This window comes from Martes martes (genome assembly GCF_963455335.1).
Source record: "Martes martes genome assembly, chromosome: 4".
NCBI lineage: Eukaryota > Metazoa > Chordata > Mammalia > Carnivora > Mustelidae > Martes > Martes martes.
Window position 1 is genome coordinate 120,953,898 of NC_137891.1, and position 144,179 is coordinate 121,098,076.

The window sequence follows — 144,179 nt, forward strand, 5'->3', positions numbered from 1 at the left end:
CCATCATTTATGCCTGTGAACCTCTTCAAAGTTCAGATTGTTCTTGAACAATCAAGCATTTCAAACTCCCACTGTCGTGAGAATCCTCACTGTTATGGTAAGGAAATAGTGTTAAATCATGTGGAGGCATACAGGCATTAGAGATTAAATTATATGTTCCAAATTACACTTAAGAATCAAGTGTGCCAATTGCATGCCTTTTAATATTTAGCATGTTCAAATCACCTGGAATTCAGGTTTATGAACAACATAAAATTCCTGTACCCCATTGCAAGAAAATCTATTTCTAGCAAGCAAAATTATCCAAGCAAACTGGTTTAGGAATTTAAAAAGGTCTTATAAAAGATCTGATAGCGGGGCACCTGGGTGGCTCAGTGGGTTAAAGCTTCTGCCTTAGGCTTGGGTCATGATCCCAGGACCCTGGGATGGAGATAGAGCCCCGCATCTGGCTCTCTGCTCTGCAGGGAGCCTGCTTCCTCCTCTCTCTCTGCCTACTTTGCTGCCTACTTGTGATCTCTGTCTGTCAAATAAATAAATAAAACCTTAAAAAAAAAAAAGATCTGACAGCTTTGATATAATTTGGGGGAATTACCTGTTATGGATATTCGGTGACATTTACAAACTTACATGTGGCTGCCCTATAATTTAAAAAAAGCAATTAAAACAAACCTGAAGTGATTGTAATTAAAATTAATCAAAGTTCCTGATCTATTCCTGATAAGAAGTAATCTTAGGTTTAATTTTTAAACAGAATTTATGAAAAAAAAGTTATAATTGAAGATCTACTCTTAAGGAAAAGAAGAGTGGATGACACTTGATTAAAATTGTAAGGCAGACCTTATTTAGGACCTTCAATACAGTTATAGGAACCCCTGCAATGAGAGTTTACAGTGGGGGAGAGAGATGAGACTCAACTCCTCAATATAGCATGGGCCAGTGGACATTGATAGCCCAGGAGCAGGGCAGGGGTCAGTGAATGGAAAATTACTAAGAGGAAAATGGCAAGGTTGTTTTGGCTAAACCCACCTAACAGGATTCTTGCTGAAAGCAGCCCAGGGTGATCAAACTTCGAGGGGGGGGGGGGCTCGTGGAGGATGAGGAACCTAATGACATATTGAGGGTGATCAGATATTGAGGGGTGTACGTGGGGCGAGTGTTTTGGTCAAACTGACTTAGCAGGGTTCTTGCTAAAACTGGATTTTACAAGGAAATGCAGAGATGAGCCTAGGAGGTTTAGCGGCTTGGCTAATGTTTGGTCAAGTAAAGAGAATCTTTGTCACTACCTCAAATATAGACAGTCACGTTTCTCCTAAGGCTTTCCAGGGCTTTCTGTCCCAGCACCTGGTCTAGAGGATTTCTGTAAAGCCTGAAGGCCTGGAGGGCGCGCAAGACTCAGGCTTGCAAAGTCTACATCTGCTGACTTCTCCCGTACGCAGACCTCAGAAGGACTGCTGCTTGAGAGGACTGCGCACTCCCCCGAAGCCAGGCTCCTTCCAGGCTCCATCTTCGCGTCTATTCGCCCCCGGCCTGCCACAGGCCAGGGTCGGGAAGGGTGGCCCCTGGGCGGTCTGAAGCGCGGTAGCCTAGCCCCCGGCCTGCCACAGGCCAGGGTGGCCCCTGGGCGGTCTGAAGCGCGGTAGCCTAGCCCTTGCACTGCACGGCGCTTCACCCCTGAGCACCGGAGAAACCCGAGTAGGGCTCTGCGGGTCGCCCATGGGAACAGGGAGGGCCGTGAAGGGGTGCCCGGAGACTCGGACAGCGCCGGGCTCTATCGCAGGCCTCCTTCGCCCCCCCGGCCGGCTGGAAGTCTACCAGGAAGGGCGTGGAAAGGAGCGGGAGCAAAGGGGAAGCGGGTCACGAGTCAAAGCGGCCGAAGTGGGGAGGATGCCGCCGGCCGCAACTCGCGGCCGCGGGGCTCGGGTTGGACCGGGTTGAGCCCGGTCTCAGAGACTTCTGGAGCTGGGGGCCGAGCTGCCGCGCCCCCTGCCGCTGAGAAGACGCGGCGCCCCTCACTCCCACTCCCCGTCAGCCCCGCGGCCGCTGCCCGGGAGCCGCAGGTGAGTCGAGCCCGGCGCCGCCCGGAGCATCGGGTGTCTTGGGAGCAGCGCCCGCGGCGTGCGGGGAGGGACGGCGATGTGTCGAGCCGTCGGAGACACAAAGCGGGCGGGTCCGGCCCCCGGACGTCGGCGCCATGGAAGGGACACAGGTGGGACTAGGGTGCGAGCTGCTGCGTTTCGGCACGGCGTCCGCTCCGCCGCCCGCGCAAGGTCAGTGACGGCTCGTGGTGGCCGGGGTACGGGCGGGGGCCCACGGGGTGGGTCGGCGCTGCCGCCGGGGTCAGCCCGCACCTCTGCCGCGCAACCCCGCCCGGCCCGTCTCCCACCGGGAAGCCTGGGGCAGGGACCCCCGGAGCAGGAAGCCACCTGCGGCAGAGCCTCGCCCTGGAAGACCTGGGCGGGGGGGCGAGGCGGGGGGGCGGCCGGGGACTCAGAGATGGTCCTGAAGTCGCGCAGCCAGCCTCTCTAGACTCTAGGGGCCTTCATTAGAGGCGTGGGGGATGGGGCGGATGGAAATGGGGGCGGCCTCCAGCCGGCCCGGGCCGTCGAAGTCGCTGGCGGCGCGGAGGCCGGGGAGGGGGCGCGCTGCGGCCGGTGGCGCTCTCGGGAGAGCTGCAGCTGCTCCCGGCACCCGCGGCAGCGCTCCGGGCGGTCGGTCCCGACGCCGCAGAAACGAGGAGGGAGGGGAAGGAAAGAAGGAAAGACGGAAAGGAGTCTGGTGTCTGGTGAAGTGAGAAAGCGCTTCTGAAGAGATGAGGTTGTGTTACTTTATCAACCATGAGGTTTTTCTATTTACACATATTCTCCGGTTTTCTCTAACTTTCTGCTGCTCGGTCCAATTAAGCCTCTCGTCGCCGTCAATACATAACCTGTGTGTGTCAGTCTGTAGATCCTAAGAGCGCGCCTAACACCGTGGAGGGACTCTCCAGACCCGCATCTCCGCTACCGCGCGTGGCACCGGGCTCCCGCCGTGTGTGAAGGGTGGTTGGCACTCCTTGAGCCGCTAGGGGTCTGGACACTTTGCAGCTTGCTTCTTCTTCTTCTTCTTCTTCTTCTTCTTCTTCTTCTTCTTCTTCTTCTTCTTCTTCTTCTTCTTCTTCTTCTTCTTCTTCTTCTTCTTCTTCTTCTTCTTCTTCTTCTTCTTCTTCTTCTTCTTCTTCTTCTTCTTCTTCTTCTTCTTCTTCTTCTTCTTCTTCTTCTTCTTCTTCTTCTTCTTCTTCTTCTTCTTCTTCTTCTTCTTCTTCTTCTTCTTCTTCTTCTTCTTCTTCTTCTTCTTCTTCTTCTTCTTCTTCTTCTTCTTCTTCTTCTTCTTCTTCTTCTTCTTCTTCTTCTTCTTCTTCTTCTTCTTCTTCTTCTTCTTCTTCTTCTTCTTCTTCTTCTTCTTTCTTCTTTCTTCTTTCTTCTTCTTTCTTTTCTTCTTCTTCTTCTTCTTCTTCTTTCTTCTTTTCTTCTTCTTCTTCTTCCTTGCAGCCCCTGGGCGCCTGGGTGGCTCAGTCGGTTAAGTGCCTGCCTTCCTCTCAGATCCCCCATCTGGCTCCCTGCTCAGCCAGGGGGGCCTGCCTCTTCCTCCTCTGGCTGCCACTCCCCCTGCTTGTGCTTTCTCTCTCTCTCTCTTTCTCTGACAAATAAATAAATAAATAAAATCTTTTAAATAAAATAAAATAAAGTGCACCCCAGAAGGGTTCTGTGACTTGGTAAAGCTAACACGGCAAGTATAGTGGTCAGTCCTTGTGAATGAAATGCTTGCTTCCGAGACAACTTGATGCCATGTGCTGAATAAATTAATTGTGGCTGGCTCATTTTCTCTTTGTTCCTGTGCGTTACTGTTACAGGGCGTGTGTCTTGTTTGTGTAAAGTTTACTTTTCCCTGTATCGAAATAGAAAGGGCTTGATGTGTTCTCAAATCTGTAATTCACCAACATGCTTTATTGTTACCAGCTTCATTGCTATTGTTGTTATTCACGGGCCAGTTTTGATTAACATAAAATCACCTTCATTTTACATCCCATAGATAAGGACTCTTTAAATGCTGGTTTTTGAAGAAGGAAATAAAATGTTCTTAAGTGAAAATCCTAAGGGATTAATAATTTTTTTCTCTCCCTTATGTCTTCACCTAAGAGTTTCTGTACTCATACTTTGACAGGTATTTTAAGACTTTAGAACCATACCTGAATGAGTTCTATCATAATTATTTCATTTTGAAGATTCTGCATATGCTATTTTTGTCATTGTAAATATGTTTCATGCCTTACTGACTCACCACTATCATTGTTAATCTTTTCAATATTGTAAAAACTTTCCCTGTAGCTAGTTTTATAGCCAGTATCAATTACTTGGAGATGCTGGGTTTGCTAAGAATGTTTGAATTGGAACTAAATGTGGGATTCTATGGGTGGGAAAGCAGGGTGATACCTAAACAGTGACTTGTTAGATGTTTTACTATAGGCTGATTCTCCCCTATCCCCACCTTGACTTCTAAGTAGAAGTCACCATAAAAAAATATCACCACAGAGCCAGCCTTTCTAGTCTACCTGGATGCATCCCACTCTCCCAGGTGATTTGGGGGTATTTTATTTTGAACAGGTTTCCATAATATTAATTAATCTGAGTGAAAATCCAAGGTAATCCCCACTTCTGGAGTGACATCTTTGTCATTTTGGAAAAGTTGCTACAAAGATAATAAAACTAACCCCATCCTTTTCAAAGAGACAAAAGAAATAATAGATATGATATACTCTGAAAAGCAAAATGTGCTACATAAATATAAGACCTCCAATAAAAATGAAATACAAGTGATGTAGCTCATTGGGATTTGAGCTTATATTGAGCTTCTGTGTTCCCCTTTGTTGAACAGGTAAGTTTCCTGAGCCTCCACCAACCCTTAAGAATCCTGTTGCCTGTTTAGGAAACTCCCCTGGCTGCTGGGGCTCTAGGGAGGGTGAGGCTGCTTGTTCAGTGTTGGACCCTATACTAGGGCTTTCTTTGCATTTTTATGTGATCAGAATTATATGAGGATAGGTATTGTTATTACCATTTTGCAGAAGAAAAGACAGGCTCAGAGAGGCTGAGTGACTTGCCTAGGGTTACAGAGGTGTCAAGTTGTAGAACCAGGATTAGACACCAAACATGGCCTTAGTTCTCCTTACACTACACTTCACTACCTTTAACTCAGTGGTTTTAAACTTATTTTGATAAGCTGATGAAACTTTAAGTATCACTGCAGGAAAAATGGTCATATTTTCATGTATATAAGATTTTGCATATAATTCCAGGGTCCACCTACCCTCTAAAACCCTTGCATAAGCTTTCAGATCACCCTGCTCTAATTATATCTGTTACCAAATGAGGCAGAGAGTGTATACATTACTGCATATATGTACATATAATCCTTTACTAATAGAAGCAGCCCAAGAATTCAGTAACTTTCAACTGGGTGAAAATTTCCTTAGTAACTGAAACAAAAAGAAACATGACATGTTGCATTCTACTTGATTCTGTAAATACCTGAAGTGCAGTTTAGAAAAATGGTGCTTATTTGAAACCAGATCTTTTGTTTGGGCTTCCTCTACTCTCTGACTGTCACAAAGAATATAGATTTGTGCCTTTAGTTAAAGGATGGAAACAGTCTTTTTTTTCCCTCTCCCCAGAGATGGCAAGTCCTGTGGTTGTTATAAGTAGCTGCAGCTCTCACGAAGAGGAAAATCGTGGCGCTTTTAACCAGCACACATCGCCCTCTGAGGAGCTTCTGTTAGAAGACCAGATGAGGCGAAAACTCAAATTTTTTTTCATGAATCCTTGTGAGAAGTTCTGGGCTCGAGGCAGAAAACCATGGAAGCTTGCCATACAAATTCTAAAAATTGCAATGGTGACTATACAGGTAAGCATCTCAAATCATGAGTTTAATGAGGCCTCTTTTAGTAACAGGGAGTAAGGGCAGTGGTTTTTTCTGTCTTTGAACTGTATGTATAAGGGAGAACAATAAATAAGGAAACACACAATCTTAAACCTTTCTCTTTAATATTTGTGAATGAAGCCTTTGGGGTTTTTTCCCCCTTACTTCCCCCCCCCTTTTCATCTTTCATTAAATTACAATTTTAGTCACATAATAGAATCAGTTTTTAGGAAAAGAAAATTTTAATATTTGGTCTGTAATGAGAAGCTGAAGGTTTCTAAATCAGCTGTGAAAACTAGCCGTTACCCAACCAAAGGATTCTTTTCCTTCCTAGTTTCCTGGGAATTTCTCTCTCTTCAGAAACTTCAAAGGTTCTCTGTTAAGGCAAGTGCTTGGATTCTCACAACGCTGCAGGGGAAAAAAGTGGAGTTAACTTAAAAAGAGTGGCATAGGTAGTGAAATATGAGATTTCATTTTAAGAGAATTTGAATCTCATTTCCTTGACTTCTGTGGACATTTTTGGGGGAACCCATATTTTGTAATTCTTTATATGTACTGATTATGATTTGCTCTTGTGAAGATATATTTTCCTACTGGTGAGAGTAATTATCCCCATTTCAAAGATGAGAATATTGAGGCTTAGTAAGGTAAAAAAATCTGTCATAGTCAGGAAACTATAAGAGTGGAGCTGAAAATTAACTCAGATTTTACTCTAAGACCTGTGTTCTTAATTACTCCCACATTTTTTAGGGAGCTCATCTAACCATCCTCTGTTTCCTAGGGTGGTCAAGAGGAAAAGTGACCAATGGTTTAAGATGTTAAGCCTCTTAGTAATAAGCATATAAAAGGCATTTAGATACATTCCTAAAAGGAACTGAGGGGTTTTTTGTTTTGTTTTGTTTTTTAAGATTTGATTTTTAAGTAATCTCTACACCCAACGTGGGACTTGAACTCACAACTCTGAGATCGAGAGTCGTATGCTCTTTGGCTGAGCCAGCCAGGCACCCCATCTGAAGATTTTTCTTTTATTTTCTTCTTCTTCTTTTTTTAGATTCGTTTTTTAATTTGAGAGGGCATGTGATAGAGAGTGTGTGTGTGAGTGAGGGAAGAGTAGAAGAGAGAGAGAGAGAGAGAGAGAGACTCTCAAGCAGACTCACCGCCAAGCATGAAGCCCGATAGAGGGCTCAATCCCACAACCCTGAGATCATGACCTGAGATGAAACCAAGAGTCTGTCGCTCAACCAAGTGAGTCACCCATGTTTCCCCAAGGGTTTTTCTTAATTGTGATGTTTCCTTCATCTGTATTAGAGCAACCAAGCAAATATGACATAAAGACTTTGTAACTGAGCAAAACAGGATGATTGGGTGACAGCCTCCCTCTTTTCAGGAGAAAGAAGGTGGACTTTCTGTTCATTTGGAGATTTTATGTCTGCAGCTCAAATGAAAGTGTCTCCGATGATAGGCACCCTGCTAAATGTCCCCTTTCCTGAAGGCCTGGTGCAGTTTCTGAGTTACAGGAGGTTTCTCTCTGCCATGGGTACACCCTTGAGGGCAGGGACCGTTGTTTCCACCCTTGGGACCCAGCTCAGTGCCATCACGTGGGGGGGGGATACACATTGGTAATTGGTCCTTAGGAATTCTCTGGAGGCTTTTCAGTCATCAGCTTCATCAGATGTAAATATCAAGCTGTCTTCTTCTTGGGATTTAAAGAGGACACTTGGCTTACAGAGACTCTTCAGAAATAGAAGTCCAGTTAGCTGGCAGGTGCTGGTATGTGTGGGGTGCAGGGCGTACATCACAAGGAGAGGTGAGAAAAGAAAAGATTTGCATGCTCAGTTTTTCCCCAGTCAGGCTCTGCACTACTCTGTGTAGCTTGATAGGGTGGCTAGAGCTTGCATTTAGTCTGTTAGACTTGGGTTCAGATTTTGACCACACGCTTGGCAGTGATGTGACTTGAAAAAATTATTTAATGTCTCTGGGCCTTTTTGTACCCATCTTTAAAATGGGTATTTAAGGAGCTGTACTGTGGGATTGGTTTGGAGGAAATTCCTGATATGGCACATAGGTGCTCAGTGTCATTTCCCTTTTCCATATAAAATACACCCTGTTTCACTCTGAGATCCAAATTGGAATGCATGTTCTAAACTTAACAGCATGTGTGTGTGTGTGTGTGTGTGTGTGTGTGTGTGTAAGACAGAGAGAGGGAGCAAGAGAGAGAGAGAGAGAGAGAGCAAAAGGAGCAAACAGCAAGAGATTGAGATGGTTTTGGAGGGAAGAGAAGGTGAAAGAGATGTTGGGACTAAAGTCTCAGGTATGATTGAAAGAACTTGTGTTAATAAGACAGCAGTGCAGTTAAACAACTTTTTGTGCATGAATAACTGAGTTTCATGTAAAACTCTAGGGCCAGTCCTGCAGGAATAGTAAGGCTATATTATGTTAATATTCTTTAACTTAGAAGTCAGTTGAAAGGATTTTTTATTTTTGGTCTTATTGTCACAGTTTTGGCAATTAAACTGACAACTATAGTGGTTTGATTGGAGATTTAGATTTATTTAAGGCACTTTTTTTTTTTTCCCTAAAGATTTTATTTATTTGACAGACAGAGATCACAAGTAGGTGGAGGGGTGGGGGTGCAGGGGAAGCAGGCTTCCTGCTGAGCAGAGAGCCCAATGCAGAGCTGGATTCCAGGACCCTGGGATCATGACCTGAGCCAAAGGCAGACGCTTTAACCCACTGAGCCTCCCAGGCGCTCCAAGGCACTTCTTATATTGTATTGTATACCTGCTTCAAAACCTTGGTGTCCTGCACAATTCATTTAAAAATCTTGTACTTGCCTTTTAAGCCCCTGCACCATCTGCCTCCAGTTTTTCCGCTGACATTTTTTTTTTCTTGCTGTTCCTTCAATTGGATTGTGTTGGGATCCTCAGACCCCCACCCGCAAGTGCTAAGTTCAACTCCACCTTCTTAGCCTTTTACCTGTGCGCCTCAAGTATCTCCACCCAAGTTATGCACATACTTCAGGGATTTTCTATCATTATTTCTTTCTTAAGGAAACCTTCCCATTTCTTTAGCCAGAGCGACCTTGCTTCTCTGAGCTCCTAATGGAGGACTTCCCTGAAAGTGGTGTTGGGGGGGCAATGTTATAAGTAAGATCATACTTAAAAATATACAAAGCCGGGGCGCCTGAGTGGCTCAGTGGGTTAAAGCCTCTGCCTTCGGCTCAGGTCGTGATCTCGGGGTCCTGGGATCGAGCCCCACATCGGGCTCTCTGCTCGGCGGGGAGCCTGCTTCCCCCCTCTCTCTGCCTGTCTCTCTGACTACTTGTGGTCTCTGTCTCTCTCTGCACCAAATAAATAAATAAAAATTAAAAAAAAAATATACAAAGCCACCTACTTTCATTTTAAAACTGGAAGCCCACTTTATCTTTAAGGCCAAAATTAATTCACAGCTACAAAAAGTTTAATTTCTATTCAATTTTGTCAAGATCTTAACTTAGGATTAATTAATATTCAGACTTGAATTGCTAAATTGTTAAATGGAGACCTTTTATTTCATTGCTTTTTCAACCTCCTTTCCGTTTCTTCTTTTAAGCTGGTCTTTTTTGGGCTAAGTAACCAGATGGTTGTAGCTTTCAAGGAAGAGAACACTATAGCATTCAAACACCTCTTCTTAAAAGGATATGTGGACCAAATGGATGACACGTATGCAGTGTACACACAAAGTGACGTATACCATCAGATCATCTTTGCAGTGAACCAGGTAAATCAAGTATGTGTATTCTTACATGGGAGAAAGAACAAACTGGAAAACTATTAGCAGTGTACATAACAGAAACCAATATTCCACTGTAGAAGGGTGAACATTTCTGTGATGATATATACAAAACCATTTAAAAAAAATTTTTTTAAAAACACCATCAAACTTCCATGAAGCTAGAAATTGAGAAAAGCTTTTGTTTAATAACAGAGAGACAGAAACTTTAAAGACTTAATTAAAAGAATCAGAGCTAGGGGTTGGCACGAGTTCCTCAAAGATTTGAAATTAACCATGGACCTGGTTGTAAGTAGTCATTAAGTCTTCAGAGTTTATAGGCTCAGGGGCCCTTAACAAATAATGAGAATATTAACTCTGGAGAGCATATATAGCAACTGAAACCTGAACATTCATTTAAAAAATAAGTAAGGTCTTTATGTCAGACATGACAATGATTTTATTGTAATATTGATTAACTGTCCAAAAAAAGTAAAAATTCTTATAGTGCAATTATGGTTCTTCATTATCTAGAGACAATCTATGCACAGTGAGGTAGTAAATTGCTAAGATGACATATGTATTTATGGCACCAAGGCTTTCTGTTAACATTTGGATTGTGAAATTGACCAGAAATTTACAGTGAAGGAAGTAAGCTGTGTAAGTTACTAAACAGAAGCATTGATCTGTGTGAAGAATTCCTCTGTCAAGGTAGAGCTGCAGAGGCAAGTGAGGACAGATGCCCAGCCTAATTAAAGCCCTCAGAGGCTTGGGGGCCCCATTGGTCAGTTCCATAGGTCACCTGCCTTCCGGCCCTAGTCCCACACACCTCATTCCTGTCCCAGAGTCCTCTGACTCAAGCTCCAGGGCTGCCCTTTAGTTGGACATAGTCCTATCCACTTGCCCCTGACCATCCAGCTCTTACACAGACCTCCACAAAGTCTTATTAAGACAGCAAGGAAGTTTGGCTGGAGCATTTCTCATAATGTTAGCAGGTTACCTGCAGCCTTGAGCCTTGGATCTTCTATGTTTCAAGATACTCCTAAGTTCAAGACACACAAGTTTCTGTTGGTCAGGAGCTCAGATCTTTAGGAAAGTTCTGGGAGGATTTCTTCACAAATAGTGGGTACTCAGAAGGGCTATAGGACCCCATACTTGTATGACCCTACTTCATGATCCCTGCCTGTCTTTCCAGCTTTGCTTCCCTTCACACACAATTGCAGGCACACTGGTCTACTTGGGACCTTGCCACACTCAAGATCTTTTTGTTTAATTGACAGTTTACTACCTCTTACACCCTCCCACCTCCAATATAAAACTACCAGCTTGGCTCAGAATAGCTTTAGCAAGGCTTAATACACTTATTTGCTTAAATAGAGAACAAAAACCTCAAAGCCGAATATCTCCACTGCTATACTATTTGCCCCCTACATGTAGGACCTAATGCTACTTAACAACTTACACAGCTTCCTTTTATTACCATAGATTTCTGGCCCCTTTCCCCAGACCCAGTGCTAACAGAGAGCTTAGTGCTGTAATTACATATCCTATCCCAGCAGTTTAGCATCTCACTGTGACTAGATTAACTCTAGTAATAAAGACCAACTATTGCATTTTTTTATTTTTTTTTACCTTATCTTAATTTTGACAAATATTTGAGTACCTACTCTGTGCCTAGTACTGCTTTAAGTGCTGGGGTTAGAGCAGTGGCCTTGATAAATTCCTTGCCCTGTGGAATTTACATTCTGATGGAGGAGATGGATTTTAATAAGTTTAACCAAAATCATTTGGTTTCAGATAGTGATGATTGCTGTGAAGTAAAGTTAAGTAACTTGAGAGCATTAACAGTTGCCTCAGGGTGGTCAAAAAAAGCCTCTCTGAGGACTTGAAGTCTCGGGAAGAATATTCCAGGCTGAGAGAGTAACAACAACAAAGACTCTTGAAGCCAGAAAACATTCAGTGTGTTTGAGGAAGTATTGAAGGAGGTGAGTTTGGCTGGGTTAGGTTTGGTCTCTCAGGGCTTTATAGACCCTGGAAAGAAGCTTTGAAATTTATTCTGAGAGACACTGCAAGCCATGGGAGGGCTTTCAGTAGGTGAGAAACTGTAATATAATGTAATTATATTACATTAATTGCTAATATACATTAGCAAAGGCTAATATTTATTCCTTCAAATAGTTAATATCTGTCGTGTATCAGATACTGTTTTTTTTTCTTTTTAAGATTTATTTATTTATTTGAGAGAGAGGGAGAGAGAAAGTGTGAGCAGGGGGAGGGGCAGAGGGAGAGGGAGACAAGCAGACTCCCTACCGAACAGGGAGCCTAAAGCAGGGCTTAGTTCCAGGACCCCTAGATCATCACCTGAGCCGAAATTAAGAGTTAGATCCTCAACCAACTGAGTCACAGTGGTGCCCCTCAAATACTGCTTTTGGTGCCTGGATACTACAGTGAACAAACGGACAAAGTTGAGAAAGTCATATTCTAAAAGGGAGAAATAAGCATTAAGTAAATAAGGATACCATTTGTCAGTTGGTTGTAAGTATACATAAGTATACAAATGTACACAAAAATAAAAATAAGAAGAAGCAACAGGCAGAGTGAATGAATGGAATGAATGGAGGTGGTCAGGAGAGGCCTCTCTGATAAATGACAGGTGGACAGGGCAGACTGGAGTGTGGGGAGGCAGCCGTCTCAGGGAGGAGCCCTTCAGGGAGAAGGGAGGGAATGAACAGAGCATAGAATGGTTCTTGTTTTGGGTATCACTGTCCTAAGGCATTACATGCAATAATTCACTTGCTCCTGTAACAGTCCTGTGAGTTCCATATGGAGACTGGACTGTGGGTTATAATTTGAAAGTAATGTATGACTTTCTGATGGACCAGAAGTGGTGTGTGACAGAAAGAGGCTAAAGGGTCATCTCTAAGTTTTAGCCTGTGAGGCTGCGTGGCTTATGGAGTCACTGACTGAGAAGGGCATTTTCGTGGAAGGAGCTGGTTTTTCTGTTTGCACATTTGTGTTTGAGATACCTCTTAGACACCAGAGAGAGGTGTCATGGAGGCAGATTGCTCCCCAGGTGTGGAATTCAGTGGAAAGTTCAGCAGCTATAAATTTAGAAGTCATCGGCATACAGATAGTGTTTCAACATGGGGACTGGTTGAGATCACTTATGGAGGGAATGCAGCTGAAGAAGTCGAGGGCTGAATCCAAGGTTACTCTGAGATGTAGAGGTTGGCAAGAGCAGGATTCAGCAAAGGAGACTGAGGTGGAGAGCCCATGTCTCAGAATTCAAGTGAAGGAAGTATCTTGTGCAAGGGAAAGCACTCGGCTGCATCAGACACCGTGGGCAGGCTAAGTTAAATGAGAGCTGAGAACCGTGCATCAGATCTGGTAAAATGATGCTCTTGGCGGCCTGGACAAGGCCCAGCTCAGCATCCGTGCCATAGGCTCAGATTATAAAAGATTTATTTAATTTAATTTAGCATGTTTCACATGCACTGTTTGGTAGAATTATCTATTTCTGTGTCCATCCCACTAAATCATTAATTCCAAGAGGTGGACATCATAGCACTATCTTTTTGTCGCTTATTGTGCTGAACAGCATCGTTCATGGTAAGCTCTGAAGCACTTTATTTTTTTCTACAGAGGTCCACGCAGGGTTTAAGTGGATGATTATTTCAATAGTCCCATAAGATCCTCATTTGTAAAATTATATCTTATTTTATTTATAAGACTCCCTAGGATGAGGGAATATTGCTGTGAAAGTGACTAAACTGTATTCTTGCAATGATAAAGATGAAACAGTGTTTTTTTTTTTTTTTAAGTTTTGCAAGTTAGCTTGGAACTTAGTTGTATCCCCCTTCTATACTACAGCAGCAAAGAAGAACTCTGACCTTATAGGAAATGGTTCAGACATAAAGTTTGTAATCACACTGAATGCAAAAATCAATTCCTGAATATAGATCTTTAAAGAAGGAAAGATCGCAGAGTTGATGCGGTGTGAGCCTTTCATTTTGTAGACAAGGAACTGGAAGCTCAGAAAATTTGTGATGTGTTTACACTCACAGAAATGAGACTGCAGCCCAGAACTCTAATTTGGGAGTGCTTTCTGCTGGCTACTGTCCTGGCGCCCAGTAGCAGGTCCTGTCCTCTGCATATCAGTGTGAATGTGAACGTGAATATCTCTGCCCAGAGAGCAGGTTGGAACCTCCCATTTCACAGCAGGGTGGGCAGGGAACCATGGCTTCATTCCTGTCTGGCTGGTGTTCCCATTTTCTGTTTCTCTTTTTGGGTGAAGTATTTGCAACTCCGCAGTACCTCGGTTGGGAATCACGCTTACGAGAAGAAGGGTACGGAGCAGTCTGCTATGGCGATCTGTCAGCGCTTCTACAGGCAAGGAAACATCTGTCCTGGAAACGATACCTTTGACATTGATCCAGAAATTGAAACTGGTGAGGTTCTTCAAAAAAACTAGAGCTTCCATTTTTTTAAACTCCTTGATTTATCCTTAAAATCAGTAATTTCATCTCTGAAAACGTCCATTTGGTCTGTGCTCTTAGGTCACAGTAAGAAACTATGTAGGAGTTATTATTATGTGTCAGGTACTGTCCCAAGCCCTTCACTGTAACTCATGATTTTTTAAAAATAGCAAGAACAAACCAATAAGGCAAGATATATTGCTATCCTCACTTTATAGAAGACTAAAGTATGGCTCAGAGAGTTAAGTGATACGGTCTAGACAGAGCTAGTAAGAAGCAGTACTGAACTTTGACCCAGGCTCTCTGTGCTCTGAGCCCTATGACCTTGTTAGCCTCTATATGCCAGTTCCTCTTATGCTGGATAAGCCAGTTACATAAACTTACACTATCCTTACAAAATGCTGTACTTGCGAATTCATCATGTATATAAAACTCCCTCCCCTCAACTGCACTTCTCTACTTAGTATCTTTGATGGTGGATTCAGGGAAGAACCAGAACCAGGAGTTAGAATAGAAGGACTTTTTCTTCTTCTTCCTCTTCCTTCTCCTCCTCTTCTTCTTCTTCTTCTTATTATTATTATTATTATATTTTTATTTTTATTTGTTTTGTTAAGTAGTCTTCATGCCCAGAGTGGAGCCCAATGCAGGGCTTGAACTCACAACGCTGAGATCAAGATCTGAGATGAAATCAAGAGTCAATCACTGGGGGCCCCTGGGTGGCTCAGTGGGTTAAAGCCTCTGCCTTCGGCTCAGGTCATGATCCCGGGGTCCTGGGATCGAGCCCCACATCGGGCTCTCTGCTCAGCAGGGAGCCTGCTTCTCCCTCTCTCTCTGCCTGCCTCTCTGCCTACTTGTGATCTCTGTCTGTCAAATAAATAAATAAAATTTAAAAAATTAAAAAAAAAAAAAAGAGTCAATCACTGAACCAACTAAACCACCCAGGTGCCCTTGAGTGGCTTATTCTTATTAGCAAAGTTCTATTTACAATGTGTACTTAAATCTTAACTTAAATCTTTGAGTTAAAAATTAAGTATCCAGATACTTTTAACAATAGTCACTGGAACATTTTTTGGAGAGGGATAGTAAAAGGATTACAATACAGATTAGTGGAATCTTTGAAAATGCTGTCTTCCTTTTTTTTTTTTTTTTTAATTTTAAAGTAAAATAGAATTTAAAAAATGGATCCTTTAAATTTAGAAAATTTTATCTTAGGTACTGCAAGCACTTCACAGTTATGCTTAGGATACAAAAAAGGGAGAAGGGACTTAAAGTTTAGTTTCACAAAAGCAGGAAGGAAGATCACATTCTATAGAAGACTAATGAGACAGAGTTCAGGTCTCCTACCCTTCACCCACTCCAGAAATGTAGCCACTTGTGCCTTGAAAACAAATGACTCATTGTAACCAAGTGATATTGATGTTTAGCTTTTAAATCTTAATTCAGAAGAGCAGTAGAATCTAAATATCTAGTCTTAAATGTATTATCCTTTCAAGACACAGTTCACTTATTTATTTTAGGCAATAAGCATAATGTGTTTTGGGTTTTTTTCCCCTTTCTATGGCAGAATGTTTCTTTGTAGAGCCAGATGAACCTTTTCACATTGGAGCACTGGAAGAAAATAAACTCAACTTAACTCTGGACTTTCATAGGTGAGGAAGCAGATGGGCATGTACCTTGTGTGTCTCTGTGTGTATGTTTTCACTGCACTAAAGCCTCCTCTGTTCCCTAGACTCCTAACAGTGGAGCTGCAGTTTAAACTGAAGGCCATTAATTTGCAGACCATTCGTCATCATGAGCTCCCTGACTGTTATGACTTTTCTCTGACTGTAAGTGTGGGCTGGGCTGAATTTGGTCCCAGGCTAAGGGAAAAATGTTTGATTTAGTTACATGTTTCACCTACCCATATTAAAGCATGATCAGCTATACAGGATGTTTCCATTTGCCTGTGCATAGGGGAAGCATTGGCATAGCTGGCTCTATTTTGTTATGATTACTTGTTTACTTGTTAATTATCTGTCCTCTGTACCTCAGTGTAAGTCCTGTGAGGGCAGGGACCTTGCCTGGTTCAGTGCAGGGTCTCTAGTGCTCAGACCAGTGTCTGGCACAGGGGAAGTGTTCAATACAAAGGCGGCAGAGGCTTGTAGGTCCTCTCTTGTTGGCTCTTACCAGTCTGTGGCTGTCTGCTTACGGTCATTGCCAAGGGTTTGGCTTGCTGAGGCTCTTCAGTGTAGATGTGTGTGGCCTTTGGGTTATTGCTCACAGTGCCTTCCTTGGGCTGCCTCTTGATGCTCTGGTTCCTCCCCCTTCAGCCCACCCTGCCACATCTCTGTTCTCTTTATTCCAGTTGCAAATGGAGCTCTGAAAGCTCTCTAGAGAGCACAAGATGCCTCCCATGTGAGCTCCTCACCCCATGAGGCTCAGGGTTAGCAGTCCAGTGCTGCATGGGGCATAGGGGAAACAGCATTTGCTACAACTTGCCTTCACACAGTCCAGAGCTCTGTCCGTGATTCAACTAATTGGCTCTGAGAAATCAAGTTTTCAGAGGTTGAAGTTCAAAAGATCAGAATAGAGTGTAATTAATAATTATGCATATCATTTAACAGGAAAAGGCACTAATACTAGGAGACTATTTTGTATGAGGCTACAAATTTTGATCCTAATACTAACTGGGAAGTCATGAATTTTCAATATTACTTGATTTTTAAAAAATTGAGCGATTATCCACAGTCTTGTCTCTTCTCCCTTCTCTCCCTTACCACCGCCTGCACCACTCTCAAACTAAGAAATGGCACTTTTCAGAAGTTCTATAATCCTCAGGGCTCAGCTCAACCGACACCATCTTCCCAGACCCTCTCTATGATGCTCCAGTTAGGAACACAGTCTGTGCTCTGAACTCCAGGGTTTTATTTTTGGTTTTGTTTTTATATTTTGTGTGGACTCACCCACCTTCTCTTTGGTTTTAGGATTTTCTAGGCTTTTATCATCAATTCTGCTAGACTGAAAGCTCCTTGAAGGCAGGAATCAGTTTATTAATCTTTGCATCCCTCAAAGAACATAGTAGGTGACTTCAATATTTGCATAATGAAACATTTATAAAATGTAGACTCTTTCCCATGACTCGATACAGTGGCGAAAGTAACTTGGACGGTTAGCCACATGTGGATGTTCTATTTTTCCCGTCATTGCTGATTCAACCCAAGCCATGCCTGTGCCTTGTGGATTTAGTGGTGTGTCTCGCAGAACTATAGTGCAAATGATGCCCTACAGGGTGGCTTAATAATAAATGCAATTAGTGCCACTCTATGGTTATAAGTAAACATGAGCTGGGCCTGTATATGCCTGATTGAAAATGCAGGGGTTTTGGAATCAGGCAAGCCTAGATTTTAATTCCAGCTCACCAGGTAGTAGCTTGTAACTCTAGGCAACTTACTTAATTGGTTTTAGTTCCAGTTTTCTCATTTGTAAAAGAGAATTAATGATCTCCTACCTAACAAAGTTGTTGTCAAAACATCTGCTCTATCTGTCTATCGTACTTCATATGTATGAGATATTTAAAGGCCTTCCTCAGTATCTGGTTTATAGCATTTATTTGATTTATGTGACAGCTATTTATGAAACCTGCCTGTGTGTGCCTATAATTTGGATTTATAATGTAAAAGTAGTGCATTAACATTCATTCATAGTAAGTTAATATATTCTTGTATCATGTACTTTGCAGTTTTTTTAATTAGGTGTACAAACATCTAGGATTCTTGCATTCATTTGAGGAACTGACTTTTACTTCATTATGAAATGGTACTTTTCACCCCAGTAATATTCTTTTCTCTAAAATCTACTTTGTTTGATGTTAATATAACCATTCCAGCTTTCTTCTAATTAGTGTTAGGATGGTATATCTTTTTCCATCCTTTTGATATTAACCTGCTTGTATCTCATGTTTAAAGTTGGTTTCTTATCAGGCAGCATAGAGTTAAGTCTTGCTTTTTTACCCAGCCTCATAATACGTACCTTTTAAGTGGGACACGTAGACCATTTAAATGACATGGGGTTATTAATATAGTTTCTCTCTTTTTCTGCCTGGATTGAGTATTTTTTGGGTCCTAGTTTAGCTCCTGTGTTGGTTTGTTAGCTATAACTTTTTATTGTATTATTTTACGGTTTCCAGTACACATATTTAAATTATTACCATCTGCCTTCAAGTGATATTATGCCACTGCATGTAGAGCACAGGAATCCTATAACAATCTATTTCTGTGTCTCCTATCTTGGCTTTTATGTTGTTGTTGTCACACAGTTTATTTCCAGATGTGTTACAAACTATATAATGCACGGTTAGTAGTTTTTGTTTAAATAATTATCTTTTAAGCAATTTAAATAATAAGAAAAAAAAGTATATTGGCTCATGAGGTAACCATTTCCAGCGTGCTTCATTCTTTAGTGTAGCTCCAGGCTTCCATCTGGGATCGTCTTCCTTCTGTCCGAAGGGCTTCCTTTGACGTTTTTTATAGTGCAGGTCGGCTGAAAGGTTTTTATATGCTTAAAAAAGTATTTATTCCACCTTCATTTTTAATTCTTTTTATAACAACTTTATTTATTCATTTGAGAGAGAGCGCCTGCAAGCAGGGAGAGTGGCAGGCAGAGGCAGAGGGAGAAGCAGGCTCCCTGCTGAGGAGGTGGGGCTCAGTCCCAGGACCCTGGGATCATGACCTGAGCTGAAGGCAGACACTTAACTGATGGAGCCACCCAGGGGCCCCTAAAGAGCAGGCTTTTGAAAGAATTTTTTTCTTTAGAACTTAAAAGAGAAGGCACTAAAGACAAACCAAACAAAACCACAACTGATTTCCTCGCTTTCCCTGTCTCTGCTTGAGCAAAGTGGAGAGAGCTAGAAGGGAGACAGTAGGACTATGGAAGGTGTTCTGGTGGCTTTGTCCTGCTTGGTGCCTGGTGTCTGAAATGGTGATCCTTGAAGCAAAACATGGCTGTTAACTCCTTGTCACCCCATCCTTGCTGATACATACGGTACTACAGCAACTAAGAAATCTAGGCCCAGAATAAAAATCAGGGAAGCTTCCCCTGAAATGTTGTAAGCCTGAGATCATGAATCTCTGTGTTCATAAGAAGTACAGCAGCACTAACTGTCCCCAGCCGAGCCCTAGGGCTGAGGGAAAGCACATTTGTACCTGTTCTTGCTCTTATCAAGAGGGCATCTGGAGGTACTCAGAGTGGGAAGGAGAGAGATCTCTTGCTTTTTAAGGTGTCCAGGGCTGGAATACTATCCTAGAAATACAGGGGTTTAGAGACTAAAAGGTCTTGACAGAAGATCTTGTCCAACTTTCTCATTTCACAGACAAGTAAAGGGCACTTCCCAAAGTTGAAAAGAGTTAGCATCAACTCGAGGATGAGAGTCTGGGATGAGAATCTGGGTGGATATCCTGTTACCTTGAAAGATATGCCTCCTAATTAATGCATAGAGACATCTTGGTTTCAAGAACTGTAGGTATGTTTTTGATCCTTTTCCTGTTCTTCACAGATAACATTTGACAATAAGGCCCATAGTGGACGAATTAAGATAAGCTTAGATAATGACATTTCCATCAGAGAATGTAAAGACTGGCATGTATCTGGATCAAGTAAGTGGTGAATTTTACTAGTTTTCAAAAATGGTTATTAAATAAAATAAGTTATTAAATTCCTGGGATATGTGGAGCATCAAATGAAAAAATCAGATCATTCCCAAGTTCCTAACTCTCTGCAAATAGATCAGCTCATTGTGGGTGTCTGGTGTTCCAGGCAATGAGTAAGTTATTAGTAATTGAAATGACTTTTGCTGAACTCTATATGTTTTTACCAAAAAATGCACAGGACCCCCCAGGAAAAAAAGTCACATATGCCCAAACTAATATTTATTGAGTGTTTACTGCATAAGGACTTCCACCTACATTTTAATATTTTTAAAATATCCTTGAGATAGACAGCACCCCTATTTATGCAAATGAAGAAACTAAGGCTTAGAAGTGAATCTTGGGGCCTCTGGTCATACAGCCAGGGAGGGTCAGGTGGGATTGGATCCTGAATCATCCTGCACTAATATATTTATATTTAGGAATGAGGAAAGGGTACATTTTTGGATATATGGACATGAATTCAGGTATAGACTAAATACGATTGACAATTTGGGGGAAATTGACTGGAAAAGAATTGATCTGTCATTTTTTAGCCCCTGTGGTATGTTGTGCTGGATTAGGTCAGGGGTTCTTGGATTCTGGTGAGCAGAAGAATCACCCCAGGTCCCCAATTAGATACAGTTTCCCCAGCTCCCTAACAAGATAGTTGGTAGGTCTGGGGCGGGGCCTAGGAACGTGCAGGTCACCCTTAACCACGCAATACTTGGAAAATCATTGCCTTAGGGCTTCCTACTAGTTGATCCACAAATTTCAGAAGTGGTAATGAGATAGTGAGGATAAATGAAATTTCTTCATTCTAGTATTCTTTTCACTATGAGGTAACTTCACATATTTGAGGCTCGTGAATCACAAATTTTATTTCAATACAAAATTATTTATTTGAAACACAAGCCTGTCTTATTATCTGTAAACCCTACAATACTTCTCCACAAACTTTGGAATAGAGAACATGAGAGCATATAAAAGTACGTCAGCCAGGAGGCTTTCTCTCAAATGTTTGTTTCTTAGTTTTTAAATTTTCCTAAAGTAGATGCAGACATTTTGGTAACAATTCGATGCCCCTTGGCCAGTATTAATGGGATGCTTCATTATAGAACTTTGAACTATAGAACTATAGTCTTAAGTGCTTGTCTTTTTATCAGTGGGGAGCAGTCTACCTTGTCAAATAAAGACAGGCATATGAGGGCTGAGACCTCTGCTCACCTCCCTTCACCCGGCTGCACTCATGCTGGCCGGGACTTTGTACTTGCCATTCTCCAGACTCTCTGCGTGGTGGCTCTGTCTTATCACTCAGGTCTCGCCTAACACCTGCTACCCCTTACTATGAACGAGCCTCATCACCCCATTCCCCCGACACCAGCCTCTCTCATTTAGGGCAGTGATTCTCAACTTCAGTGCCATCTGAGAGAGCTTGCGAAAATGCAGTTTCTGATGCAGTGGGTGTAGGACGGGCCTAGAAAGTGTGCATTTGTATCAATTCCCAAGGGATCCCCAGAACCACTCATACAGAGTGACCGATGCTGGAGACAGACTGCAGAGGTTTGAATCCTAACTCGGCCAGGCACTGGCCATGTACTCGGCCATGTCACCTTGGGCAAGTTTCTCTGACCTCTTTGTGCTGCATTTTCTCATCTGCCAAGTGGGGATAACCATGCACCCCTGGTTGGGGTTGGGCTGAGGATCAAATGACTTAATACACATAAAGTGCTTAGGACTGTGTGTGGCACAGCAACACGAGGTAGCTATTATGCCTATCTTCTCCATACCACTTGTGTCTGAGAGCCTTCTGTTCATTTACTTGTGTACTTCCCTATATGCGGCACTGCAGGCGGTGGAAATTCCACAAGTTGGGGGCCTATCTTGGTCACCAGTTGTATCCTCAGCATCTAGAGAAACACCTGAGACACAGTGGGATCTTAATAAGTATTTTACATCCAGATAATATATTTTAATAGGATGTCAGGAAGGCTAACGGCATTAAGTACAAAAGACCACAGGCTGATAATTAAAGATCTGTTATTGATGGCTATAATAATTTTTAAAAGAAGGACTTTTAACTTTCTCAAAATACTCACGTGAAGAACACTTACCAGGTACTTTTCACTCTGTTGTCTTTGCAGAAAGAATGTCTAAATAATCTAAATTATTCTAAAAAGCAGTGTAAAGAGTTCAGATAAAGTTTGAAAATGCTGAATTCTGAAGGATGCAGAAAGACCTGTATCGGTGGAAAGGCACATCATATTTTTTGGACAAGAGATTTTACATTATGTATATGCAAGTTCTCCCTAAATTAACTTATAAATTTAACATGATTCCCCCCCAAAAAATTACCAGTAGGATTTTTATTGGAATTTAACAATCTGATTCTAAAGAATGTATGGAAAAATAAACAAGCAAGAGTAGCCAACACAAATTCTAGAAAAGAGTGATGAGAGGTGTTTGCCTTAGGCATTAAAGTACACAAAAACATCAAAAGGGTAAGAGATGGTTCTGAAATACATACAGTAATTTGGCAGCTGATAGAGATGGTATTTCAAATCATTGGGAATAAGATTGGCTCTTTTGATTGGCAAAAATAAAGTTATTAATTTCCAATGGTGGAGAAGATGTGGGGGTATGTAAATTGGTGTGATCTTTTTGGAGGCAATTCCTTAGGATTTCTTTTTAGAACCATGTATTTGCCTTACCCCAACAATTCCAACTCTAGATATTCATTTGTCTAAAGAATCACTTGCACCTGTGCTCAGAGAGGACAGATTACAATAGGAGTGTCCTTATAAATCTAATACATCTATCCTGTGGTATGCAATGCAGCAGTTCAAATACATGAGGCTAAGAATGAAAAGAAGAAAGAAAGAAGTCACGATCACCATACTAATGTCCCATGGCATAAGCAGGGCCCACTCTTTCCTTCCAGTTCAGAAGAACACACACTACATGATGATCTTTGATGCCTTGGTTATTCTGACCTGCCTGGCCTCACTAATCCTGTGCCTTCGATCTGTGGTTAGAGGACTTCAGCTTCAGCAGGTAGGGCTTGCTGCTCTCTAGAAATACTATGGACACTGACTGACAGAGAAATTCATGGTACCTCCCCTCTTTTCCCTAAAGGAATTTGTCAATTTCTTCCTCCTCCATTATAAGAAGGAAGTTTCTGTTTCTGATCGAATGGAATTTGTCAACGGATGGTACATTATGATTATTATTAGTGACATATTGACAATTATTGGATCAATTCTGAAAATGGAAATTCAAGCTAAGGTAAATTTTTTTCCTACTTATGCCATCATTAGTATCAGATTTGCACTCATATTTTTCCAGAATGTGAATGGAGTAACGTTTGCAGAGTAAATGATTTCTTTCAAACATTGTATCGGAGAAACTTAAAATCCATAGCGGTAAGGTTCTTAGATCTCATCAGGAAATCTCTTAGGCAGAGCTCTCCAAAGATGATACACAAGCCTCTGTGTCAGAATCATGTGGGAACCTCATCCTGACCTATCAGCAGATTTTAACCCTGCAAGCGCTCCCTCTTTGTTGATGCACTTTTTCACTAGGCTATCGCTTGCCTGGTTTCCATCCTAAATCACAGGCTGGTCTTCTCACTCCCTTTGCTGGATCCTTCCATCTCTCTAACCAACTAAAGGGCCAGTGCCTGAAGGTGCAGTGCTTGGACATGTGCTCTTTTCTGCCACTGTCTTGGTGATCTCATCCTGTCCCATGGCTTTGAATAGCAGCTCTCTGCCAGTGATTTCCAAATCTTTATCTTCAGCTTGGAATTCTTGTCTGAATTGTAGTCTCAAATATCCAACTATTGATTTCGCGTTTTCATTTGGATGTCTACTTGGCCTCTCAAATTTAAGATACCTAAAACAGAGCTCCCCAAATCTCCACCTCCACAGTCCAGACCTGCTTCTCCTTTCCGACTTCAGTTAACAGCAACTCTTCTCAGTTGCTCGGAGACAAAAGCCATGGATGCATCCTTGACTCTTCTCTATCACTAATCCCCTCCCCCCTCCATCTAATCCAAGAGGAAATTCTATTCATCTATCTTCAAAAACCATCTCACCACCTCCACCATGACCAGCCTGGTACCAGCCACCATCAGCTTTCACCTGTATTATTGCAATAGCCTCACTCTTCTGACAGTTTGTTCTTTTTTATTTTTTTTTTTAAAGATTTTATTTATTTTACACAGAGAGAGAGATCACAAGTAGGCATAGGGGCAGGCAGAGAGAGAAGGGGAAGCAGGCTCCCTGCTGAGCAGAGAGCCTGATACGGGACTCAAGCCCAGGACTCCATCCCAGAACTCTGGGATCTTGACCTGAGCCCAAGGCAGAGTCTTAACCCACTGAGCCACCCAGGCGCCCCTGACAGTCTGTTCTTAACAATAGCAACCCAAATGGGATCATATCACTCCTGTTCAGAGCTCTCAACACCCCCCACCCCTAGCCTATCAGAATAAAATACAAAGTTGTTAAATTACCCACAAGGCCCTAAACTACCTACCTCCTTAGCTCTATGACTCTGTACTCTCCCCCATGGCTCCCTCTCTCTGGCTGATTTGCTATCTTACCTGGCACCCTCCTGCTGTGGGACCTTTGCCTCTGCTATTCTCTGTGCTTAGAAAACTCCTCTCCTAGATTTTTCCTTAGCTTGCTCCCACACTGACCTCAGTCTTTTTGCTCAAATACCACTTTTCAGGGAGACCTTCCTAACCACCCCATTGAAAATGTAACCCGGATAGCCATTCTTTCTCCCCTCCCCTGAATTTTCTCCTCAGCACTACCATCAGCTAATGTACTGAGGGTTATGTCAATGTATTTCTGTTCTCTCTCCCCCCCACACACTAGAATGCAAGCTTCACAAGGGAAGGAAATTTTGTCTCTTGGTTCATTTCTTTGTTCTTAGCACCTAGAACAGTGCCTGAGTCACATCACCCCCCCAAAATATTTTTTGGCCCCGATGAATTTCCGCTAAATAATCTGCTTTTTCCCCCCCTCACTCCGTTTTAGAGTCTAACAAGTTATGATGTCTGTAGCATACTTCTTGGGACTTCCACCATGCTTGTGTGGCTTGGAGTCATCCGATACCTCGGCTTCTTTCAGAAGTACAATGTAAGGATTCCGTGGATCTCCGTGCTGCTGGTATTGCTATCTTTCCTTGGCTGAGAGACAAGTGGATTCTAACGGCCTCTCTTCCTTTCCCAGCTCCTCATTCTGACCCTGCAGGCAGCACTGCCCAATGTCATCAGGTTCTGTTGTTGCGCCGCTATGATTTACTTAGGCTACTGCTTCTGTGGATGGATTGTGCTGGGGCCGTACCATGATAAGGTATTGATAAACAACTTTTTTCCTGTTTCTGTTCATTCCTAAAATAGTGCCAGTGGCTCATTACCCTTTTAAAATAAGCCTCTTCCATTTTGTGATATCAGCCTGAAAATGTTGAAGGTAGAGTATATCTAGTGCCATGTTTATAAAGTGGTACGGTGTGACCAACTGAAGAGAATAATTAATTCACTCAACTACTTCACCTTCTTTTGTGGAATGTATCAGATAATTACATCTTTTTTTTTCCCACCTATGAGGTCAAGATTAGTCCATTGGATTCATCAATATATATTAGAGTAAGCTATTTAGGCAAGACTTTTGGAAGTATGACTTTATTTAAAAAGTAGTATAGAGAGAAAGTTGAAGAAATACTTGAAAATTTTGTTACCAGAGTTATAATCTTGATTATAATATAATGAATCTAAGTGGAGTGAGCTTTAAAATGAGAAGTATGAGCACGCATGGTTAGGACTTGGGTATCTCTATAGAAGTGTTTCTAGGATCTCTTTCTATGTAGGTAAAGCAGATGGTAAGACTTGACTCAGAAAAGCACCAAGAGTGCAGGCTGGTCCCTTCTGCTTCAGTTCAGGCTATCCCTTAAGGGGAGCATTAAGAAAGAGCTGCTTATTCCCAGGAAAATAGTAGGCGTTATACAAGTTGTATATATCACACAGCAAATGCTTTCAGTTTCATCAGATTAAGTACACTGTTTGCAGAGGTAACTTGGGATATCTGGTCCCATTATTTTTAATATGCTGTCATGAACAAAATCTCCACTGGGAAGGAACATGGAATAAAGTAAACGTTCTCTTTTCTTTTTCCAGTTCCGTTCTCTGAACATGGTCTCTGAGTGCCTTTTCTCTCTGATAAATGGAGATGATATGTTTGCCACGTTTGCAAAAATGCAACAAAAAAGTTACTTGGTCTGGCTATTTAGCAGAATTTACCTCTATTCATTCATCAGTCTCTTTATATATATGATTTTAAGTCTTTTCATTGCACTGATCACTGATACATATGAAACAATTAAGGTAGGTTCATCAAGAGTGGTAAGTAGCAACATTTTTCCAGAACTTGTAGAATGGCAGTAAAATATGGTACCTAAAAGAGAGGAGATTTGATAGAATGTCAATTTTTTCAGGGTAGGAAAAAAAAGACTTTAATTTTAGATACTGAGACACAGAAAGGAAGAATTAGAATTTGTAGAAATGTTTAAAGTTTTGTCTCCATGTAAGCTTCTTCAAACAAGATTTCTAAACTTTTATTGGAATTATAAAGATCAGGGATGCCTGGCTGACTCAGTCAGAAAGCATGTGACTCTTGATCTCAGGGTCATGAGTTCAAGCCCACGTTGGGTATAGAGAGATTACTTAAAAACAAAACAAAACAAAACAAGACTTAAAAAAAAAAAAGGACTTCTAAAATTTAGTAGGTTTTAAGAGAGCAAAACATATGACATTTCAAAATTTTATGGGGAAGTTTTAAATCCAATTTTCATAAAGAAAAAATGACCTTTTAGTTCAGAATGTGCTGTGACTGAACCTTTACTCTTTGCAAAGCCCTGCCTCGGACCATCCTAGAGGCCAGTCTCCAGAAGAATGAAGGGACTGGTATATCACGTACTAGCCATGTATGCTTTATACATGCCAGAAATATGATTTGAAAAGCTGTTATTTATATTGTCACTCACATGGAATATTTTAAAAATAAGTTTGAGCCCTTTAAAATATGGAAAGGCAGGGTAAATATCCATGGATATTTAAATTTCTAACAACTTTTACTATTAGGTATACCATTGACATAAGGCCTTCCACTTGGGGACTTTCTTTTGGGTATGAGAAGGGTAATGAAAGAGGATGTCATACAAATGGTCTCATGGATAGAGCAAAGGTTAGTGGGAGTCGATGGGTTATGAGTTGATAATTATAGATACCTTGCTAATGAAGCCAGGGCCATGACTTCATTTTTTACTGAATCAGATTTCAAGAACTGAGTGTCCTCAATACTTGCTTGGCAGACGTGTCATTAGAGTCACCAAGAGTACTGGGAAAGAGTATAGTTGTACCTGTCCAAATCCCTCCCTCTGTGCTCTAAAAATTCACTGCCTTTAGCTTTGCATGCAAAGAACTATATGCTAATTAAGGATGATATCCCAGGTCTCAAAGAGTAGTAATATGAGTTGACAACTCTTGATGACACAAGTCTGAGACTCACAGTTTAGATGTTTACCTCTTTCCATGAGCTCAGAGCACCTGTCAGGTGGGCAAGTGATAGCTGATCTTCTCTGGTCAGGGCATGTTCTAGAGATCTTAGACCCCAAACTGATGTTAATACAAGGCCCTTAAACAAACCTCTCTGTCAGGAAAACTCAAAAGGGGGTGTAGGCTGAAGTCTTTCTGGAAAGACCACTCAGACTCAACGTGCCCATTTTGTGTTGAACCAGACCCACAAAAGAGCTTATAAGGACACTGCAGAATTCTAGACTCACTTTTCCTTAGCTAGACTTAAGAATGGCTCTAGAGGCTTTATCTCCTTGAAAATACTTGGAAGTGACTGAACTATTCCTCTAGAAAGATCCCCCTCCCTTGCCAAATGATCCATTTTGAATTTAGAATAAAGCTGTTTTCAAGGGACTTATTGATGAGAGGTTTTGTTTTTTTTTTTCCTAATTCTTCTGTGTAGCATTACCAACAAGATGGTTTTCCAGAGACTGAACTTCGTACATTTATATCAGAATGCAAAGATCTACCCAGTTCTGGAAAATACAGATTAGAAGACGACACTCCAGTATCTATATTCTGCTGTTGTAAAAAGTAGCTATCAAGCTAATCTGTGCCCTGGAGGGAAATATAATGTGTAGCTGAGTTGGGAAACTGTATGGCTATTTTAAGATCAGGTGTCGTATGTTTAAAGACTATTACTTTGAGCAAACTGATAGCTATAATTCATCAAGAACTATTTATATTTTTAAAAGCAGTATTTAATGTCTTTTGCAGCTTTGTGTTGGGTTTGGTTTTTTTAAAAACTAACTTTGATGAGAGAAGCTATTGGGTTCTTGTTATTTCTTGTTTATTTTGCCTTGGCTTTAAAATGTAGTCTCCATCCCCCTCTTTAGCTCTTAACTTCTTGCTTCCAGCTCTTCTGACTGGGTTGATTGTATCATCAGGGGAGAACTATGCCTGGTCCAGCTTCACACAACTCCCTCACCCTGGTCTTGGCCACTCTCTTGAGGTTCATCTCTGAGAGAGAGGGGATATGGTTGCTGTATATCAGTAATCATTGCATTTTAAAATCTTGTCTTAAAGGACAGAGTAAGAAAGAGACAACTATCACCAGCAAACAGTCTAAAATTTGGTTCTGAGGGACAACTGTTATGTGATGCTATGTTTAGTTCTAGAAAGGATCAGATTTTCTTAGTATTCATGTATAAGTTTTTTCTCCTCCAATGTTAAAGTATGGAGTTGAAAGAGTATCCTCTACATATATGAAAATTAAAGTGCACACCACTTAAAGTGCCTCTTCAATCCTGCAAAGATTAGTTTAGTGCTTGTGTGGGCTTGCGCAAACTCTGTGATGTACTGTGCCCTTCACAGGCACGTTCGGTCTCACGGAAGAGAGTGTTTTAGCGTCAGGAACTGCAGTTTCAGGGCGAGAGGTTCTAAAACTGACATTAAACATATTTTGAAAAACATCCTGAAAACGTAAAAATAAGTGGAAAATGTATGCCTTAAAAAGACACAGAAACAAAGTCTCCACTCCTTGTATACTGCTGATTGGAATTTCGGGGATTTTTCCAATATGCATCTTCGTTTTGTGTGCTACTTATTCAAATAGAAGTGAATTCAATGATGTGCAATAAAGGTTTTCTCAAAGCACCCTTTTTTTTTTTATAAAGGAAACCGATTCGTTAATTTTTAATTTTGTTTTAAGGGTTAAATGCGTATTACCTTGAGATACTGAAGTCTTACTATTTAACATAATGACAATCATAATAATGACTCCAGGTGTTGAAATGTGAGGTTTTACAATGAGTATAAGCTATTCTTACAGGACTTATGGCCTTTAAAAAATGGAAAATCTAGGTCTCTGGATCCCCTGGTGTTTCATTTGCACATTGAAATTTGAGATACTTGGAGTTCCCCACTGCAACTATTTCTCCCTCTACAGTGTTGATAAGACTTTACTGTTTTTTAAAAAAAATAACACCTTTATAAAAATTAAAAACAATACCTTTATACCTATCAATACTGTATGTATCATCAATTACAGGTATTTAGGTCCATGTATCTCTTCTCCACTTGGTGAAACTAAGGAAACTTCTCCAGATCAGGAAAGCTATTCAAGGGCAGTAACTGTTAATTATGTCTCTATCAGTGTGGCAGTGTGGTGAGAATAAAGGCTTTGGAAACTCAAAGACCTGAATAGAAACCTTGGATCTACTACAAATTGTGTGGATGACCTCAGGGCAGTAACTTAAGCCTCTCCGAACCCATTTTCCTCATTTCAAAAGGAGAGGACAGGACACAGAGTGCTGAGTGTTCTGTGAGATAACATGTAAATCAAGCTTCATAACTGGTGGGCACTCAGGGTTACTCTGGTCCCTTGAAGCACACAGCCCTTGCACATGGTGAATGTTCGTAATAAATGCACTGTTAGGGGTGCGTGGGTTGGCTAAGCCTCTGTCTTTGGCTCAGGTCATGGTCTCAGGGTCCAGGGATCCAGCCCCACATCAGCCTTTCTGCTCAGCAGGGAATCTGGCCCCCCGCCCCTCCGCCTGCCTCTCTGCCTACTTGTGATCTCTCTCTCTGTCAAATAAGTAAAATCTTAAAAAAAAAAAAATAAGTGCACTATTAACAATGAATTTTCTTTTTAAATACCCAATCATAAGTTATTTAGTAGGAATATGAAATTTTAGAAAACACCTGTAATGAGAAGTCGGCTGATATAAAAAGAAGTTATCCCAGTTTATAGTCCCCCTCTTAAAGGGATTGTTGTCCTTAATGGAGTCCTAGCGTTTTGAGATTAATAGGGTGGCTCTTTATGGTGACTTTTCTTTCAATTAAAAAGCCTTGAAAATTCCTTAGCGTAAAAACTGTGCATATACATATACTATATACATGATTTGTAATATGTGTACATATTTACACAATATATATATAAACATAGTATGTCTTACTTTCCATATGCTTCCTCCAACACTTTCAAATCAAGCCGCAGTCTGTCTTTTTCATGGAGTCCACATCCTCCCCACAAAAACCATACTGTACCATTTCCTCTCCTCTTCCAAAAAGGAACCTAACCAAACCACCCTTGCGCCCACCTGTAGGACCAGTACTACGGAAATGGGAAGCCTGTCCGCACCCAGTGGGCGCCTTTGGTGAAAAGAACTCTAAAATAAGGCACTTTTGCCTTAAAAGTGGCTTTCAGAAGAGGGTCAGTTATGTATATCTATTTACATCATTCTGTCCAATTACGTCTACCTGAAGGCGCATATTAAAATAATTACCTGGCAGAATATTCTTTGCCCTAGCTAACCCCAGAAACCTTTTAAGCACTTGCCGATCCAAATCGCCTGAACTCAGGACTTTGCTGCTGCTGCGACCACGGGGAAAGAAGGAATAGGACTCCCCGGAAACCAGGCCGGGCCGTACTGCCAAGTCAACATTACCGGCAGCTGAGCATGACATTTGAGCACGTGCCCGAGAACCTCATTTCCAAGATTCACGCCCGGTTTCCAGCAGGCCGGTGTCCTTTCCTTTGAGCTCTGGGAGGGAAGAGCAGCGGCAGCAGCAGGCGAGGGCTCTGGCTGCCGCAGTCCCTCCTCTCGGGTCCTGCACGTCTGCGGGATCCCTCTGTCCCGCCCAGGGCCACGCGGACACGCACTCCCTGCGCAGAGGGTCCGCTCCAGCTTCCCCACGCGAGCGAAAGGCGATTCGTTTCTCTTTGCCTCGTGCGTCCGTAGCGCTTAATATCTCCGGGACACGGCCCTTGCGCCGAGTTTTGTGATCGTGTACTTAAGAATACAAACACGGTCTAACGAATGAACTTATCCGATGACCTTGCCGGTGGTGCAAAGTCCTAGAGGAGAGGACCGTCTCTTTCTTATCCCGGTGTCCACAGTGCCCAGCATTCGGCTTGGCACGGAGTCCCGAAACTATCAAAATAGAAATGACTAGAGTAATGCGCAGAATGGTGTAGAAAACGCGAGCACAGAAAGGCAGGCGGCCTTGGAGGGCAGGAAGTGCGCGCCCCCGCCGCCCGGGGGCAGTGTGGAGCTCCACCACCCGGTTCCCTTTGGACGGCGCTTTTCCCCAGCCGGAGCTCGCGGCAGACACCCGGGACGCGGGGCCGGCCGGCCGCATCTCCCAGCATCACCCGAGACCAGAAGGCGGGGGCCTCGGGCCGGCTCCTCGGGGCCGTGGCAGGTGCAGCCGTCCCACCCTCGGCCTCCTCCTCCTGTCTCACGGGGGCCGCACCATGCCTCCCGGCGTGGAGGCTCTGGACCTTCCGGCGTGGAACGGAGACTCAGGCGCGTCCTGGGGGCTCCGCGGCAGGTCAGTACCCCCGAGGCGCCCGGCTCCGCCCGGCTCTCCAGCATCCAACGGTCCCTCCCCAGGGGCCCCACCGCCGCCCCCTCTCCGGGCTGCTTTCCTCCCGGGGTCTTCTGGCGGCCGCCCCTCCGCTCCACCTCCCACCGCCCCCGCCGGCCTCCTCTTCGCTGCCTCCCGCCCCCGGGGCTCCGAGAGGCCCGCCGGGTTCCACGTGGGAAGAGTGCCCCAGGGCCCGAGTTGAGAAGCTCTCCGCCAGCTGCCGCGTCTGCCCTGCCCCGGCGGGAGGCGACGAGGTGGAGGAGGTGGCTCGGGGGCGGGGCGGGAACGCCTGGGCCACGCGTCCCTGGGCTCCCGGCGCGCACTTGAGCCCTGCGGTCCCGCCGCCGGCGCGGTCCCCGCGGCTGCCGTCGTCCTCACCCCCTGGCCCGGGTCTGCGCGCCCCGGCGGCTGCAGGACGGGTAAGAGACGGGAACCCGCCTGGAAGGGCTCCGTCTTTGGGGGAGGCGTGCTCGGGAAGGCCGAGATGCGTGTGCACTGAGCTAGTTTTCCTGCTCGGAATCCCGAACGAAAGCTGTGGAAAGTTTGGAAGGCGGAGGCACTGGCCCCGGAGCCTTATCGGTTTCCCCGGGCCGGGAACCCCGAGACAGGATCAGGTGTTTTCAGGCCAACGATCAGGTGAGGCGCCTGAGCTGTGTCTTTCAGGATATCAGAATGTGGAGGAACTCTCCTCAAGTGGATGCCTTTACTGTTCTAAACTAGAGCTTACTTGGGGCCTTGGGAGTGCTTACATTCACTGCTTGCAGTTGGTTAAATAAGACTGGGCTTTGCTTTCCGGAACAAACAGGCCTTTTCCTCAGGTGGGAGGGTTACAGTGCGGCTAACCCCCATCCCTCTGCTTTTATGAAAAGGCGTACAGTTCAACTGGGTGATGCTGCCAAGGGGCCCCACCTCCATGGTCAGAGCTGCAACCACCCAACTGCGCAGCTGAGCCCGGGGGTGGGGGGGGGGAGGTTGAGTACAAACAGGCCTTGGCTCCCCCACCTCTGCTCACAAAACAAATATAGAGGTAGGCCCTTAAATTTTCTTAAAATACTGTAGAGACTCTCCTGCTTTTCCTGCGTGGCATTCTCAGTATTATACACGGACTTAACGCTAGCAAGGAAAGCCAGAATTCAGAAGCACTTGATCTCTGCTGGCTGTCTAGATAAGTCATTCCAAGCAAGGGTGGCATATACTTTTCTAGTGTATGTGGAACCCGTGTTCCTCTCTTCGCCTGACTGTTCCCATGCAGAGGCCAACATAATAGTGCCGATTTTATTTAATTTCCTGCCCTTAAAAATCGGTATATCCTGATGAAGTATTTGAGGAGGCCGTGTTCTTTTCTTGCAAGGAGGAGCATATCGAAAGTGGTGTTTTGAACAACAGAATAATAAATATAAAAGCTCCTAAGGAAGCACGGAGGAAAACTAGGGAGACAGATTTTGCAAGGTCAGTTTTGAATGAGCAGACATAATTTTGGTACACCTTTTTTGACAACTGGATACTGGTCAATATTACACCAAAAACGATCATCTCTTTTAATGCTAGGTGTCTATTTTTAATGGGGCAGATGGGCAGAAATTATACATTTCTTCTTCATTCATCTGCTTTAACTCTGAACCCCTGTTCTGAAAGGGGGAGCAAATGGACTCTGGCTTTATTTATGGTGTTCTGCTTGGACTGATAAACAGGCTTGTGCTTATTGTGGGTATGGTCTATAATCTTTCTCTTTTTTTAATCTTTATGCCAGTATTTTTCTCAGCCTATTTCCTCCAGGGCTTAACCATTTGCATCCACTCCAGAGAGTATCTCCAGAGGCTCCCATTCTTCTTCTTCTTTTTTTTTTTAATTAACATATAATGTATTATTCACCCCCCCCCCCAGTACAGGTCTGTGGATAGTCAGGCTTACACACTTCACAGCACTCACCATAGCACATACCCTCCCCAATATCCATAACCCAATCACCCTCTCCATACCCCCCACCCCCACAACCCTCAGTTTGTTTTGTGAGATTAAGAGTCTCTTACGGTTTGTCTCCCTCCCGATCCCATCTTGTTTCATTTTTTTCCTTCCCTACCAGAGGCTCCCATTCTTACAGTGCAGAACACGTACTCGGCTGTACCCACAAATAGCTTTCGAAGGGATTCAGATTTGAAATATATGTGTGTGTATGTCTGGTTGTGCGGTGCCGGTTGGAAATCGGATTGTATCATTGTAAACTGAGAATGGAAGAAGTGGTCATTAAGAGACAGGTGGAGAAGTTGTCTAGAACATCAGGATAAGAATTCTGATGTTTTCTGTTGAAGGGACCAGCTACCTCGTTCTCTGCAGAGGTGGGATGTGGGCTTCACACTTTCAGGAACTGCTCACCACCTCTGTGATGTGCTAACCAAATAGCCCAAGTGTGGGGGAATCCGGCAGCTTCTTCCTTTTGAGTCAGCAGTCTCAAGATTCTAGCTCATCTTCCTCTTCATACTTTGAGTCAAACTCCCATGACTGTAAACTTAGCCTGTAGCAAACCTCCCCTAAACCAGGTTCTGTGGCCTGGACCCATTAAAAACACCCATGTTCCATTCTTCGCCTGACTGTTCCCATGCAGAGGTCAATATAGTGGTGCCAATTTGATTTAATTTCCTGCCCTTAAAAATCGGTAAATCTTGATGAAGTATTTGAGGAGGCCATGTTCTTTTCTTGCAAGGAGGAGCATATCAAAAGTGGTGTTTTGAACAACAGAATAATAAATATAAAATGCTTCCTAATGAAGCACGGAGGAAGACTAGGGAGACAAATTGCAAACAGAGTGGCAGGGAATAGAGAACTGAAAGTCAGGAATGACCATATTCATAAGCTGAGCTCTTCAGGCTCGGTCTCTGTCAGTGAAGTGAAACCCAGGATAAGACAAACCTCAAAGCTTAGTGGGAAAACAGGTGGCTTCTTGTGGCTACAACTTTCAAAGTAAAATCAGTGGCCAAAAGAAACCCTTTTGGCCAGAAAGTTGGAAGTGGGGTCTTCCCTGAGGCTGGGCTGTTCTTAGCAGAGCCCAGGAATCTAGATTCCCTGTGTCAGTTCTGAAGAATAAGAGCTCCCTTCCGGGAGCGCTGACATCACGTGTTGTGAGATTCGTAGAGAAAAGAAATTTTATTTCCAGACTTCATTCTTCTTTACTCAGGCTGCAATATTCTTCTCAGGGGCAGATGTTTAAAGCCAAGTTTTGGTTGGTTGGTTGGTTTGCTTTGGCAATCATCTGGGGGGTTTTCATCCCATTTTCCTTAGCCTACCCCTAGCTGAGCTTTCTACTCTGTTTTGATCTTGGATCTCTGCTGCCTTCCCTCTCCCTCCCCCCAAATCTCCAGGTGACAAGACAGCTTTGGGCGGGGGTGGGGGGGGAATGCCAGTATTCCTGTTCCCTCTGTTGGGAGATGGCTTCCTTTCTTCTCCTTTGGAGGTGATCTCCTCTTGAATACATCTGGTATTTCAGCCTAAAGCATCTGTCAGGCAATAACTGGTGACTAGTGAAGCTAAAGTTCTGAAATACTGTCCTTTCTATAACTCCAGGACACCCATAATTTAAGTGATGGGCTTAAAAAAATCATGTCACCTATGGTGACTAGAGAGAATTGTTAGAGATAGGGTGAATCTAGGGATTCCCCAACCGACACGGAGGTGGACTTGTCTAAAAATAAGGTAAACTTATTCAGTGGTTTGAGGAGAAAATGATTAATTTTGGCTTTGTGGCTTTTAATTTTACTTTTCCTTAGGGATAGGCATCAGCATGACCCTGTTAAATTGGGCACTTATTGATATGTTAGAGAAAGCAAAATGTAAGGAATGCCATAATTCCAGTCATTTTCTCAAGCTTCAAGCTTTTTTTCCCTTAGGCTGGCTCCATGCCCAGCGCAGAGCCTACGTGGGGCTTGATCTCAGGACCCTGAGATCATGACTTGAGCAGAGCTCAAGAGTCAGAGGCTTAACTGACTGAGCCACCCAAGCACCCCATATTCTCCAGCTTTAAGTGCTTTGGGAATACTGTATTGCTGAGAAATGGAGTTTTACTTTACTTATCTCTGACCTAGAGAACTGATTGGTCAGGATGTGTTTTCAAAAGGGGTGTGACTTGTTCAGAACAAGCACTTTTAAAATGTGCAGACTAGTTCTTCTTTTCTGCTGCTCAGAGGCAGCAAAGTGGTGATGGGAGATGATTTTATAGGAACTTGGTGACATGGTTGGTCATGTCTAGGGAAATTCCTGAAAGTTGTAGCATGCACATTCTTTATGATAGCCCTAGTGGAAAATGAAAAGCCCTTCAGTCTTCCCAGTGCTTCTCAGAATTAGAATGGGCACAGCATTTATGTTCTGAGAGCTATGCTTAGAGGGTAACCAAGGTTTCTTTCTTTGACTTTCTTTCCTTTTCCTTTTTTTTTTTTTCCTCCTTGACTTCCTTTAATTAGGGCCTAACTAACCCAGAGCCTCAGCTGTCTGGATCACTCTCTTTCTTTCTCCCTCCCATCCATTCCTTCCCTCTCCCTTCCTCTCTCTGTCTCTCTCTCAGCAACTCTTCAAATCATGACAAAATCAGTTCATTGCAAGAATTGGAGTAGAAGGGGCGCCTGAGTGGCTCAGTGGGTTAAAGCCTCTGCCTTCGGCTCAGGTCATGATCTCAGGGTCCTGGGATCAAGTCTCACATCAGGCTCTCTGCTCAGTGGGAGCCTCTCTGCCTTCCTCCCTTCCTCTCTCTCTGCCTGCCTCTCTGCCTACTTGTGATCTTTGTCTGTCAAATAAATAGATAAAAACTTAAAAAAAAAAAAAAAGAATTGGAGTAGAAGAAAAAACCCAATGTGGTTTGTTGGGATTTTTCTGAAGTCTTCCATCTGCCAGATTGCCCTGTGACACCCCCACCCCCGGAAACACTGCCGTTCAGCCTCTGCATGACTTCCCCACTTTCTCCCTTTCCCCATGAATGTTGGGCAGGGAAATACTGGATTACATGTGTTATTAGATCCTCTTTGACATAGCTTATTTTAACTCATAATGGTAACTCAAGAATCTGTATGTCAGTCACCAAAAATCAAGAAAATGTGGAAAATTTAAAGAAGAAAATTAAGATTATATATAACACGACTTCACCGGATTACCAAGACTTTTTTTCCTGGTTTATGCACTTCTAGACTTTTAAGATGTCTAATTACAGATATAAATGTCCACATTTTTGGAAAGATAGAACCTCAATATATTCTGTAACTTAAAAAAAATTAACAATATGCATTGACATCTTTAGGCCAATACAAAGTTGTCAGTAGGATTACAGTGAATATTTTTGTAGCCATCATTCTGACTGGTGCTTGTTCTGAAAAACTCACACCCTCTTTGAAAACCCATCTTGTTTTTTGTTATGCTAAATTTGTGGCATAAATCCTTAGAAGTTTGATTCATAGATCCCAGTTACTGTCCCAAGTGCCCTTCATAAATTTACATTTCCATCAATAGAGTTTTGTTCTCAGTATGATAAATAAAACTTAAGCTAGATTTTCACCGATTTGTCTGTTAGTCCATTTTTGTTGTTGTTAAGTGTTCACTGTCCTGTTCCGATCCTCTGCCTATGATTACACTGGGTTGTCTTTTTCCTACTAAGAGCTGAGAGCTCTCTACAGATAATAGGTCATAAGCTTTTCTGCCTACTCAAATATATTGCAGAGCTTTTCTGCATTCTGTCTTTTAACTTCTTGAAATCATAGATGTTTGTGTAAAGATCTGTCAGTCTTCTTCATTGGCTTGTAAATTTCATCATCTTTAGAAAGGCCATGTCAAATTCTATTTTAAAAAGGTCTATCATATGCTCCAACCAATTTTATTTTTTTAAATGTACCTAAGTTTTACTTTTGCATTTAATTTCAAGGAGGACACTCCTTTTCTCTCTCCCCAATGGATTGTGAGTTTTCGTGATAACTCATGGAATCATTCATTCTTTGGAAAGACTTTAGGAATATTAATTGAAACAAAATAGGGTTTCTATCAGCAAACCAAGCAACTCAATTACCTAAAACTCTCTAATGTATCTTGGCTAAGCAAACATTTTCAGTATATTTCTAATTCAAATTTTCCTACCCATGTTTTAGACTTTGCATTCTTGTTATTGTATTGCTTTTATTATATTTGTTTCTGTGGCTGGCATTATTATTAGTTCACTTTACCAGGTGCTGGCCAAGAAATGTTCATGTTGTCAGCATTGTTGTCTCCTTCATGGACCCATTTCTTCCCCAAACAAGTATTCATTGAACACCTCTTATGTGTTAGGTGCTCTGCTGTATGCTAGGGGATATAGTGACTAGCAAGACTGGGCCTTCATGCAGTTCTCTTGTAGGGAAGACCAATGAAGAATGTGATCTTAGTTATAAAGGAAATTCAGTGATGGGAGAGGCTGTGGGGAGCCAGGCATGCAGAGAGCTGGGCAGAGCAGAAGGACGGGTGAAGCAGCAAATGCATATGTCCAGATCAGGATGTTCCAGGGAGGTCAGTGGGGTAGTGAGGAAGGGGAAGGGTGGGTGTGGGAAGGAGGGGGGCAGGAGACTTTTAGGCAATGATGGGGGGGGGGTTGGATTTTAATCTGAGAGCTGGGGAAAGCCACTCCAGAGTTTTCAGCAGGGAAATGATATCTGACTTGGGCTTTTAACATTACCCCTCTGGCTAGCCTGTGGGAAAGTGGACGGCTTTGAAGTTGTCAAGTGAGAAGTGACAGGGCATGGACCAGGGAGGCTGCATCAGATAGAGACAGAGATGGGGACTAATCCATGATGTGCTTTGAAGGAAGACTTGGTCAATTGGATGTGAGGATTGATGAACAGGAGGACCCATTGTAGGGCTCTGGAGCACAAGTTCCTACACTTTCCTGCCCACTAGAATCACCAGAAAATCTTATCAGAAATCTTGATGCTCAGCTCATAACTGGGCCCTAATTAAATCAGAATGTCTAGGGGCTGGAAGCCAGGCACTGAAATGTTTTAAAAGTCTGCAGGTGCTTCTACTGCGTAGCCAAGCGGGGGGAACCACTGATAGGGGAAGTGATTACAGCTGAAACATCTGGATAGATGGATGGAGCAGATGGGTAGAGAAAGGGGTGGGAAGTTGATTGAGAAATCTCTTAGACAGGCGGCTGGAGTTTCAAGGAAGAGGTTGGATAAGGGACTCTGTTTGAGAGAGAGACTTGCTGGAGTGGCGAGTGTGAAAAGTCCACATCATGTGGGTAGTATTTAAAGCCACAGGACGGGGCAAAGTCTTCCAGAAGGGAGGACGGAGGGCGGGGGATGGAGGAACCCTGGGGTGTGTCCTGAGGCACTCTGGCAGCTGAATTCAGATGGGAGAGGAGCCAGCAAAGGAGACCGGGAAATGCCCAGTGAGGTAGGCAGAAACGCCAGGGCAGTGGGGTGTCCTAGAAGCAGAGAGAAGAGGTTGTCCCAGGGCATGTAGTGGTCAGCTGTGTGAAATGCTGCCGAGCCCTTACGCTGCAGCCTGAGGAGTGGCAACTGGAGTCCGCTGCAGCAGGAGAGCACGCACCTCGAGCAGTTCCACTGGCGCAGAACCAATGGAAACCAAGGGTTTGCTCTAGACAGTCAGAAGCCCAGAGAGACCCTGAGCAACGTAAATGTTGGGTTTGTTCCATCAGGTGGCTTCACCTGTTTTTTCTTTCTCATTTTGATAACATGACCGTGTAGAAGTCTCCTGATCTTAGGGACTAGGATCCTATTGTTGGCTAAATTCCACACATTTCTAAATAGAAGAAAGTGTATTTGAAATACTAGTTTATTGGCACATAACATTTTTTTTTCTTCGTTCTTTACCATCCTACAGGCTGTGATTCCTTAAGAAATATTTAATTCTGGGATCCGGAAGGAATACTGTTGGGGTCAGTAACTTGGATTCTTTGGGGGTGGGTTGCAACGTTAGGGACCCTTAGTTGTCGTATTCATAAAATAACGAGACAGAAATTGTAATCTCTCAGGTAGAGGATTTCAAACTGGGTGCACAGTAGAATAACCTGGGGAGTTTTTAAGAGCTCCCCTCACCCAGATGCCCAGGCTGCACCCACACCAATGAGGCCAGAATCTCTGGGGGCGGAAGCTGGGTTTCCATGGCTCTCAGGTGCCCCCAGGTGACTCTGTGTGCGGCCGAGTTGGCAAACAGTGGCCCTGTGTGGCCTAGCTCTTCTATTGAATTACCCTATTCTTGGGTGTGAATATATTCCCTACCCTCAACAAAATCAGGAAGAAGGGAGGAATGGGTACTGGGCAGGCAGTTAGCAATGTCTATCAAGGGAAGGCTCAAAATTTACCTTCCAGGCTTCCTTTCACAGGCAGAGATTGATGGATACTCACCATAAAAATGAGGGAACAAAGGAAGTCCTGGAAATGCAGAATCAATTTGGGAAGAAGGTGAAGGGAATTCCCAAATGGATGGCTCTTAATAGGGATTAGGAGCAACCAGAGTGTAGGTTGGAGCAGGAGGATGTATGGGGAATGATGAGTGGAAATGAACTGACAAGTTGCCCCACTTATTTGACTATATTGAAGGGAGCTGGCAGATTCAGCCAGTTTGGTGACAGAGTCCTTGTTGGTATGCTGAAAACTGAGCAAATAGGGAAAAAGGCAATTAAACACCAAAACCTTCTTTTTACAAGAAAGAATAAAAAAAATGGGGTGGGGGGGTGCCTGGTTGGCTCAGTCAGTAGAGCATGCCACCCTTAATCTCAGGGTTGTTAGTTCAAGCTCCATGTTGGGCATGGAGCCTACTTAAAAAAAAAATTATATATATATATGTATATATATAATTTACATTTATATATAAATATAATTTATATATATAAACATAATATATATAAACATAAACATAAATTATATAAATATAATTTATATATATAAAATCACAGTGTACTGCTGGCTCAACTACGAAAAGTATTTGCGTATTCACTTTGTAAATTTTGAATATTAATTTATCCAAATTTTTATTAAAATTTTATTGGGACAATGAGTGGGGAGGTGAATGTGTATATTTGCTGGTGGGGAGCAGATATAAGAGCTAAAATCATCTTTTCCATAGGAGGATATAAATTGATAATATCTGAAAGAGTAATAAATCGTGGAACATTATTCAGAAATATTAAATAACTGAAGAGAAACGTAAAAGAAGTTTCCTCTAAGAAGTGAAAATCAGGGGTGAGGTTTGTTACTGTTCTTTTGAAATTATGTGCACTCTTAAATTTGGGGGGAGAAGATGACATTGAGGGGGGTAGGTGGGACAAGATGAAACAGTGCTCCCCAGATGTGGGTTCCTGGAAGGCTGGTGGTACTTATTGGTCCCTGTGCTAAGGATAGAGAAAGCATCGATTGGGGAAGTGGTTCCCCTGCTTCTGCTGTGTCATCCTCTGGGACGAGTAAGAGAGTTGTGAATTAGGAAAACCATTCTGTTCTAGCACCACTGCGTCGATATAAGATCCCCAAGCAGTGATGTCTGTCAGGAGCTAGGGGAACAAACTCCAACTCCTCCCAAGCTAAGGAGTTTATAATGTCAGCAGGGACAACAGAAGAACAGCCACTGAGGTGTGGTTGGAGCTCTGAAACACTAGAGAAGTAGTCCCACAGATTTTTTATAATTTACCCCATCAACTAAAAGAACATCCACCCTCTCTGAATGTGTATCTGTATATTGTAAGTAGAATCATATCTACTATAAAAAAAAGAGTGAACATTTTTTAGAGGTGGACAGAGGAAGAGGAGAGAGAGGATCTGAAGCAGGCTCATGTCTGGAGTGGAGCCTGATAGGGCAGACACTTAACCAAGAGAACCACCCAGGCACCCCCTAAAGAGTTTTCTTGATAAATCTTGATAAATCTGTTTCTTTTTTCTAGATCAGATCTACTTTTTATCTTTTTTAAACTCATGGCAAGCAAAATTTGCACTAGGAAAGTATTTGAGTTTCCATTTTCTTGATGTTAATTAACATGGGCCCTCATTCGTTTTCCAGTGAGTCTCGTTTTTTTGCCAGAACCTTTATGTCCCTTGCCCACCTTGTGAGGGTTGACTAAACGGGAAAGTATACTTCAAAAGTGCTTGAATGGGCCACAGAAGCCTTTAGTGGTAGGGCCATGCTGAAAATCAGTGAGGCCACCACCATCAAGCCCCTACTTTGGGAAATCTCTTTCTTCCCCAGGGTGTGTTGCCTACCTATGTGGGGCACAGGCACCCATCGTTCTGACCAGGTGAGGGCAGCTTCCGTGTGATACACAATGATTCCTATATTAAACCTTGTAAACCTTCACTTCTGGCTTTGCTAGGTTAGTCCTCTTACAAGCCCTAACCCTTTCTTCCCACATACCAGTAGTAATTGGCCTTAACTCCCACTTGTGTGCACACACCCCTCTTTGGATGCCACTAGAGTAGAAAACAGTATTTTCTACCTCATTCTATGTAGGGTAAGGGTCATGCAAGCTGAGAAACTAGCAGCTTGGGCTGGTTAGCTTATTTGCTGAGCTGATTACACAAATAGGAACAAGGTGCTGTCGTAGAAATTGGTGTGGGCATTTTTCTGAGGCAAAGGTCAAAAGCTTTCACTGGTTCTCACAGGGGGTTATGACCCCCATGAGATTAAGAATTGCTGGTAACTTGTTTCCTTTTACGTTTTTTAAAACTTCAAGCTTCCATGGACTTTCTTAGTTATTGATTTGTTAAAAACGGAATTGCCCTTGGTCACAAGATAGCCTTAAGTGTAGCTGACGTTTCGCAGTCCTGATTATCTGAGAGAAGAGTAGGTTTTCTTAGTAACAGACAGTAGCTTTTTTTTTTTTTTTGAAGATTTTATTTATTTATTTGACAGACAGAGACCACAAGTAGGCAGAGAGGCAGAGAGAGAGGGGGAAGCAGGCTCCCTGCTGAGCAGAGAGCCTGATGCGGGGCTCGATACCAGGACCCTGAGATCATGACCTGAGCCAAAGGCAGAGGCTTAACCCACTGAGCCACCCAGGTGCCCCCAGACAGTAGCTTTGACACGACTTCTCCCCATACTACCAAGGCTCGGGCTTCTCTCTTTCCCAAGTGCTGTTTACTTTGTCATTTAGCATCTCTAGCTTTCATTTAGCCCATCGTGTGGGTGCATTTCCATCCTGTCCCAGATCTTATTTTTATGCTCCCCAGTCCTGGGCTTTTCCTCTCTGATACTTTGGTCTTTAACAGTTCTCTTTATTAAGCTTATATAATCCAGATCATGCATTTCCTATAGTTTCGTGGGACGTAAATAATTCATGAGTCATGACTGTTCGTATTTATTTCGTGCAATTTCAGCTTCACGACTATGCTGCGGTGGATGGGTCCGATTTAGATCTTCATTGATTTCTCTCCCTTAACTCTTTTTATGGTGCAGTTTCCCTTCCCCAGAATTGTGTTACGAGTTCTCTGCTCTCTGTCCTTTTCTCAACCTGTTGGTGCATTTTCATCATCTGTGATTGAACTTGCAGTGTTTCTCCTGCCGACTTAATTCTTGCTTCTAAAGTTGGGATCACAGCTTCCAGCCTCTTGTACCAAACACCCCGCTTGGTGCGCAGCGCAGGAATGTGTTGGATGTCAGTGGGCGTCAAATGCGGGGATGTTTTAGTCCAGTGATACTCTCTTGCCTCTTTTCTTTTTTTTTGTTTTCCTTCTTTTTCACTTTGCACCATTTGTTTGTTTCGCACCATTGTATTTTTGTTCTAGGATGTTCAGTTGTACGTGAGTGTTGTGTTTAACACCCTTCGCCAACCAGGGAGATAGGGCAGATCTTCAAACTGGGAAGAGCAGGGTAAGAGAACCCTTAGAAAAGTGAAGATTGGAAACCTTAAGCATTTACATTACCCTTGAGATTCCAGAATTCTTGAACCAAAATATCATTACCTTTTCCTCCAAACTTTAGATGTTATTTCTTTGGCAGAAATTTACTTATTGATTTTAGAGGGAGGGGCAGAGGAGGAGGGAAAGAGAACCTCAAGCAGACTCCCCGCTGAGCACAGATCCCACTCCAGGCTCCATCTCACAACCCTGAGATCACGACTGGAGTAGAAATTGAGTCAGAATGCTCAACCAACTGAGCTACCCGGCCCCCACCCCCCAGATGTTATTTCTAAACTTAAGTTGGCCTTACTAAAAAGAGCCATCTCATAATTTTATTATTCACATGAATTCTTTTTTCTGTACTTCTATTGATTACATTCGACTAGTGCTGTCCTTTATTTCACCAAGGGGCTCCTGTATGCTTGAGGGGAAAGTTTTTCATGCTGGCTTTTTCGTTTTTCTTTCTTTTTTTTTTTAAATATTTTTATTTATTTATTTGACAGACAGAGATCACAAGTAGGCAGAGAGACAGGCAGAGAGACGAGGAAGCAGGCTCCCTGCTGAGCAGAGAGCCCGATGCGGGGCTCGATCCCAGGACTCTGGGATCGTGACCTGAACCGAAGGCAGAGGCTTTAACCCACTGAGCCACCCAGGCGCCCCCCATTTTTCTTTTTATCCTTCACCATGCCAGAAGTATTACAGCTGCTCTGTAAGTGAAAAAATTCTGGGTGGATAGAGTTGTGTAAATAATTTAACACAATAAACCCTGATGTTTGTGATCTCTTACTTTTTGTATATGTGTGAATTATCTTTTATTTTTTTAAGATTTTATTTATTTATTTGTCAGATAGAGCACAAACAGGGGGAGCAGCAGGCAGAGGGGGAAGCAGGCTCCCTGCTGAGCAGGGAGCCTGATGCAGGGCTCAATCCCAGGACCCCAGGATCATGACCTGAGCTGAAGGCAGACACTTAACCGACTGAGCCACCCAGGTGCCCCTTTGAATTATCTCCCTAATTAGGTTTCTTAGGGTAATGTTAACATCAGTTACCATGTTTTGAACATATAGTGACAAAGTAGTCAAAGAAACTAGCAGCTGAAAGAATTCTCTGGAGCTACTTGAAGCAGTTGGGGCACTGTGTTGTCTGTGGCTGGGGTGGTGCCCAATGCATATTTCATTTACAGCATGGAACACGTTTTATTGTACATTCATGTATTCATAGATCTCATTTCTACTGTATTGAGCTGGAAGACAGGAGAAAGTCTCTGGCACACCTGGGCTCACAAGGCGTTCACTAAGTGTTTGCCCTAATGCAAACACTGTTCTCGAGAAAACCATATCTGTCTCTAGCGTGTTTCTCACGCTAGAGACCAAGGCAGGAGTTTCCATGCCGTGTTCTGAGGGTTTGATCACAACTTTTCAGATGCCTTCTTCCTTTTATTAAATGGAAAAAGTACCGTGAATCATCAGGATGACTATATTAGCCACACAGGTCCACTAAAGCAATGGTGGTTAACTCTAAATTTGGTACTGCTCAAACATGCCCACGAAGATTTCTTCTGGCATGTTCTCAGGGGTCTGAACTCACCTCCGAGGATGTTGCTGTCAGGCACAGTTAAGATACCACATTCTTCTGGGAAATGCCTCCATCCGTGCTCCTTGTCAGGCTCCCCCAACCCCCTGTGTGTTATGAGGGGATTTCCCCTTGGGCTCTGTGAACCTCTGTGTCAGAGTTAGGCCTGTTTCCACAGTACTTTTCACACTCGGGTACAGCATTCATGGAGCTATGTTACCACATTGGGAATATGCATTCAGGGGTCTCTCTCTCTCTCTCCTCCCAGAGCCCGAGCACCTGCAGTCAGGGGTGCTCTCCAGCACTGAGTCCCGAGCACCCAGCTCAGTCCCAGCACCGGGCCCAGTAAGGCGGTCTGATCTGATCCAGAGCAGACCAGAGTGGACGCAGGCAAACACATTGCAAGGGTCTCCTCGTTCTCTTGAGATGAGACTTATGTGGTCGTTGATTTTTCATTTCTAAAAGTAGTTTTTGTTTTTCCCAAATTGGTCTTAGAGATAATTTTACCTGTTCTTATCTTCCAATACACTGAGCATGATGGTCTTTCCAACCTGTGTCTGATTCCTATAGACTTGGTCCTGGTTCTGGTCGCTGTCTCTAAGTAGACTGCTCAAGGGACCTGGTTTCCTTGTGTGCTGGGTTATATATTATGACCTGCTGATTAATGTGTATTTTAGTTCTGTGGCAGAGTGTTAGAGAGACCACATCCTGGGATGAACCTCTGGAAAGTTCTGTGAGAGTTTGCTAGGAGACAGGACAGGCTCAGTCTGGATCCCCTGAACCGAGCAAGCTCTCATGGTTTGAAGTTCTCTGACTCCTTGGGGTGTGAGGTTCAAAGGGCTGTGTCATGAGCATCATTTCTCAGGATGGGCCTATTTTTTTTTAATTTCCTGTTTCTTTTCTCTGCTTTGAAACTACTCTGGCCTTCTCTGTAGCCCTCTAAGTTTGGGGACAGGTAGTTGTGAGGCAAGGTATTTTTCTGAGAGGGTGGCCCTTTTGGGATCCCCGTCTCAATTTGAGGAGGGTCTCCTGTCAGATCTTGGGTGAGCTTTGGGCCTTGAGTCCTGGCTCCCTCATTCCCCTTTCCTGGCGCTGCAGATGAAGCCCAAGTGGGCATGAATGGCAGTGGGCTCCCACTTCTCCAGGATCCCCCAAGTTAGACTGGGAGTTCCTTGCTCTTAAATTGTTCAGTGTTCTTAGAAACATCTTTATTATATGTTTTTTAAATTGAAATGTATTTGACGTATAACATTGTACAAACTTAAGGTATATAACTGATTTGATACATTTATATATTGTAATACAATGGCTACTGTAGCAATAGTTAGCTCCTCTGTCACCTCATGGAATTATCATTTCTTTTTTGCTGTGAGAATAATTAAGATCTAGTCTCTTAGCAAGTTTGATGTTTATAATACAACATTATTGTCTAGATTCACTATATTGTGCATTAGATCTCTAGGACTTACTGGTCTACATTTTACTCCTCAGTCTTTTACAGGTACTTCCTCCATCTGCCCCCCAAAAGATGTATGCATTTTATCCAGCCTGTCTCTTCTTTTTTCTTTCTTTTTCTTTTCTAACCTTCTTTCTAACCTCCCTCTTCTTCCCCTTTCTTTTCTCATTCCTTTCCCCCTCCCTCCTTCCGTCTTCCTTCCTTTTTCCTTCATTCCTTCTTCCTTTCCTCCCTCTCTCCCTCCCTCCTTCCTCTCCTTCCTCCCTTCCTTCCTTTTTCCTACCCAGCAGGAAAATTCTAAATAACCTAGCCTACTCATTATTCTGGAAATAGGAGATCTAAAAATCAATTTAAAGATAGAAAATTATTAACTGAGTATAAGTCTTAAAATAATCTTAAAATAAGCCTTAAAAGCTCTTCTTTTTTAGTCTTATTATTTATTTATTTATTTATTTTTATCTTCAACATGTGAGTCTTCTGATCCATGTTTAATTTTGACACAATTAACTTAATATCTCAAATTACAAATGTCTCAGTGAAAAAATGGCTACTACATTTATAAATACTTTAATTCTGAAAGAAGCCTCTAGTTCATGGTTGTTCTATTTATAAAACTAGAAAGATATTTATTTATTTTTAAAATTTTTAAGTAGGCTCCACACCCAACATGGGACTTGAACTCACGACTCTGAGATCAAGTGTTGCATGCTCTACTGATGAGCCAGCCAGGCAACGTCTCCCCACCCCCCACTCCACCTTTTAGTCTTTAAAACTTGAGGTAGATATTGTAGATCTGAAGTCAGTATATAAATAGGTCATTTAGATATTTCAGGTGAAAAGATGCCCCCAAGTGACCCCCAATTATAAAAACTTCCCTAGAAATGGGTACCTTGAATGATTGGCTGAACTTAGTAAAATTTAATCCTTAAATTTACCATCAAGACACTTCCTGTTGTAAGAAGCACAAGACTAACTCAAACTAGCATAAACCCCAAAGAGTATTCATTAGCTTACATTGCAGGTCTTGGGATGAATGGCTGTAGGCACAGCTGGATCCAAGAACTCGAGTGTTATCATTAGGCTTGGTGTCTGTCTCTTGTCTGTTCTGTGTTAGTTCCACTCTCTGGCATGCTCTTCTATGACGGCAAGGTGTCTTCCACAAACTCCAGACTCACAACCTTTCCTTTAAATCTTTTTTGATTATGTATCCAACGATAAAAGTCAAGCACCTGTTCTCAATGTGTGTATACCTACTTATAAATTATATGTGATTATATACTACTGTTATCCTATATGTTATATTAGTTAGTAGAGTTTAGATTTCTTTTGTTTTTTAGATAAAGAATAAAATAGGGGCACCTGGTGGCTGGCCCAGTCAGTAGAGCATGTGACCCTTGATCTTGGGGTAGTGAGTTCCAGCCCCCTGTTGGGCATAGAGTTTACTTAGAATAAAAAATTAAAGTATAAAATTAATTTCTAAAAAAAATAAAGAATAAAACAGAAGTACTGATACTTTCTACACTGCCAGTGGGTTGGCGATAGTTTAGTAGACCTCTCTCCCATCAGATATAGTCACAGTCTTGAGACCACAACTCATTTGTTCTTTTGGGCCTAGCTTGAGTCACATGCCTGTTCCTGAGATCAGAACCCTCAAAATAGTAAAAGCAAACTTTACTAAGGTAAAGTGACACAAATACCTGACAAGGCATAAATAGATACTATTTTAAGTTTTTAAAGGTATTTACATTTTTGAACCTTATTATCATTGGTATATTATCAAAAAAGGGACATAATCATTTAGTACCACATTTTAGAACAAAGATTCTCTATTTTCATAGCAATTTATTTCTGTTAGTCCATACTCAGTTGCTATGATTTCATACCTGGTGTATCATGAAAGTGTACCTTCTAGTTTTTGTTAATATTCCAGTGACAGGTGAATGCTATATGTTAAGATACAGGAATTGATGAGTCTTGCAAATAAAATCCTATTCTTACAAATTTTGACAGTGGCCATTTTGAACAAGGTGGATAATTGTGTGGAAAGGCAAGTGATGGAGGGTCCTGAATAATTTTCAGATTTCCAAAGAGAAGAGGATGTCACTGGTTGAAGGGAGAATTTTGCTTGTAAGGATGGGTAAAGAACATGAACAGAAAGTATTATTCAGAAACTTTCTTTTTTAAAAAAATATTTGAGAGAGAGAAAGAGAACGAACTAGTGGGGGGAAGGGCATAAGGGAGAGAGAGAATCTCAAGCAGATCTCATGTTGAATGTGTAACCCAACACAGGTCTCTATCCCATGACCCTGAAATCATGACCTGAACTGAAACCAAGAGTCAGACATTTAACCGATTGAGCTGTCCAGGTGCCCCTCAGAAACTTTCTGATGAACAAGATGTTCTTTTTATTTAAAAATTGATCTTGTGTGACAGAAATGCAATGGCTCATCTTGATTCTGAGGTGAAAGAAGAATGTCTAAGGGAAGACCTGAAGTTTTACTTCATGAACCCTTGTGAAAAATACCGAGCCAGACACCAGATTCCTTGGAAGCTGGGACTGCAGATTTTGAAGATAGTCATGGTCACCACACAGGTAATTCATATTAACAGTTTGTTTGTTGTTGTTTTCCCCTTATCCCAAGATGAAACTCTTTTCATGTGTTCCACCCTTGACTTTTGTTCTGAAAAGTCCACATTCCAGTTCATAAAACTGTGAAATTATGTTGACTCTGGAGGACAGATGGTAGGTTGAAGTTCAGTTTCAATAATGACCTTCTTTTAGTAAGGGATCCTGAGGTCATCTTCCCACAGGTTCTGCAAATAGAGATAAATAGTAGGTCTATGTAATAGCAGATCGATATGGGGGTGGGCTGGGGTTCTGTATCAGAATGAGGCACAGGAAGTTGCTCAATCCCAAGTGAGTGTGTTCTTGAAATTTCTCATCCACTTTTGAAATTGCATTTTTGACTGTTTTGATTTGAGACTTGACAGAAGTCTGTTTCCCTTCCATCAGTAGCTAAGTCGGTCAGTGAATACTTGCCCTTGGGCCTGTCAGGAGAGTACAAGGTCTACCTTGGGATCTTTGGTTGAATTTCTTGTTGTTGAGACTTTATCTCCAGGATCAAAACAGCCATCAGAGTTGTCATCTAGTTTTTGAGACTGTGGTTTGGAGGCTGTTTCAGGGAGGCTCCTGTCTAGATAACAACATTTGAAATGCGTGCCCTTCTAAAAACATGATCAGCCTGGGGCATTTGGCTCCTTTAGCAAATAATCATCTTGTTATCAATGTAAAGATGTTGTTCATAAAGATGTTTCCTGGAACACAAAAATAAAGACCTTTCTAAAAATAGCTTTGTGTAGTTTTAGAAATGAGAAGAGGTTCCTGTTGTAACTGAAGTTGCATCTTCTGTGATCATAAAGAAGTCTTTTCACTGAAAGACATACTTTCCATTACACCAAGTTTTAGGATAACCAAGTTGTTTTAAAAGAAACAACAAAGTTGAAAAAGAAAACCCAACAAAGTTGAGGTATAGGGACCCCGTTAAATGTGTATGCTTGGCTTTTTCCATTTAAAAATCTTTTCATTTTAATTCTTGGGTTTGAAATTTTAATTCTGGCATCCTTGGCATCCTATAAAGTAGGTACGTTATTAGTCTTACTTGGAAGGAGGAGAAATAATGTCCCCTTTTTCATTTGGTTAATTTTGAGTGTTTCCTAATTTCTTCTCTGGCCAATCAGCTTTCGGTTCAGCTTCTTGATCTATTAATGTTACCAAAACTCCACCTTATCTAGGCATCGAACATCCCGATCTTTGACTTAACTTCTTTGTCTTGAAGCCTACTAAATCTCATGGGTTCTTCCTTCAAAACTGTGTCTACTTATGCTTTACCATACTCACCATCTTCTCTCTCTAGCCCAGACTCTTATCTCATTAATTTATGATATGTATGAAGCACCTCCCACGCTGTGAGTCCTGCTGGGAATACAGCTGGGAATACGTCACTGCTGCTGAGAGGTAACCTAACATGTGGCGTAGCATTTGCCATATGCCAGGCAAGGTGCTGTCTGCATGTTCATTCATTTCATCCTCACAGCAACCCTGTGAGGCAGGTCCATTATTGCTCCCATCTTGGGGATGAGGAAATGGGACCAAAGAGAATAACTAATTTGCTTATGGCCATTCAGTCGGATTGGAGCCCTGTGGTCTGACTCTAGGGTCTGCACTCTTACCCTCAGATTGGTTTTATTCCAGGCATGGGTATTGTCCTCAGTTCGAGGTCTAGGAATACAGTCAAGTTAACGAGTCTGCTTCCAGACTTTGTATTATGCCTACCTTCCTTGTCCACACCCACACCAGTGTGTTCAATGCTAATATCAAATGAATTTTTCTTAGAATGTCTTCATGGGGTCACTCTCCTGCTCAGAATCTTTGGTGATACCTGTTTTCCCACAGAAGAAAATCTTGACTGTGTACCTTGAAATTCAGATTTCCACAGTCTCCTTCGACTTGCCTTTCCAATGGGTTTTCATTTATTTGTTCCCCAATCCCAGCCAGCTGGATGCACCCAGGGATTCTCATCCCTGCCCTGTTTGCTCCACCAAGTCCAGAGTGGTTCTTTTTCTCCATCATCTTGCAGGTGCCCTTGGAAGTCCCCCGTTGGTCTTTCCTGACCACTCCCCACGTGGTTTTCCTGGGGACACTGCTACCTGTTGCTGTCTGTCTCAGTGCTTTTGCTTTAAATAGACTATTTCTGGGGGGCACCTGGGTGGCTCAGTGGGTTAAGGCCTCTGCCTTCGGCTCAGGTTATGATCCCAGGGTCCTGGGATGGAGCCCCACATCAGGCTCTCTGCTCAGTGGGGAGCCTGGTCCCCCCCCACCCCCGCTGCCTGCCTCTCTGCCTACTTGTGATATCTGTCAAATAAATAAATAAAATCTTTAAAAAGTCTAAAAAATATAGTGTAAATAATAGCCTAAAAATATAGACTAAATAGTAGTCTAAAAAATAGACTATTTCTGGGAAATGATAATTTGCTTTTTGTATGGATACACCTTGTCTTCCTTAACAAAGTTGGGAGGGGTTAGGTTCTTGTCCTGCTGGAGGACCATTCTAATAAGTTTTCCTATGTAGATGATATCTCATTGGAGCAGATTTCTCAAATACCTCTCTTCCTTCTTTCAGATCCCACTTGTCTCTCTTCCTCTTTTTCTGTCTCTTAGCACTCCAGCCTCAAGTCTAATGGGATGGGTGGCATTTTATCAGGGTTGATGAGGAGGAAACTTAAAAAAAAAAAAAGACATTCTTATTCTGCAATAATTTATAATCTTGAGAGAGGTGTCCACAGACTTGTTCTACTTGTTCCTTCTCATATTCTGTGTACATTATTAGAGCAGAATCTTGTTTTTTACCTGGTACAGAATATTTTCTCCTACACTGATTTCATAATAAGGTCTTACCTTCATGAGGTGCCAAAGTGCACTTAATGTGTAACTATTCTGTTTTCTATCATAGTCTCGGCAAATCTTAAGATCTAGTTAGTGGGGCAAGAGTGCATTTTTATGTCAACCATTAGACCAAAACCATCGTCTTACTCCATAGGGAATACTGGGTTCTGCCGTAGCAGGAAGGGGACTTATGATCTCCTCCTGAGGGTTTCTCTTCTCTACAAACAGATGCTTTGAAAATCCCAACCCTGACATGATGCTGGGCCATATAGGTAGATCTTAGCTTGTTCTAGGAATGATGGGATGGAAGAAATTTCTTGTTCCTGTTGCCAGATGGGGGTGGTTCCAAGCAGAGATTACACCTTCATGTTCCCTCATTCCGAAAGTTGAGCTGATGAGCGTTGAGTTTAAATAAGGTGGTAGCTTAAAGTATCAGCAAATAGTATGCCACTTTCTTGGTCAAGTTATCCATTCCTCATTCACATTTTTTTTGGTGTGGTTTTTTTGTTTTGTTTTGTTTTTCTCAAGTGTGAATGTGGGAGGAATAGGTCGAATATCCCTGCTTCTAGAGTTAAGTTTGCAGCATCTCTGAGAGGTAGTGGGGCCAGATGGTCCAGAGAAGGGATATGTAAGCCTAATAGACACCTCACTGACATTTTCTAGCTGTTCCAACTTGAATAAGTTCCCTAACTTCAGCTGCACATGTATAAAATGGGATTATATTCATCAGTGGGTTCTGTATTTGACTCTGGCATTGTGATGGGCACTATTTCAGTTCCTAAGTGGGGAGTGGGGGGTGGGAATCCTGTCCTTGTGGAGCCCAGTGTAATATCCCCCTCATAGAGTGTTGGCGAATTAAATTTTTTTAAAATTATAAATTTTTGGCATAGTCCCTGATACTCAGTAGATAAGGGTTATGATTCAACACGATGCACTCGATCTTGCCCACATCGTGTAATAAGCACTCAGCAGACTTTGACTGAAGAACTCAATTCATGTGCGTGTATACCAATTTTTTTTTTCATTTGTGTGTCAGTATTTAAAGATTATTTATTTATTTGACAGACAGAGATCCCAAGTAGGCAGAGAGGCAGGCAGAGAGAGAGGAGGAAGCAGGCTTCCTGCCGAGCGGAGAGCCCGATGCGGGGCTCGATCCCAGAACCCTGGGATCATGACCTGAGCCAAAGGCAGAGGCTTTAACCCACCGAGCCACCCAGGCGCCCCTCATTTGTGTGTCAGTATTTAATAAGGCCTTGAAACAATCATGTGTGTATTGGTTCCCTGGCTTACTTTTGGCTTTCAGAAAGTGACGTGACCCTTTCTGGCATCTCCTACAGCTACCATTGACAGATGTTACATGCTTGGAAAACCTTTGGCTTCCAGTTGCTTGATTTCTAGCCCAGCTGGATGATGTGGGGTTTCTTATCTGGTATTTTCCTTAGACTAACTGGGATTTAACAATTGCTCAATCCTTTGACTTGGTATTTGAGGAATGTGACCTGGTGAGGCTCAGATGCTAGAGTGTCAACTAAGTATGTTCTCAAACGGTAGTGGCAATTCTTGAAAGCCAGCACCTAAATTCTTTTCTGTAAGAGTCCCAAAGCAGATTCTTCAACAAAGGGAAATTGTATAGCACAATAGGGTGACTTCGGAGTTAGACCTGACTTTCATTCTAGTTAGGGGATTTGGGCAATTTAATGGGGCTAAATCTCAGTTTCCACAAGCATAAAGTGGGGATTAACCATAGTCATGTCACTTAGAGTTGGTGTGTTAGTAACAGAGACAGTGCTCGTAGTGAAGTTCCATAAGTACCTGGAGTATAATAGTTGCTGAAAAGTGGTAGCTATTTTTTTTAAATTTTTCAGCCTTTTCAAAGAGTCAGACAAAACTTAAAAGCTAAAAAATATAAATCATTAAAAATAGTATATATATTTGCATATGCAGATTCCCATGTGTTTCGTCTGAAAGTGTCACTAGTTGAGGTCTGGTTCAGTGCCATGGAGTCTCTCATAGCCAGCCGTGCAGTGACTGCACATAGCAGAAATGCCACAGTCGTCTAGCTGGACCTGCTGATTTCACACATGAAGAAACAGTCCCAAATTGCTTTGGAGACTTACCAGGATGAAGATTTAGGGCACAATTTTTGGACTTTTATTGTCTTATGAAGTAGATGAGGAGACAAAATAGGTAGATGGGGAAGGGTGTGTGGGACAGAGCTTAGAAAGGTCTGACTTATCTTCTGCCATTACGTGTGTGTGTGTGTGAGAGAGAGAGAGAGAGAGAGAGACAGAGAGACAGAGAGAGACAGAGAGAGAGATTGTTGGTGTGTGTATAGTTTCCTCGTTTTTTTTGGTACACATTTAGTGCCTGCTAATTTTCCCCACTTACTGATTTCCAAGATGGGCAGGAAGAATACATTCCCTCCTGGTAAAGGGAGCCCTTGGTGCCTGAGCTTGGACTAGGATACAGTGTAAGGGAGAGTAAGTAGTTTTATCACAATAAGATGGGTGCTTACTGACAGCAAATGGGTTTGAACTCAGAGTGGTAAAGCAAGCCCTGTAATTCTCTCAGGGGCTTTGATGCTATAGATTTTGGAGCAGGAACTCCTAGGTGTAAATCTTATACAAAAGTTCTTACAGAGGGGCGCCTGGGTGGCTCAGTGGGTTGGGCCTCTGCCTTCGGCTCAGGTCATGATCCCAGGGTCTTTGGATTGAGCCCCACATCGGGCTCTCTGCTCAGCAAGGAGCCTGCTTCCCCCTCTCTCTCTGCCTGTCTCTCTGCCTACTTGTGATCTCTGACTGTCAAATAAATAAATAAAATTAAAAAAAATTCTTGCAGAGCTGGAATCATTGAATTCCTGTGACAACTCATACCTCTTAGTTGGAGTAAGTATCATATAGCTCACTTTTCAAAAAGCATCCTTAAAAGCTATATATAAAACATAGTAGTGATTTTTAAAAAAATAATTGCAATTTCTAAATGTTAAATCAACAAAAAATGACTTATTTTATGGAGTACATCAGTTTTTAAGACCATTAATTTGAAACTGAAGTATATAAAAAATGGATTCTGACTTCACTGATTTGAATTTCTCCTTTTTCTCCTTCATTAAAGACCAGTAGGGTTGGCAGTCACTGGTAGTGGTAATTTCCTCTAATATTACACTGTTTTGACTTGCTGATGAGTTTGATGAGGATTTTCTTTGGGGGGACTTGTATTTGGACATAAATCAGTTAATAAACCCTGGCTGAGGTTTCCAGGCGGGGGTTGATGATAATAAGAATGCATTTGCCTGCTCTGGTAAATGGAAAATTCACATCTTCCTATTTGATTTTCTTTTCTAGCTTGTTCGTTTTGGTTTAAGTAACCAGATGGTGGTTGCTTTCAAAGAAGAGAACACTGTTGCTTTTAAGCACTTGTTTTTAAAAGGCTATTCTGGCACGGATGAGGATGACTACAGTTGCAGTGTGTATACTCAGGAGGATGTCTATGAGAGCATCTTTTTTGCTCTCAGTCAGGCAAGTGTTTTGTTGTGAATGACCTACACTTTACGAATATGTTGATACTCGGTTGTTTTTAGCAAAAAAAAAAAAAAAATTATACGTGTATTAAAATATTCTAATTTAAATTTTGCCTTGTGTGTCCAAAAAAGTTCATTGCTATTTCTCTAGCTACATTTCCACACGATAGATTTTGCTTATTTAAGTTTTTCTTTTAGATTTGTGTATTTTATTTATCCCTTTACACCCACAACCTTTGGGAGCTTACTTTCCCCCAAGTTCAAATTGCCGAGAAGGGATTTATAATCTCAGAAGTTTTGATGAAGGAGATACCAAATCTATGACTCCAGCGTCTCAACATCTGTGTCTTAGCATTAATAAGCCGAGCTGGATCTTAAGAATATGGAGTGGGATAGGATATAGTTGTATCTAAGCAAGTATTGAGAAGCCATATTGATAAGCCTGAAGAAAGCATTTAGGGGCAAGAAATCATTATTCTTCTTTTTTCTTTTCTCATTCATTCAAGAAATATTTGGGTGCCTGCAATACACGAGATACTGTGCTAGACACTGGGAATGCATCATGAATAAAATGGTCAAAAGTCCTGTTCTTACAGAACTTCATTGTAGAGGAGAGAACCAGACAAATGAGAGGTGAAATGAATAGCACCGAGTGCTAGCTCCCTGAAAACACCACCAGGAAAACACGTTGATAAGCAAAACTGAGCTTATTGCTTACAGAGGTGGGGGAGACGCTCCCTCCATCCTTCTCCTTAGCACCTTGGGTAAAGAGGGCAAAGTCCAAACACACTTTTTGAAGACGACCTAGGGTGGGTCTTTCAGTGTGAGGAGAGCTCGGTTAGAATTGGGTAAAGATAGGATGTAATAGTTTTGGATTGGTAGGCACAAGAAGGCGAGGGTTTTGGGGAGAGGGGCATGGTTTCAAAAAGTCTTGGATTTATTAGACTCAATCGTCAAACTGATTATCTGCTTAAATGGGTTGGTTTGGATATTCCTGAAATGAACAATAGGCTTATTTGTAACTTATGTTTCCGGGCAGTATTTTTCTGGTATGGGGCGCCAGGGTGGCTCTGTCGGTTAAATGTCCAGCTCTTGATTTCTCTGCAGGTGATCTCATCTTAGGGTCCTGAGCTCAAGCCCAGTTGGGCTCCACTGCCATGGGTGGGCGTGGGCGTGGAGCCTGCTTAAGATTCCACACCCTCCCCCTCTCAAAAAAATAAAAAAATGTTCCCCAGAATAGTAAAGTCATGTTAATGAAAGGTGGGAGCTAGGAAAGCCCACTTAACCCTCTTAGTACAGGCTGGCGAATGGTAAAGTCATTTGATGAGAGCCCCTGTAAGTTCATATAAGCCAAGGCCAGTTGTGCTAATGTGAGCTGTGGGGAGTAGATGGCTTGGGTCTTCAGTGATGTGTCAGAAAGTGATAGTGCTGTGAAATAAAGCAGGGGAGGAGATGGGCAGTGCCTGCTGGAGCCTGTGTGCTGGGTGGGGATGGATGTTTGCTACTTGCATTGGACGGTAAGAGAAGACTTCGCCAAAATGGTAATTTTTGACTCAAGATCTGAAGGGGTGAACCTCGCAGATAGATAACACGGGGTTTCAGGCAGGGGGAACAGCGAAGGCTCAGGCAGGAATGTGCCTGGCAAGCTCCAGGAACCGCCTGGAGGCCAGTGTGGCTTGGGAAGGTGGGGCTTGGCGCCAGGGGACAGTACTCTGCTGTGAGGCCAGAGCACCCCGGCTTTGGCCGTCACTGTGGTGGGGGGGCATCTGTCAGCATGTTTACATTAGCTCTGAGTTCCGTGAGGCAGTGTGTTTCCTGCCCAACCATGAGAAAATTACCTTGTGGTATTTTACACAGGGGAGTTCTGTTGAGGGATCTGATAGAAACGATTTAAAAAGCTAAAAGTGTATTCCGTATGCTGTAACTTCTGATGAAACCCTTAAAAGCCTATATTATTTTTATTTAACTTTTTAACAGTATCGTCAACTAAAGAATATATCCTTGGGGACCCTTGGTTATGGAGAAAATGAAGACAGCAGAATTGGCTTAAAAGTCTGTAAACAACATTACAAGAAAGGGACCATGTTTCCTTCTAATGAGACACTGAATATTGACAGTGACATTGAAAAAGGTAACACACAGATCATTTCAGTATATACCCTTATCGTCTTCTGTGGAAAGAGCAAACATCCCCTCATGTGCTGATGACCCAAATGGACCCATGTTGCTTTTGTGACAGCTAACTTCGTTGAGGCTTGACTATATGCCTGCAAAGGACTCTGCCTCAGGGAGCTTCGAATCTACTGAGTTAGGACTGGGGAGCATCTGTGGAACTTCTTGTACAACTCAAGATTGTTGGGGGTTGAGGTAAATGGACAGGTGTTTCCTGTTTGTTGAGGTTTTTCCCTTATGAGAAGACAATTGGGCTTTTGGAAAAAAAAAAAGTCTATTTATAAATAATGTATTTTAAAATGCTTGGTACTCTTGAATTATATGTTAACTACATTAATGTTCTACAAAGATAGATTGGGGTTAGCAACTCATTTTCTCTTTGAGGAGGTTGCTTTGCAAAAAGTTAATATCTAATCAAGTAGAAGTATTTTGTGCCACTCTGTTAAGAATTTAAAAACACATTATATGTAAGTGCAAAGTGGTTGACTTAAGGCTCTGGGGGTTTTGCCATTCATTCAACAAATCTCTGGTGTAGAGCCTGTCATGCCCGAGTCACTTCCTGTTTTATGTACTGGGGTTCTGTACTACCAAGATTCATCATTCATGACTCCTCAAGAAGCTAACAGTTCAGGAGTGGGGGGTCCTAGGAGCAGTTTAAATGTGGAATAGTTTTATTAAAAAGAGAGCATCGCACAGTTCATTTGACTGCACTTCCTATAATCCCATCTTAAGACGCTTTGGTAAAAATAATCAAAGAACACATCTCTCAAATAGAGGTTCTGAGTCTGTTTCCACAGGCTGCCCACTGAGAATCTCTTCATGAGTCAATGTGTCCCATGCTTTTAACCCTGAAAGAAGCAGCCCATAAGCCAGCACGACCAAGGGTCCCAGGGTGCTTTGAGAGGTCATCTAGGTGTCTGCAGTGTGGTTCCGTGGTCAGCAGCCTTGAAGTGCCCCTTGTCCTCTTAAATACATGCTTACAACTATTTTCCAGTGATTCTTACATCATTTTTCTCAATTGATTTTTCTTGGAAAATCGATTAAAGAAATGTGGCCAAAGTCAGTGTCAGTGGCTGTCAGTGGTCAGGCAGTGCCAGAGAGCAAGATTTATTACCTGACCCCTGGGCAGTGGTGTCCTTGTTTGTTTTCCTTCTATCAGAATCTGGAATAGTTTTAACCAAATGGAGAGAAGTTGGTTATTAATTTGACTTTATTTTAAGAGAGATGCGCAAGTTAACTTAGGAAGTGTAACTCATCAAAGAGAACCCTTTGACGTATCTATTGAAAAGATGTAAAGAATACTATTAGAATGCCTGACACTGGATCTTAGACTTTCTTTTCTCAGATATGTTGGAGGAAGCCTGCACGTGATGATAATAGGGGTTGGTGGGGTGTTATAGTTTATGTAGGTGAACTAGCAGAAGCTGTTCTAGATTACCTATGCATGAATTTTGCATTATCTTTGTTATTAAGAGTCATCCTTCGGTGTGCTAAATGCAGAGGTCACCCTCCATGCCCACTTCCTCAGTGGGTCTCTATTTAATTGCATCATGAAATGTGCCCTTCAAGCTAAGGGTTTCCCTTAAGTCATGCTGTAGGCATATCATTCTTCTAGAACTATAGCTTTACAGTTTAGCCTCATTGGGGGGACTGTTATAAATTTCTGTTTTTAAAAATGTTTTTACAACATGCAGATGGCTGTCATTTTAATACAGTAGTGCTTCATTTTCTGTAACACAGATTTTGAATTCATGTTCTCCTTTCCGCATGTTCTCAGCCTGAGACATTACAAGCATTTCATCATTTTCTCTGTTGTTGAAAGAACACGTAAACTCTACCTTCCCTTTATCTCTAAGAGCATTGATATTTCATTTGCTGGAGTATTCTTCCCTGTAAATAAGATTCTTTGAGTGCTGAGGCTGCTACTCTAATACCAGTTCCTTCTGTTGGAGGTTTGATGTTTTACTTAAGGCTTTTGCCGTCCTTAAATAAAAACCCAAAACCCAGTGCTTCCATTTTATTGCCAAAAGGTGCTTCGTGTCCTCATTAACAGTGACTGTAACATAAGATCAGCCAGACTTCAGAGAGTCCTGAATGTGCATTTAGAGGAATGTAACTCCATACTTACAATTACAAAACTTGAATAACCAAATAGACTTTTACAAGGCGAATTTTACGTCAAGTATAAAATTAACTAACAAATGCTATTATAGTTCTCTGAACCTAAGATGCCATTAATATTGTTAAATATAAGTATAAATATTAAAGCTCTTCTGTTTCAGAGGTATTTAAAAGTGAAAAAAAGAAATATCTTAGAACGAGTGAAATACAGGAAAAAGAGACCTGGCACAGAACATGGCACATAGATTTTGAACATGTTCTTTCCCTTTTCAGAATCCAGCCACTTAAATCAATTTACATGTTTTATTTTCTTTTACTTTGTCTTCAAATAAGAATGTGAGAAGTGGAAGGACCTTAAATATCATCAGTTTGGCTTTTACTTTACATCTGACGAAACTGGTGTTCAGTCAGGCGAGGTGGCTAAGCTGAGGTCATATCCTGTTTAGTGATGGGAGGTCCTTGCTACTCCAGGCCCCACAGGAGAAGATGCTTAAAGAATCGGCCATAATGGGAACCTGGGTGGCTCAGTGGGTTAAAGCCTCTGCTTTCGGCTCAGGTCATGATCCCAGGGTCCTGGGATCGAGTCCCGCATCGGGCTCTCTGCTCAACAGGGAGCCTGCTTCCTCCTCTCTCTCTGCCTGCCTCTCTGCCTACTTGTGATCTCTGTCTGTCAAATAAATAAATAAAATCTTAAAAAAAAAAAAAAAGAATCGTCCATAAGTCTACCAAGGTTCTTAGGAACCTCCTGGGTACTGCCGCAGCCCCGACTTCTCCATTCCAAAGGCAGCATGAAGGGGCAGCAACAGCCTGGGCAAGAGTCAGCCAGGCTGGCTTCCCCCTGTTCTGTGTCAGGGCTTTGTGACCTTGAAAGGCATTCACCATTTCTAGACCTCCTTGCTTTCTGCCAAGGTGTTGAGCTACCCAAGGACGAGACTCTTTTTATGGGAGGCTCTTAGAATTATTCTTTTATAGTTTACAGCTCATAACTTGCTTTTACTTGAATAAAACCTAAGTTTCTTTCTTTTCTCTTTTTTATTTTATTTTATTTTTTGGTTTTGTAAAAGCATCAAACTTAACAGAAAGGTTGCAAAATAGCACAAAGATTTCCTGGTATACCTTTCATCTAGATTTTCCAAAGGCTAACATTTTATCACATTTGTTTTATCATTCTTGCAATGTATAAATATTTCTCCTGAAATGTATGAGAATAAAGTACAGAAATGATGTCTCTAAATACTTCAATGTGCATTTCCCCTAATCAAGAATATTCTCTTATATAACCACCATACAGTGCTCAAAAGCACCAAAGAACCTGGATACAGTACTGTAATCTCCAAATCCTATTCACATATCACCCATTGTCCTGTTCTTTATAGAAAAAGAAAACTGCCTGCCCATTCCCCCATCCCCCCTCCCCCACCCTCGCCATGGGCCCTTCCCCCACCCCCTGCCACCTCCCTGGGCCAGGATCACATAATGCGTTTAGTTGTCAAGTCACTTTAATCTCCTTTAATCTGGAGCAAAATGAAATTCCTTAGCCCCCCCCCCCCTTTTTTTTCAATGACCTTGACATTTTAGAAGAGTAGAATGTTCCTCACCTGGGTTTTTCTATTTCTTTATGACTTGATTGAGATTATTCATTTGGGGCGAGAATACCACACAATACATTATTTCGGGAGGTTCATGATGTCTCTTTATCCCATTACTGGTGATGTTAACTGTGATTATGTGGTTAGGGTGTATCTCCAGGTTCTTCCCTGTCAAGTTCCAGGTCTTGTTACAATGAATACGGATTTTGTGGGAAGATACTTTGGAACTTTTAAGTGTCCTCCTTCTCAGCACACCTTGCCCCACTACTCTCAGCATTTGATTGTCGCCTGAAACAATCCTTCTTGTTGTTTCATTGCTCTAGACTGTGTTCACTTAGACCTCTCCAAGTCCCCTCAGGACTGGAAGAACTCGTCATTCTTCAGACTGGAATTTTATCGGTAAATATGTTTTTAAGTCTCATTTTCCAGGAGACAGGGATGGGGAAAACAGAGTAGGATAGTAAGACTGTGACAATTTATACCTTGTAATATTTCTCATTCAGGCTCTTACAAGTTGAAATTTCCTTTCACCTCAAAGGCATTGACCTACAGACGATTCATTCCCGGGAGTTACCAGACTGTTACGTCTTTCAGAACACGGCAAGTGTCTTGTCATACTGAAGGTTTTTATTATTTTTCTCTACTCCTATTGCAGATGCCAAACCTAAGTTTCTTTCTTTTCTCTTTTTTATTTATTTTATTTTCTGGTTTTGAGAAAACATCAGACTGAACAGAAAGGTTGCAAAATAGCACAAAGATTTCCGCCTATTGCAGATGCTAAGTGGAAAACACACCAGCCTCTAAGAGATGTGTTAGGGGCAGTTGTGTTTAAAACAGCTTAATGACACTTCCAAGCATTGTTGGTCCAGAGATCATTACTTGGGAAAACGAAGCAAACCCTTTCCAACTTTTTAAAACCAGACTTCTGGGCTGGGAAGAGGAATTTTCAAAATTGGCTTTGACCTAGTACTCCCATAATACATTAGGGAAAAAAAAGTTGATGACAAGTGTTTTAAGTGTCTCTGATGTTTCTCCTACATTCAGAGGAAGGTCTTTGCAACTGTTATAGCAAATGTTTTCAAACCTCCCGGCAGAAAGTGCTCCCTCTCCCCACTTGATCTGAGGGCCAGTCTGCAAAGGATTAGTTGTTGCTTCTTTTATTTTGAGGGGAGGCACGTGCACTAGAGGAAAGTGTACACTTCTGTGGGGACAGTAACTGGTCCTCTCATTCCTTGGACTTTCCCTCTTACCCTCCCTCTCACCCTCCCGTTTATGGAGGGACGAAACCAAACGCTAAGCTGACAGTTGTCTGTGACCACCCTTTAGCAACTCAGAGGAGTGCTCTGTTCAACAACAGCCAGTCAGTATGGAATGAGTCCCCCCTACGCACCAGACACGGCCATACTGTTGGGGTGCAGTGGCCCTCAGGAAACTTATAGCCTAGTGGAAGAACTCGCCTGGAAAACACGTACACAAAGAAATAAAAGTAATTCTAAATCTTGACATGTGGTGAGGAAGAATGTCTCTGGCACAGAAGAGTATGATTAACCTCCCTGGGGCGCCCTACAAATTACAGAACACATTGCAAAATCCCCCAGTACTCACAGGCAGAAAGCTTATAGAGCTGCATGTGTAGGGGACCTGTAATGAAATCCACGGGTGCCCCAGCATCTCCCCCCATGAGCCACACTCCATGTAATCCAAGAATATCCCTCCAACCAAACCAGAGGCTTGAGAATTAGGCCTGCGGGCCCCACTTCAGGGCCTGTGGCCTGTGAGGACACCCCTCCTAACCCTGGCGCACGCACAGCCTTGTTCTTCCCTGGGAAAGCCCCCCAAATACTGCTTTCAAGCCTTAAGATCTTCTGCACTTCCACTTGTAAACAACACGACTGAAACGTAAGTGGAAAGTTGAGGCTGTTTGGAAATCTTAAATTCAGCCTGCAGCCTGGGAGCTATCTTTGTCACTTCTGAAAGTGTTACAGCATTTGAAGCAAACAGAAAAATAATTTCCGGAAGACCTAGCATTCCATTCCCAAAGGACTAAGTTGAAGCAAATGCTTTTAAATTCCAGTCGGTATAGTAAATGAGATCAGTGTATTCTCTTGTCAAAGACTGGTGAACCTTGGTTTTGTTCTGAGGATTGGTTAGTTGTTACGCTCTCGGGTTTCTCTGAACCCAAACGTGATTCATTAGAACTGCACGTGGTCACCTTGTGGGCCCTATTTCTTCATTAGTAACAGAAACGTGGGAAGGAATCCTATGACGAGGGCATTTTCATCAGTATAATTATTCTGGAATCAGTGTACTGTGTGAAGGCCAGTGATATTTGAAGCGGAGTTGCTCTGGTGGGCTGTACTTTCTGCTGGGCGGTAACCTTGCCGTGCATTTGTGTCTCCAGATCACCTTTGACAATAAAGCTCACAGTGGCAAGATCAAGATCTATTTTGACAGTGAGGCTAAAATCGAAGAATGTAAAGACTTGAACATATCTGGTTCTAGTAAGTATGTCACCTGCTTGCTCATTATGGATCACGGATGATTTTTAACACATTATTTTGGGATTGGGGCTATTTAAGTGGTGATGGGAAGAAAGAGCTCCAGGAAACTCTTGAGCATTCAGTCCTATGCGGTCTGTCCTAGAGCTTTGCCTCTTTGTTCCGTTTCAGCAGGTGTTGACTGCACACGCCTTAGGAGAGGCCGTGTCCCCAGTCCTTAGGACCAGTTTCTGGAGCCAGACTGCCTGGGTCTGGGTGTTGGTTCTAGTCACTATGCCTGTGATCTTGAACAAATTACTTAACCTCTCTATTTCTCAGTACCTTTCTCTATAAAAGGAGGGTGATGATAGTACCTAGCTTCCAGGATTTTGAGTATTAAATGAATTGCATCAAGGAAAGCACCAAAACCACGAGTTGGCACATAGTAATTGCTAGGCACTATAGAAAAAGAAAGGAAATGCCTCAGGGAGAGAGGTTGACATGCCTGCGAAATCTAAGTGGTGGAGTTAGAAAGGGATGAGGAGTAAAGAAGCAATGGTTAACTTTGGGGCAGAGTGAGGAATAACAACCAGCAGTGGTTTTTCGCTTTGAGCTGAGCGTTTGACAATGGACAGAGATCAAAACCTCAGAGGTCAGAGAGCAGCCTGTACAAACACTGAGTGGTTTACTCAGTTGTTACTCAGAAAACACCTCTCCATCCACAGGTTAAAATGGGTTATGTGGAACTCCTTAATGAGGGGGTTGTGATGGGGTTAATAATGGATAGTCAGGTTGTTTTTTTTTTTTTCATTTAAATCTAATGAATTAACATAATGTATTACTAGTTTCAGAAGTCAGTATTTTTTTTTTAAAGACTTATTTATTATTTATTTATTTATTTTTTTTTTTAAATTTATTTATTTGTTAGAGAGAGAGAGCGAGCGAGCACAGGCAGACAGAGTGGCAGGCAGAGGCAGAGGGAGAAGCAGGCTCCCCGCCGAGCAAGGAGCCCGATGTGGGACTCGATCCCAGGACGCTGGGATCATGACCTGAGCCGAAGGCAGCCGCTTAACCAACTGAGCCACCCAGGCGTCCCTAAAGACTTATTTATTATTTAGAAGAGAGAGAGGGAGAAAGCATGAGTGAGTGGGTGGGAGGGGCAGAAGGAGAGAGAGAGAGTCTCAGGCAGACTCCCGGCTGACCCACAGAGCAGGGCTCGATCCCTCAACCCTGAGATCAGGACCTGAGTGGAAATCAAGAGCTACCTGACTGAGCCACTCTGCCCCAGATTGTCAGTATCTTTTACATTTAAAAAAAGTTTAAAAAAAATTTTTTTTTTTTTTTTTGAATCAGAGAAAGAGAGAGTGAGCACAAGCAGGGAGAGCAGCAGGCAGAGGGAGAAGCAGACTCCCCGCTGAGCAAGGAGCCTGATGTGGGACTCTATCCAGGACCCTGCAGTCATGACCCGAGCCAAAGGCAGACCTTAATGGGCTGAGCCACCCAGGTGTTCCATGTCAGTATTTTTTAATTTACCAGTTTTGTTGAAGTGAATTTGCCTTTGATCAGATTATTAGAACCAAATAAAATGTAAAATACCTGTGGTTTTTAAACTATTTTAGATTTATTTTAACCTAGATTTGTCTGTGGCCCGGGGCTGTTCGGTTATATAATATATCCTAATGATTCTGAAGGTTTGGTTTTAGTTATTTCCATTAACTGACTCAAGGCTCTGATCAGCATAGACAGTTTTAGTTTCTTTCTGTTTGAAAGTGGTTCCTATTTCCCAGCAGAGACACCGCTCCCCCCGCCCCCGAAACACACAGATCACATGCATATTTGGCAAGTCCAAGTGTAGTTTTAGTTATTTAATGTGAGAAAAGCTAACCTTTGTCACACATGAAATGTGGTTTGGAATAGTCTTTCTGACTGAAAGAGTTAGTGGGTCAAATGTGTTGCCAGAACCTGGTTTCCTTTACCCCCACAGGGCTGCTAGGATGTTGGGGAATTTTTGGTGCCTGTTCTCAGAAGAGAAGAGCTCTGGCTCCCTTCTGTGGCCAGTGAGGAGAAACACAAACCTCACTGACCACTGAGTAGAAACAGGAACATGCATGTTTCTCCCAGACCTGTGTCCTAAGTAACCAGAATCTGTCACTAGGAGAATATGAATTTTACATGATGTGATGTGAAACCCTTAAAAGCTGAAGTTTGGAAACCAGCTTAGGAAGTGGATTTTTTTTTTTCCCCCTATCTATGGAAGCTGTCTGGTGGATGGACTGGAAGTGAGAGAAAGGCAAGGGTGACATCTGGTGGGATCTTTGTGCTATTTCCAGAAAGTTCTGAGGTTCCTTCAAGTCCATATCCTTACCCTGAGGTTTTTCTCTTCCTCTTGTCATTACCTGTGTTATCTCAGGAAGAATGATGAGGGAATTGTCCATCTTCACACACAAACCTCATGTTGCCTTTTATGGCTTCTAATACCCATCCCCAAGTGTGCCACTCATCTTCACTTTAACTGGATTTTATAAACATAAGGAGGAGGGTATGAGGAGCTGAAGACGGTAGGGACTGGTGGGCAAGATCCCCCACTAAGGGGTGATTTCCCAAGTGCCACAGGAAAGAGCGGTTAGCAAGTAGGGGAAACCCTGGGTCAGGTGGACAGTGGCAGTTAGTGCAGGGCTCCTCAGGACCTCCAGGAGGAGGGGCGGTGTGTAGGACTTCCCTAACCCCAGGTTGGCAGGGACATCTCTCTGGATTAGTGTTTTATAACCAAAATTTAAGAAATGTTCCTGTGGCAGGAATATAGATTCAATGAAGTAACAAAGCAACTGCAACGTTCATAAAATTTGTTTTTTTAGCACACCAACTAGTCTTTTCAATAGATAAAATTAAAACAGAATATGAGAGAGAGAGAGACAGACAAACCAGGAAACGGGCTCTTTTTAAAAAAATTTTTATTTTTTAAGATTATTTGAGAGACAGAGCAGCGGGGAGGGGCAGAGGAAGAAGGAGAGAGTCCTAAGCAGACTCCATGCTGAGTGTGGAGCCCAACACAGGGATCGATCTCATGACCCTGTGTTCATGACCTGAGTTGAAACCAAGATTTGGACAAACTGAGAGTCAGACACTTAACCGACTGTGCCACCCAGGTGGGTGTTGTATAACTATGTCGTACACCTGAAACTAATATTACACAGTATGCTAAATAACTAGAATTAAAGAAAAAAAAAATAAAAAGATGTCTGAAGCTAATATGACAACAATAAGAGGAAGAACAAAGCCTGAATATGAGACTGGTTTGTCTCTTAGGGTGGGTGGTTTATCCTTCTAGATATGGGCCTTCATTTCCCCATTTGTAAATAAGACCCAATACAAGTAATCATGGAGATTTTGTTCTGGTTATATGCCAGCAAGGAAAGTACTAGATGTTGTCCTTGTGTTTCATAAGGTTTTCAGACCCGTCTCCCCAAACACTGTACCTATTCCCTCTGTCCCATCCCATGGCTCTGACAGGCAGGCACGCAGACAGACAGACAGACATAGGTAGATAAATAGATAGGAAGGAAAGAAAGAAAGTCTTGCGTTCTGGTTACACTATGTTGTTACCTACCCATCAGATGATATCTCAAGATAACTAAAACTTCATAGTTATAAAACAGCCATAAGTAAATGTAAGTGCTAGGTGCTAGGTGCTGTTCCAACAAGCACTTGACGTGGATTATTTCACCTTCATGGGACAGCCCATGAAGAAGGTACAGTAGGCTGTTTTGTACTGGAGGCATCTAAAACCTCGCAAGGCTCAGTAATTCGCTCAGTGAACTACATTTACTAGCTGGCTCTGCTCATAACCCACAGGATGAGCTGCTTTGCCCTCAGACTGACTGGCCACTGTTGCTCACGCCCTGGAGGTATTAAATCCATGGACACTCGGTCTTTTTGTTAAAGGCCTTTTTTGTAGAGTGCTCCGCTCTATAAACCCCCCCACCCCCCAAGTGCCCCTGCTGAAGGTCACCCGTCCTCAGTGCCTTTCTCTTCTCCCTTGGCCCTTCTCAGTCTACTTCCTAATAAGCTCAGCTCCTCCCACAATTCCCCACATTGTGGCCCCTCCTCCCGTCCTTCCTAGTCCCTGTTCCCCTCTGTGGTCTCAGTGGCCGTGTCCACACCCATGGCTTTAACTGCCACCAACTCGTCCTCTCTTGTCGTGAACATCTAGACTGAGCTCAGTTCACTCAAGACAGAAAATCGGGAGTCGTTCTTGGATGGCCCTTTTCTCTTACTGCTTAGGTCCCTCTGGAGACCTTGGTCTCTCACAGCTCTGTGCCTTCTCTCCCTCTGCATGTAACGAGCTCAGACCTTCACGGGTTCTAACTTGGGTTATTCAGTAGTTTTCTCATGTTCCAGAGGCTCTGGATTCCTCTGTAAGCATTCTGAAGCATCGGGAAAACACAGACACCGTAGTGTTGAACAAATACATACATTCCCTGCTTCCTAGGGTCAGTCATTTCATGGGGAAGATAGACCGACGAGCAATATCCGGTAGGAAGCACTGGAAATGCTGTTCTTTCCCTGGGGCTGTTCTAGGGGCTTTCATCTATGAACTTATTTCATCCTCACAACTGCCCTGTGGTGGAGGGTTTTTTTTTCCCCTACTCTTTTTTTTGTGGGGGGGGGCGGCGGGTTGAGACATCGGAGGCAACTTCCCCAAAGCTTCACAGCTTCTGAGTGCAGACCTGAGATTCAGACCTAGGCTCATTAGGCTCCGAGACTGTCTTCCCTGTTCTGCCCTGTCTCTGTGCCCCTTCATGTGCCACAGAGGCAGTGGCCATGGAACAGAGAGGGATCAACAGAGCTGTGGGTGTGTGTAGTTGTGCACAGTGCTCTGAAAGAGTATAGGAGGGGGCTGATACCGATGGAATCTAGGGAATTCTCTTCTGAGGAGGAAAATACTTCATCTGAAACCCAAGGCTGAAAAAGAAGTATTTAACTTGAGGGGTGGGAAGGGCCCTGCTCCAGGCGGAGGGATCAGCCCTTGCAAAGTCCCTGAGGCAAGAGAGAAAGGAAACCTGATAGGAGCTGGGACAGAGGAACAACCATGTGGCCTCAAGGTCGAGAAGGTGGGGAGAGAGGAGTGGCAGGTGCTGAAGCTGCAGGAATGGGCAGGGGACCAGGCGTTGGGAATGCTACCATCAGGTCTCAGAGGAGCTGGGGTTCCAGGTGCATCTTTCTCCAGTATACTCCCCTGTGCTACGGTGAATTCCACCACAAAATGTGATCACTATTGTTCTTACTTCCATTCCAAGGGGCTCTTTGCCCCATGTGCAGAAGCAGCTTATTGGATTGGCTCTATTTACTAGTCAGGTACACAGTAAGGTTGAGAAGCAGAAACGGATTCTGAGGAGTGGTGTTTTAAATTGTTCCCTCACGGGCACCTGGGTGGCTCAATGGGTTAAAGCCTCTGCCTTTGGCTCAGGTCATGATCTCAGGGTCCTGGGATAGAGCCCTGCATCCTGCTTTCTGCTCGGCAGGGAGCCTGCTTCCCTTGTGCCACCACCCCTCCCCCCGCCTACTTGTGATCTCTGTCTGTCAAATAAATAAAATCTTTAAAAAAAATAAATTGTTCTCTCATCGATGGAGAACTTGGTGTTCGTGCTTTTATGAAAAAGAACTCGAGTATGTCCTTTTTGCCTCTTTTGAATAGAGCCCAAATGGACCACCTTCTGTTGAGTTCTAGCCCTTAGAAAATATTTTTAGTACATGTAGCAGAGAGTTTATATGTTTTTAAATGTACAGTTCTTAACATCAGGGAATGTTTTACCTTATGTAAAGACTTCTGAATGAATGCAGTGTGATTTGTTTCTGATGTTCAAGCATTTATCATTTGAACTTCTCTTCAGACTGCCATTCTGTTTGGAAATTATTCCCAGGTAACATGAATTTGACATTTGAATTCTATTTTTGTTCTTCAGTTCAGAAAAATACTCAGTATGTCCTGGTGTTTGATGCATTTGTCATTGTGATTTGCTTGGCGTCTCTTATTCTGTGCACAAGATCCATTGTTCTAGCTCTCAGGTTACGCAAGGTAAGCGTGTGTTCAAGTGTTCTCTCTCCCTTCTTGGCCTCCGCCCTGTTTGTCCAGACAGTGGACCCTTGAGGTTGGGTTATCCTGCCCTTTCTGGAGCTCTCAACTAGATTGGATTCCTTTGAATGATTGCCCCTGCTACAAAGCATTAATCAACCTGAGGTGTGGAGGGTGAGTTAAGGGCTCCTGACATGTTGGGTGGGATCAGATAATTATCCACTTAAAACTGAGCTACTAGGTACAAGTGCACAGTGGTGAACTCTCAAGCTTTTGAATGTTTCCAGAATAAATGAGAGACCCTTTTAAATTCAGGAGCGGTCTTAAAAACAAGAGTAATAGCGTGTGTGGGTTTCATCTTTTGTCTTTAACTCAGAGTTCATTTTGACAGGGAGGCATGGCAAATGGGTTATAATGAAGCATAAAATACTTTATTCTATTTTTATAAATAGTTTTAAAATTCTCTCCTGAGTTTCATTTTACCTTTTTACCCTCCGAGTTCTCTAGAATGTATACTTCAGCTTCCCACAAATCTTATTCTGGTTTGTGGCATGTGATTAAAAGCAGACTGGGGTCAGGGGAAAAAGGAAGTCATCTGTTGTGGATACCATTTGGAGCAAGAAAATAGTCTACACTCTAGTTTTCTTATTCTTGACCTTTGTTGACTTATATTGTAAATATCCACTTCTCCTGCCTGTCCCCCAAGCCTCTTGACATTCTGAATCCAAGGTCAGGGCCCTGGGTCTGCCAGAGTTAGGGGCCACCATTGGGAGTCATACTGACTTCCACCATCAGGAGCACACATTCTAGAGCCAGGCTGCTGCATCCAGACCGTGGCCTAGCCTTTCTGTGCCTCAGTTCCCTCTTCTGGAGATAGGCCTGATTCATGGGGTTGTCAGAATGAATGAGTTGGTAACAGGTAAAATTTTGGGAATATCCTGAGTGTTATCTATTATGACAGGAGTCTCTTGGCGTTAGAGCATAACTCTTTGATGTGTGAGTTAACTTAGCAGGTACTGGAATGCTGACTTACAGCTTCGGTAGGTTATGGGAGAAAGTGCGGGCCATAACCGCCACCCTTGAAGTGGCTCCATCCAGTTGGGAAAGGTAACGCCACACCACTTTACAGGCAAGAGCACTGTTTTGCACCTGTCTTCTCCTTCCAGAGGGCAGTGTGGTTTATGAGAAATGTTTTTTAAAATGTTTGCCACAGAGATTTCTAGATTTCTTCCTGGAGAAGTACAAGCGACGAGTGTGTGACGCCGACCAGTGGGAGTTCGTCAATGGATGGTATATTCTGGTGATTATCAGCGACCTAATGACAGTAATTGGATCCATATTAAAAATGGAAATTAAAGCAAAGGTGAGGGGCAACGCATTTTAATCTTCTATTCTTTCCATCCTTCTGGGTGACCCCAGGCGCTTTGAGATATAAAATACTTATGGAGACTATCTGAGTCTCATGTTTTCTCTTTTTTCACATCCATATAACCGAACCTTCCTCTGACTTCATTCCTCATCAAGGGAACATAGGAAAGCCGTTGTTCTGTGGAAGGTACCATTCCTACAAGTCTCCCCCAGAGACTCAGCAGCACCTTCAGAATAGGAACTGAAGTCTGAGAAGCTTGGCAGTGTGGGTGGGCTTCTTTTTTTTTTTTTTTTTTAAGTTGCAGAAGAAGCAGCTTGCCCATGGACCAATCATGTCAGGAGCCAGTAGTGACCCTCTAGGACAGATGGGTGCTCTGGGAGGGGAGTGAGGGTAGGAGTGTTGAGTGACCACCAAGCACCTGATGCTCTCTTGTGGTTGTTAGTTGATTTGATCTCATGACTCCATCTTGCCTCCTTCCCCATCCGGCTCTTTACCCCTGTATGCTGCCAGCCAGCAGGTCTCACCCCCTTTACCTCCTGACCACCTACCGTGCCTCCCTCCTCTCCACTCTGACTACTCTGGCTCCCTTCAGGTTATCTTCCTTTCTGGCCTGGATGCTACAACAGTCCCATCACTGGCTTTCCTGCCTTCCACCTTCCATGCCTCAGACCCATCCACACCACTGTCAGACTTATTTTTCTCAAAGTATCGAAACCCTCTGCCTCACAGGGCCCCCACTGAGATGCAGTGGCCTCCCTTCAGCGTGGCCTCTGGGGTCCTCATTCTCTTGCTCGGCTTCCTTTCCTGTCCTAGCTCTCCTGAACCCATCAGTATTCCTCTCCAGGACGTCCTGCCCACCCTTGGCCTTGGGTCTTTGTTCGCCTTTGTCCGTTGACCTACAGTGCCCCCACCCCCCAACCTGTCCTCCAGGCCCAGCTCCATTCTGGAGTCACACCATGGAAAGCGATTGTGACACGCCGCGCCTTGTGGCTCTCGTCGCACTTACCGTATTAAGTTAGAGCTGTACTTTTGTGTGTTTGTCTCCTCAGGGAGACCTAGAAGTCCTCAAGAGCAGGCATTGGGTTAGCAAATCGTGTTGGAGCTTTCCTTCAAAAATAGCCAAGTGGTATTGTTTGGTATTTACCAAGCACTATCACCTTATATTCTTTAATGCCTGGGTCAGTAGTCAAGGCAATTTCTCTTTCAGGATATTGTTTGAACAGAAACTCAATTCAACCAATTCAAATACAGAGAGGAAATGAGAGACACATTTGGAACTGGGCTCTTTTTTCCTTCAGTGTACAGCGCTTGGTGTCACCTGAGAGAGGCAGGCAGTCCATTCTTTTCCAAGACCATTCTTTTCGATTTAAAGTGAGATTACCAAGCTAAGTGGAGTGGAATGTCTTGCTCACGTATATTTTTTTTTCATACCTTAGAACCTCACAAATTACGATCTGTGCAGCATTTTGCTCGGGACGTCTACGCTTTTTGTCTGGGTTGGCGTCATCAGATACCTGGGGTACTTCCAAGCATATAACGTAAGCAGGTGGCCTTGGGTAGGGCATGGGGACTGAGACTCATTTCTTCACTGGGTCCTGGTAAGCCACTGTTTAATTCCCCTCATTCTGTTGATTTTTATTTCAGGTGCTCATTTTAACAATGCAGGCCTCACTGCCCAAAGTTCTTCGCTTCTGCGCTTGCGCTGGTATGATCTACCTGGGCTACACGTTCTGTGGCTGGATTGTCTTAGGACCGTATCACGACAAGGTGCGTAGCCCCGATTCTTCCTGCTGCACGTTAGGCACTCAGAGGCCTTCCAGGAGGGTTCCCCATGCTGCCCTGCTTCCCACTTAGCACCAGCAGGTACCCTCGAAGTCAGTAAGACATATGATCGCATCGGTTTTCTTTGCCTTTTCAGGACATTGCAGTGACTTCGGGATATCGAAACAAGAACTGTAGAGCTGTAATGAGAGGATACATTTCCTAGTTGTTAGGGACCGGCTTCAGGGGGCGTGCATAGTAACCCAGCCGATCCCCAGCTGAGGACTGTTTGGACACGAGATCGCTGTATTGAAAATGAAAATTAAATAAGGAAAATTATTACGGTAGTCTTCTCACCTACAGTATTAGGGTTCTCATCCACATTAATTGAGAGAATGAAGGTAGACAAAGACTGCCCAAAAGGACCATATTAGTTCTAGGATTACAATGATAACACACGTCTTTGCAGGTGGTTTTGATTACAGTGTCTTCTTCGTGCCTTATTAAAGATCAGTATCTGAATTCTAGACTATCCTTGGGCTTCGCATCTCAGGGACATCAAAGTTATATTCAGATTTTCTAGTTTTTTTTTTTTTTTAAGATTTTACTTATTTATTTGACAGACAGAGATCACAAATAGGCAGAGAGGCAGGCAGAGAGAGAGGGGGAAGCAGGCTCCCTGCGGAGCAGAGAGCCCAATGCGGGGCTCTGTCCTAGGACCCTGGGATCATGACCTGAGCCGAAGGCAGAGGTTTTAACCCACTGAGCCACCCAGGTGCCCCCAGATGTTCTAGTTTTAAAATGATAAATTTGACTGATAGATGCCTCGGGAAATGAAATTCTGTAGGCCTTGCTTTCAAACCAAAAAAAAGTGAAAGGAATTACTACATCTTATCGTTTTCTTCCATGGGCCTCAGGCAGCTGGAGCAACAGAAACAACACAATGACCAATGATAACTGGTAACCACGGTTACCAGATGCCCATATGTTGGGTACTATGCTAAGCATGGCTCTTATTTAATCTCTGCAGCCTAGGGACTGGGCTTGCCTTAGGTTCTCTGCAAGGAGAAAAGAGGTAAACACGCAAAGGGTGGTGTCGAAGCTTATAGAACAGCTCACCCTTAAGTTTTGAGCTTGATGGTTGCACTAAACAAAACATAGTATCAAATCTCGTTTGCAAATACTCAAAAAAACTGAGTAGTCTACAAGGTTCCAGCTTTCTGTGTTCTCATACTAAAATAAATCCTAGTACCTTGACACACAGGCAGGTTTTCTCTTCTGTAAGTGTTACATTTAACATGTCCAAAGAGAATGACTGTTTTTACTATTTGAGCAACCGTATAATTAACAAAGTGACAAGCCCTGGGTTAATAGTAAATCTCGATAATCTTATTGCTCTTCCATTTCCATGCCACTGCTTTAAAGGTGGCTCATGAGTAAAAACTGTGCTTTGATATAATCTCTCTGATCTGGAGAACTTACCCTTAGTGCCTAGGAAAATTTACATTTTTCTTCCTTGCCTGCTTCCCGCTCTGAATGCTTGTTCACATTTTTGTCACTAGAGGGCAGTGTTGCACCGTGTGGAATGAACACTGTGAGCCTGTGACTTGCTTCTTCACTTCACTGGCTCCGAGGCCTCAGGTTGAGTGCTTCTGTCTCCTTTGCCCTCCGTCTCCCCTACCCTACCATTATTCTGGAAGGTGATCAGATAATGTTGCTTGCATTTTACTAAGAGAGCTGCCATTCTCGAGCATTATATGCTAATAGATATAGTGCCCAAGTTCTCTACCTCTTGCTATGTCAACCCTCCCAGCAGCCCTGTGGGGAGATATTATATTTCTTTCACTGAAAATAGGGTTCTTAATATGTTAGTTTACCCGACGTTATACAGCTAGTGAACGGCAGAGATAGGATTTACACCCAGGTTTGTCTGACCCCGATACATGTGCTTTGATCAATAATACCCTGCAGGGGTTTTCTTGGTATTGTCTAAAACAGATCCTTACAAAAGAGCATTTCATTTCATCTGTGAGAGGAGAGCTGTGTAATCAGTCCTGTTTCCCTCAACGTGTCGACCTTGAAGAAAACGATGTTATTCGCTTTGCGGGTCTGAGTGTGTTTTCATACGTTGGCTCTGTCCTTTTCAGAGTCCAGGTGAGACTGGGGTGCTCTGGACAGCACTGCAGTAAAGATACGAGAGCTCCAGAGGAGAGCCACAGCTGTCCTTTCACATTTTCTACGAGCCACATTAAGAAAAGAAACCGATGAAGTGACTGAAGTTATGTGTTTATTTAATGCAATATATCCAAAATATTAGTGTGTTATTTTATCAGACACTCACTCTAAAACCTCGAGAGACTCTCCATTCCCCCCGTTTCTTGGTGCTTGGGAATCTGGTGTGTATCTTCTCCTGAGAGCAGCTCTCAGCCTGGACTAGCTGCTACCGATCAGGCGCTCGGTCATCACATGTAGCTAGTGGCTGCCGTTTTGTACAGGGCTCCTCCTGAGTTGTAGCTCCCACTCAGTGCCCGCCCTCTGTTTCTCCCCCAGAGGAGCAGAGTGATAAGGGCTGCATGGCAGGTCCATCAATGGCATCTATCTTTCAACTCTAGCCAGACCGATATATTGGGGCAATGCACAGTTGAATTAATGCAGCAGATGCCTTAGTGGAAGCAGAAGACCTTCGGTCTGGTTCTGGACTTCTGTGCTTTTCTTCTCTACTTTGCTTCTTCTTCTTCTTGGACTCTGAAGTTCAAAATGTTGATGGCCCCCTGCACCCCTCCCCCTGCAAATTAATCCAAACTGTCTGAATTTTTAGATTTTGTCAGCATCTGTTGAATTAGAAGACCTTTTGAAAGACCTGAGGTCTTGAAAAGCAGGGCACCCTGGTAAGCATTTTCTAGGATTTCTAAAATATAGCAACCTTGGGTATGGAAGCAAACTCTTCCCTTAAACCAAACACTCTAAGGGGAGGTATCGGGAAAACTAGGTTCACACGGCAGTTTGATTGGCAGCAGGCCTCCCATATTTCAGCTTCCTGCTTTCCCGTCAGACATTGGATTTTGGTCTTTCCCGTCAGACATTGGATTTTGGTGGTTCAGCTGAAAAGGAGTAAAGGGACCAGTGTCCTGCCAACACTGATCCCAGCACTAATGGACTTTGGCATGGCGCCCTTTCAAAATGTCTGGGCACGGAGGATTAGAGACTGTTGATGTTTAATAATTCAAGATGAGGGTTGGAAGAACATTATTCTAATGAGGCTCTTCCATTTCCAGAGGACTTTTTCACTGTGACGAATAAATCAGTCTTACCTCGTCCTCATTTTATAGACGACAAGACCAAGCCATTGAAAAATCGTTGGACTTTGCTGATGGCCTGGGTAGAAGTTGGGCAGAATCTACATGACATCCTCACACTTTTAAGACTTCTCTTTGTAAACCAATATCCTCTCTTATTCAAAACAACAGTTAGCCAGTTAAAGTATTTCACCCTAATGTTGCATGAGGTTCTCAGGACCAGCTCTCAAAGCAAATTTTTATGTCATTCTCCGTAATAAGGCACTGTAGGTTAAGTGTTCGTTCAAATGAAAGTTCTTTGTGGCTCAGTCACAAAGTGTGGAACAAATGCTCAAGTACTCACTCTGGTCCCCTGGAACCTAGGGGAACTCTTTATGAAAATAACCACTTCATATTTACTAAGTGTACACCAAGTCTTGTCGAGTCCTTCTAGATTGACTTCCCTGAGTGACTATGGCTCCTTGCTTTTTGCATTCCTCATGTCCAGCATGGCATGTAGAATGTGGTAGAGGCTCCGCAAGTTTTTTAATGAACAAAGAACGGAGAGATAATAGCACTTGCTTTTTAGAGGCTTACAACTTCGTAAGAACCAATGCAATTCCCTCTAAATGTAGTATTTCTAGACTGGAAGCCCATAAGCCTCTTCTTCTCCTTACCTTGGGTATTATTAAAGTTCACTCCTGCTGTGGATTTTGGCCACCAAAACTGACTGTGTGGTTCACAACAATGTCTTGTACAAAATGGCAAGCTGTGTACCACTTAACTTTATTGGGTCTCTTTTAAATTTCTGGTCAGTTAAATAAGTCTCATGTGCATAGCGGAGAGGGAATTACACTGGTTGTGAATAACATTAACATTGCGGCAGGTGTCACATCTAGGCTGATACACGTAACTGCACGGGAGACTGAGGAATGAATTTGATATGTACTCACCAGCTGCCCATTTGCCCTTTTGGAACCCGAAGCACAGACTGTTACGGGTTTTTGAAACTAAAGAAAGGACTTGACCAGAGTCCAAAAGAATTATTAATGGTGCCGGCAGAGTTGTAATTCACATTATAGAAACCAGCTTTGATTTCATTGTCTTAAGGCTGGTAGGGATGGAAAATATTTACTCTGAGAACTGCCTGTCTTACTGTTAAATAATCTGCATATTGTTAAGCGGTAACTCCCGTGGATGTTACCTCCAGATCTCTGGGGAGACCAACTTCAGAGCTTTTCAGAGTTGTTGCTGATGTGTGGAAGGCATGGGCATGATCTCTGTTTGGGCTACATTTGTGTACTCTTCCTTGGTTACGGGCTTTACCCTGTCAGCTCAGTCATGGAGCAGGGAGGTTAGGATGTGGTGTGTGTTATCCAGTTGGGGTATGGAGAAGCATATAAACTGATTAGAAGACAAACGAATGGTTTCCTCGGTGGTTCTTACTGATCCAGGGAAGGGACTAGAGCTGCCAGGGTGGTCTGGCTTGAAGTGGACTTTGAAATAGCCCTTTAGTGTTGGCGTAATGGGATACACAGATGGGTGGGAGAGGAGGAGGGGAAGGAGGGCATCCCAGCAGGTGAATAGAACACATCCACGAGGAAAAGAGAAAGAAGTGGGCCTGGTGTGTGGGCGCAGACAGGAGCAGGGCGCTATTGACAGTGAGGAGAGGGGAAGAGGCCGCGTGAAGAGGAAATGCATCCCAGCCTTCTTGGTTGGGATTTTCACTTTGCATCCTAGCTTTGTATATTCTTAAGTAAGAGCAATGACCTGAAGGCTATGTCCAGTGAAGTTTAGATTTTCCTGAAGTTTGGGCTGCAGAATGAAGAGGTGGGAGTAGACTTGCTTGGAGGTTTCTGTAATAATCCGGCTGTAAGTGCTGGTGTCGGAGCGGATCAGACATCCTAGGAGCAGACGGACCTTAGAAGATTGAAGACAAGGGAAGACTGATCAATTCGATTACTCAATCATTTTGGAGTAAATGTTTCTTTGATAGGAGACAGAAGTCACTGATAGAAATAGGGAATTAGAGGGAAAGGCTAGTTTCCCGGTCAGGGGTGGGAGGTTTTGCCTTGAGACATGTGAAATAACACCACCACCTCTGAGTGGAGGCGCCCTGTAGACATTCATCAGGGACAGGGCTATCCCCAGAGCCACGTGGACTCCGTGGACATATGCGTCTCATGCTCAGAACAGAATCAGGTTCAAAACTCTACACGAACGTGTCCCATCTGTGTTTGAAAACGTCACTGGCTTTGGCCTCTGAGGTCGTTATTGTTCCTTAGAAGCTTTTACATTCTGCCAATGTTTAACCCTCTGGCCCTGGAGACATCCCGTCATTAAGCACCTGCTGTTTTTTGGTAGTTGCTGTAGCAATAGTTTGTCAACCACTTCGAGCCAGGATGGCTGCCTGTGGGGTTCCGGTGGGATTCCCTACTGCGAACGCTCAGCTCCCGAACCCCCCACTAACCTCCTCATAGCAGCATTTCTACCTGGTACCTCAGACTTGCCGCACGGAAAACGGAGTTCCCTAGGTGTGTCTCTCCTTTCCCAGACTTATGTTCCTCTACCTTCCTCTTCCTCCCAGTCTCTCCCAGATTCCTTGCAACCCAGGGCTCCTGCACGCTCCTGTCTCTGGCCTCCCTGCCCCTAGGCTTTGCGCATTCTAGATATTCCAAGTGCCGTGGTTACCTTTAAGGAACACAGATCAGATCATGTCACTGTGGCATGAAGCATTTTCCTGGTTTCAAGTGATGGCCTGTATTCGTTTGAAGTGTGGAAAAGACCACAGGGGCCCTTCAGCATGGCATAGACATACCTCTCCAGCTGCTGTCCAGGCTGAGCTCTTTATTTCTCCCGTGTTTACTGAGTAAATCCTGACCTTTCTCCTGCCCCGGGTGAATGACCCAGCCTTCAGGCCCTGGTTCTGAGGGTCGCTTTCCTTCCACAGCGCCCCCTAGCTGTACACGGGGCGCTGTGTGTCTAGGTTAGGGCCCGTCCGCTGTTAGCAGGGGAGCCCCGCGAAGGCACAAACCATGATCCCTCATCTTTTGACACTTTCCCACCCTTGGAAATCTTTAGTTTTTAATGTGCTAAAATTACTCGGACCAACAGTTGGAAAGGCGAATGTGAAACCCTCCATGTAGCAAGACTTTCTTGAGCCTGTGCTATGTCCGAGACGCTTCCCTCTCTGCTGGTTGCAGAACACAGCAGCCGCTGTTTTTCCAGAAAGCAGTTTGGCAGATGAGACCCAATAACAGGAAAAAACACTGTGCTGAGAAATGTTTATTACATTGTCCTTTATTATACTGTGAACATTATCGGGATGTCTAGCCAGAGGGAAATAGTTAAGTTTGACATCTAAGAAATGATCTGTTATATTAAAAAAAGACTTTCTAAGTGTGAGTAACATAAGAAAATGTTCAGTAGGAAAAAAAAAATCAGGATCCCAAACTGTTAGATGATATGACCAACTATATACGGCAAAGTGCAAAGGAAAAAACTGAAGAAAATATCAAGAGATTATCTTTATAAGCACGGAGGAGAGTTTAAAAAAAAAAGATTTATTTATTAGAAACAGTGTAAGCAGGGGGAGAAGCAGAGGGATAGGGAGATAATCAGACTCTCCGCTGAGCAAGAAGCCTGACAAGGGGGTTGATGTCAGGACCCTGAGATCAAGACCTAAGCCAAAATCATGTCAGGTGCTTAACCAAATGAGCCACCTAGGTGCCCCAAGGAGAGTTTTGAATAATGTTTTCTTATTGTGGTATATTCTATATGTTTTATTTATTTATTTTTAAAGATTTTATTTATTTATTTGAAAGAGTGCACGAGTAGGGGGAGGAGCAGAGGGAGAAGCAGGCTCCCCACTGAGCAGGGAGTCCGAGGTAGGGCTCCATCCCAGGACCCCAAGATCATGACCTGAGCCAAAAGCAGATGCTTAACCAAGGGAGCCACTCAGTCACCCCTAAAATTCATTTTAAAGCATCTAGAAAAGGGGTACCTGGGTGGCTTAGTCATTAAGCATCTGCCTTTGGCTCAGGTCATGATTCCGGGGTCCAGGGATCGAGGCTTCCAGCTCAGTGGGGAGCCTGCTTCTCCCTCTGTTCCTCCCCCTACTCGTGCACTCTCTCTCTCAGATAAATAAATAAAATCTTTAGAAAAAATAAAATGAGGGCGCCTGGGTGGTTCAGTGGGGTAAAGCCTCTGCTTTCGGCTTGGGTCATGATCCCGGGGTCCTGGCATCGAGCCCCGCATCAGGTTCTCTGCTCAGCGGGAAACCTGCTTCCCCCTTTCCCTCTGCCTGCCTCTCTACCTACTTGTGATCTCTCTCTCTCTCTGTCAAATAAATAAATAAAATCTTTAAAAAATAAAAATGAGTATTAATAATAGAGACCACAACAAGATAAGTTAACTAGATACTTTCCTGCTTTTTTGGATCATACCTCTTAAAAACTAATCTCAGTTTCCCCCCTACAGTTTGAAGATCTGAACACAGTTGCCGAGTGTCTGTTTTCTCTGGTCAACGGCGATGACATGTTTGCGACCTTTGCTCAAATCCAGCAGAAGAGCATCTTGGTGTGGCTGTTCAGTCGCCTGTACTTGTACTCCTTCATCAGTCTTTTCATATACATGATCCTCAGCCTGTTCATTGCACTGATTACAGATTCCTACGACACCATTAAGGTCAGTCACATTTCCTGCCAAAAAACGACAACAAATTCTGTATGGATTGGAACATTGGAAAATGCTACACTTTTTTTTTTAACTTAAAATAGTAGTCTATTATTTGGATTTTAAGATTTTTCTAGAAAAGAAACTTCATAGGTGCTGGTGGTGAATTTCAGATATGCATTTCGGGCATTGTCCCTGTCACCCAGACCGAGGCGGACTGGTTTGGAGGTGTGTTGGAAAAGAGAAAGGATGTGGGTCCCAATGGGCTGAGTGTGGTCATTCAGGGAACTGGGCTGTCAGTCTCCACAGTGGCAGCTGTACCTGCCCGTCTTGGAACTTAAGCTTAGAATAATAAGCTTCAGCGATAAGGGATGACGGCCACCTTGACAGCCTGTCCAGATGCAGGCACGCCTGGACGCTGCATGACATGGCCATCTGCGTGGTGCAGGTTTCCTTGAGATGATGAAAGCTTAGGCTTTCGTGACTGCCTCGCCTCTTGCCTCCCTCAGCCACCCTGTGTTCTGCGTGCTTTCAGACAGATCTGCATCATTGCTCTGTAGCTCACAGGAAGCTCTGTGCCCCCTCGTGGGATGGCCCCTCCACAGCAGAGGGTCTTGCTTGGAAAATCCCATTTCGGGACCCACGTCTGAACACCCAGAGGTGTTATGTCAATGCCTTGGCATTTTGTCCTCTTCTTAAACTCAAACTAATTCAGAAGAAGACCATCCATTGAGGGGCACCTGGGTGGCTCAGTTGGTTAAGCATCTGCCTTCGGCTCAGGTCATGATCTCAGGGTGTTGGGATCGAGCCCACGCTGGGCTCCCTTCTCAGCAAGGGACCCTGCTTTTCCCTCTCCCTCTGCCTGCTGTTCCCCCTGCTTGTACTCTCACTCTCTCTAACAAATAAGTAAAATCTTAAAAAAAAGAGAGAGAGAAGAAGAAGAAGAAGACGACGACGACGACGACAGTGACCACCGTCCACTGGAAATGCTCCCGAGTGCTCTGTCGATGGGGAGACAAGTGCTCACATGGGGATGGGTGGTTGACTCTAGTAGCAGGGCTGGGCATGGAGATGGGAACTGCACACTCTTGCCCTGGGGTTCCTGTCTTTGATGAGGCCGTGGCCCTCGGAGTGGGTCAAGCCTCAGTGCCCTCAGTAAGCATGGGGCAAGCGAGGTCTCAGGCAGGGTCTTTTTGTCTACTGGGAAGAACTTGCTGCCTTCTGCCCCACTGAGTGACCAACTTCTATAAAAGTAGAGGAAACAGGCCTAACTCCTCTCTAGACTCTACACTGGCAGTGAGAGAAAGGGGAGATCTTATCTGGTCTTATAATTAGCATTAAAATTTTAGACTTTTGACTATTTCCTTCATCCCCCTTACTAACCCACCCCTCCCCTGCCCAGCCATGGTTTTCTTTCTGGGACTTCTGGATTGTTTCTGTTCCCATGGTGGCCCTGGCTTGGCTTTCAGGACTGACAGATTGATGCATCACTGTTAATATCAGTTCTTGGATCTGAGCTAGCAATGTGGGAGGGTTTTATTTTAGCCAAGGTGGGTTTGATGTGTTGACAAAGGGAGCAGTTTCTCATGCTCTATAAATAAGGTAACAACACTGTGTACTTTTTACAGAAATACCAACGGAATGGGTTTCCTGAAACGGATCTTCAGGAATTCCTGAAGGAATGTAGTAGCAAAGAGAAGTATCAGAAAGAGTCTTCAGCCTTTTTGTCGTGCGTCTGCTGCCTGAGGAGGTCAGTATGGTGTTTAGTCAGGTCTCCATGCTCCTACGATGAGCTTCTCCATGGCCTTAATAAAGAGTTCTCCAAGGTTTACTCTGCACTCAGAAATCAGCTCATTGTGGGAAATGATTTGTCTTTCATTTTCTTTCCTCCCACTGAAACTGGCTTCAGAAATGAATTGTTTCTTTTAAAATGGGGTAGAAAGCCACATGACATGGTTGAAATCTCTTGGGGCTATTATGAGACTCTAATGGGAAGTCATGAGTTATGTCCCTAAAGTCAAGGTGAACTCTGAGGTGGTCACGTAAGAGATCCAAACTCTTATTTTTAGAGGTTGAGCTCTGGGAATGTCAAAGGCCTTTTCCCTTGCTGCAATACTGGGTACAAATAACCTTTCTTGAGCAGAGTGGGAAACCTGCTTGAGAGGAGGCCTTGGCTGGGAGCATACATCAGTAGCTCTACCTTGACCAACTTGGCTCGTGTCAGCAGGACACTCAAGCAAATGGTCTACACCTCAACGGCAAAGCATCCACATGGTGTTTTGGGGGCTAGAATGGAGGTCAAATGAGTATAGTTTGCTTGATTGTACCCTTGTTTGTTTTCATGTGAAGTCAGAGGTGGGGTTGTTAACTAAAAATAACCCCTACCCATGTTTTCTGAGAAGAATTCTCTAAACCAAATTCCTGAAGGCAGACGGAAGAACATAATTGCTACTTAAAACCACAAGATGTATTTTCTGTTAATCAATTCATACCGTATCTTGGGATTTTGAAATGATATCGAGCATTTCCAAAGAATGTCTGATAAATATGAAATGAGGTCTTCTGAGAAAAGTGAAGTTTTAAAAAATCACATTTCTTCCTCTCAGAGCATTAAATTGTTGCCATAGGAGCTGAGATAAAGGGAAATTAACTTTCCTAATAGATAGCTGCTGCCCAAGAGGCACCTTGTATAAGAAAAGTCTTGCGAAGTTGCTCCTTCTCATCAGAGAATATTCATCAGAGAAAGTAATTGTGAATTCTGGAAAATAACCAGTCAGTCTTTGGTGTTTGGGTTTTGGACCTTGGTGTGCATCACAAAAAGCCACAGGTGATTTTTTAAATGTTTTCTCGTGCAGCCATATGGAATGAGTAAAAGGTTTAAGGGGTAGAGGATTGGGTCTGAGGGCTGAGAAGAAGTAGCCGTATCAACAGACTGTCCTCTGTATGCTGTGCTAGGGGCCATCGAGAAGATGCTGGTTCAGGGGAGGGTCTGCTGGTCATGATGAATGAAAGAATTAAATGGAATGAAGGCATCCACCAAGGAAGTCACCTGAAGAACTAAAATGTTGAAAGTTTTGAGCAAAGGGATCTCAAAAATGAAAACAGTAGTGTCTGTTGCTAAAGACGGTCATGGGTGAAGTCAGCTAGAGCAGTTTGACTTGACTCATCAGATCAAGGCCTGGATCCTGGGCAGATTTGGATGGACCCTGATGAGAGTAAATGAAGGTCATGGGACTGAGGCAGGGAATGGATTGTGCTGAGAATAAGTGATGGCTTTGACTCCATCAAAAACTCAGCACCCCTGCGTGTGTTTAAAGGCTACAAATCTAAGAATGGTTTAATTGAGGGAAGCCATAAATGGAGAGTAAATATTGGAGAAGGACCTCACGGAGGGAACCTGGGGCTTGGGGGCATCACAAATGTTGGTTTCTGGACCCCCAACTGGTGCCCGTGACTGACAGCCCCAGCTATCACAGCTCTGCCTCCCGCAGAGCACAGACGGGCGTCACTCTCTTAATCAAGCAGTCCGGCGACCACCACAGACTGATTCACCTTCAAATTATTGCCAGAGCCTCTGGCCTGATCCTCAGAAAACCTGGGTTTCTGTTTTGGACCCTACCGGTTACTGAATGTGTCCCCGGAGCTCTCCTTAACCTCCTGATCTTTCCAGTGCCACCAGACTGACATACGACCTCTGAAACATCTTCCAGTTCTAATGCGATGTAATTCTTTGGAAAGTCTACTGGGATGGACAGATGCAGAGTTGAGCTTTCCCCTTCTCCATGGCAGTAAAGGGGAAAATCTGTTGCAGCCGTCGAGTGAGGCTTTGTCTATATAAGGAGATGCAGGGTCCCAGGACAGGGACAGCTCCTCAGATGTGCCAAAGGCACCCACTCAAACCAAAAATAATATGCATTGTCCTTCTTAGCCTTTCTTCCTCTTCCATGTGACACTCAGCAGCTCTAGAACCTAAAGTGTTCCTATTCCATCCCCAAGATTTTGAAATCATTGTTTTCTCTTTCTTCGTCTCCCTTTCTGATACAGGAAAGGAAGTGAGGACCACTTGATACCTGTTAACTAAAGTCCTTCTGCTAAAGATAACCAAGTTCCAGGCCTAACTTTACCAAGTGACAATGCAGAGGGACCCTGAACACCTTGGACCAGCACTCCCCAAAATACTGACTTATTTATTTGTGGAGCAGGAAAGAGGACTGTGAGCTGGTTGAACACAACTGAAGTTTCAAAGTTCCTTTTATGAACTTGGATGATGATGAAGCATAGACTGCAGTCAGCTACTGGGCATGAGTGCAATAGAGCCGTGATAATGACATTCGACTTTGGACTTTAATTTATGATGTCACAGTGGTGGGATGGAAAAAAATATCAATTTCAGAGTGCGCAAAATCAATGGCACTTGAAGCCGTGCGTTGAAAGATGCGTGTTTATCATCCAATAAGTGTTTGTTTTTAAAAGTGATAATTGGATTTGAAGACATTTGTTAATTCATGGTGTGCACAGCAATGAGGTTGGTTGCGATACTAAATTAAAAATTCCAAGCTGGAGAACTAGTAAGCCTTTTAAAGAGCACACTTAACATCAACAAAAAGACCACTTGTAGTGGACATGTCTGGGCCTATTTGTGTGTGTGTGTGTGTGTGTGTGAGCATGACAGGAAGCAACTGTTGGCATGGTAAGTGGGATAAACTGGAAACAGTCATTTGGATACCTTGTCACTTGTGCTGAGTGTTGACTGTACACCTGACATGTGGACATGAACTGTAGCAGTGCTCACTCATTGTAACAGTTGAACTCTACTATGGTGGTGATTTGCCCTTGTCAAGCAAATAAAGATGGTATTTTTTCCCCCAAATAAATTTATTTTTATCACAACAAAAGGAGCCACTGCTATTTTTTTTAATGTAGTATTTCTTAATATCCACTGAGTGCAAAATTCAGATCAGATCTCTTTTAACTATCTGGTCTCCAAATAGGATTTCTCACTTTCTTAAAGGCAGTGAAGGAAGGGTTAATGTATAATGTATAGAAGTTATTCAATAAATATTTATGATAATGACCTGAGATTAAGATCACTTCATGCATGGATTTATCTCATACTGGCACTATCTTTTAGGGGTCAACTATTTTAAATTTCTTAGAGAAGAACAGAATTTGAATTAAGCAGGACACTCATCCCAAGGTTCTCCCTCTTTTTAACCTGCTCCTTCCTGCCAAGCCCCTTTCAGATTTCCTTTCCCATACCCCGCCCTTTGCCCCCCACCCCCCACTTTCACCAAATCTAGGCCAAGAAAATCATTCACTTAATACCATTAAAATTAATAAGTAACTCATGTCTACACACAAGATACTTTGCTAAAATGATCATTTTAGTTAACTTTATTTTTTTAAAAAAGATTTTATTTATTTGAGAGAGAAAGAACATGAGTGGAACGGGGGAGGGGCAAAGGGAGAGGGAGAAGCAGACTTCACGCTGAGCAGAGAGCCTGGTTTGGGTCTCCATCCCAGGACCCTGAGACCACGACCGAAGCTGAAAGCAGACGCTTAATCAACTGAGCCACCCAGGCGCCACATTTTAGTTAACTTCTTACCAAAAAATGTCGAGTTATATTCAACTTTTAAACTAAGGGACCATTTAACTGGTAGTTCTGGGGTCATACCAGAATCAGGTATGCGATTGGATCACTCGCTCACTTCTGAGTACACCCCCAGTATTTAGTCTCTGAATAGAACCGCTATTAAAGCCTTCTGTGGTCTGCAGCAGTGTGACGGCCATTTGAATAGAAGATGAATGATGGTCTTCTGTGCTCATGTTTTTCTTTTATTGGCTTTCATGTTTCCTTTTCTCTCTTTTCCCTCTAGCTAAACAAAACCCTTTCAGGAAGAAAACTCTTTTTCAAGGTGACCCTCTAACCATGGAAGCCTTGTTTTCTCTCTTTTTAGTGATTTTAAACGATTGCCATTTTACCAACGGTATTATCCGTTTGGGTTTTATTGAACAATGTTGCTTTCACAGTTCTGCTCATAGACACATCTGGGGCAAACCATTTTCTCTCCCATCCAGGCCTCCGCTTGGAGAGTTCATCATGGAAGGTGGGAGATGTGGTCTCCTTGGTTCTGTTGGTTTCATCCTGGGATCTCCAACCCTTGAGGATGATCCTCCCAGTCAGACGCTACTCCCTGGAGCTTGTTGACTGGGGATGGGAGGAAAGAGTCTGGGTGTGGGAGACATCCAGACTGACTCGAGTGAAAGTCCAAGCTTTCCCTGGAGCTCTGTCCTTCTAAATGTTGGTGATAAACCTCAACAGACTGTGGGATTTGCATGTCAGTCAGAGAACTCGGGCAAATCCGGCACTGAAATCGAAACCTGAACCATTCTTTCCTTCTGATTCTTCTGCCATGTTTGTAAGTAGGTTCCACAGTATCAGACAATAGTGAAGATATTAAGATGTTTAGTCTGCATCCCTTCTTCCTGGGCTTCTGTCCTCTTCCTACTGAGTCTCCTGGGACAGATCCCCCAGGGCCTCAGTTTCCTCATCTGTACAATGGGGACCAGAGGATTAAATGAGTCAGACATGAAGTGCCTAGAACTGGGCATGGCTCCTGAGTGCCTGGTGAATGTTATATCTTTGAGAAGCTTTTCTAGCATAGTGTACAAGTGTGCAGATCTATTCACCTTGGCTGGCCAGGAAGATCTTTATTTTGTCATGAGCTTACCACCCACTTTTGGTGGACTCTATTCCAGTTAGGACTTTAAGTGTGGAAATACCCCACATCCAGTCCAGTGGAGAGTAGGCTCAGTGAACTGCTGCTGTGGTGTTGACCATGGATTGCTCCTGCCACTGCAAAGATCTGTGATATGTAAAGATAATGAGTCCCATCATCTGAAGGATTCCCCTGTAGCCACCACTTATTTCAGTAACTTTGGATGACTAGATCATGCTTTACTCTTAACCATGTTCACCTTTGTTTTCATGTAACTCAAGCAAATTTTATTTTGCTACTCCTCATTTCAAGTTTGAACATCCCAGCCATAATGTTAACGGAGTCTCTCTACAAAATCCAGAATAACATTACTTGTGAGATACATAGGAAGGAGCTCTTGTGGGACAGTAAGACCGAGGAACACCGGAAGATCCCCTGAGCATGGTGTTCAGATCGGAAGCACTTGAGGAAGGACTGTGAGCTCTAGACACGGGAAGGAAAATGTGACGGGCCGAGTTGGAGCGAGGGCAGAGCACGTCTGCTTTCCCGTCCCTTCTATTTGAGATGTTCGATTTTGATGCCACGCAGCTTTGTGGCCCCGTGACCTATGCGTTCCCAAAGGACCCCACATGGGGTTTAATGCTTTGCCTGCACAGCCTTGCAATTCTTAATATTTTTTGAGCAAGAGGCTCCACAAGTCATGTAGCAAATTATCATGTTAGGACAGTGTAACTCAGTGATGACCTCAGTGATTAAAACGTGGTCCTTTAGGAAAAAGCTAGGAACCCAGCATTGTACTTTGTCTTCAAACCAATGGAAATTTAATGAAAGGAAAGAGAGAACCTGAGTACATTGGCAGGTTGGACGCTGGGTTGCTCACCTTTCCCCTCATGCTTCATTTGCTTACTTTCCATTCCGTGTGTTTCCCTTGACAGAGAGACAGCTGGGGGCAGTTCATCCTCTAAACTCCAGCATGTTCACCCAGGCACCATATGACCTCTGACCTGGCTCAGCAATGTCTTGTGGGACCTGCTCCCCAGGACAGTGGGATGCTCTCTCCAAGCTCTTTGCAGCCATTTGCTGTTAGAATGAAGGGCCTGTCTTGAATGGGGAGATGTAGAATTGCTAAACACGCTGTGTGTTGGAGAAAAGAACATATTAGCACCGGGAAGACATCAAGATGAACCAAATCTCAAAACAGACATTCAAGTTGTTAGGAAAAACAATACAATTCAAGGCTGTCCTACCATGGGCTCCTTTCCAGCAAATGCTGCTGAAAACCAGTGGGTGAAAATGGTGGCAAATGTCTCTCCTGCCATCTGTCTCTGCCGGAGACCTGGGGAGTAAATGAGAAGCTAAATGAGTCACATACAACATTTCCACACCGTCTTGTATAACAAGGACAGCACAACTCTGACTTCTTAAAGACCCCTGGGAGCTATTGGCTGTGGTGAATGGGAGAGACAATTTATTAGAGTGATGTATGTTTCTTAGTTTCTAATGATACATAAATTATCCCATGAGCCATGATACATATGGTTTAAAGAGAATTTTAAATGAAAGCAATTTTTTTTTTTTCTAGCAACACTAATTGCCTAGCAGCAGTAAATTACTCATCCCCCGCTGCCTGTGGGCTGTGGTCATTATTCTCTCCTCGAGGTTGGGCAGATGTCCCCCAAGAGGAATGTTTGCTTTGACAAACTGAATTTACATCCTCACTTGTGAGGTTGCCATGCTGGGTCTACCAGAGGGGAGAGTATTAATAGCACCATTTGGACCTAGCCCGGTGGGTTGTGCCAGCCTGCCTGTGTTATCCATGATAGCCGGACAATGAGTTGGTCTTAGCTCTTGGTTGCCTTTGGGGGAAAATCAGGGAGCTGTTATCAATATTTAATTTTCTCCAGCTGGAGGGTTTGAGAGGTAGTCTTGGCTAATAAGCATGGACGTTTCCTAGATGACAAGTTGGGCAAGGGAAGTGATAAGCACCACTAATTTGGGGAAACACTAGGTAACCACATGATATGTAGATGGAAAAAGGAGATGCTATTAAAGACCATTAATTCAATGGATATTTGTTGATTTCCAATACCACACTAGGTACTAAGGATGCAAAGAATGAATGCCATGATCTCTGGCCGCAAGAAGTTTGGAGTCTAGTAGGGAAGACAACAATGTACAAAGCAAGGATAAGACAGGGTCACCCAAAGTGTTGTGTGAGAGCAGAATGGCCATAGCTCCTGCTTGTCTGAAGGATAAATTAAGGCTTCTTATGGAGAACTGGACAAGGTTGGAAATGAGACTTGAATAATAAATTGTGCTTGGCCAGATGGCCGTGGTGTGGGGTTGGGGTGGAGCTTTCTGGAGGAAAGCAATGGTAGGCCAAAGGCATGGTTATATGAAAGAGAACCCAACCAGTTACAAAAACTGTTTTGGGGTAGTTAGAAAGCAGGTTATGTATGGAGGAAAATAGTAGAAGACAAGACCAGAGAAGTGGCAGGCAAGGCCATAGGGACCATAAGCACCAGGGGAGCTAAACGGCCAGAAAAGACAGCACCATGAAGGTCAGCCTAGGTTTGGGTGAGATGAGCGGGAAAATTAATTACAAAGCTGCTGCGATCATCCAGATTAAAACAGCAACACAGTGATGCCATTTCCCTGTAATTAAGCACAACAACAAACACAAGGAGAAATTTGCCTGAAAACTGTCTCTAGGGAATATACCAGATCTCATGTGTATGTTTTATCTACCTGTATACATATTTTTTCTTAGAACACTTTTCTGCTAAATACCCTATCATTTTCTTGGGAGTTCATGCTTTTGGACTATGCATTTAGAGAGGAGGGTCTGTTTTCCTAACTCCTGTTATGGAGAAATACACTTATTAGGAGGAATGGCTTGAATACATATTTCTATCGCATGGGCATTTCTCCTTCCCATACACTTAAAAGAAGCTTACCCAAGACTTTCTGTTTCTGCAGCATCTGGCCACACCTGCCCTATACACACACATGCATGCACATACACACACACGTTCGCACACACACACATGCACTCTGTAGTACCAGACCTTAAGGCCAGCCACCGTTTGCATCTGTAAAGGTGACAATGTGTGCGTGTGTGTAACCGCCACTAAAGCCAGCCTGACATCCATTGTCTGAAGCTTACAGATGGCACAGAGACTCTATGAAGAAGTCCCTCTTCCTCACCGCTCCCCCATGGCTGCTATCAAGATTCAGGTGTGGGGTCACAAAGGTTCAGAACTAAGTGGGGCTCCCTGAGAAAGGGGGGTGTTCCAGGTAAATGCCAGGAGGTGCTTCCCATTTATGCCTCCCTTAGGCAGGGGCCATGAGTGGGGAGGTCGAGGATTAGGGGATGGGGGGGCGAACTGGCTGAGGGACTCAGAGGATTGTCTTCTGCCCACCCCCAACTGCCTTGAGTTTGGGGATGGTAGTGAATGCGGTCATGTTAGAGGAGTATTCCTGAACCTGGTGGCCCAGGAGGGGGGTGCGTGTGCCTGGGGGGCAGGGCAAAGAGGGTGACGTGGCCCCCGCCTCACAAATGAAGAAGACATGGAGTTGTCCACGTGCCTGAGCGCACATGGGGCTGATCTGCCTATTTCTTTCCAGAGCCCAACAGAGAAGGCCAGCGGTTTGTGCCAAGATCAACCCCAGTGATACCTGTTTGCAAGCTCTTTCTGACTCTGGAAACAACTCTGTGAGTACTGTGGGTGGTAAACTCTTAACGCTTCCTTAACATGTGGAATGTGTGGGGCAGCGGGGTGCTAGGAAACCCCCTCAGGAGCTTCCGTATCTCCCAGAGCAGGAGGTCAGAGGAGCCCGGCTGGGTGTCGGTGGCGAGGAAGAATGCTCGAAGCTCTGTGGGCTGACCATGGAGCAGGGAGGTGATGCGGTCCCTCAGGGGCGCCGTGGGCAGCTGGCTCAGGCTGCATGCTCAAAGGACCAAACCATGGCCTCAGCAGGATCCACACTGGCACTGTGATACTGGCTGAGCAGTGAGACACGCCGTGGGGAAACTTCCATGTCCACACACACTCTTGACCAGTGAGGCCACCCAGCCCAAGTCTGATCTCTGAGAAGGTGCATCTGAGCTGCCAGCCAGACTAACACAGAGATTGTTTCCCATATCCTTTCTTGAGTAGGTCATGTTCTAGAACAGCTTTTAAGGACCCAAAGTAACAGACTGAGGAAGGGTTATGTGACGATTCTACTAGAATTTTCTTTCCCTCTCATAAACGCTTCCATAGTGCGTCTGGAAAAGATGACCATAAGATGACAGGCAGTTGAAGGAAGCTTTAGTGTGAGTGTCTGTGGCTAATACAGTGATGACGTGACTCTCTCTCTCACAATTTTCTCTAGGCTTAGCGTGCCTCTGACCTTTAAACCTCGTATAAAATATTCTGTTTAAGTTTCCACATTTATATGACTGAGGCAAAAGAACTGACATTGATTGTTCTGCCTTAAAAACAAAGCAATGAAATGGGATAAAACCCATCAATATACATTTTCCCCTTCGGCCTTTTTCAATGAATGGCAGTTCACGTTTATGGCAGACAACTCAGAGGGGAAGTTATGGAACAGAAATGGGTACAAACCAAATGAGCTGCCAGTATCATAAACCAGTATTATCAGGAATGTGTCTTAAAAAGATGACCCTTCAGCATCTTAGCACCATGGAGCCAAACAAATTCCAAGCGGATTAAAGGTTTAAGTGTGAAGAACAGTCTGTAAAGAACTAGAAACAAATATAGATGAACACGGATCTGACACGAGAAGTAGAGAAAGGCTTTCTGGGTTTAAGTCTATCAGTAAACCATAACAAAAATCATTTAGATTTACTCCACAAAAGTGAAAAATATCAGAGAATGAAGAATGTAAACAAAAGGGGCACCTGGGGGGCTCAGTCAGTGGAGAGTCTGACTCTCGGTTTTGGCTCAGGGCTCAGATCATGTCAGGGTTGAGGTGGAGCCCCACCTCCCATCCCCGCTCAGCAAGGAGTCTACTTGAACATTCAGCCCTCTGCCCCTCCCCTATCCCTCTCTACAATACGTAACAAAATCTTCAAAAAAGAAGAATGTAAACAAAATTTAAAAAGCATACTCAGAAAAAAAAAAAACAACTGTGGCATATACAACTGGCTTAGAATCCTTGCTCAATGAGGAAGAACTACAAATTCCTGAAGGGTGAGCCCCTGACAGTAGGGACTACATTTTTTGTGTCTCCATGTTTCATGTGCATAGCAGGGTTCCTGGTGAGTAGCAAGTGCTCTAAAAATAGTATATATTTAAAAAGGTATTTTGGCTGAATGCCTACTATGTACCTGTAGTATTGCTACCCATCACAACATCCGAATTTCCATTTTACCAAAAAGAAAACTGAGCACAGAGTAGGTGGCAGACGCTGGCTTCATGTCTGAATCTTCTGGCTCCCAAACTCTCCCCCATCTCCCCCTGCTTCCTGCCTTCTAAATACTGCTTGCTGAATCAAATTGAATAGCAGAAAATTGTCACCTGCTTAATGAGAAGTGTGACTTTTATTTTTGAACCACGCCTTGTTCAAAGGAAACAAGGAAACAAGTTTCCTTGAAGTCACACAACGCTGGTGCTAGTGGAAGACAAATCTCTGTCTTTGTAGGGGAGCTGAGAAAGCTCCATAGACGCTCCCAGCCATAACACGGAATTGCCAAGCGATTTAGACAACTCGCTGAGCTGCCCCAAACCTCAGAGTCCTTATCTGTAACGCAGAGATAATAAAATCGAGAATACAGGAAGGTACAGGAAGGTAAAGGAACTTTCCAACATCACACCACAGTAGACACCAGAGCTGGGACACAAGACTGAGGGAGAACATCTTTAGAGCTGAGTAGTTCACAAGGTAGACATTATGTCTAGGAGATAATGGATGTAAGCAGCTTTGAAAAGGATAAACCGGATACACTGGTGAGTGGAGGTAAAACTTAAGGTTATAAGCCTGTGTGTGTGTGTGTGTGTGTGTGTGTGTGTGAGAATCGTGAAAATCAAAGTTTGATGGGGACATCGCCAATGTCTAGGTATGTCCTTCTCGACCTATAATCTGTCTTTCAATGGACATGGCTGGAAATGTCTGCTGACAGACTGGCCATCCCCTCCCTTGCACCCCCTTTATGTAAAGCAGCGTGGTAATATTGACTAATGGATCAAAGGCAGTATGCCCACATTTAGAATCTCATCTAACAGCCTCCTTGTTTTAAAAAAGATTTTATTTATTTATTTGAGAGAGAGAGAGAGTTAGTAAGAGAGCGAGAGAGAGAGCACGCGCATAAGCGAGGAGGAAAGGGAGAAGTAGGATCCCCCCTGAGCAAGGAGGCTAAAGCGGGGCTTGATCCCAGGGCTCAGGGATCATGACCTGACCTGAAGGCAGACACTTAACTGACTGAGTCACCCAGGTGCCCCTAACAGTCTCCTTTAAAAAAAAGAAAAGAAAAGAAAATGAAAGTAAAACATAATTACAGACAGTGGGGTGGAGTTTCTGGCAAGTGTAATAATGAATCACCACACAGTTGTGATTGAATAATAAAACCACCCCATAAAACTTCGACTCAGCATGTCTTTCATCTCACTGGCCAGAAGCCAAGAGAGCCAGTGTTAGTAACATGTTTTAATATCGCTCATGTACTTTTCATGTCTCAGTGTAGTATTTGACTATTGATGAAGTCAGCAGCAGTACACGCAACTCAATGCATGTACCTTTCAGAAAATGTCCTTCATGTTCTCTGTATCTCTAATTTATAGAATTTATTTTTCTGAACCATTTGAGAGAAGGTTGCATATATTATGCCTAAATACATCAGAATGTATTTCCTATCAAGAATGGCTTCTTGGGGCGCCTGGGTGGCTCAGTGGGTTAAGCCTCTGCCTTTGGCTCAGGTCATGATCTCAGGGTCCTGCTATCGAGCCCCGCGTCAGGCTCTCTGCTCAGCAGGGAGCCTGCATCCCACCCCCGCCTGCCTCTCTGCCTACTTGTGATCTCTGTCTCTGTGTCAAATAAATAAATGAAATCTTAAAAAAAAAAAAAAAGTGGCTTCCTATAGAACCACTGTCTGGTGATCAAACTCAGGAAATTAAGCATTACTACAACACTTTCATCAAATCTTGCAGCACTTAATCCAATTGCATCCGTTGTCCCAATAGTGTTCTTGCCGCCATTCTTTCCCCTCTGGCATGGGACCCAATCCAGGGTCACTGCTGAGTTTAGCCATCACGCCTCCTTACTTTCCTTTCATCTGGAAAACCTCCTCAGCCTTTCTTTGTCTTCCACGGCGCTGAGATTTTTGAAAACTACTGGTCATTATTTGCATGTAGCCCCTTAACGTGGATTTGTCAATGCTTCCTCGTGATTAGATTCAGGCTACGCATGTTTGGGGGACAGACCACAGAAGCACTGTGGTGTCCTCTTCTGTGTATCGTATCAGAGGTACATGATATTGGTCTGCCCCTCATAGGTGATACTCATTTTGATCACCCTATAAGGTGTTCTCAGGTCTCTCCATCCTTGCTGTGGCCACGAAAATGCAAGGCCTGGCTGTCCTGCTATGAGGAGCCCCCTGGCGGCTGCATCTGCTGCCGGGCTCTGCTCAGAATCTGTCTGCACCTGCCTGGAGTTGAGCTTTCCATGGATCACTTGGCCAGTGGGGGGATGCAACAGTAGTCCTAAAGCAGGCTCGTTTCTGGTACATGGTGGTGGCCTCCCTATCAGCTTGGCTGGATCCCTCTCAGATCTAGGCTGCTTCTAAGACTTTCCTACTTGGCACTCCCCTCTTCCTCTGTCCAACTTGGGGTCACACCCACACTGCAGCCTCATAGCCCTCCTGGCCTCCACTGGCTCCCTCCCCTTTTCCCCTTACAGGAGCTGGCCCACGAATCCTCTTGCATTTCTAGTCCTATATTGGCACTCCGCCTCTTGGAGGGTCTGAAGTAACACATCGTGGTCCTGAAAAAGATGGTTGAAATGACGTGTAAGACGGAGATCTGAGTCTAGTTTATTCATCCCTGGTAGGTGAAGAGGGTGGGGCAAAGAGAGTCCCTGATACAAGCCAGTGGCCCAGTTGCCAAGGCTTTCCCTGGTGGTGACCTGGGAAAGCGTCTTGGTGGTGGGGACTGCTGTCACAGCTGCAGTGATTTGAAATGATTCCGGCATTTAGAAGACACGGTGAAAGGGATGCTTACAAAGACAGTAGAGTTGTTTCATCACTTCTAAGTTGATTGACACTCTGCAGAGAGATGAGAAACTGTAGGCTGAGATCAAGTAGTTAAGGCCAAGTAGGAGAGCAGAGGTCTCGTTGAAAGCCTACATAGAGCCCCTGATTCCCTGTGGTATAAGAGCACACAGGCTGGGCAGCAGACCGAGCACCCTGTTTCGTAGACTTCCTCACCCCTACTTGATATGTCGGTAGATTTCCTTGCCCCTATTTTGAAATGGAGGCTTGAAGAGACGATGTAACTTGCCTTCACCCACATTTCTGACAATTCTGCCTGCCTCCACAGCACTTAGCTCTTTCTGCAGATGCCTTTGTGTGGATCCACAGATTCTACAGAAGGAGAAGAAGGAGGGCACCTGGGTGGCTCAGTGGGTTAAAGCCTCTGCCTTCGGCTCAGGTCATGATCCCAGGGTCCTGGGATCGAGCCACGCATCGGGCTCTCTGCTCAGCAGGGAGCCTGCTTCCCTCTCTCTCTCTCTCTGCCTGCCTCTCTGCCTGCTTTTGATCTCGGTCTGTCAAGTAAATAAATAAAATCTTAAAAAAAAAAAAAGAAAAAGAAGGAGAAGAAGGCCATGCCTTTGGAGGGAATGCTGCTCTCTCATATCTACTGTCTATTCAGCCTCATCCACTCTTCACTACAATTTTAACTGCAATTTTTTTCCTTACCAGATTCACATTATTTACCTCAAGAATTCAGTGTTATCTACATAAGAGTAGTGAGTCAAGCCATAAGAAGGCAGTGCAAGATATTCTAGCCCTACTTACAAGAGCCACAGAACCCATTATTAAGGAAAAAATGTTCACACTAAATACTGAAGCAAGTTTTCTTTGTCCTTGAGTGGACCTGTAGCTGTGTGGTGTGCATGTCCAGCAAGAGAAAGGTGAGCAGCTGTTTTATTTGTGTAAATATTTGTGTAAATATATAGTATTTGTGTAATATTATATGTTTTATTTGTGTGAAAAATATTTGTGTAAATATATAAATGGGAGTAGTTTTACTCGTCAAGATTAGACAAAACCCAACCACAGAAAATTGAAATTTTACAGACATGTTCAAGGAAGGGTAGGTAAGACATCTTAATATGAACATTCCATCCCAGGACCATGGATTCATAATGATCTCTTACATTACATCATGCCAAAAGGTTTGCAAAGGGCTTTCCCATGTATTATTTAGTTTTATCCTCACAATAACCCTGTACCAAGTAAAGCAAGTTTTATTACCCCTTGTTTGCATATGGGAAAGTTGTATTCTTTCACAAACAGAAAAACTGAATGAAGAAAATTAATTGAAATGCCCATGCGTTATGGGAAATGTATTTGAAACCTGGCATAAGAGGAACTCAGTTTTTGAAACTACTCACTGTTTTGCCTAGAAACTTTAATTTCTTTCAGAACATTTAATATTTAATATAATTGCTAATACACTGGAGTCAGTGTTTCCAACCTGCAGAGAACCCTCACGAAAATCTGTAATTCCTTTTGCTGCTTATTGCAATAAGGATTTAATAAATAAAGTAACAGGAGTGCTCAACATGAATCCTTTTCCTTCGACATTGCTGAAAAATTTAAGTGACTTTAATCCTTTTAGATTGCCACGGGCTTAATTAAAAAGGAGAGAGAAAAGACCCAAACTCGGTCATTTAGATCTGATTTATTTGGGAGGTTAATAGGAAGGTGTTATTATTTTTTCCCAGTAGGAATACATCTATAAAAGTTGCAATGGAAGTAGTGAGAACACAGTTTTGCAGACAGAACTTTGCTTTTTAACAAAGTAGCTCCTTGGAGAATTATTACTTTTATATAGGTGGCGATTCTCTTTATCCCAATAACACTTTTTGCCTTAAGGTCTCTCTTGTTTGACACTAACAGTTAAACAGGGTTTCTTTTGGTTAGTATTCGCTAACTCTGTATTTCCTGGCATCACAACTTAAGTAGATCTCATTCATACAGCATGTAGCTGGATTCCTTGGTTCCATCACAGTCTTTCTATGTCAACTGAGTTGTTTGTTTTGCTTACATTGTTATGATAATGGATATAGTTGGACTTCTTTCTATAATCCTCGCTTGTGTTTTCCATGAATTATACTCTTTTTTTTTCTTGTTTCTCTCCTCCACTGCCCGCCCCCCCCCCATCTTTCCTTTTTTTGGATTAATGGAACTTTCCTTGATTCACCTCCACTTCTTTTCTTTTAGTATGGATTCTTAACTTGTCAGCTTCTCACCTGACTTAGAAAACTCTAAAGCTATTCTAAATATCTCCGCCACTCTTCAATAATATAAGAACCTTCGGTCTTTCCCTCAGATCATCTTCATTCTCTGTTTTCCTTGTCTAATATGTTAGTTCCTTTTTCCATTTTTCTGCCCTCGTTGTTATTTTTACTTAGTGTCTGGTACAGACAATATTTCCTCAGATTCACTCGTGTTTTTACCACTTACCGTAGTAAAAATGATTTCTGCAGACCACTTCTTCTTTCTGAGTCCAATTTCCTTCCTTTTTTGGTGGTTTTTTGGTTTATTGAGGCTCAGTCTTCATCTGAAAAACATTTTCATTTCACCCTCGTTTTTCAGTAATTCTTTAGTTGGACATTAAATCCCAGGTTGCCCCTTTTTACCCTCAACATGTTGGTAATGGAATTCCATTTTCTCCTGGTCTTTATTGTTGTTGAGAAGTGTTATCCGTCCAAGGAATCTGACTGTTCTCCTGGATTGCTTTTAAGACTTATTCATCTTTAATACTTCATTGTGTGTGCGTATGTGTTTTAAAATTTAATTGTTCGAGATAATTGTGGGTTTTGAATAAAAAAAATTCATGTCTTTCCTCAGTTCTGAAAACTACTGAGTCATGAATTTTTTGCCTTTTTTTTTTGCCATTGTTTCCGTCTTTCCATTGCCTCTTACGCTAACTCTGATTAGAAACAAGTTGAGGGGCACCTGGGTGGTTCAGTCAGTGGAGCATACAACTCTTGATCCTGGGGTTGTAAGTTTGAGCCCCATGTTGAGTGTACAGATTACTTTAAAAAATAAAATCTTTAAAAAAGAAAAGAAAGAAACATTGTGAACATTCTCGTTTGTTCCTTCTCATTCCTTCATCTCTTAATCTCTCTTTCATATTTTCGATTCCTTTTCTCTTTCTGCCGTAGTCTAATGAGTTTCTTTAGAGATATTTTTTGGTTCATTAATTCTCTCTTTAGCTGCTTTTAAGTTTTTGTTTAATTGCTTCATTGAGGGTTATTTGTTTTGTTTTTGGCACATAAGCAACACACGTTTATTTCTCGTAATTCTGGAGGCTGGGAAGTTCAAGATCAAGGTGCTGGCAGATTCAGTGTCTGGGAAGGGCCCACTTCCTAGTTCGTAGACAGCCATCTTCTTGTTATAACCTTACTCGATAAAAGAGTCAAGGGAGTCCTCTGGCACCTCTTTTTAAAAAGGCTTCACTCTCATAACCTAATCACATCTTAAAAGCCCCACCTCCAAATATCATCACATTGGAAGTTAGGTTTCAATATATGAATTTGGGAGGTGGGGGGACACAAATTTTCAGTTTGTAATACTCCCCATTATCTGCTTCCTTTTCCCCATCAGCCCTATAGACAACCACTTTACTTTCTGTATTTATACATTTGCCTATTGCGGACATTTAATTCATTGAGTTTTGTTGTTGTTGTTGTTGTTTTTTTTTTAAATTACAATGACTCAGTTTTTCATTTCCAGAAGTTCCTTTTGGGTTTCTTTTCCTTTTTTTAAAGAGTGATTTATTTATTTGAGAGGGAGAGAGAGAAAGAACATGGGCAGGGGGGAGGAGCAGAGGGAGAGGGAGAATCAGACTCCCCATTCAGCAGGGAGCCCAACGTGGGGCTCAATCCCAGGACCCCAGGAAATGACCTGAGCTGATGGCAGACGCTTAAATGACTGAGCCACCCAGGGGCTCCTCTATTTTCAATTTCTTGTGTGAGCTGGACTCAGTAAGATATGAACAGAACATAAATTTAATCTTTCCCCAGCTACCCATTTAAACCCAATATATAATCTGGCCTTTTTCTTGCCTTTTGGGTGAAATCTTAGGCAAGTCTCATAAATGTTCTAGTTATTATTAGATAATCAGGCATCCTGGGATTACTTTTAGAAGAAAGAATAGCCTTATTTCAATAATTGTGATGTCCTACCTGGTATAGTAATTAAATTTCTGAATTTCATTTAAAGTTAAAATTTCTCTCCTTCTAAGGCTTGTGTTTTTTCCAGCTGGAAAACCTGAAGTAGGAGAGGTAATCCTGGTTGTCTTTGGTCTTCTTTTTCCTACCTGTATCCCTCTACCCAATTGTCTCAGTTTCTAACCTCACAGGAGCTAGCCAGGAGGAATACAAACAAGGAGACACTTATATATGGCTGATGCTATCTTGTCTGGATTTGGAACTCTCTGGATAGAAAATATTCAATAGTGGTTTCTTTCTTTCACAGGACTTTTCTGGCTTTCTCAGAGATGACTCACTTCCCCAAACCCCCTGCCTCCCAAAACCCTTAGGAAAAGATAGCTGCAATTTCCATGAGTGGGCAAAGCCTTACTAGTAGCCAACTGCTTACTTTCCTAGTCTTGGTCTGGGAGCTCTCATCGTACACCCCCAGGGACTACTTTGCTCAAGCAAAATCCCCTTCAAACCAGCCTGAGACTGACAGCACATTGTGTGGATCTTGTTTGATTCACAGAAACACCAACAACTCTGTGCTGCCTTGGGTGAGAGTGCATTGGGCTCCCAGTGTGGCCCTCTTTCCTCCTCTGTGCTACCCGCAGGGTGACTTGGACACAGTTCCTCATTCCAGTCCAGATGCTCACCCAAAATCTAAGATAGTGTCTCTCAACCTTTAATGCACATACCAGTCCACTGGAGAATACTGTTAAAATGCAGATTCTGGCTCAGTGAGTCTGGGTTGGAGTTGAGATTCTGCATTTCTCACAAGCTCCCAGGTAATGTCCATGATAATGATCTGTGGACCACAGTGTGAGGGTCTAGGGCATATATGTCGAGTTCACTGACTGGTGTTCTCATTTGCTTGAGATCGGGAGAAAGCACCTTTGTCCTTTACCTGAAGTCAAGGGACAGAAAACATCTCAGCAGCTCAGTAACATTTTCCAAAGAAACCCCCTTGTTTGACCTCTTCCACTTTCACCCTCTTGTAGGTTGTAGGGGACAGACTGCCCATGTTGGAAGAAACAGTTTTATAGTCATTTATACGTTGTGCAACTGGGGTCTAGCATGTCATCTTAGACTATAAGGCCCTGCTGTCTATTTTGTTTTGGGCACTTGAGGCTTCAGTCAAATCTGAAAAGGAGAGAAAGCCATTAAAGCAACTTATTAGAATCATTATATATTTCATTAGCTTAAAATTTATGCTATGGAAATTAAAAAATATATCCAAATATAGAGAGTCATAATTTAGTACAGATTTTCAGTGTGAAGATCACTGGTTTTGGGGGCGCCTGGGTGGCTCAGTGGGTTAAAGCCTCTGCCTTCTGCTCAGGTCATGATCCCAGGGCCCTGGGATCGAGTCCCACATCGGGCTCTCTGCTCAGCAGGGAGCCTGCTTCTCCCTCTCTCTCTGCCTGCCTCTCTGCGGGCTTGTGATCTCTGTCTGTCAAATAAATAAATAAATAAAATCTTTAAAAAAAATTTTTTTAAAGATCACTGGTTTTTGAGAAACCAGGATATAGAACATTTTACCCCCAGAAGTTCTCTTGCGCTCCTTTCCAATGAATCCTGTGAATCTGATTTCTATAACCATACCTTGGTTTTGTTTGTTTTAGAACTTCATATAATTGGAATCATATCCCATGTCTGAAATCTTTCATGCAACCTGATGCTTTTTGTATTCTTCTTAGTTGTTGCTATGTCAATAGTTCATTATTATTTTTATTGTCAAGTAGAATTCCATTGTATAGTTATATAAAAATGTGTTCCTTCATCTGTTGAGAGACATTTGTGTTATTTCTAGTTTCTAGCTATTACAAATAAAACTGCCTTGAGTACTACTATAAAAGTCTTTTGGTGGACATGTGTCCTTATTTTTCTTGAGTAAATAATTACAATTGGAATTGCTGAGTCATAGAACAGGTGTATGTTTAAACAAATACGAAACAGCCAAACAGGTTTTCAAAAAGGTCATATGTTTTATACTCCTATTGGCAATATACAAGACTCCCAGTTGTCTCACTTTTTGCCATATTTGGTATTTTTAATCTTTTTACTTTAGTCATTGTGTGTATGCAATGATAAATCCTGGCAGTTTTAATTTGTGTTTTGCTGTTGACTTTTAATTATCTTTTCATGTGCTTATTACCTATTTCACTTATATTCTTCTGTGAAGTATCTGTTCTAATAGTGTATGCATTTAACAATTTTTTTATTATTGATTTTTAGGAGATCTTTGTGTATTTCAGACGCATGTCCTTCGTCAAATTCTTGTGAAACAACTATTTTTTCCCAGTCTATAGATTATATTATATTTTCATTTTCTTAATGATGTCTTTTGAGAAGAAGTTATAATTCTGAAGTCTAATTTGTTTTTTTTTTTTCTTTTCTGTTAGTGCTCTTTGTTTTCTGGCTAATAAATTATTACCTCTATCAGTATAGTTTCCTATTGTTTCTTCTAGAAGCTTTATAATTTTAACTTTTTTGGATAGGTCTGTGATTCATTTTGAAATAATTTTTTGGCATTAGATTAAGGTTGAAGTCCATTTTCTTTCCACATAGATATCTAGCTGTTCTGGGGCCATTTGTTGAAAGACTGTGCTTTCTCCACTGAATTACCCTGACTCTAGTTGAAAATCAATTCGCTGTGTGTGTTGTGACCTGCTTCTGGGCTCTATTCTGTCCTACTGACTTACTACTTATCCAACCCTGCATCACTGTCATGCTATCTTAATTACTGTAATTTTATATTCTTTTTTTTTTAGGATTTTTATTATTTATTTGACAGACAGAGATCACAAGTAGGCAGAGAGGCAGGCAGAGAGAGAGGCGGAGGCAGGCTCCCTGCTGAGCAGAGAGCCCGATGTGGGGCTCGATCTCAGGACACTGGGATCATGACCTGAGCCGAAGGCAGAGGCTTTAACCACTGAGCCAGCCAGGCGCCCCTGTAATTTTATATTCTTGAAATCAAATAATGTAAGTCCTCCAACTTTGATCTTTTTAGAAATTGTTTTGGTCATTTTAGGTCCTTTGCTATCTCATATAAATTAAGAATCAGGGGGCGCCTGGGTGGCTCAGTGGGTTAAAGCCTCTGCCTTCGGCTCAGATCATGATTCCTAGGGTCCTAGGATTGAGCCCCGCATCAGGCACTCTGCTCCGCAGGGAGCCTGCTTCCCCCCCTCTCTCTGCCTGCCTGTCTGCCTACTTGTGATCTCTGTCTGTCAAATAAATAAATAAAATCTTTAAATTAAGAATCAGCTTTTCAAGGTCTATCAAAAAAGCCTAGTAGGATTTTAATTGGGATAGCATTGATTATAAAGATTAAATAGGGGAAAATTAAAATCTTAACCCATCAACATGGTATAGTGCTTCATGTATTTCCAATATGGATGGGCTTTTATTTTGTTTAATTACCTTTTTGCACAGCTAGAGTTTCCTGTAGAATTTTGAATAGAAGTGGTAAAGATGAATATTCTTGCTTTGTTCCCAATCTAAGAGTCAAAGTGTTCAACATTTTGCCATTAAGTATGATGTCAGGAGTAGGTTTTTCATAGATGGCCTTTATTACAGTGGGGAAAATTCTATTTTATTTCTAGTTTGCTGAGTATTTTTTAATCATAAATGGATATTAAAATTTTCAAGTACATTTTCTGCATTAATTGAAATGATCATGTTTTTTTTTCCTGTTCTGTTAATATTGGAAATTATTTTGATTTTTCAAAGGCTGAATCAACCTTATATTCATGAGGTAAATTTCACTTAGTCGTATTGTGTTATCTGTATTTTTGCTAGATTTGATTTACTAGTTATTTTTGAGGATTTCTTTTATATATTCATAAATGATATTGGTCCTTCACTTTCCTTGTAGTCTTTTTGTCAGGTTTTGCTCTTAAAACTATTCAGGCTTTACACAATATGTAAGGAGGTTCTTCTTCCTCCTCTATTTTCTCAGAAAGTTTTTTCTATAAAATCAATACTATTTTCTTCTTAAATATTTGATAAATTGACCAGTGAAACTATCTGAACCTGCTGTTTTCTTTGCGAGAAGGCTTTTATTTATATTTTCAATTTCTCTGCTAGGCATAATGCTACCGATTTTCTATGGCCTTTTTTGTCAGTTTGGTAAGTCCTGTTTCCTAAGGGATTCGTCCTTCTTATAAGTTGTCAAATTTGTCAGCATAAAGTTGTTCTCATATTATTTTATTATCTTTTTGTTATGTGTACAATTGAGAGTGAGGTCCCTCTTTCATTCGTGATATATTAATTTGTGGCTGTCTTCTTCCTTACCTAGACCAATCTAGTATAGGCTTATCAGTTATATTAATCTTTTCAACTGCTCAGTTTTTAGTTTCCTTGATTTTCTCTGGTTTTGTTTTCTATGTCATTATTTCCATTTTTAAAAAATTATTTCCTTTCTCTACTTTAGGTTTAATTTTCTCTTCTTTTTTTATTTTTTAAATTTTTTTATTTTAATAAACATATAATGTATTTTTATCCCCAGGGGTACAGGTCTGTGAATCGCCAGGTTTACACATTTCACAGCACTCATCATAGCACATACCCTCCCCAATGTCCCTAACCCCACCACCCTCTCCCGTCCCCCCTCCCCCCAGCAACCCTCAGTCTGTTTTTTGAGATTGAGTCTTTTATGGTTTGTCTCCCTCCCAATCCCATCTTTTCATTTTTTCTTTTCCTACCTCCCCCCAACCCCCCCACATTGCATCTCCACTTCCTCATATCAAAGAGATCATATGATAGTTGTCTTTCTCTGATTGACTTGTTTTGCTAAGCATGATACCCTCTAGTTCCATCCACGTCGTCGCAAATGGCAAGATTTCATTTCTTTTGATGGCTGCATAGTATTCCATTGTGTATATATACCACGTCTTCTTTATCCATTCATCTGTTGATGGACATCTAGGTTCTTTCCACAGTTTGGCTATTGTGGACATTGCTGCTATAAACATTCAGGTGCACGTGCCCCTTCGGAGCACCACATTTGTATCTTTAGGATATATACCCAGTAGTGCAATTGCTGGGTCGTAGGGTAGCTCTATTTTCAGTTTTTTGAGGAACCTCCACACTGTTTTCCAGAGTGGTTGCACCAGCTTGCATTCCCACCAGCAGTGTAGGAGGGTTCCCCTCTCTCCGCATCTTCGCCAGCATCTGTCATTTCTGGACTTTTTCATTTTAGCCATTCTGACTGGTGTGAGGTGGTATCTCATTGTGGTTTTGATTTGTATTTCCCTGATGCCGAGTGATGTGGAGCACTTTTTCATGTGTCTGTTGGCCACCTGGATGTCTTCTTTGCAGAAATGTCTGTTCATGTCCTCTGCCCATTTCTTGATTGGATTATTTGTTCTTTGGGTGTTGAGTTTGATAAGCTCTTTATAGATTTTGGATACTAGCCCTTTATCTGATATGTCATTTGCAAATATCTTCTCCCATTCTGTCAGTTGTCTTTTGGTTTTGTTAACTGTTTCCTTTGCTGTGCAAAAGCTTTTGATCTTGATGAAATCCCAATAGTTCATTTTTACCCTTGCTTCTGTTGCCTTTGGCGATGTTCCTAGGAAGAAGTTGCTGCGGTTGAGGTCAAAGAGGTTGCTGCCTGCATTCTCCTCAAGGATTTTGATGGATTCCTTTCTCACATTGAGGTCCTTCATCCATTTTGAGTCTATTTTCATGTGTGGTGTAAGGAAATAGTCCAATTTCATTTTTCTGCATGTGGCTGTCCAATTTTCCCAGCACCATTTGTTGAAGAGGCTGTCTTTTTTCCATCGGATATTCTTTCCTGCTTTGTCGAAGATTAGTTGAACATAGAGTTGAGGGTCTATTTCTGGGCTCTCTATTCTGTTCCATTGAACTATATGTCTGTTTTTGTGCCAGTACCATACTGTCTTGATGATGACAGCTTTGTAATAGAGCTTGAAGTCTGGAATTGTGATGCCACCAACTTTGGCTTTCTTTTTCAATATTCCTTTGGCTATTCGAGGTCTTTTCTGGTTCCATATAAATTTTAGGATTATTTGTTCTATTTCTTTAAAAAAAAGTGGATGGGATTTTGATAGGGATTGCATTAAATGTGTAGATTGATTTAGGTAGAATAGACATTTTCACAATATTTGTTCTTCCAATCCATGAGCATGGAATATTTTTCCATTTCTTTGTGTCTTCCTCAATTTCTTTCATGAGTACTTTATAGTTTTCTGAGTATAGATTCTTTGCCTCTTTGGTTAGATTTATTCCTAGGTATCTTATGGTTCTGGGTGCAATTGTAAATGGGACTGACTCCTCAATTTCTCTTTCTTCTGTCTTGTTGTTAGTGTAAAGAAATGCGACTGATTTCTGTGCATTGACTTTATATCCTGACACTTTACTGAATTCCTGTACAAGTTCTAGCAGTTTTGGAGTGGAGCCTTTTGGGTTTTCCACATACAGTATCATATCATCTGCAAAGAGTGATAGTTTGACTTCTTCTTTGCTGATTTGGATGCCTTTAATTTCTTTTTGTTGTCTGATTGCTGAGGCTAGGACTTCTAGTACAATGTTGAACAGCAGTGGTGATAACGGACATCCCTGCCGTGTTCCTGACTTTAGCGGAAAAGCTTTCAGTTTTTCTCCATTGAGAATGATATTTGCAGTGGGTTTTTCATAGATGGCTTTGATAATATTGAGGTATGTGCCCTCTATCCCTACACTTTGAAGAGTTTTAATCAGGAAGGGATGCTGCACTTTGTCAAATGGTTTTTCAGCATCTATTGAGAGTATTATATGGTGCTTGTTCTTTCTTTTACTAATGTATCACATTGATGGATTTGCGGATGTTGAACCAACCTTGCAGCCCTGGAATAAATCCCACTTGGTTGTGGTGAATAATCCTTTTAATGTACTGTTGGATCCTATTGGCCAGTATTTTGGTGAGAATTTTCGCATCTGTGTTCATCAAGGATATTGGTCTGTAATTCTCTTTTTTGATGGGATCCTTGTCTGGTTTTGGGATCAAGGTGATGCTGGCCTCATAAAATGAGTTTGGAAGTTTTCCTTCCATTTCTATTTTTTGGAACAGTTTCAGGAGAATAGGAATTAATTCTTCTTTGAATGTTTGGTAGAATTCCCCTGGGAAGCCGTCTGGTCCTGGACTTTTGTTTGTTTGGAGATTTTTGATGACTGTTTCAATCTCCTTACTGGTTATGGGTCTGTTCAGGTTATCTATTTCTTCCTGGTTCAGTTGTGGTAGTTTATATGTCTCTAGAAATGTATCCATTTCTTCCAGGTTGTCAAATTTGTTGGCGTAGAGTTGCTCGTAGTATGTTCTTATAATTGTTTGTATTTCTTTGGTGTTGGTTGTGATCTCTCCTCTTTCATTCATGATTTTATTTATTTGCGTCCTTTCTCTTTTCTTTTGGATAAGTCTGGCCAGGGGCTTGTCAATCTTATTAATTCTTTCAAAGAACTAGCTCCTAGTTTTGTTGATTTGTTCTATTGTTTTTTTTAGTTTCTATTTCATTGATTTCTGCTCTGATCTTTATGATTTCTCTTCTCCTGCTGGGTTTAGGCTTTCTTTGTTCTTCTTTCTCCAGCTCCTTTAAGTGTAGGGTTAGGTTGTGTATTTGAGACCTTTCTTGTTTCTTGAGAAAGGCTTGTACCGCTATATATTTTCCTCTCAGGACTGCCTTTGCTGTGTCCCACAGATTTTTGAACCATTGTGTTTTCATTATCATTTGTTTCCATGAATTTTTTCAATTCTTCTTTAATTTCCTGGTTGACCCATTCATTTTTTAGAAGGATGCTGTTTAGTCTCCATGTATTTGCGTTCTTTCCAAATTTCCTCTTGTGATTGCGTTCTAGCTTCAGAGCATTGTGGTCTGAAAATATGCAGGGAATGATCCCAATCTTTTGATAGTGGTTGAGACCTGATTTATGACCCAGGATGTGGTCTATTCTGGAGAATGTTCCATGTGCACTAGAGAAGAATGTATATTCTGTTGCTTTTGGATAGAATGTTCTGAATATATCTGTGATGTCCATCTGGTCCAGTGTGTCATTTAAGGCCTTTATTTCGTTGATAATCTTTTGCTTAGATGATCTGTCCATTTCAGTGAGGGGAATGTTAAAGTCCCCTGCTATTATTGTATTACTGTCGATGTATTTCTTTGATTTTGTTATTAATTGGTTTATATAGTTGGCTGCTCCCATGTTAGGGGCATAGATATTTAAGATTGTTAGGTCTTCTTGTTGGACAGACCCTTTGAGTATGATATAGTGTCCTTCCTCATCTCTTATTATAGTCTTTGGCTTAAAATCTAATTGATCTGATATAAGGATTGCCACCCCAGCTTTCTTCTGATGTCCATTAGCATGGTACATTGTTTTCCACCCCCTCACTTTAAATCTGGAGGTGTCTTCGGGTCTAAAATGAGCTCTTGTAGGCAGCATATTGATGGGTTTTGTTTTTTATCCATTCTGATACCCTGTGTCTTTTGATTGGGGCATTTAGCCCATTAACATTCAGGGTAACTATTGAGAGATATGAATTGAGTGCCATTGTATTGCCTGTAAGGTGACTGTTACTGTATATTGTCTCTGTTTCTTTCTGATCTACTACTTTTAGGGTCTCTCTTTGCTTAGAGGACCCCTTTCAATATTTCCTGTACAGCTGGTTTGGTGTTTGCAAATTCTTTCAGCTTTTGTTTGTCCTGGAAGTTCTTTATCTCTCCTTCTATTTTCAATGATAGCCTAGCTGGATATAGTATTCTTGGCTGCATGTTTTTCTCATTTAGTGCTCTGAATATATCATGCCAGTTCTTTCTGGCCTGCCAGGTCTCTGTGGATAGGTCAGCTGCCAATCTAATGTTTTTACCCTTGTATGTTACAGACTTCTTTTCCCAGGCTGCTTTCAGGATTTTCTCTTTGTCGCTAAGACTTATAAATTTTACTATCAGGTGACAAGGTGTGGACCTATTTTTATTGATTTTGAGGGGCATTCTTAGCATCTCCTGGATTTTGATGTTTGTTCCCTTTGCCATATTAGGGAAATTCTCTCCAATAATTCTCTCCAATATAACTTCTGCTCCCCTCTCTCTTTCTTCTTCTTCTGGAATCCCAATTATTCTAATGTTGTGTCATCTTATGGTGTCGCTTATCTCTTGAATTCTCTCCTCGTGGTCCAGTATTTTTTTGTCTCTCTTTTGCTCAGCTTCTTTATTCTCTGTCATTTGGTCTTCTATGTCACTAATTCTTTCTTCTGCCTCATTTATCCTAGCAGTGAGAGCTTCCATTTTTGATTGCACCTCATTAATAGCTTTTTTGATTTCAACTTGGTTAGATTTTAGTTCTTTTATTTCTCCAGAAAGGGCTTTTATCTCTCCGGAGAGGGTTTCTCTAATATCTTCTATGCCTTTTTCGAGCCCAGCTAGCACCTTGAGAATCGTCATACTGAACTCTAGATCTGTCATGTTACCAATGTCTGTATTGATTAGGTCTCCAGCCTTCAGTACTGCCTCTTGTTCTTTTTTTTGTGGTGAGTTTTTTTGCCTTGTCATTTTGTCCAGATAAGATTTGCTTTCTCCTCTTATAGAATTCTGCTGTTCTTGGTGAGTGAAGTTGGTCTTGGCTGGGTTTCTTGTTGATCTTCTGGGGGAGGGGCCTGTTGTGGTGATTTTCAAGTGTCTTTGCCACAGGCGGAATTGCACTGTCCTTGCAAGGGGCCGGGCTGAGTAATCCGCTCGGGTTTGCCTTCGGGAGATTTTGTTCCCTGAGCGCTTTCCATAGAGTTCCGGAGGACGGGAATGAAGATGGCGGCCTCCCAATCTCTCAACCCGGAGGAGCCAAGAGCTTGGGGTTCCGCTGCTCAGTGTGCCCTCAGAGAAAAGCGCCCAACCGCCCTGCCTCCCTGGCCTGCGGTCGCGCCGGTAGGAAAGCGCTCAATTGCTGGCACTTGGAGAAAAGTGCCCGGTCGCTTCCGTATCCGTGGCCTCCGGCCGCCCTCCGAGCCCACCCAGCCTGCGACCAGCACAAGGTAACCCCAGGCTGAGAGCTCACTCCTCAGCTTTGTCGCTGTAGCCGGCTTCCCCGCTGCAATACCTGTGAGCTCTGCGGCACTCAGATGCCCCCGGTCCTTCTGTGACCCCGCGGGACCTGGGGTTATGCTGACCCCGCCTGGGTTTCCCCCCAGTTTAGCCTCTGGAGCGATGTCCCTCCATGGAGCAGACTTTTAAAAGTCCCGATTTTGTGCTCCGTTGCTCTGCCGCTTGCCGGGAGCCGGCCCCTCCCGCCACAGTCTGTCTTCCCGTCGCTTTGGATTCACTTCTCCGCAGGTCCTACCTTTCAGAAAGTGGTCGATTTTCTGTTTCTAGAATTGTTGCTCTTCTTCTCTTCGATTTCCCATTGGATTTGTAGGTGTTCACAATGGTTAGATAAGTTGTCTAGCTGATCTCCTGCTACCTGATGTCGTCTCAGCCTGCTACTTCTCCGCCATCTTGACTCCTCCTAATTTTCTCTTCTTTTTCTAGCTTCTTAGATTGTTAATTTTTAAACTCCATTTCTTTCAAATAGAAGCATTAGAAGATATAAACATCCCTCTAAGTACTGCTTTGGCCAATAGCCCCTAAATTTTGATATGTAATGTTTTCATTATCGTTTGATTCAAAGTATTTTCTAAATTCTCTTGAGATTTCTTCTTTAATTCATAGGTTATTTTTAGGTATGTTGCTTAGTTTTCAGATATTTGGGGATTTTCTACACGTTTTTTGGTTTTGGCTTCTAATTTATTACCCTTTTGGCCAGAGAATAATTTTAGTCCTCTTCGATTTACTGAAACTTGTTTTATGATTCAGAATATGGCCTATCTCCTGATGTTGCATGTATACTTAAAAAATATGTATTTTACAGTGCTATTTTATAGCATTATACCCATAATGCTTCATAAATGCCAATTAAGTCTAGGTCAAGTTGGTTGATAGTGTTGTTCAAATCATCTATAACCTGATTTTTAATATTTTACATATTTTATAAATAGAAAAAGTACAGTATATAGTCTCCAACTATGACTGTGGATTTGTCTATTGCTTTTGGATTTGTCAATTGTGGATATTGTCTATTGTTCCTTTTAGTTATGTTAATTTTTTTTAATTTATTTTGAAGGTCTGTTGTATGAGGACTCTTTCATTATCATGAAATAACTGTTTTTTTTTTTAATTTTATTTATTTATTTGACAGAGATCACAAGTAGGCAGAGAGGCATGCAGAGAGAGAGGGGGAAGCAGGCTCCCTGCAGAGCAGAGAGCCTGATGTGGGGCTCGATCCCAGGACCCTGGGATCATGACCTGAGCTGAAGGCAGAGGCTTTAACCCACTGAGCCACCCAGGCGCCCCATGAAATAACTGTTTTTTTCCTAAAAATAAACTCATCTTAAAAATTGCTCATTTACTATTTTTTAAGAATTCTCACTACATTTGGAGGTAATTAACTTTGTTGCATTTATAGCTGTAAACACTGAGTGAAACTGGGCAAGAGTCTAACTAATAACTATGGTGGAGCATACTGAAGTTTTTGAACTTAACAGCAAGTCTTAGAAGTTATAGATACTTTAATTAATACAATCTTCTATGATAAAGTTCTAGAACATGTCTTATTTTTATTCTTTTGGTTTTCAGTACTTTAATAAATTTTTAAAAAAGATTTTATTAATTTATTTGACAGAGAGAGACACAGCAGAGGGAGTGGGAGAGGGAGAAAGAAGCAGGGCCTCCTGTTGAGCAGGCAGTCCAATGTGGGGCTTGATCCCAGGACCCTGGGATCATGACCTGAGGCAAAGGCAGATGCTTAACCAACTGAGCCACCCAGGCACCCTTGTGTTTAGTACTTTTTAATGGATGTTTATTCCTACATACATGAGTCATCATTATCCTTACTAATATTCATACTTCCCCCTCATTGTTATTTGCCTCCACTATATCCATTCCTAGCATAATACAATATAATGAAAGTAAATCATACCACAGTAATAAAAAAATTAAGGTTCTGAGTCTCCTAAAAAATCTTCTTTTACAGCAAAATAATTTATCATGATATTTTCTTGTTTGTAAGTAAAATATTTATTAATGATTAAAAAGCCAAGTATAAAATTACTTGACACAATTACTATAAAGTGTTTCTTTTGTAAAATTACAAAATCCCGGGGCACCTGGGTGGCTCAGTGGGTTAAGCCTCTGCCTTCGGCTCAGGTCATGATCTCAGGGTCCTGGGATCGAGCCCCACATCGGGCTCTCTGCTCAGCAGGGAGCTTGCTTCCCCCCCGCCGCCTGCCTGCCTCTCTGCCTACTTGTGATCTGTCTGTCAAATAAATAAATAAAATCTTTAAAAAAAATTACAAAATCCCATTTTATTTTATACTGTATTTTAGTTTATATTGTATCTTATATTGTATTTCTAGTTTCAAACTTAATCACATTAAAAAGAAGACTCAAAACTTCTTAGCTCTTGATCTTTCATTTTAAATGAGTCAATCCTCTATTTTAAATGGGCTAAAGATTAACTGCTCAAATTGTTTTTATAGTGCATTCGTGTCCAAGTCAATTGTATTACCCAAATTACACAAGAACATTAAATATTAATCTGGCCAGTATTTATCAAATCCAAATCAATCTCAGATATAAGAATGTTAATGTCATATTGCAGCTTTCTTTTGCAAAACAAGGGGGAAAGTTTAGTGCATAGAATGCAGAAAATTCTAACAAATTATTTACAACTCTCTCCTTTTTCTCTCAGGTTTACCAGAATAAATATTTGTGCAGCCGAAAGTGTTGCTAATAGCGGATTCTTGGTGCCTGACTCAGGTAAAGCAGATATCTAGTCAATAGCTTGAGCACCAGGTTTGGGAGAAGTTAGCCTACTATACAAGGGGTTACCATTGTCCACACATGGCTTCATCCTTGTCTGAGTGGACCCTCAGCACCCCATGTTGTGGAGTATATGCAACCTCCATTATGCCCTCTTAGAGTATCCTGGTGTAGTGTATACAAATTTCTCAGGCTGCAAACTTTGCAGGAAAACATACAACTGTTTTTCTAAAAGTGAATCTAAACTCTATCTTGTACCTCCTATTTCTATCACTGACAGAATTGAATGTTACTGTTACTGTAATGTCCTGTTACTTTCCAGGTAAACTCGGGCCAATCCAGTGGCCTTGGTCATTTGAAGTTTATCTATCCTTAGGCTTCTGTCCCTCCCATTTCTTTCCCTGTTGTGGGATCTACGTTCCGAACGGACTTTGCAGTGTTCAGGAGTTGGGGTGAAGCGGGTAGGTAATGAGAACCTGCTTCACTACATCCTTTTGAGAAATGATCCCCTCTCCTAATCATACTGACGTCTGTCCCTATTGTATCTGCTGCCAGTATTTCCCTTTAGGTACTTTTCTGTGAGGAACTGACATCAGTGCTGTTCTGCCTCACTCTGGGACCCACAGAGAACTCAGAGAGAGTGGATTCAGTTTCTCTTGTGTTTAGCTATGCCATGTCACCACTTTGGTATCGCTGTTCCCCTCTCACAGTGACATGGAACGCACATATATGAATGCTTCCTATCCAAGTCTCAGATGGACGGCAGGGCGTAGGACTCTGTGCTTGTGTTGGTCAGGACAGGCTAGGTTCTGCTGTGGTGACGAATGCCCCCCAAATCTCAGCTGCTTAGAAGGACATCCTTGGATGTCATTCAGGTCTGCCACGGTGCTGCTCCATGACCTCCTCCCTCCTGGATCCCGGCTGATGGAGCTGCCTCTCTCTAGGATACCACTGATGCCAGGGCAGAGGAAAAGAGAACACAGAGAACTTTCTGCTGGATAGTACAGCTCACACTTTGCTGGCCAAAGCAAGTCAAATGGATAAGCAGAGAGGTATAATTCTCCCCCAGGGAGGGGTAGCTTTCATTTTTAATTAATACAATCTACCATATTATCCCCCAGTTGCTAACTCAAGGGAGCATCTATTTTGCTCTAACAACTTCGCCTGAGGAGGGGTGAGGGGTCAGAAACCTCCGCCCAGAGCTATCAGTGTTGCTTCTCCTCCAGCTCAAATTCTTCTCCCCAGTCAGGAAACCTTATCTCGTCTTCAGGGAGGGTGGTCTGGTTCTCCCATCTGTTTTCTTCTAGTTGACTGTTTCTGGGGGGAGAAGCAAAAAAAAAAAAAAAGTTTATATTAAGCTTCTTTCAGCATGTAGGGCTTTGAAACTCAAGAGAACCCATCTTTCACAAAGCACAAACTTTGGTGTTTATTTTGTGCAAGTGTGTGCTATGAGTTTAAGGAAATCTGTTTAGGAACCCAGGAGCTGAGAACTGATTTCTTTTATTCTTTCAGGTTTTTTTCTCCGAAAGACATGTTGTTTTGTGTTCTCCTTTATTAAATGCTCCAAAGAACAATGAATGATCAGGAATCAGAGGGGCAATAAGGAAAAGCAGTCAAAGAAAACCTCAATGATTATCTCCAAATGCGATTTCATCATTATTGTAAAGAAAGTGAAGTGTTTGAGAAAATGAAGCCTGCTTGTGCGAGGGGAGATTTGGGGCATTGTTATCTTGAGTGAAAAAAGCTCACTTTTCCCTGGTAATGGTGGATGACCATTTCCCATGCCTTGGTCTCCAAGGCTCATTGTAAAGGATTTTGGTAAAGGACTTATAATTGCTTTTGCTTGGGACCTTTCCTTTGAGAAGTGCTGTGTTTGCCTGTGGTAGCTCACTAGCCAAGCTCACAGGTATGAGAAATCAATATTCCAGTGAATCCCCACTAAAAGGAGTCAAGTAGAAAATGCGTAAAACAAGAAACTAATCTTTTCCCCTTAGAATCTGGTTTCTTGGACCATATAAAATTGAACAAACCCTCCCATCGCTATTTGATGATATGCTTTCCTTATTCATAGTTATTTATATTTATATTTGAAAAGGTATGTGATCCACAGGACTATTTATTTGTAAGAATTTACCACTTAAAATATTATTTGTAAAACATTTGGGCTACAAAAGTTATACATGCTCATAGCATAACATTTTGAAAATACAGCAAAATATGTAAAAAATAAAAATGTACATAGGGGCGCCTGGGTGGCTCAGTGGGTTAAAGCCTCTGCCTTCGGCTCAGGTCATGATCCCAGCATCCTAGGATCGAGCCCCACATCGGGCTCTCTGCTCAGCGGGGAGCCTGCTTCCTCCTCTCTCTCTGTCTGCTTCTCTGCCTACTTGTGATCTCTGTCTGTCAAATAAATAAATAAAATCTTAAAAAAATAAAAATAAAAATAAAAATGTACATAATCTGGCCTGCCCTTTATATCTACAGTTAACATATAGGGGTAGTTTTTCTTTTATGTAGGCAAAAATGTTTTCAAGAGAAAACAGATTTAGTTAAATAGTTTTGTTTTCTACTTTTTATAAAAATTTAATATGAAATACAATGGGTATGTGGTTTCCTTTTGGGGTGACAGGCATGCTTGGGGACATAGAAGCACTATGAATATACCAAATGCCACTGAATTATTTATTCACTTTAAAATGCTTCATTTTGTGTTATGCAAATTTTGCTTAAATAAAACAAAAACAAGAAAATTCAAATAAAATAGACACATTGACAAAATTAATATGCAATGAGGAGTATCTTCGTATGTCATTATATATTCTTTGAGAACATCATTATTAAGGCTAGATACCATTCAGTCCTATGAATGTATGCTAATTTATTTGAACAATTTCTTATTGAGCTTTCAGGTTAGACTTTTAGTTGTTTTTAACACTTCAGTTGTATAAATAATACTGAAATGTTTATATTTGTACTAAAATTTCTGCCTGCCTCTAATGGTCTTTAGGATAACTTTCCGGATATGAATTTGCTGGGTCAAACAGTATGAACAAATGGTATGGGTTCTTAATATATCATAGTGCATCATACCCAAGGTCTCATAAATTGTGACATGCACTGTTATTTTATGTAATACCAAAAAGGAAGATGATGGCAATTAAATACAGTGCTTTCTTAACACTTTACCTTTTATTTTATAATTATTGAAAGAGCTTTCTCTTTCCATAATTGAAATCTTTCTTTATTGAAATTGTATTTCAAAATACAATTAGCTTATATTTTATTATTTCTTTTTTTTTTAAGATTTTATTTATTTGATAGAGAGAGAGAGAGCACTAGAAAGAGCGGCAGGCAGAGGGAGAGGGAGAGGCAGGCTCTTCGCTGAGCAGGGAGCCCGAAGTGGGGCTCAACCCTAGGACCCTGGGATTGTGAGCTGAGCCGAAGGCAGATGCTTAATGGACTGAGGCACCTTGAAGGGGGGACAGCTTGCATTGTATTCTTTCGTATCCAGAAAGAAGAAGCAAAAACCTTGGCTAAGGTATTCATTCCTGAACTTCCTCATTCTTTGAAATCACTTTTTGACACGGTGTGGTCCTCGGCCTGAGTGCATCGGAAGCATTTTGATGCAGCATATATTAAAAATGTTCTCCACTCTTTACCCCAGGATTCCATCCAACAGCTGACATCCAGTCTTCAAAACCTGGTGCACAGAGGCAGCCGGTGGTAACTAACTCACGAGCGCTGCCTGGCTGACAGGATGATAAAACGCATCTCAATTTAGAGACACTAAAATGTGAAAAACAACTGTGTTCCTGAGAATGAATGGAAGATACTCGATTGCAATTGTCCACCAGAAAAGTTTTCCTAATTTGAATTCCTACCCACAAGAAGTCACCCTTTTCCCTTATACCTTAGCTCGTATTGGCAATCTCTGTAATCAAAAACCTTTGCCATCAGATAGGTGAAAAGTAGTCTCCCATTTTCATTTCCACTTGTCTTACTATTAGAGTGGTTGAAATTTATCTTCATATATTTTTGGTCATGTGTATTTCTTCTTTTCCAGTTGCCCATATACTTGCCTTATTTTTGTTTTGATGTTAATCTTTTCATTTTCTACATGCCTCTCAATAACTAAGGTAGGAAGTGTGTTAATCTTTTATCTATCACATGTGGCAAATGGTCTTTCCCCGAGTTTCTAGTTTGATTTCTAAAATTTAAATTTATAGGACAATTTTTATTATGTGTAGGAGCATCTAATTTGCATGCAATCAGCTTAGTTAATAATTTCTTCTGTGATTTCTTCCCTCGCTCTTACGTTCAAAAAAGTTCATCACAGGGACACCTGGGTGGCTCAGTCGGTTAAGCATCTGCCTTCATCTCAGGTTATGATCCCAGGGTACTGGGATCAAGTCCCACATCAGGCTCCTTGCTTGGTGGGGAGCCTGCTTCTCCCTCTGCCTGATGCTCCCCCTACTTGTTCTCTCTCCCTGACAAATAAATAAATAAAATCTTTAAAAAAAAAAAGTTCATCACAAATTTTATTTTTTACAAACTTTAAATCAAATAAATATTAGTCTTTGCTTCTGCTTTTTTTATGGTTCTTTCTCCTTTTTAACAAACTAACACTTTCATGCATATGAGAGTTGCTCTTATAAGTGTCTAACCTTATTTCTCCCCAAAGGTCAGTGAATTATAGCAGGGCAATTGACTGAATAGGCCTTCCCTTCCCTACTGATTAAGGATGTCAGCTTCTTCTATACTTACTATGATTTGTATATGGGATGGATAGGTATTCTGGTCTAATGTTTTGTCTTTCTAGCTTGTACCAGTGTCATATTGTTTTAATTATTAATTAAATTCACCATCTAATCTAATCAACCAAACCAGGCTGCTTTTGCAAGTGAATTATGCCTCCATGACAGGATCAAATCTGAGTCCAGGGGCACCTACTCGTGATGTTTTATAATGTATTTTTTCATTTTTGCTACAGCAAGATTCTCATCATGACTTTTGTTTTCAAAATTGGTTACTCTTATCTAAAGCATAAAATATGCAGAAATTAAGAAGTGATAAGATGTGTATCTAAAAAGAATTTTTGAATGACTTACATATATCATACGAGACAGTTTGCTCAATTTAATGAGCTTGAGTTGGATTTTTGATTTTTTGGTATTTGTTGAATATTTCTGTGACTTTGTTCCTTTCCACTTCGAGTTACATGCAGTTGAGAGGTACTCTATGGGGCCATCATCTTGCTTATGCCACCTCTCTTTTCCTTTGGGTTCTACGGAATTACCCTTTTGCCTCAGTCTATCCTCAGCATCTTCTAGCTAACTGCTATTTCAGATACCACTTACATCCCTCGTGCCCTTCCACTTTCTCTCACTATTCATCTGCTGTAGGCATCTTCATTGCCAATTAGTACAGAGGAGCAAAAATTTAACAGTTTCAGCTCAGACTTCCCAAAGTTGAGAATGATAAGTCTATGAATTTTTGCTCATGCAATCAGAGGTCCAAAACAAGTAGGGGGCAGAGGAACATGAGTCTCTTACCATAAATCCTGAGAGGGAGAGATGACGTGCCTGAGTCCTGTGTTGCAGCTCACTGTAGTAGGTGTCAGGCTGGGTTTTAGTTTTATTTGTTTACATATTTATTTTGCAGCATTTATTCTTTGCTAAGTAGATGTTGGTGGACAAAGGTTCTCCAAGGCTAAAATTGCTCCTTCAGCCATCATAATTCCTCTCATCAAGCGCTGTGGAATGTCCCTTTCTTGCCCTTATAGAAACAATGTTATAAATTTTTGTATCTCCAGGAACACAAAACACAACACTCAGGACATAGGAACCTCATCAGCAAATGTTTGTTGAAAAAGTTTTGGATGAGTTTCCAAGCAATGATCTCTAAAGCTAAGTATAACCTTCAACCATGGCATTTATCATTTTTCATGCCAACTTTAGTTTTACTAATAAAAACATTTTGGTAGAGAAGTGAGACACCACAGAACCTATAAGGACTTAAGGAAGGTTCTGGTGAACACTCCCACCAGAAGCTTCTTTTCAAACATGAGAATTTGGGGCCACATCTTTCTTTTTACTTGTGCTTTGCCTCTTGTCCCTTTTGTCCTTTCCTGCCCACAAGTCTATAAGCTGGGTATTCTCCCTCTCTGCCTCTTTCCCTCTGCATTTCTTTTCTGGCTAACTTTCTTGCCTTTCCCTCACTTCTGACCCACATTAGTTAACAAAATCATCTAGCTGGAACGTCTGTTTCTTTTTGCAACCCAGTTCATCATATTCCCTTCTCCTTTCTCCTTTGTTTAGGACTCCTATATTAAAGGTAATCACATTTGGCTTTACAGAATCCCTGTTCTCTTTTGCAATGCTCAAGTTCAGGAAGTTCCCAAGTTACAACACAATAATGTTTCCCCAGTGCCTTTGCTAGTAAGTTGTTTGGAACCTGGAAAAAATTTCCAGCAAAAGAAGGCTTTAACCGGTGTTTACAGTTGCTCATTTACAGTTACAACCACTTACTCAACATACTACACGTTAGCAGTGTCTGAGTGCTGGTGGTTGCGAATTTTTGTGTTCGCCCAGTTGCCCTTTCAGCACTGTAGCTGTTGGAGTTGAGCTGTTCACTCCCCTCACCTTGTTCTTATATATCATCTGCCACGTTTTTCCTTGTCCCAGTAAACATGATCTTTCTTTAGCAATAGCTCCGCAAGTTGTAGCCCTCCCTATACCATTCATCTGTAGGACACCACAGGAATTTTCTGAACACCCAGGTGGAGCAACGAAAATTTGCACATGTCACTCCAGATTTAGCCATATCCCTGTGAAAGCTGGAGGTGTAGCAGGATGTCATGCTCTCTGGGATGAGGTCCATCACGTAAGGAATAAAACATTAAAATATTATCTTCAGAGAAAGCACCATTTCTTGGATGGTAGGGAGCAGGTTACCATACAGTCCGTGTCCTGGCATATGGTTCCTAGTTGACAGGAGGTCCTATTATCAACATCGAATGAACAAGGAAGGAACGAATGGCCAAGGGCTACACAGCCAGACCTCTGGGCACAGGCTCTTGGCCTTTCCCGAGGTTTTGAAGTGTGAGTAAGAAGGATCTCACTTCACAGTATTTTTCTCTGTGAGGTTATCAGAAAGTCCCAACTTTTAGCATGTCTGTGACTTCATTTTGCTTTGCAGAGTTCAGAGAGAACAAAGTCTTGAGAACAGACATTGTTTCCCTTTGCATCTTTCTTTACCAAAGGTGGGTCAACAGAGGCTTTCTATTTCAGCTTTGAAAAACAAAGTATCCGGAACTACTTACCCCAGGAGGTTAAACAGCCTCTCTCAAGAACTTGTAAGGTTTTTTTGTTTTTGTTTTTGTTTTTGTTTTTGTTTTTTTTAATATCTTGTTTCAACAAAAAGATGCCCAGGAAAGGCTCCAGGTCAGAAGCATGTGAATAGGCTTGCCCTCTGGGGGCTGCCTGCACCCTGGGGTAGCTTTAGGGTTCAAGTTTTAGAGCAAGCATTCAGCCTGGCAGTGAGCCTGCCTCCCCTGGAAGGGTTGGGCCGCACTTACCCGCAGCCACTTCACATCTCTCCCAGGAGAGTGAGGAGAGAGGGACAGCGCTTTAATACCGCGCTCCGAGGTATGGCTCTGTGAGCCCCGTGGCTGCTCACGGTCCTTTAGTGGGTGCCATGTCCTGCTTCGGGCCTGCCACCCTCGTGGGGACCAGTTCCAGGCAGGCCAGCACCACAGGAGCGCCCGGGCGCACCGATCCGTGCCTCGCCGGTGGGGGGCGCTCTCCCGTGGGAACGCTCGGACGCCTGCGGCAGGGCGGGGCAGGGCGGGGACGCGGCCCCTCCGCCCCCTCGGCACCACCCATCGCTCCGCCAAACTTTCCTTGGGCTCCGGGCGTGTCACAAGCCGCTGGATAGGAGGCGCGCCGCCGGCCGCCTTGTCCTCCACTGCCCCGTGCGCCCGGCCGGAGCCCGGCCCCCAGTCGCCTCGTCGCGCTCGGCCCCGAGGGCATGCGGCAGCCGCAGGGGCCCCCGCTCCCGGGCTCGGCGGCGGGCGAGCGTGAGCGGTGAGTGCGGGCGCCGGGCGCGGGGAGGGTTCCCGGAGCCCGGGCGGGCCGGGGCGCGCTTGGGGAGAGGCTGGGGCGCACCTCCGCCGGGCCGGACCCGCGGCTCTCCAGGGTTGCCTGGCGGCCCGGCGGGCGCCAAACACACTCCGAGCACCTGGGACGAGGCTCTCTGGGGGGCGCATGTTGCCCTCCCCCCACTGTTTTCCTTGGCGCGAGAAGCCACCAGGATGCCAGATCGGCGCTGGCCCGCGCGTGCTGTGTGGTGGGCAGGGCGCCGGGAGCGCGGCGCAGGCTCCCTCCGCTTTCGCCCAGGTGCTTCTTTTCCGAGCTCGGCCTTAACACCCGTCGACGGTTAACTGAGATTCTCCGGCGGAGCCCAGGGATGTCACATTTTTCAGCCTCCATTTACGCCCGGTACGATGGTGTGTCCGGGAAAAAGCTGGAAGTGTGCAAGGCATAAAGATTCCGGAAATAGAGATTATTAACCAACTGGTAACACTGTGGGGGGTGGTGCTTTGTGAGTGAGCGAAGGTGCCCGCGATCCCCCTCACCAGCGACAGACAAAAGTGCTTTGTTCTGTAGCATTGTTACTTTATTGCATTCCCGCAGCAAGTTGCGACGACCCAAAATTGCTTAGAAGTTTCTCAACTTGTAATTTGAGTAGTGACGGTGAATATTGGAAACAATTTAGTCTTATTAAGGTAATCATTAAAACGGCCCTCAAAAGCGATTTTTAACTGAGTAATTTCCACGAAATGTGTCTCTGTAATTTGTTATTTTCTTTGCAACGCATTTCTCCCTCCTCACCCCTTTGCTGCCCAGAGTATTACCTGGTCTTGGAATGTTACTTTAGAAGTTCAGGTCCGCTTAGCTTCTCACGGTTCCTACGTGTGGGTGTTTAAGTTGGAGAAAAAAGTAAATGGCAGTTATGGACAGATGATCCCTTCTTTACAAATAGGTTATCCGTCCATACACTGCATGACATTTCATCAGTGCATGGACTTTTCTGTTGCTAAGGAGAGTGGTTGGAGTTCCCAGTGAAGAATCCCTAGTTGCTAACCCTGCTTCCCCTCAGACATTTGTGTGGTCTGAGTCCAGTAAATAGAATTTTCCTTTTTTTTTTTTTTTCAATTGAAAGTCATAGTTAGAAACACACAGCCTTGGTTCTGTTAACCTCATGCTTGTCTAAACAAACTAGACCATTCTAAAAAGAGCGGCAAACAAATCCTGCCAGCAAGGTTGATGTACTTGAGATAAGCTTCCACAGTTGTCTCCTGTGACTGTATGGACCTAGATCATGTACTAGACATGTCCGATCTGGACATTTAACCATCTGGACATAACTGATACTGATTGTCACTACCATGAGACTAGGAAAGTAGATCATTTGGGCACATTCTTCTTATTTTCTTTTTTATCATTAGTGTTCCAAATTTCTGGCTTTGATTTAACTATATGACACGTCTTCTTCTCTAAATCTGACAAATGTGTAAACTGATACCAGCCTCTTTATATTAAATCAGATCTATTTTAGGTATCTGATTGTTTTATAGGAGGTTTGATAGAACAGATCTGCATATGTTTCCTGTAAATGAAGACTGAAATGAAAACAGTTAAGAAATGTGATTGCTTTTTTGGGGTACGTTCCTCAGAACCTATTTGAAAGTCTACGACATGCTCATGCTTTCTCTCATCTTTCCAAAACACACACACTTAGGGGGACAGATGCACACACAGCATTGTAGCCAGGCAGCAACCAAGACACACCCTCTCCAAGTCATATATACAGACCCAGGGTGGGCTGCTTCTCCCTCAAGTTCTCCGTCTTTTTGACTCGGGGCAGAAATGCACCATAACTTAAGGCCAACGTCTTATTTCTTTGGGCTGGGGCAAGGGGAATCCTTGTAACTCAAATGGGAATTACTATAACTCAAATTACCTATTAGCCATTCCCCTTGGAGGATACATTAGTTCAGAATGCTTTCTTGTCTGTGATTAGACCCAACAGAGTGGTTAAGCCTGATTGCAAGCTTCTAAATGGCAGAGCCCAGGCCCAGGGCATTATTAATGCAGTATAAGGAAAAGAGCAGGGCTTCACAGTCAGGCCAGCCTTTGTTCCAGGCCAGGCTTTGTGACCTTGCTTCATTTCTCTAAGCCTTAATTTCCTTGTCTGTAAAAATGAAGCTTATATCCACCTCCCAAGATTAGAAAAGAAAGCACTTAGCAGAGTCTCTGATATACAGGAAGTACTCCTTAAATGCTGGTTGCCATCTTTTCCTCCAAGATAAACTTTAAAATATTGGTATTTCTGTAAACATGGGTGCAAATGTACGTTGTTCTGGCAAGAGTGCAAATGTAGATCCCCAAGGTGTAGGTGAGGTGACTTAGAGGTGTTGCCTGTACCTGGCTTGCTTGCTCTCCCCAGTTTCCTGGCTCCTTTGTTCTTCCCTCCGTCATCCCTCCTGCAGGGACTGAGCCTCCTTCTCTTTGGCCTTGCTGGTCCTTTGTTGCTCATCCTGGATTCTGCATGGCTATGGAGGAGTCTCCCGGGACAGTCCCACTGTGGATGAGAAAGGTGGAGGTGAGGGGTGTGGCCCTGTCCACAGAAGCCCTGAGACCTTGTGCTTTTATAATGCTGAGTTAGAGAGGCCCTTGGAGTACAGTGGTCTGGGTTCTAGCCCCAGCCCTGCCTTTGCAAGTTCTTGTGACCTTGAATAAACCACTTGTCCTTGAATCCGTTTCCCCATTTATACAGCAGGGATACTAATTCCTTTTCTACCTACATGTATATATTGTGGATTCCATGAAATCATCTATGTGAAAGAGCTTTGCACCCAGTGAGGACTACATAAACATTGTGGGACACCCCAGGCAGGCTGCATGGGGGTGGTCGGGTGTCCGTGTGGGTGTTGGGTGGGCTAAAGTGCCATCCCTCCACACCTCTCTCTCCTTCCCTCTCACGTTGAAGCAGACTTCAGGGAGGAAATCCTGCCGGAGGTTGCGAAACTGCCCTATGGGGAATGCACAAGGAACAGAAGTTTCAGAACTGAGATGACCTAACCCTGTGTGATTGGAGGCACAGGGCAGAGTTCCGAAGAGACTATAATTCCCTTGTAGAATCACCTGTACTGTTTGCTCATCTCAGTGCTTAGTGGACAAAAACACAGAGCCGGCTCACCAGCCAGTGAGTCAGAAGAGCGTGGTTGTGCAGTTGCTGGACATTGAACTGGACTGCCTGATGCCACCCTCCCTGGCCTGTGCCTTCTTGCTAACTTGGGTCTTTAAGGTCCACCCTGCAAAGCACTAAACCGACATGGTGCATTTCCCTGCTGTAAACAATTAAGCTAATTATTTAATTTGAGTCTGAAAGATGTGTTGCTCTCCTGGTGAGCCAGGAGAGTAGTGCCTGGTGAGAGGAAGGTTTTGGTTTCCCGGGTGGCACCTCTCTTTGTTCCCCAGGCTGATGTCCTCCTTATTCCTCATCCGTCTTTATTTGCTGACCCTTCCTGTGCGGTACCTAACCCCTGTCCTCCCGTCCTGTCTGCCTCTTGCCTTGAACTCCTCCCTTGCCTTGACCCCTGACATCACCAGCTCCCACGGACCTTGCCTCCCCTCCTCAGATGTGAATCATTCATACATCTTAGGCTGGGCCAGACTGGGTGTCACTCTGAAAACAACCTGCCCTGTACAGCCTGCTTCAGCCCTTCCTAAAGATGTTAGTCAGCCCCCTACTTACTCATCTGTTAGCCCGATGGCTTTATTATTATTCTCTGGGACATGAGGCTGGAGGTGCTGCTAGCTCTGGCCTTACCTAAGCCCCGTGCAGATTCTGTGGTCTTCTCAGGGATGGCTTGGCAGGTGGCAGGGCTGGGTTGGAGGGCAGTTGAGCCCCTCCATAAACGCCACCAATTTATCCAAAGGCCCTCTGAACAAACATGCTGTCTGAATGAAAGCAGTGGGCTTGCTTTGTAAATAAAGCTTTAAGGTTTCCCTGGTCTCCCCTCACAGATAGGTGGCACCAAAGCCCTTCCTCTACAAAAAGGGGCGCCTGGGTGGCTCAGTCAGTTAAGCATCTGTCTTTGGCTCAAGTCATGATCCTGGGGTCGAGTCCCGTGTCAGGCTCCCTGCTCAGTGTGGAGTCTGCTACTTCCTTTTACTCTGCCCCTCCTCCCCGCTTGTGCTCTCTATCTCAAATAAATACATAAAAACCTTTAAATGACAAAAAAAAAGAAATTCTGGAGCTGCTCCCAGATAGAGTCAAACTATATAAGTCAAAGGTGGGCAGTGGAGTCAGTCAGAGGCATTTGTTCCCCAAAGAGAGCTAAAGAAATCCAAAGTTAAGCTCTTGGGAGTAACTAGTTGTTGAAGACCAAAACAAGAGTTCAGATATAGAACTCACTGACTCATTTGCCTCCTGCCCTGGTTGATTTTTAATAGGTTAGTCCTTTGAATGGGTGCCTTTTCCCTAGACTAAACTGAAAATAAGTATGAGACCTTTTTCTATATCCCCATTGCATTTGGATTCGTCAGGGTTCTCCAAAGAAACAGAACCAATAGGATATATATAGAGAGAGATGTGTGAAGACACTTATTAAAGGAATTGGCTCACAGGGTCATGGAGGCTGGGAAGCCCCTTAATGTGCCATCTGTAAGCTGGAGAACCAGGAAAGCAGGTCATGTCATTCAGTCTGTCTGAAGGTCTGAGAACCGGAAGCACTGATGTCCAAGGACAGGACGTGTGTCTCCCAGTTCAAGCGACAGGGCAAATTCGACCTTCTTCCTCTTTTTTGTTCTACTCAGGCTCTCAGTAGAAGATGCACCCAACTCACATTGGTGAGGGCGATCTTCTTTAGTTAGTTCACCAGTTCAAGTACTAATCTCTTCTGGAAACACCCTCAGGGACACACCCAGAGAATATTTTACCAGCTACCTGTGCACCCCTTAACCCGGTTATGTTGACATACAAAATCGGTCATTGTGCCACCAAATCAGGAAATTGACCATGGTACAACTCTCTACCATCCAGTCTACAGAACCCCTTCCTAATTCATCAGTCATTCCCTCAATGCCCCAGTGTCTCTTTTCTTGCTTTTTCTAGGATCCGAGTTACACTTTTTGTCATATGCCTCTGGAATAGTCCCTCTGACTTACTCTGTTCCTGAGGTCCTTGCAGCTGTTCCAGGGTCTCACACTCTGTAGGTGGATTCCCCATCTGGGTCTGGCAGGTGTTTCTTCAGAACCAGATGCACGTGCTGTGTCTTTGGTGGTCCCCTGCTTTTCTGGACACAGCACATTAGAAGGGGCTCCATGTCAGACTGTCCTGCCACTGGAATGTTGGCCTTGAGCACCTGGCTATGTTGGTGTCGTCCAGATACCCTCCCCTTAAATCTGCCATTTTTCCCTTTGAAATTTGTTGGTGTTTATGGGGAAGTACTCTGAGGTTATATTAATAGCCTGTTCCTCCTTAAACCTCCACCTGCTACCTTTACCATTCCTTGAGGACTTCTGCCTGAATTACCCACCTCTCTGAAGGTTGCCACCTGATGCTTCTTTATTTCCACCACTCCGTCCGTGTTTACTCATTAGCATTATACTCCAAAGGAGAAGTTTCTCCCTCGTGTATTTATTCATTTTTATTCGCATGTATTCATGGATTCCTTTTGTATTCGAAATGTTGACATCTGTTACCGTTATTATTTATTCTGATGCTCAATTTGTCCTCATTTGGCCAGTGGAAGTCCCTCTAAGCTGGCTCCTGTGTCCTTTTGATATTCCCATTATTCGTTGAACATTTAAAATGTTGTTGTTTTTTTTTTTAAATTTTAATTACTTCTTTGCGAGAGAGAGAAAATGAGAGAAGCTCACGAGAAGGGGGAGGGGCAGGCAGAGGGAGAAGCAAGCTCCCTACTGAGCAGGGAGCCCAGTACCATGCGGGGCTCAACCCCAGGCCCCTGGGATCATGACTTGAGCAGAAGGCAGATGCTTAACCAACTGAACCACCCAGGCGCTTCTCACTGAGCATTTAAAAATTTTCTGGTACCACAAGATATTCCAGGCTTCCGTTCTACATTCCCTGACCTAGTTAGTCTCCTTCCTGGTAAAGGATGATATTATAAAGATATGGAAGGTTGATGTGCCCATTATTTCTGGAGTGTCATTGCTTTAGACCTCTCAGGGGACAGAGGTAGGAAATACACATGTATATGTATATGCACGTGACCGTTTATAAATCTTTCCACGGTAGGCCATGTATTATAAAATCATGAATTCATAACAAATGCCTCCAACTCCAACCAACGCCCAGAGATCTTTCTATTCTCACCCCTTTATATCTTTATACATATCTTCTCTGGCAGTAGGAAGCTTGTAGCCCATTATTCTCAATCTTTTTACTTATATTTTACTTTTTTCTCCCTGTTCTACTCATGCTAGCCCATCTCCCAACCACAGAGGCCATCTGGCCTCCCCTGTACCTGGTTCTGTCACACTGCCCCTTGTCCTCGGCTGCCCAGCCTGCCCCCCCAGGCCTCTCTGTGCCTTCGTGAGAGGCTTCCGGTCTCCGTGGCTCCCCAGCCACAGCCCAGGCTTTCATGCCTCTCTCACCCTGCCTCCCATCATACCGCCTTCTCATCCGCGAGCTGACCCTGGGGAAGGAAAAGAAGAGAAGGCAGAGGAAGAGAGGGGAAGATGGGAATGGAAAGAAAGCAAAGATAGAAATAGTATATATACATTTTTAAAGCTCTTAATGCGTGTCGACCCATGGCTCCCCCCACAAGCTGTATCCCTCCACGTTCTCACCCATGCGGTCTGCAGATGCCATTTTCCCTAGACCCCTGCCAGCACTGTTTCTCTCACTTGTTTACCCACCCATCTGCTAGCATCTCACTTTTGTCTCTCTGCTAGCTCATGCCATAGTCACCCTGCCGCACTGTGACACTCCAAGTTGTCGCCTTGACCCTTTAGATCCGGCTTTCTCAAGTTTGGCACTGCCGACATCTCGGGCTGCATAGTTCTCGGTGGTGGGGGCCGCCCTGTGCCTCATAGCACGTGTAGCGACACCCTTGGCCTCCACCCACCGGATGCCCATAGCCCCCCCCGCTGGGTCTAACACATGTATGTGTCTCCAGGTACTGTGAGATGTCCTGGGGCAGGGGTGTGTGGAGGATGTGCCCTGGTTGAGCGCCTACTGCTCTAGATGATGAGCTTCCCGGGGGCATTTTCCATCTTTAAAATGTTTGCACATCTCTTGTCTCTCTCTCCTGCAAGGAACATTTCCTGAGGAAATGTTAGCTGGGCAGGGATGAGAGGGATCCATGGTGGAGTAGCGCTCCCCAGGACAGGACCAGTGGAACTCATCCATCACGTAGTTGGAACTCATCATGTAGGCAAATTCCACGAATACTCAACAGAGGGAAAAGAAAAGGAATGTCTTTCTTAATTTCCATTCTAATTTCTTATAAGTCAGGTAATTGAATTCTGTGGTCTAGTTCAACTGATAGACTGTGGTGTTGATGGGGAAAGCAAAATGCTTTAGGAGAAGGCCTTTCTTCAGTTAGAAGAGGTCAGCCCAGTTGCTTGTTTTTTTGAATTTTCTCTGAAGCAGGCAAACTGAGTCATCACTGGTGTTTTTTGTTATGTATTTAGAGTTTTATTCTGTTGTTTTCATTGGATTATATGGACTTTTTCCCATAAACTTTTGTCAAAACTTCTAAGTGGGGATACACTTACAAATTTTATTGACATTTACCATAATCATATTATATTTCTTCTGGAATCAGTAAATGCTTGCAAAAGGCATTAATGTCGTTATAGAGAATAGATCTCCGTTATTTCATTTCTCGTGGGGGCATAGAATTAAATACGGGAAAAGGGTTCCAGTGGTCAGTGTGGCCTATGAGTCTGGGGGGCCAGAAGGATGAGGGCTGGTGAGAGTGAATCAGGCTGTCCGAGTTGTAGTTTTCTTCTCTGTAACGTGGTGAAGGCTATACTGTCCTCTCACGGTGGGATCAAACGGGAAAAGAGATGGGAACTTACTTTGACCACTGTCCAGTGGTGTGTCAATGAATGTGTTTTGATGGATTATTCTAAGATCTAGACAGAGTGGCCTAGAGCAGGCATGGTAGTATAATTAGAATGTTTCAACCCAGCTGGCCAACCTCCTCTTACGCATCTTCATCTAAGTGTTTTCAGTGGTAGTGAAAAACACCAGTTCATGACTCTGGACAGGGTGGTAGAGAAGAGACAGGCCTTGGGGTTGTTATGTTGGTGACCCACCCATTCTGAGGGAGGGGTATCCTCTTCTGGTCTCCCCATTCTAGAAGTCTCTGTTGAGACCCCCACTTCCTGTCCTGTTGGGAACAAGGCAATTTACTGGATTCTTCTGACTCCTCTGGACTTGGAAGTGGGCTGAGGTCTTTACATTGGTTACTTCATTCATTTTGTCCTAATTACCCAATAACCTAACAATTTAGAACTTGTCTCCCTTTTACAGCAGAGAAAATTAAAGCTCAAAGAAGGTAAATAGCTTTCCCAAGACCCTATTAATAATGACTGTAAAGGAATGTCAGATTTAAATCGGCCAACAGCCTTAGGAAGAAGATACTGTTATTATCCCTGTCTTAAAGATGAAGAAATTAAGACACAGAGAGATTAACTAACTTGCTGATAAGCAAGGCTTCTGACCTAGGCCATGTAGCTCCAGAGGCCATGCTCCTTTGCACGGGGATGCCAAGTTTCCCCAAGACTATTTGTGGAAGAGACTGTCTTTACCCCACTGTGTCTTCTGGGCACCCTTGTTGAAGACCAGTGGACCATGTATGCATGGATTTGTTTCTGGGCTCTCCATTCTGTACATTTGGTTTCTATGTATTTTTTTTTGCCAGTACTATACTGTTTTAATTACTGTAGCTTTGTAATATGTTTTAAAATCAGGAAATATGTAGCCTCCAAATTTGTTCTTTTTTTTTTTTTTTAAAGATTTTACTTATTTATTTGACAGAGGTCACAAGTAGGCAGAGAGGTGGGCACAGAGAGAGAGGGGGAAGCAGGCTCCCCACCGAGCAGAGAGCCTGCTGCGGGGCTCGATCCCAGGACCCCGAGATCATGACCTGAGCTGAAGGCAGAGGCTTTAACCCACTGAGCCACCCAGGCACCCCCAAATTTGTTCTTCTTTCTCAAGATTGTTTCAGATGTTGGGGATCCTTTGCATTCTATATGCATTTTAGGATTTTTTAAAAAAGTGCCATTGAGATCTTGATAGGGCTAGTTCTGAATCTTTAAATCACTTTGACTAGTATGGACATTTTGACGGAATTGAGTCTTCCTACCCACTAACATAGCATGTCTTTCTATTTATTTGTGTCTCCTTTAATTTCTTTCATTGATGTCTTGTAGTTTTCAGTGTCTAAGTCTTTTGCCTCTTTGGTTAAGTTTATTTCTCAGTATTTTACTCTTTCTGATGTTATTGTGCATAGATTGTTTCTTAACTTCCCTTTTGAATGGTTCATTGTTAGTGTATAGAAGTGCAACTGATTTTTGTATGTTTATTTTATATCCTGCAACTTTACTGAATTCACTTATTAGATTTTTGTGCAGCCTTTAGGGTTTTCTCTATATAAGATTATGTCACCTGTGAACACACAATTCTACTTCTCCTTTCCCCATGTGGATCCCTTTTCACTCTTTGTCTTGCCTAATTCCCCTGGCTGGAACTTGCAGTACTATGATGAACAGAAGTGGCCAGAGTGGGCATCCTTGCCTTGTTCCTGATCCTAGAGGAAAAACTCTTAGTTTCTGACTGCTGAGTCTGGTGTTTGTGTGGGAGCCATGCTCTTTTTTTAAAAAAGATTTTATTTATTTATTTATTCGTCGGGGGTGGGGGCAGAGAGCGCACACAAGCAGCCAGAATGGCAGGCAGAGGTGGAGAGAGCGAAGCAGGCTCCCCACCCAGCAAGGAGCCCAATGTGGGACTTGATCCCAGGACCCTGGGATCATAACCTGAGCCGAAGGCTTAACCGACTGAGCCACCCAGGCATCCCAGGGAGCCGTGTACTTTAACTGCTCTGCTCACCTGCTTATCTGCTGGTGTTTGAAGCCAGACCCTGAGGTCTGTGTTCTTCTACCCACCATGCTGTCACTGCTCTCCCTCCTCCACCCCCTTCTCCATCCCTGCGTCTCTGCTTGGTTTCAAGCAGCAGCAGAAGGAAGTGGTGGTGCCTTCAGCTTAGTCACTGTGGCCCTGGGCCCATTCTCAGGCAGGGAGAAACTTTTTCCAACTGAAGTTATTTTAGTATTTTAGTCATCCATAGGATGAATTTGTCACCACTCCTTGTTAGATGAAGGTGTCAGAGCATGAACAGTTAAACTTACAGAATGCCAGTTGTATATTCCACTGACTTTATTTTTTTAAAAGATTTTATTTATTTATTTATTTATTTGAGAGAGAGAGAGAGAGCACGAGAGGGAAGAGGTCAGAGGGAGAAACAGACTCCCCACAGAGCAGGGATCTTGATGTGGGACTTGATCCTGGGACTCCAGGATCATGACCTGAGCCAAAGACAGTTGCCCAACCAACTGAGCCACCCAACCATCCTCCACTGACTTTTTAAAAGAATTTTTGAGTTACCTAACTTTCTTAGAAAGTCCTATTTGCCATTTATTACTTCCTATGTGCTAGACACCTTGCTAATCACTCTATAAACACTGTTTTAATTTAATCCTTCAACAATCCCAGTCATTGTAGTTATGGTGCCATTTTTATGGAGAAAAGGAAAGGCTCTGGCTGGATCTGCAGGTGTGCCAGGTCAAAGCCCTTGCTGAGTGTGACGAGCCTCCCTCTGACCCAGGGCCAGCAGATACCAAAACTTCTGTTCCTTGCCCCAGGTTCCCTTGCCCGCCTGGGTGTCATGGCCTGCCGTGCTTGCCTTGAGAGGGTTTAGTTTACCAGACCCCACAGGGCTAGCCTTTTCCTCTCTAACCTCTGTTTTCTCTGCCAGTGCTGAAGTGTTCCTTTCTTTCTGTATTCTGACTGGCTGGCATCTGCTATCTCATAGAAGAGGAGAAATGAGAAAACCACATAAAAATAAAACTCTCCTGGGCACCTGGGTGGCTCAGTGGGTTAAGCCTCTGCCTTTGGCTCAAGTCATGATCTCAGGGTCCTGGGATCGAGTCCCGCACAGGGCTCTCTGCTCAGCAGGGAGCCTGCTCCCCCGCCCCTCTCTGCCTGCCTCTCTGCCTACTTGTGATCTCTCTGTGTCAAATAAATAAATAAAATATTAAAAAAAAATAAAAACTCTCCCTCTGAAACAAATAATACATCATATATTTATTTTAAAAATAATAAAATAAAACACACCAATATAAAAAAATAAAATAAAACAAACTCCCATTCAGAGGAACAGGAGACTGGTAGCAGTCACGGGTTCCTAGAAATAATAAAGCCTGCTGGGCAGGAATGAGAACCTCTCGGCCCCAACAGCAGAGGCATTCTGTGGCTGGTCCCTGCTTCTGCTCTCCGGGAGAGGCCTCACAAGGACCCTGACCTTGACTTTGTTTCCTGTGAAGTTCTTCCTGTCCATTCCCCTCTGCAGCCGTATCTGAAATGGGTGTGGGAGAGGGTGTGCACCTTGGGGGAGAGTGAGCCGGGGGGCCTTTCCAGGCCCAGCTGTGGCTTCCTTGGCAACATAATAACCTTAAGGAGTTCCCAGTCTTTCCCGTCTGTTTGGTTCTAGTCAGTCCCACTCAACAGTCACCACATTCACATTTCATTCTGGACCAAGTTCTCAAGCTTGTCTGACTTCCCAGCTTCTGTGCGTGGCCCACCTCTGTCGTCCCTCTTCCATCCCCACCTTGAGGTCCTCCAAGACATGGACTTGGGCAGGAAGGTGCACCTTTCTGTGGATCTTTACTCTAAGCCTGTGGTCTTTGGCTTCTCTGCAACATCTTCTTGAGAGGACTTCAAGAAAGGCTGTGAGTGGTGACACTATCTTCCGTTCTTTGGGGTCCCAGCAGTTAACATCTCTCATCTCATCTCCAGATGCTGTCTGTTCCTTTGCCTCTTTGCTTACAAACTTACAACAGTTCTTCCCTGAGCTCATCTCTTTCTTGTAAGGCTTTGCTGAGAGCTGCAAGGAAGGAGCAACCAGTGCATGTTCCCATTCTGTTTCCTTCCAGCACCTTCACCGACAGCTGCAGGCTTCTTGGGCAGAGTTCCCAAAGCACGGTGGCTTGACCAAGACAGAAGTTGACTTCTCTGTCTTGCTCACAGTCCTGAGGTGAGTGGTTCGGGTTTGAAGGGTCCCTTTCATCTCGTTTTTCCACCATCCACTAGGGCAGTGCTTCTCAAACTCTCTTTGTTTAGAGACTGGTTTTCCTTATTTCCAGTACAGCAAAGACCAGTAGCTGTGGTTTATACTCCACTGATCATGCACTTTGTCTTTCGCAGTAATGTCAAAGTGCTGTAAACTTTTCTAGGTGTTTATTTGCAGTTTTGGTGCTTATCTCCTCATTGATAGAAACTTGTCCATGAACTACGCGGAATTGTGCTCCCCTAGGGTTTTGCCCTGGTCTAAATGCTGAATGCAGAATGTCAGGCCCGCCCTACTCTAACTTGCAGGAAAGTGAAGAGCATGGAGGGGCACACACGATGTTTTAGGGTTAACCTTTTAGGGTTAACCTGGAAGTAGCAAACATTTATGTTCACATCCCACTGCAGAAACTTAGCCTCAAGGAGGCTAGGAAATGGAGTTTGTTACAATTGGAAAACAATTTGGTAGTCTGTGCCATAGAACAGAAAGCTAAATATAGATACAAAAAAATAATCCTGAGAGAAGTGGTAGGGCAATATACAATTATGCGCCAATGAGTTAGCAGAATGAGTTCAGTGTCATACCACGCAGAACAGGACTTCTGAGAAATGGAGTCAAAAGTCCTGTTAGCCCTTCTTTGCAGTCTGAGGGTCAGAGGCCTGCTGCATGGTATGGTTAATAAGGGGGAGTTCACTTGAGAAGAGGCTGAGAACCATTCTCGGGGGGGAAGCCCAGCAAGGATATAGTCAGGTTTGGAACTGAGTTAGAATCTCCAAGAGCATATCCAGAGGGCTGGAGCAGGAGCAGATTGAGAGCCCAGAACATTATAGCAGTGAGAACCCTGAGGAGCATCAGGGAGAGGGGCTCTCCTAGTCTCCCTGGGCCTAAGCCAAACACCCGAGGTTCTGGCCAGCACGAGTGGGACAAAGGCTGTCCCATTCCAAACCTCTCTGCTAACTTCAGAATGCTGGACTACAAGCAAGGAGTGAGGCCTGACACCATCATTCTAGCTCCCTACCTTGAAAACTTGGTGTTTAAACCTATAACTTTATTCTTTTAAAATATTTTATTTAGTTCTTTAGCCAAGAGAGAGAGCACATGCAGGGGAAATGGCAGGCAGAGGGAGAAGCAGGCTCCCTGCTGAGCAGAGAGCCAGATGCGGGGCTCGATCCCAGGACCCTGGGATCATGACTCGAGCCGAAGGCAGACGCTTAACCTACTGAGCCACCCAGGCATCCTGAAGCCTCCAACTTCATTTTTTATTGTGGTCTCATTATCTCCAAGGGCCGAAAGGAGGGACGTTGCTAGTTCCAACCTACATATGTACTATGTTTAGGGTGACTTTCTTCTCATTTATCTTGAAGGCAGTCTGGGAGCTTAGCCTGGGGGGTTGTGAGAGATGCTGGGGCTTGAGATAGTCGTTCAGGAGTCATCCACAGAGAGGAAATAATGTAAGCAACCGTAGTGCTGGAGGAGGGAAGTTTAAAGGGAAGAGAAGAGGAGGCTGAGGACCAGTCTGGGAGTGTGTACATGGCAGGGCTGGTGGGAGAACAGGGGACAGAGACACTGAGAACAGCGGGAAGACACTAGGAAAGGATAGAGTCCCCGAGGCTCAGGTGGGGAGTTTCAAGAAGGGAATAACTATCTGTCAGCCTCCACAGTGAACCAAAGGAAAAGAGGACTGGAAACGGAGGATTTGGGGATTAATAGAAGAGGAACGCATTTTTATTTTGTGCTGATTACAAGCAAGTATTTGTGTTTCAAAGGACAGGGAGACAGGATACCAACTGTGTATCTATCAGGTTTGGAGCCAATGTCAAGACGAACATGCAGTCAAGCATGCTGAATGCCATAGAAGAGGCACTGAGCTTTTCTCAGCCACGTTTCTTGAAAGAATTGCCTGCGCTTTCTTTTTACTCCTGTTATTGTTCAGCATGATGTGACAGAGTTTCCACTGCCTTTATTCCCCACCAGCTAACTGAAACTAACCAGCACAGGAACCGAACATTTACTGGGTATCTGCTCGGTGCTCCTCTCTTGGTCATCGGGTGCACACATGTCAGTAAGAAACCGTCCCAGCCGTTGAGAAGCTCACAGTCTGGGGGGAAAGGCGGACTCTGGGTCCAAGATGCTCCTCCCGTGCACGCTCAGGGGTGTTCTCCCCAATGGTGGCTACAGCAGAGTCTGAAGCTAGTGCATAAAGAGTCAGTTAGGGCAAGTCAGGGTATATGTATAGGAAACTGAGATTTGTCTAAGCTCCAGAGTCACGGATGATCTCTGATCTCCCCCGAGCCCGTTTGTGTTCGTATTGGAGGGAGCAGGTGGAGGAGCGGGGGTGAAGAATGCTAGCGTACGATGGAGCTACTATTGGGATAAGGACGAGCTTATTCTAGAAACACCCCCCACCCTACCCCACCCCTCCGTGCTTTGAGCCCCCCAGGTTCTTGGCCTTTTCAGGGACTCTGTCTCGTCTGCCTTTGTAGCATCCCCAGAGCATCTGAGAGAGCAGCACCGATGCGGGATTGCCCCTAGCTGGCCGTGCCACCAGCCCTGCCAGGGGAGGGTGGCTCAGTGGTGCCCCTACACATAGCCCTTGTGGGATGTCTGCACGGCTTTTGCCTCGAGTTAGGCTGTGCTGCCTGCTCGGCTCAGGCTGTCATTACCCCTGCCCCCACCCCGCCCTGCCCTCCTCATAGGTATTATAAAGAAAATCCTTCACCGTACCATCCAGTTTCAAACCTGGCTAACCCTTAGGCAGAACTTAACACTTAAGTCGGTGTCATTTATCTCCATGGTATCTAAGACCAGCAACACGGGCGGAGCTGGGACCCATCCAGGATGACACAGAAGGACATCAATGATGTAGACTCCAGTGTGCCGGGATCTGGTGGAATCTAGCGGCATCACCTGGATTTTATAGAACCCCTCTTACTTTGGGTAAATCACCCATTGAGTAAATCACTCACCACATGTAGAGAAATTTAGTAGGTTCTGGTGCAGGTAGGGGGACACTGAGGACATCAAAGGAATGGTGATACTGGTCCATGCCTTCAGGAGTATGATTTATTCCTCTTTCCTTCTCTGGGAGTTGTTATATTCGCACCCAAGAATTGTTATGGTATAAATATAACAAAGATTTAAGAAAACCTATAACATATTAAAACCTTGAAAATACCACTTTTTGTTGTATTACAGTGCACTGGAAATGGCATCTGTATTATCAGTGTTGTGCAAGAAACACAAGATACAGTCAAACTGGTAATTGGAGCGGGGTGGGGGGGGCAGGGACGGTAACTTGGTCCCAGCGGGGAGGGCAAGTTCACGGAAGCCAACTAGAGATGGCACAGTGTCAACCAAGAGCTGGGAACAGCAAGGAGCAGTTAGCACCCTCAACCTGAAAGCGGGGGCAGGGGAGGCTGCCTGTGTGGGGAGGCCAGCGCACAGGGGCTGACCTGGCCGATCCAGAGCAGCCCAGCAGGGAGGGAGCAAGGGAAATCAGTGTCCCAGCCCGGGCCTCCTGCCACCTGATCTCTTGCTGTCCCTCTCGTTGGCAGGAGCTGGAGGACAAGGCCTGCTGACGCAGTCCTGCAGGGTAGGGAGCCCAGGGAGAAGGGTGGAGAGGGGAGTTGGAGACGAAGGGGCCAGTGGTTGAGGTCAGGTCCAGCACTCAGATGCCTTTATCTACATTTCCATGACCTGACCACCTTGACTCAGACGCGCCCTTTTACATTGGGGCAGGCACAGGGTGGGAGAGGGGGGCAGGCTAGGGAGGGCTGTGAGCCTCCCACTTTCCTGATGAATCCTGCTTCCTGACCAAGGTCTGGAACTCCTGCCGGAGGCCCTGTGACTTGTTCTTTTAGCTGTAGCGGTGCTGTCCTGCAGAATCTCAGAAGCCTTGTTTACAATAGTGGTTTCCTATTGAGGCCACATGCTTTGAAAATACGATTTCCCTTTCTCTGCACTTGTAGGGTTTGGTCACGCACTGACCTGGGCTACTGTGGTCTCCAGAAGCATGGAGATGTCACTGCAGATCACTGTCGACCCATCGCTGCTAGCAGTGTGGGATTGTTTGGAACAAATGGTGTTGAGCAAGAAGCTCTTGAATATCCTTTTTAGGACTGGAGGCAGGGGACAGGGTCATGACATGGAATGAGCAAGGGAACGCAGTACTATGGTTAGGTTAAGACGAAGGGTTGGGACCAAAATTTTGTCTGTTGTAGATTTTACATCTAAAGACACCTAATTTTCTTTTCATGGAAAGTCCTTGCCGTAAGTAGGAACTCTGAAGTTTCTCAAAATACATTTTCACGGAGACCAAGTTCTTCCTACAAGAAGAATATCTTCTTCAGCTATAAATGTCCACGTTTTAAATTTTGGCACTTTCCTCCCTCAGAGAGTAAAGCCTGTGATTGCATAATGGTCTCAAGTTTATTAGCTATGCAGTAGAACATACATAGTCATATTCTGTGTAAACACCAATTTCAAGCATTGTGATTAGCATCTTTACTTTTGAGAGGGTCAGAGGACAAAGTATATCTGTCATCTTTCTAGCCTCCTGAGTTAGATGAGATTAAAATTTTATAATAGATTAAACAAACACAATTAAATATTTACATTATAGTCAGATAAGTTATGTCAGGGAATCTGCTGATCGTATAAAACCTGTGTCTCCTTCGGTTTGGTTCTGGATGTTTTCCGGTAGGATTTCCTGTTTAGTCAGGAGGTTTAAGACAGACTTCAGTCATCGGTGACATCTGGGGAACAATATGTTTGTCCATGGTTGTTTATTAAACAAGTCCTCTCTCCCCATGGGCCTCCTCCACACGCAGTGGCATGGTGACCCGTTTATTGTGCCAAGCTCCAGCTGCCGGGCTCTCCCATGGGTCACCACCTCAAGGCCGAGGAGGCCCGGATGTTTGTCATTTCCCAGATGTGCCCCAAGGGTGCCTGCCCCTCCCCTGTGTGGCCACGTCCCAGGAGGCACTGGCTGTGTCATGGAGACAGAGGGTCTCCATCTGTATGCCTGACTTCACCATCCCTCCTTAAGAGACGGACTGGCGTCCCGTTAGCAAAGTTGAGTTTAGCTTTCTTGAGAGAACTGATCTAGGGGTACGGAGATAGGGTATCAGATTTGTGCACTTAACGGCACCCCTAAGTCAACATATTAGCCTTATCCGATGACAACAGAGGCTTTCTGCACTCTGTCCTAGACCATCTCCATTTACACCGAGCCCCAAACAAATCGCCTCTCGTCTGTGTATTTTACCCTAACCAAGGATAGGGACGGTTTAGGAAACACGTGAGCTCTGTTTATCTTAAAATTACTGGAGTATCGTGAAGTTCATAACCTCTCCTCCTCTCTCTTTTAAATCTACTTTAGTATTTATTTATAGAGAAAAATCGAGCAGATAGTCTGGAGTTTCCATGTTACACTTCCATTCCTGCACACAGTATCTCCTATTACTTACATCTTCATCGGTGTGGTACGTTTGTTATCATTAGCGAACGGATATGGAGACAGTATTATTAGCTAAAGTCCATATTTTATTCAGATTTTCCTAGTTTTTACCTAATGTCTCTTTTCTGTTCTAGGATCCAGGATACACATTGTATTTACAAGTTGTATCTCCATCAGTTTCTCTTAGCTGTGACAGTTTCTCAGATTCTCTTTGGTTTCCATAACCTTGACAGTTTTTGAGGAGTCCTGGTCAGGAATTTTGCAGAATGCCACCCAGTTGGGAATTGTCTGAGGTTTTTCTCATGCTGAGCCTGTGGTTTTGGGTTTGGGGAAGGAAGATCACAGAGTAAAGTGCCATTCTTAACATATATCAAGATTCCAGATTGGCAACATGACCTATGACCTCTGTTGTTGTTGACCTTGATCACCTCGCTAAAGTCATTTGTTGGGTTTCTCCACTGAAACTCGACAAATGATTTCCCACCTCTAATCCCCACCGCCTGCCCTTTCCCTGCTGCCCTCTGGCAGAAATCACTTTCCCTTCTTTTAGAGCAGAATGTCTAATTTATTTGGAATTCTTCTGCAGGGGAGATTTATCTCCTCTTTCTCATTTGTTATTTTATTCCATCATTTACTTACATCAGTATGCAGTAAGGATGTCCAGTTGATACATTGGTTTATAGTCCAGTGCTATTTTATTTTGTTGCTCAAATTGTTCTAGTGTTGGCCATTGGGTTCTGTTCTCTTTTGGGAGTTATGTTTAAAAAGGAGCCATGGTTTCTAATGTCCCTACACACAAGGGAGAGGTCTCTACTGTGCACTTTACTGTGACCGCCCTCCAGACCACCCTGTTCAAGGGTGGCAAACTCCTCACACCTCTTGGCCAGCTGGGCTTGGGGCCAGCTCTGTGGAGGGAAATGAAAGAGTTGTGAGATCCAAATTGGAGAGTTCACCAAAGAAGAAAGCAATAATGCTCAGTTTGGGTAAACAGTGAGGGACATGCAGGCATGTGTGCACAAGGACTTGCTTTCGTTCTGCAGCTAACAAGTGTTTACTGTGTGTCTACTATGTGCTGGGCATTGTTCCAGGTGCTGGGGAGGCCCCATAATGACACAGCTTCCCTGGCTTCCTAAAGCATAAAACCAGACCCTAAGCCCAGTAGAGAGATTCAGGTATCGAGAAATGTTGCGGAGAAAGACCAGGCAGGATAGAGAGTGGGATCTCAGCAAGGTGGTGTGAGGTGTACTTTTAGAGAATGGCGGAGGGATCTCTGATGCGGTGACATCTGAGCAGGAATGATGTGGGGAAATGGGCTGATGGCTGTCTGGGGGAGGAGCCTTCTGGATAGAGGGCATAGCAGGCCTAAAGACTTTGAAACTCATGGCTGAAATGAACCTCAGGGATTGTTATGTGGATTTAAATCTCCTATGCTATCCTGATTTCACCATTAATGTGAATTACTGAAAAGAATTCAGTGAGAAGATGTGATTGCTTATGCAGGAGTGGTCTCTTCCCTGCCTGTGGGCACATTAGCTGACCAAACCTCTAACTTCTATCTGGCTGGGGTTTTCAGAGAGGAGAGAACTATTCTGCCTTTGCAGGCCCTCAGAGAAGAAAATATGCACAGTGCCCACTGACCTCGTTTAGGATGACCCTGCTTCATCCTAGGAGGCAGAGGGGAGCGTTACCAAAAGCCAGCTAAAAGGCCAGCAGCACCAGGTCCTGTAAGAGGTAGCTGGAAATAAAAGCTGCTGGAGTGGTTTTCAGATGTCTTAATTTTCATAATTGTTTCCACATTATGGGCTGGCTGAACATTTTTTCAGAGAATCAAGTTTGAGAGAATCTAAATGAGAGCTTTGCTCATGAAGTTTTCATTTGGATTCCACATATAGACTTTCTAAACCATCATTTTATGAAGTCTCAAATTACTGAAGTTTGAAGTTGTGGTAATAGCTCCAAAGTTTAACATCTTTTGTTTTGGGGTCACAACTAGCCAAATCCTCTAAACCTTTGGTATAAAAAAAAAAAAAGAAAGGAAAGGAAAAAAACTGTTCAGGATTTGGTGGAATTAAAGTTTAGCAACATTAATCTTGAAATTGACTATATCGTGGGTCTACTTACCCATAAAATTTGAAAACATATTTTCAGAAAAATGCCTCTTCTATGCTTCTCAGGGCTATTCAAAGAGAACAAAGAAACCCTAGGGATACCTGAGTGGCTCAGTCAGTTAAGTACCAGACTCTTGGCTCTGGCTCAAGCCCTACATCTGGCTCTGTACTCAGTGGGGAGTCTGCTTGAGATTCTCTCTCTCTCTCTCTCTCTCTGCCTCTCCCCATCTTGTGTCTGTGTGTACGCTCTCCATATGAAAAAATCTTAAAAAAAAAAAAAAAAGAAACCCTAAAGTCTATTTATATGCCCCTCCCCCGCCTTTTTCTTGTAGTGCAAGACAGTCTTTGAATGTGTTTTGATTGGCTCATTCTGTTTTGGTGACACTATAGTTATTGTAAGTATGACTATAGTTATTGGTCTGTCTGGTGTTTTGTTTGCCCGTGGAGAGAAAGTCTGATGTTATCCATAAGCACGCAGGTTGGGGAGCACGACCTCCCCAGCACAATCCAGGGTCTTCTTTTTCTGCTTGTATGACCGTCGGGAAGGGCACTTCAGTTTCCTCATCAGCAAAGCGGGTTTGATAATAGTATCTACATCACTGTTGGGAGGATTAGATGAGATGACCAGGCACAAAGCAATCCCTCAAATACTAGCGGTTAAGAATAGTAATAATGAAGTGGAGATATTCAGTAACTAACCCAAGAGCACAGTTAAATGAAGCTGTTCACTAACTGACCTACTTAGTGGGTGTTGTGTATATAAGTCTGCAAAGATGTTTAACTGAACTTGGCATTTTAGTGGGGGAAGAGGCAGTGTAGGACGGAGATTCATTCATCCCATCCACAAATGCTCATACTACGGATGTGATCTTTTTTTTTTTTTAAGACTTTATATATTTTTTTGAGAGAAAATGAGAGAGAGAGAGAGCCTGAGCAGGGTGAGGGGCAGAGAGAGAAGCAGACTCCCTGCTGAGCACGATCTTAGGACTTCGGGATCATGACCTGAGCCGAAGGCAGATGCTTAACTGACTGAGCCACCCAAACACCCCTATGGATGGACGTGATCTTAAGAGGCAGGGTCTCTGCTGTACTGAGCAGAACAGTCTAGCAGTGGGGGATGGGCATAAAAATAAGAAAAATCTCATAACAAATGATAGGTGCTCTGTGAAGATAAACAGGTCTCTAGGGTTACTTTGGATAGATTGGAGAAGGTATCTCTGTGGAGGAGATGTTGAGGCTGGGATCACAGAATCATATTTTAATATTTGGGAGAGTTCGAAGACGATACATTGATTGTTTGTTAGAAACTCTCTGAAGTTTTGGTAATTTCCCACTAAGAAAATATGGTGATCTGTCATTAGTATATCCCGGGGATTGTCAACAAGCTTGGCAGCATATGGCAGGGAAGGAAAAAAAAAAAGATCAAAAACACTCATTCACAAAACTGCCAGTTATTCATTCATTTTTGGAGCTCTGGGATGATTGCATTAGGAAATGTTTTACAGGAGAGTTGGGTAAGTGACGTCCTGATTTCATTATAGTTGTCAACATGTAAGGTTTTATAGCTACCTGAAATTTTAAGTAGAAAACCATTTTATTTTCATTATCACTGAAAAACTCTAAAGTGTGCTGTGCTGTTGAGAGTAGTAATAATGAACATGGTGAATCCTTGAGGCTTTTCCTTTGAACATCAATTTTGATTTTTTTGGAGCTGTATTTGTCAAAGAAAGGATGAATACATTAAGTAGAATGCATGCTCCGAAGACAGAATTTTAAACTAGCATTTAAAAGTCTACTTATGGGGCGCCTGGGTGGCTCAGTGGGTTAAAGCCTCTGCCTACTGCTCAGGTCATGATCCCAGGGTCCTGGGATCGAGCCCCGCATCGGTCTCTCTGCTCAGCAGGGAGCCTGCTTCCTCCTCTCTCTCTGCCTGCCTCTCTGCCTACTTGTGATCTCTGTCTGTCAAATAAATAAATAAAATCTTAAAAAAAAATAAAATAAAAGTCTACTTATTTACTGGGGCACCTGCATGGCTTAGTTGGTTGGGCATCTGCCTTCAGGTCAAGTCATGATCTCAGGGTTTTGGGTTCAAGCCCCACATCTGGCTCCCTGCTCAGGGGATGTCTACTTCTCCCTTTCCTTCTGCCCCTCTCCCTCACCATGCTCCTGTTGCTCTCTTTCTCTCAAATAAAATCTTTAAAAAAAAAGTACAATAGCATTTAAAAAAAAAGTCTATTTATTTATTATAGAAAATGTGGAACAGAGAAAAAATTGGAATTGTTTTAAATGATCCCTAATTCCACTTAATGAAGTACTTACATTTTTAAGATTTTTTCCTTATTTTTTCTATATTTTTAAAAAATAGTCAAGAAATATGTGTATGTATATATCTTTATATCTATAAAATATGTGTGTATATGTATACATACATATATAATTATTTATAATTAAAATAATGGCATGTGCTTCTTCTCATATTACCACAGCTTCATGGTAAATATGATTTTCAGTGTCTGTATAATATTCCATCCTATGGACCGTTTTTCAGTTTCCCCATATGAACTTTATTTGCTCTCATTGTGTTTCTCCTGAAAGTATGATTTGAGGCTGTGAGATAGGGAGCTGCTTGGTGGGAGTTCTGGTTAATTATGTTTCTTCTGGGGCACCTGGGTGGCTCAGTCGGTTAAGCGTCTGCCTTCACCTCAGGTCATGATCTCGGTGTCCTGGGATCGAGCTCCACATCAGGGCTCCCCACTCGGTGGGAAGCCTGCTTCTCCCTCTCTCTCTGCCTACTACTCCTCTGCTTGTGCTCTCTCTCTGTCAAATCAATAAAATCTTTTTTAAAAATTATGGTTTTTTTCTGTGTCTTCTCAACTTTGGAAGACAAAACTTCTTCTCAGTCTCAGGATGGTTTTTTGTCAAAATATGTCTGAGAATGTGCCGCTTGGGTTTTGATTGGGGGGGGGGGGAGTTGAATATGAAGACTTTTCAAGTAAAAATCATTAAAGTTTTCTGATATCATTTAATTACAAATTTCTCTAAGTTTGTGAACCAAAACTAAAATGTTAAGACCTCTTCCAAAGGAAATTAGGAAATTA

The 144,179-nt window shown here is 43.1% G+C and overlaps 2 protein-coding genes across 2 annotated transcripts; both read left to right on the top strand.

Moving 5' to 3' along the window:
• Positions 1-2,191: 2,191 nt before the first annotated feature.
• Positions 2,192-26,560, top strand: MCOLN3 (mucolipin TRP cation channel 3; the record flags this gene model as incomplete). Its single annotated transcript, XM_080802797.1, has 12 exons — positions 2,192-2,267; positions 5,705-5,934; positions 9,541-9,708; positions 13,994-14,147; positions 15,739-15,823; positions 15,904-16,000; positions 19,705-19,804; positions 22,776-22,888; positions 22,970-23,119; positions 24,874-24,975; positions 25,069-25,191; positions 26,013-26,560. 12 exons carry the CDS (start codon positions 2,192-2,194, stop codon positions 26,277-26,279), a joined length of 1,665 nt encoding a protein of 554 aa, XP_080658923.1. The 3' UTR covers positions 26,280-26,560.
• A 5,112-nt stretch (positions 26,561-31,672) lies between these two features.
• Positions 31,673-86,018, top strand: MCOLN2 (mucolipin TRP cation channel 2). Its single transcript, XM_080802106.1, has 14 exons — positions 31,673-31,742; positions 49,089-49,248; positions 55,443-55,616; positions 57,596-57,749; positions 61,824-61,899; positions 62,004-62,100; positions 63,902-64,001; positions 69,941-70,053; positions 71,264-71,413; positions 72,856-72,957; positions 73,064-73,186; positions 80,935-81,141; positions 82,758-82,879; positions 85,174-86,018. Exons 2-14 carry the CDS (start codon positions 49,096-49,098, stop codon positions 85,208-85,210), a joined length of 1,608 nt encoding a protein of 535 aa, XP_080658232.1. The 5' UTR covers positions 31,673-31,742; positions 49,089-49,095; the 3' UTR covers positions 85,211-86,018.
• Positions 86,019-144,179: the final 58,161 nt, after the last annotated feature.

Bases quoted from the DNA above. Each gene is read 5' to 3' on its own strand.
- MCOLN2 (XM_080802106.1), top strand. From the start codon at position 49,096: ATGGCTCATCTTGATTCTGAGGTGAAAGAAGAATGTCTAAGGGAAGAC. The intron at 55,617-57,595 runs GCAAGTGTTTTG...ACTTTTTAACAG, and splicing joins TCTTTTTTGCTCTCAGTCAG to TATCGTCAACTAAAGAATAT. The intron at 73,187-80,934 runs GTGCGTAGCCCC...TCCCCCCTACAG, and splicing joins TAGGACCGTATCACGACAAG to TTTGAAGATCTGAACACAGT.